The sequence below is a fragment of the Pleurodeles waltl genome, chromosome 3_1 (assembly GCF_031143425.1).
Source record: "Pleurodeles waltl isolate 20211129_DDA chromosome 3_1, aPleWal1.hap1.20221129, whole genome shotgun sequence".
NCBI classification, from domain to species: Eukaryota; Metazoa; Chordata; class Amphibia; order Caudata; family Salamandridae; genus Pleurodeles; species Pleurodeles waltl.
Window position 1 is genome coordinate 693,521,533 of NC_090440.1, and position 144,179 is coordinate 693,665,711.

Genomic DNA, 144,179 nt, shown 5'->3' on the forward strand with positions numbered 1-144,179 from the left:
TATTTACTCATGTATTTTAAATATCTGTGCAACCAGAGAGGCACAGAGAGGAGTGTCTGAAAGAGATGCAGATTGAGAGAACGCCGACTTTTCAAAAGAAGCCATTAGAATTAGTGAGAGGCATAAATGCAGGGATTGGTAGCAGAGGGATGAGAAGGAAATTGCATTTTAAACGGCGTGAGGTGGGGAGCGGATATTTTACGGCGTTTCAAACGAATGAGGAGAATTCACAGAGAGTTCAAGGAAGCTATTGCTTAGACAGCTGCAAGGAGGAAAGGAGGGGCGGAAAGGGGGAGGCTTAGAGCATGTGAGGCAAAGAAACAGAAAGCAGGCAGGGTGACGTATTTTAGAGGTTAACAAAATACAATTTCTGGAAAAAACAACAGCACAAACGTGATTTGCTTTAATGTGCAACCTGTCCCACATTTAACTAAATATAGCTTTCCAGGTGCTGCGTCTTAGCACCCAAAACACTGAAAACATGATAAATAGAGGGAGAGCTGCGGGGGTGGAAGGGAGAAAGGAGACAAACACAGGGCCATAAATGGAAAACGGCAACGCGATAGCGAAAGAACAGGTGAGTAAGGCAGGCAGAGAAAGTCTGTGAGACAGAATGTTCTAAACTGTGATACGCTCGCAAATGCCTTGCATCCCTTAGACCTAATTTGCATGGTTATGAGTTTTATACTCCAGCCTGGGAGCCCCAGAGATCCATTTATATATGAGTGTAGGAGGGCCAAGGCTTCCGCTGTTTCAGCTTATCCAATGTACCCCGTTGTCTCAGGCTAGTAGCCTGTGCACAGCCGGCGGCAGCATGGAAACGACCTAGCAGGCCTCAGTAAACTCTTTGGGGTACAACATCAGCCATTACACCCAGGAGCGAGGCGTTCTGCTGCCTTACCTAACATCCAGGAAGGATCAAGCACACACTGTGGTCTGTATTAAGGTAAAGGAGCCAGGCAGCCCTGTTGAAACAGAGGCCAGTCACCAGTACTCTCAACTTGCAGCAAAATTATCTAAAGTCGACTGATTCGATCAGTTCAAGCGATAACATCTTGAACATAACATAGAGTGATTTTAAACCCAATTTTAAATATTCATTCCCGAAAGGTTATGGTCCAGAGGGGAGTATAGTTATTTTTTTTAATTTGCATGAGGAGTGATTGAGAAAGTTAGTGAATTGGAATGTCTGAGATCAGAGTCTGCTGAAAATGCACCTGCACTTGTGTGAATGGGCTGAGCTCCTATTCACACAAAGACGCCCTTGAAAGAGTGGTCTCTGCTTCTGCCAATATTTTCCTAAGGGCCATGACCACGTGAAGACGTGCATGCTAGTTGTCTAGGTGTTGCTAACTAGACGGGACAACTGAGCCTCCCAACCCCCATGAGTCTCGGATTCTGAAGGGTGGGCACTCGGCCATCGAGAGAGGAGACGAGCTCTAAGAAGAGGACAGAAATTCTCCGACCTCAAAAGACTCAGGACCTGATTTAGATCTTGGCGGACAGGTTACTCTGTCACAATCGTGATGGATACTCCGTTCACCGTATTACGATTCCATTATATCCTATGGAAATTGTAATACAGCGGGTGGAATAACCGTCAGGCTTGTGACAGAGTAACCCGTTTGCCAAGATCTAATTCAGACCCTCAGTGTACAGGGATCAGGAGTTTAAGGCTAGAGAAACAGCAGGAGTCTCACACCTTTGAAAATGACAACAAAAGTTCAGGCGAGCCAGCCTAAAGAGGTGCCTGACAATGACAACAAAAGTAAAGGCGAGCCAGCCCAAAGCAGTGACTGAAAATTACAACAAAAGAAAAGGGGAGCCAGCCTAAAGAGGTGACCAACAATGACAACAAAAGTAAAGGCAAGCCAGCCCAAAGCAGTGACTGAAAATTACAACCAAAGTACAGGCGAGCCAGCCTAAAGAAGTGACCTACAATGACAACCAAAGTACAGGTGAGCCAGCCTAAAGAGCTCACCGGCAATGACAGCAAAAGTACAGGTGTGCCAGCCTAAAGAGGTGACCGACCTGCTGAGCATGCTCATCCATATGCGACGACTTGTCTCTGCACAGAGAGGGCTGGGATCTATGCTCTGTGTGAGTGACTTTTGAGGGTGTTGTGAGCTGGAGGTACTTTCAGTGCAAACAGGAGAGTGATGGCAAGAGTCTCATATCAATAATGGGAATGACTATTAGGCAAGGATGCAGCCTCTCAGACCTCAGAAGAGAATGGGGGCCTGTGAGGCCTAAGAAGGTAGGAGAATACACTAGATTACAACAAAGGGAGGTGGGACAGTACACTAGATTAGAACATAGGGAGATGGGACAGTACACTCGATTAGACCACAGCAAGGTAAAACATTACACTGGATTAGACCACAGAGAGGCAGGATGGTACATTCAAATATACCACAGAGAGGTGGGAAAGTTCATTTAATTATACCACAGGAAGGTAGGAGAGTGCACTGGATTAGACCATAGAGAGGTGGGACAGTACACTAGGTTAGGCTACAGAGAGGCGGGACAGTACATTAAATTACACCACTAGGATGAAGAACATTGCACTAGATTAGATCACAGGGAGGTAGAAATGTGCACTAGATTAGACCACAGAGCGTTGGCACAGTACACTAGGTTAGACCACAGATAGACAGGATAGTACACTAAATTATGCCACAAGAAGGTAGGACAGTGTACTAGATTAGCCAGTAGGGAGGTGGGACAGTGCACTGGACTGTACCACAGGAAGGAAGGAGAGTGTACTAGATTAGACCACAGAGAGGTGGGAAAGTTCATTAAATTATACCACAGGAAGTGGGGAGAGTGCACTGAATTAGACCATAGAGAGGTGGGACAGTACACTAGGTTAGGCTACAGAGAGGTAGGACAGTACATTAAATTATACCATGGGGAGGTAGGACAGTGCACTAGATTAGATCACAGGGAGGTAGGACGGTGCACTAGATTAGACCACAGAGCGTCGGCACAGTACACTAGGTTAGACCACAGATAGGCAGGATAGTACACTAAATTATGCCACAAGAAGGTAGGACAGTGCACTAGATTAGCCCGTAGGGAGGTAGGACAGTACACTAAATTATACTACAGAGAGGTGGGAAAGTTTATTAAATTATACCACAGGAAGGTAGGAGAGTGCATTGGATTAGACTATAGAGAGGTGGGACAGTACACTAGGTTAGGCTACAGAGAGGCGGGACAGTACATTAAATTATACCACAGGGATGTAGGACAGTGCAATAGATTAGATCACAGGGAGGTAGAACAGTGCACTAGATTAGACCACAGAGCGTTGGCACAGTACACTAGGTTAGACCACAGATAGGCAGGGTAGTACACCAAATTATGCCACAAGAAGGTAGGGCAGTTCACTAGATAAGCCAGTAGGGAGGTGGAACGGTGCACTGGACTGTACCACAGGAAGGAAGGAGGGTGTAGTGGATTAGACCACAGAGAGGTGGGAAAGTTCATTAAATTATACCACAGGAAGGGGGGAGAGTGCACTGAATTAGATCATAGAGAGGTGGGACAGTACACTAGGTTAGGCTACAGAGAGGCGGGACAGTACTTTAAATTATACCACGGGGAGGTAGGACAGTGCACCAGATGAGATCACAGGGAGGTAGGACGGTGCACTAGATTAGACCACAGAGCGTTGGCACAGTACACTAGGTTAGACCACAGATAGGCAGGATAGTACAGTAAATTATGCCACAAGAAGGTAGGACAGTGCACTAGATTAGCCCGTAGGGAGGTAGGACAGTACACTAAATTATACCACAGAGAGGTGGGAAAGTTTATTAAATTATACCACAGGAAGGCAGGAGAGTCCACTGGATTAGACCATAGAGAGGTGGGACAGTACACTAGGTTAGGCTACAGAGAGGCGGGACAGTACATTAAATTATACCACAGGGATGTAGGACAGTGCACTAGATTAGCCCGTAGGGAGGTGGGACAGTGCACTGGACTGTACCACAGGAAGGAAGGAGTGTGTACTTGATTAGACCTTAGAGAGGTGGGAAAATATACCACAGGAAGGTGGGAGAGTGCACTGGATTAGACCATAGAGAGGTGTAACAGTACACTAGATTAGGCTACAGAGAGGCGGGACATTATACCACGGGGAGGCAGGACAGTGCACTAGATTAGCCCACAAGGAGGTGGGACAGAACACTAAATTAGACTACAGAGAGGCGGGACATTACACCACAGGGAGGTGAGACAGTGCCGGAGATTAGACCACACAGGGGTGGGACAGTACACTAGATTAGACTACAGGGAGACATGATCATTAGGGGAGCGAGTCGGAAGGTGTTGAATACACTGTAGGAAGGAGGACTATCTGACGTTGGGAGGCTCTCGGTGTTCGGCAGAAGGGAATCCATGAAATAAAAGAAAGCCGTTCCCAGAGCAGAGCTAGTAAAATCAGAGATGCACAAATCAGAAAGTAACCGTGTATGAGTATCGCTTTCAGACAGGGCACGTGGATAGAATCATTGAATAATGGATGGATTACTAGATGAAGGAATGTATAAACAAAGGAACAAAACTCAGATGGAAAATGCATTTCATCAGTTGCCAACGAAAAAATTAAGCGAAGGCGGATTGTTTTCTTCTGCTGTGTGTTTCATCTTCACCTGCCTTTCCACCTCCTGTCTCACGACTCCCCACTGTGCGGCTCCTATTCTGTCTATCCCACTAACTACCTTACACTCTTCTCTGTAATGATGCATCTTCACCTCTCTTAATCCCTCCGACTTTATTACGTCTAAGCGTACCATTTTTTATCTCTCAGATGTTAGATGAATTTCCCTCCATTCTTTCAATGTTAATCTTGACCTAACCCTCTTCTCTCAAGATTACATTTATTGTAGAAGGTCTGCACGGTCTCTACATTTGACAAGTAACCCTTCACCCTTTTAGTTTCCATCTTCACTTGTGTTCTCCCTCCTGGCTGATCGCACCTCAGCTTAAACTTTGCTCCATAGTACCCTAACCCAGCTTTTCTCTCCCAGTTTTCTCAAAACCTGATTTTGCAACTTACTTTCACAAGCCTGCTTCACTTTTCCTCACAAGCCTCCTCCACGTGCCTACTAGGCGTGGGTGGAACACGTGGAATTCCATAAAACCTCTGTAAGATTCCCCGGAGCTCAGCCAATGGGCAAAAATAGCCACATTGCACTACTCATGCTGTGTTTTAGTGCCATTAGAGCATTCTGTGTTGAAAAATAAACTCGAATAGCACCACGCAGTGCGCCAGATTGTCTACTCAAGTGGCAGCCTTCTGACCGCAAATGGTTGTGACTGTCCGTGTTAGAAAAATCTCACAGGATGTCCCACTAGAAACCAGACATCGCACTAGGGGATGCCAAATCTTACTCTTGCTCACCAACGTACCCTTCTAAGGCTGCTTACGAGAAAAAAATTATCCACACAGCAATTGGCAGAATTTGTCCAGAGCTCTGCGCTACCAGACTAATGCGGTCGCCAAAATTCTGCCAATTCCACAGGCGGAAGGGAATTTTCCACCCCGCCCTATTGCCTGGCTTGTTGCTGTACTCTTCTACTCCTGTTCCCTTCCAGTAGTCTGCAAGGGCCTCATCCCTTGTGTCCCAGGTCTGTGATAATGTAATGCACACTTCAACCTCAGAACACTTAGGAAAGTTTATCTATATGGCTTCCTTATCTATCATACCTTAGGTCAGAAACTTAAACCCTTTGTCCTCTCCATATATAATGAGAAAGGGTAAGATGTGCCTTGTCCCAGCAGTACCCTTTTGGTCATTTGGCATGTTCCCCTTGCTCAAATGATCCCTTTAAATTTTTTCATCTACTGAACCCTCTCTCACCCAGTTACCAGCCATGTGCTGGATTTCACGTGCAACCCGGCAAAGTCACTCATCTTGGTCAAGGTGCACTCACAGTGCTCCGCCTTTCATTTGCACAGGGAGCACCCGGCCCCACATGTTAAGGGTAATGTCTAACTTGATGATTGAAAGTAGTTGAGGGACGTACAGCTTGTTTCCTGTACCCTTATGGGTAAAGTCTACCGACTCATCCTTTTCCCTGACACTTTGCACGTGACTGGTTTGTTCACTCTTGGGACACTTCTTCTCTCTGTTCAAGTGATATGGCTCAAGTTCCCATGGTTATGTCCAGGCTCCCAAGTCCTTTAGTTTTTTTGTGCCCTCTGGCCTTTCTCCACATGCTGTCAATATCCTGCTCTGCTAAATTTCTGGCTCAGGACTAGAATCATTACCCAGTCATGACTGAGACCGTGTTTGAGGTGGTCGCCTGGGCATAAGGCAAAGCATTAGGGTTTTTCCCCAGAATTTTCAAACCTAATATCTGGATTGATTGGAATCCGGATTTTGACCATCTCCCTTAGACAAAAAAGTTCAGAGTTCCTTGGCCTAGTGCATCACAAACCTGTTGACTTCTTGTTGCACTCCGTTGCTTCAAACAGATTTTGCAGCCTATCCTCATCAAAGGCAGGATGAAGCTTGGACATCATTCTTCCCAAAGGACTGCCTATCTGCCCTCAAACTGAGGAGCTGTCCAGTGAGAGAGAAGCGATTTCAGCACAAGATGTTTGCAAGAATCTAGAAATGCCTTCCAGGGTAAGGGATAAGCAAAAGTGCAGAAACAGACCCAGCTGCTCTGGGGAGAATTTTGATATCAACAAATAAAAGACAGATGAACCATCAAACATAGTGCCCCTACCAGATGGCCATGCTCATACCTGTACTCATAAACTAACCTTGACCTCTGCACCCCATAGTATAGAGTCTATTCTTTCATGTGTGTGGTTCGAGGGTGTCTCGATATTTCCAGCTACACCATGGTTGGGTCATGAACTTGGACCTTTTTTGCACTTCTTTGTTTGCCATAATATAATTTGCCCCTAAGTCCTTGAAACTTGCCTTAAAATGAGTTTCTAGCGTGATAGGACCTATCAGCCTAACAGGTCTCTCACAATTCTGGGCACCAAAATATGTACTTAGATAAAAGCACATAAAGACTCAGTGCTCTAGGGCCACCAGTAAAAAAATAAGTATAAGTGGGCAGTTTTGAGCTATGGCCATTAAAGTTCTTTTAGTAGACTGATGCTTAAATATGACTTTGCCGTTTTCCATGCAAGACCACTGCGCAGAATCCTACCACCATACCGTCAGTGCTGGCAGTGCAGTGACTGCTGTATTATGAGTCACAAAGTGAAATCTGCCCCAAAACAGCCATTAATGCAACACCGCCAGGCCGACTGACGTTGAACTAATGACTGTCCGACGACCAGCCCCACCACGCCAACACCATTCTGTCCACCCTGTCATGTGTCAGTTCCCTGGCCAGCAGTCAATGCACGGCAGAACACGATTGGCGGTGTGTGTACCTGCGGTTCCAAAAGGTACTGCCAGTAGTAGGCAGCACCACATTGGACAGTTTGAATACCCCTGCTCACAGCACTATTAAACACCCAACACACACACCCACAATCCCTTGCGAATCCTATGAACAGCACATGAAGCGACGACCCAGTCACACAGATCCCATACACCACAGGCATACACACACTGCACACTCAGCACACACCACATAGCTGCACGTGTTGCACCTGGCACACATCACACTCACACATCAACACCACAACCCACTTGCATCCATATCAAACACCCCCACCCCACCAAAATGGCACGTCAAAAGCACCCACGTTACACTGACAATGAGTTGAGAGTCATGGTAGATGAAATCATCAGGTAAGAGCCACACCTTTTCGGAGCCAAGGTCCAGCAAACATCGATGGCAAGGAAAACTGAGTTACGGCAGAGGATCGTTGACAGGGTCAACTCAGTGGGCACACATCCACGCACAAGGGATGACATCAGGAAGTGTTGGAACCACCTACAGGGAAAGGGCATTGCATAGCGTACAGGCACCAGATCGCCCTGAACAAGACTGGTGGTGGGCCCCCACCTCCACCCCTTGAGCTAACATCCTGGGAGTAGAAGGTCATGGACATCATAATTCCTGAGGGCCTGACTGGAATCATCAGAGGGCTTCACTCTAGTAAGTCAACAATACCCCCCAGGCATCAGCCACTCCTGCCCAGCATGCGCCCCCACCACCCATCACTCCCCAATCCACCCCATCCCGCACTTCTACACCTGCCCAGGCACCCCAGTCCCCTCCCCTGCATGCCACACCACCCGACTGCCACCAACCCCAACACAGTCACCCCCTAATGCACGGACACCAAGCACAATGCCAAGCACCATAGCTTCCACAATGCAACACTCCCTGCACATGAGAGGATCACAGTCCCACTTCACAGTGAAACACCTGCATGAAAAACCAAACCACATGCCACAACGATTGGCAGCCTCAACTGTATTCCAACACATGTCAATGAAAGAAATGTTTTCCACTATCCTCAACCCTCAATGGCACATGGAAACAATGGCGCAATCTGCATCACCTAAACAATGTCTGCATCACTGCAGCTGTCATTGATATCGCTGGTAAGCAAGTCAGGCTACACCATGCATCACACGATGGGGCCAACAAAGACATCTACAAAATGGAACTCACTCCCTTTCCATCCACAGGTCCCTTTGCCACTGCACCGGTCAGCAGATGCCTGGGTCAGACAGCCCTTCCCAGGATAAAGGTCGCAGTGGATGTCTGGACAATGAAGACTTGCCTGGCCCATCAGGATCGACTGGTCAGTCCATACCCAGCAGCCCCACCCTGGACACACCGAACTCCTACTCCCATGTGGCAGCCACACTGCAGCTAGGCTTTCCACCCAAAACCAGTGCCCCAGGGATGAGTCAATCAGAAGTGTGCCCCACAGTACAGGGGCCAGAGTCAAGTGCACACACTCAAGACAATGAAGGTCCTGGTGCTACTGGGAGTAGGTACACTGTGCCAGGGGCAAAGGCACAGGTTGCCAGGGGTAGTGGGAGGGGACCTGTGGTCCAAGAGACGGGGCAGGCACAACAACAGACTGCCCAGGGGGCCTTCGCCCAAGTTCTGGGTACATACCACCAAACCCAAAACACGATGGGCCAGATTCTCATGACTGTGCGGAGAAACATAGCCAGCAGAGGGAACACCATCAGGAAGCCATGCAGCAGTAGCAGGCCCTCAATGCCACCATGGCCTCCATTGCAGGGGTGCTCAAGGAACTGAGGCTCATCCTGCATGAGTCCTCCATCCACCAACAAACCCCTTCCACTAGCCACATCCCAACTGAGCCCTCCACTACAGCAGCAGCTAGTGGAATAAGGCCCTGCCTGAGGACCCACAGGCCAGCAGCACCCCTCCCCATGTAGCTGAGGGACCCCCACGCAATCGAGGACATCCAACCAGACATCCTGCAGGAACTGATGCCAAGACCAACACTACTGCCAAGAATTGACCCTCTCCTGAACATTCATCCTTGTGTGCCACAGAGACACCCTGTTGACTGTCCACTGATACATCTCCATTCTCCCATGGCCCCCTATACTGGACCTGGACTACACACCCCTGGCCAGACTACACTGAGTTCACCCACCATGACTCCACCCATCACCCTTTTTAAGTGTCAGTCACAAATGAACACTATTGAGCACAGTACTGTCTATGTGCTCTATTGTAAGAAGTACCATTTAATGTGGTATTACATGTTTAACTGTCAATCCATTGTCCTGGCAACATTTGTGTATGTGACAGATGGGGGGGGCAATGTGCAGCATGGGTGATAGTGGAGCAGGCAGAGGCCGCACACATGTGTCAAGGGAGGCAACAGGTGATGCAGGAACCAGAGTTTACCACACAAATGCCCTGCAAGCAGAACAAGAAAGGAACAACAGTTACTGTATGACTTAAAGATGCCCACACAGCACACATGCACCACACTTACAAAGTCCCAAGGGTGAGTTGGCAAGTGTCAGCTCTGATGATATGCCCATTTCACACCCACATTTCCAAGACAACGATCCCCAATGACCCTTCCATCACAGCACACAAAGCTAAACTTATGGCATGTTCCACAGTCAATACAATAATGTTGCACTGCCTCCCAATGGGGACTCTGAGGTGAGGTATCAATAGTGTTGATACCACAATGTATAGCACACATATTGCAGTTGATGTGGCAGCACAGGGAACAATGAGAAAGCACAAACATGTCACACGTGAAGCAACACAACAGCAGGGAGATGATTGAACTGAAAAATGCACAGTGACAACCCCACTGATGGTGAAATGTGCCCCCTCAAACCCACCCAGAGGTAGAGCTGCACTCAATCCCACCAGTGCTAACAGACACCAGGAGGATCTATGTCATAAGGCAGCCAGGAGTACAGGTCACATAACATACATCTGACACATACCTGTAGCTCAGTGGAAGTACTGTCATATCAACTCTGCTCTGGAGTCAGATGCATCCTCATCATCTTCATCTTCTTCACCCCCCATGTCCCCTGGTCCAGCTGCCACCTGTCTCTGCATCCAGCAATGGGATGTGACATATCACGGCCAGATTGTGTAGCATGGAGCTGGCAACCACGATCTGGCACACTTTCAGTGGTTTGTAGAATAGGCCACCCTCCGGAGTGGTGTAGGCACCGGAATCTGGCTTTCAGTAGCCCAAAGGTTCTTTCGATCACATGCCTTGTCCTACTGTGGGCCTCATTGAATAGGTTTTCTGCATCTGTAGTCGGATGTCTCACAGGTGTCAGTTGCCAGGGGAGGTTGGGATAGCCAGAGTCACTTGTGTGCACAGAGGTTGGACCCAGGTCAAGACCAGGAGGGTAATAGATCATGGTGTGAAGAGAGTTGAGTGTGCAGGGGCACACATACAATTGCATACATACCAATGAGCGAGGCCTAGCCCCTCTGTAGTGGTGCCATCATGTGTGGGACATTGCTGTTCCACAGAATGTAGGAGTCATGCACAGAACCAGGGAACTTAGCTATCACTTGTGAGATACTTTGGTGAGTGAGACACACCACTTGCACATTGATATAATACATTTATGTCGGTTCCTGAACACTTGTTCATTTCCCCTGGGTGACACCAAGGCAATGTGTGTGCCACATATGTTCCCTATCACATGAGGGACATGTGCCAAATCATAGAAGGCACCTTTGGCAGTGGTTGAATCAGCACATTGGGGGAACCTGGTGTAGCAAGGCAGATGTCTTAGCAGGGCACACAGTACATCCCTCAAAACATTACTGAGCATTGGCTGTGACATCCCTACTGCCAAGTCCACTGTCATCTGGAACAACCCTTTTGCAAGAAAGTGGAGGACTGACAACACCTGTACTGTGAGAGGGATGGCATTGGGATGACAGATGGCAGGCAACAGATCAGGCTCCAAGTGGGTCACCAGCTCCATGATGGTCTGACGGTTCAGGCGATAAGTCTGGACGATGTGCCGCTCTTCCAGGGTGGCAAGGGCGACTAGAAGCTAGTACACAGGAGCATGTCTCAGTCTCAACATTGCATTGTGTCTGGAAACATGAGGGGGAGAAGTCAGAAAATGCTGTATTGGCTGTGTGAACACAGTAAAGCTGTGAAATAGTTACAAGTTTCAAGCGTGACGCAGCTAACATTCAGCCCCTATTCATAACAAACACATAAAATGGCAGCCGTCTGTCCTGCATAAACAGGCAATGGAAGTGACTTCATACCGCTGGCGTTAGACGTCATGGCGGTAGGCGGTCGCAACCGCCGTGCAACTCCTCATTGGATAACATGGTTGCCTATGGGAGACTGAAGCCAATGGTGATCGCTGCCGGCGGTAACTGTGATGCCCGCAGCAGACGTGACCGCCATTTGATATTGCAAAGCTCACTTGACTTCTGACACTCCTGCACACAAGACCTCCACTCCGTGTGCTACTGTGTACTGACTCTGGTTGCCAAGATGCCATGTCTTACAGGTGATAGGGACCCAGCCTTCTCCCAGGAGGAACTCAAGAAGCTTGTGGACAGGGTCCTACCCCTGTATGGACAGTTGCATGGGGCAGCAGAGCAGCAGGCGAGTCTAATATTACGGGCTTGAATTATAGGCATGTGTATGTGGATGTAAGGCAGTGGGACATTGCAGATAGAGTGGATGCATGGAGATGGGCAAGGAGTCTGACCGTTAGTGGTGTGTAGACATGTGAGTATGGTCATGAGATGTGTGCTCTCCACTGCTGTCCCTGTGAAGCCACTCTACATGACTTTCTCCTGCTGTCTGTGTCAACCATGCAGGTCAGCGCCCATCAGAAGAAGAGGATTTGGCGGGACATCTCCAAGCAAGTGCAGACCGTGGGGGTCCATGCTCGGTGGAGCACCCACTGCAGAAAGAGGTGGGAGGACCTGAGACACTGGGCCCTGAAGACTGCAGAGGCGCAGCTGGGGACATCCTCCCAAAGACAGAGGGGTGTCCGTTGGACTCTGACTCCTCTAATGGCCCGCCTTTTGGCAGTGGCCTACCCTGAGGTAGATGGGCGCTTGAGGGCAGCACAGCAGCCACAAGGGGGTAAGTATACACTCTCACCTCGTTAATGGGTTGCATAGGTGCTTTTGGGTTGTGGACTAGTGGAAAGCTGCAGGGTAGGTACCAGGTAGATGCCTGTCACTATGGATCTCAGTCACTCTGCCAGGATTGGTATCACAGATATGTGCCCATACCATGCAGTCAGTGACTTATGAGGATAAGCACTTCCAATGTGCAATTTGTGTGGTAACTCTCAAACAAGTTCTGGAACCCAGCTCCTGCCAACGTCATCAGAACACCTGAGGTACCGGGCATTGTCATCTATGTTTCCCGACCAATGTGTCAGGGGAGATGAGTGAGTCCTCATTCTGCTGCCTTGTACTGTGTGTATAGTGGGGCAAGATGTCAGTATCCAAGATGTCAATGGCTTAGTAGGCATGCTACCTACCCATGCAGGATTCAGTTGATTAAGGGGACAAGAAGTGTTTCTCTAAAAGACCATGTGGAGTTGGCAAGTACTGGGTACATGTGACTAGTGTGACTCACATCAAGTACATGGGTACAATTGTACCACCCTCAGCAGTACACATCAGAATAGCTGCCGTTTGCCCCATGGCCTGTTGTAGCATGTATTGGTGAGGGGATGGAGTGGCATGGTGGCAGATGATGATGTCGTTACACTGTTTGAATGTTGTGCTGGCATTGCCACATTGCACCGTGTCTCTTTCTCCCACCCGCCTTCCCTCCCTCTCCTCCTCTGTCTTTGTGTTCATCAGCATCATCAGGCAAAGGAGAAGGGGCACTGGCAAGTCCCACGGGACCCTGGAGGCTGAATCAAGCTGAGCCGAGGGGACAAGTGGGACAAAGGGTGAGGGGAGGGCCACTGGTAGACAGGATCAACCACACCATCTTTAGAATCCTACTCTGATGGTGGACCCCTTGTGGTGGCAGACCATCTGGGACCCCTCCAGTGACATCCTTATCAGCCACCACCCTCAGCTCTTCCTGTAGCTCCCCCACCCAGCTGCCCGTGCCCGCTCACTCAGGAGGGTGGGTATCTCCTTCGCCACAAGCACCTTTGCCCCCGCCCCAGTCAGCCCTGCTGCCCTCGGTGAAGAAGCTATTGACCTTCTGAGGTCCATCTCTGTGAGACAGTCAGCCATCATGTATGCCATCCAGGGACTGGCACGCATATGCACCAGTCCAATCCATTCATGGGAGGCATTCACAATGCCCTGGCTGGCCTGTAATCATTTCAGGCTCTGGCCTTCTCATTGATGGCAGCCAGTGACCCTACTTCTTCTGTCCCCCCTCCAACAACCTGTTACTTATCCCACATCCCTCTCCCCTCACCCATCCAAGGCACATTTTCTGACCCACATGCATCCACATCAACAGACATGGTACGGAAGGACAGACCTAAGCATCACAAACGCCACCACCGCCATGCACACACACAACATTCAGATGCAGACATGACAACATCCACTCCCTACACCAACTCCCTCACCACCACCCCCTCACAGCCACTACACCACTCACACCTGCAGTCACCACCCCATCAGTCCTAGATCCTGCCACAAGTGCACTCACTGCCACCGTCACCACAACATCAGATTTGCATACATGCACCCCATGCGCACTCAGCATGACTGTCAACACCCTCACATGCAGCACTCCCACCCTACCTGCAGACCCCACCACAACATTCACTCACACATCCCCCTGCCATCTCCCTGCATCTTCTTCCCACCTCCTCCCACTATATCTAAATGTCCACAGTCACCCACCCAACAGTCATGCAGCACACACATGGCATCCAAGCATGCACCTGCACCCAAATCACCTCCACATCCTCACCTCTCAACCACTCCCTCTACCGCCACTCCCATACCTTTCTGCCATGACTGTCCCCATGCCCCCAAGAAATGTTTACTTCGTAAATGTTCCCTGTTCCCCACCAGTGAACTTGTCCCTGCCCTCCCAAACGCCCTGTTACACTGCCCACACCCGACTTCCACCTCCCAGTCCTCCCCTCGTCGTCGCCCTGCCCTTCCACCACCTAAGACTTCCACCCCCACCAAGACCACAGTCAATCTACCCAAGCCCAAACCCAAACCCAATCAGTCAAACAGTGCTTGTAAAGCGCAGCTACTCACCCGTTAGGGTCTCAAGGCGCTGGGGGTGAGTGTAGTAAATACCGGTGAGGTGGTTTAAAAATGACATGTCTTCAGTTCCTTCGTGAAGCTGAGGAGGGAGGTGGTTTGTCTGATGTGGATGGGTAGGGCGTTCTAGGCGGTGGCTGCGAGGTAGAAGGAGTGCCCTCCTGTTCTCCCCTCAAATCTAAGTCAAAGCCCAACATCCCCTATCCAAACCTAAGGACCCCCCTCAAAACTCAAACCTAAGGATTCCCCTCCAAACCACCACCCCCGCTACCCCTCGCCGCTCAGGTGCCTGCATGCTCCATTGATGCACCTGCCAAGGGAAGGCCAGAAGTTTGTAGTCATGAGTCAAGTTGGGCCCTCATTCTGTGCCCAGTGTGCAAGGGGCACTATGGACATTATGGGCTGGGCCTTGTGCCTCTTTGGACATTGTTACCTTAAAGTGGTTTTATAGTTTTTAATATATATATATATATATATATATATATATATATACAGCACTGCACCGTTGGTGTTGATGGTAACAAGCTTGTCCTGGCTTTCCTTCCACATATATGTGTGGTCACTGTGCGATTTGGCGGGTGTGAGTGTGTGTGTGTGTATGTTGGTAAGGGTGTTTGTTTGCATGTGTGTGTGGCCGTGGTTTTCTGTGCTGTGTGTGTGTGTTATGTGTGTACTAATGTCCTTCCCTCCAGTGTGGGCTCGGCAGGTGTACTTACGGTTGGTGTCTTCGTCGCCGGTCTCGAAGTTCAATATCCAGCAGGAGCATTGGGAAGACTTACAATTTGCATGCCATGCTGCCTGCGGACATGCCTGCGTTCCTGGAGGTGAGTGTTACCTTTTGAGTGATTAATTTCTGCCAGGCTTTTCGTGGCAGTGCGACCACCCCGGAAATCCTGGTGGTGTGCAGCCTTATAATAGGGTTGTAGGTAACTGCCTCGCCACCAGCCTGGATATGCCTGCCGTGGCGGTCCCTCTGCAGTGGCAGTTCGGGGCGGCGACTTGGCTGTGTTCTGTTGGTTCTATCCCCATGCTCATAATATGGCGGTCCACCCTGCCGGGGACGCGGAAGTGTGACTGCCACCTCCACCGTAGCGGTCCATGGACCGCCAGACTCGTAATGACCTTCTGAGTCTTTAGAGATGAAACAGGCATTTCATCAGGCACCTTGGTAAAACATTGGCTAGTAATTGTGAGGAAAAAACTGGTCCACCCCCTTTCTGACTTTCAGACTGTTCACTTTCAAGTGGTCAATAGGAAGACGTCTGTGCTTTTGGAGCCATCCTGACCTAAAGAACACCTGGGACTCAAATACAAGTTGTGTGGGTAAATTCCACTTGGCACAAAAATTAGACTTCTAATAATCACATTTCAGCAATTTACCTCTAGCAGATTTTGCTTGGAAAATCTTGACAAATTAATCAGGGTAAAATGGCTGTAATATAAGTGAAACAAGTAGTAATCAGTGTAGTAAATGGTAAACCACCAAAAGTGCATGTGATGTCTCATTCTGGCTTGTACCATTCGCAAACAATGGAATTTACCACACACAGTACAAAACTTTACATGGAGAATAGCAATGTCTCATGTGCATTAAGTATCACCTGTATTCCACCCAACTTACAATCGTGGCCCAAGACTGCTGGTTTGGATCAGGCAGACAGGACTTGCAACTGTGTATCCTTTCAAAGAACGAACTAAAAACTAAAAAAACAGGTAATCCTGAAATCCTCAAATATTTGAGATATGACCATACAGTGAGCTACATTTACCCATCATTGTGACTTTACCACAATATAGAAGATTTTTGCTTTTAAAGAGCATTCACTTTTGATAATTATAAAGAATTAAATGTGATATTTAGGGGCTGATTACCTGGAATGTGGTTTTGGGTGGGGGGATAACGAGGGCCACAATCTCCAATACCACCTATTATTATCAAACCAAAGTCCATCCCTCTATCTTCTCTTTATTTAGTCACTTCACACTAGAACTACTTGCCAGTGCTGCCCCCATACCACATCTCACTAGCAGGTCTCACTGCACCATCTTCCATTTTCTGCTTCTTCCTTCCTCCTCTTCTTACCAAACGCCACTGCATCTCTTCCCATGTCTGACTCCCTTCCACTACCCACATACACCCTCTTGTGTTTATGCACCCATTGGCATATTTGCCCAACCTTCCCTAAGGTTGGACTGGCCACAGGGCACTCAGACAATGCCCAACTGGCTTGTCTGACAAATCCATGAGTGGTCTATTTTTTGGTTGTTTTTGGGCCTTTTTTATGGTCGGCTGGGCCAGTCATGCATATCGCTAGTGAGAAGCTGTTATAGTTAGAAAAGGCCTTGGAGCCTGCCCATGGTGTGAGAAAGTAGGCTCTTTCTAGCCTTGTTACCCCCACTTTTGGCCTGTATGTGAGTGTATGTCAGGGTGTTTTCACTGTCTCACTGGGATCCTGCTAGCCAGGGCCCAGTGCTCATAGTGAAAACCCTATGTTTTCAGTATGTTTGTTATGTGTCACTGGGACCCTGCTAGCCAGGGCCCCAGTGCTCATAAGTTTGTGACCTATATGTATGTGTTCCCTGTGTGATGCCTAACTGTCTCACTGAGGCTCTGCTAACCAAAACCTCAGTGGTTATGCTCTCTCTTCACAAATTGTCACTAACAGGCTAGTGACCAATTTCACCAATTTACATTGGCATACTGGAGCACCCTTATAATTCCCTAGTATATGGTACTGAGGTACCCAGGGTATTGGGGTTCTAGGAGATCCCTATGGGCTGCAGCATTTCTTTTGCCACCCATAGGGAGCTATGACAATTCTTACACAGGCCTGCCATTGCAGCCTGAGTGAAATAACGTCCACCTTATTTCACAGCCATTTACCACTGCACTTAAGTAACTTATAAGTCACCTATATGTCTAACCTTTACCTGGTAAAGGTTGGCTGCTAAGTTACTTAGTGTGTGGGCACCCTGGTACTAGCCAAGGTGCCCCCACATTGTTCAGGGCAAATTCCCCGGACTTTGTGAGTGCGGGGACACCATTACACGTGTGCACTATACATATGTCACTACATATGTATAGCGTCACAATGGTAACTCCAAACATGGCCATGTAACATGTCTAAGATCATGGAATTGTCACTCCAATGCCATTCTGGCATTGGGGAGACAATTCCATGATCCCCCGAGTCTCTAGCACAGACCCGGGTACTGGCAAACTACCTTTCCCGGGGTTTCACTGCAGCTGCTGCCAACCCCTCAGACAGGTTTCTGCCCTACTGGGATCCAGCCAGGCGTGGCCCAGGAAGGCAGAACAAAGGACTTCCTCAGAGAGACGGTGTTACACCCTCTCCCTTTGGAAAAAGGTGTCAGGGCTGGGGAGGAGTAGCCTCCCCCAGCCTCTGGAAATGCTTTGATGGGCACAGATGGTGCCCATCTCTGCATAAGCCAGTCTACACCGGTTCAGGGATCCCCCAGCCCTGCTCTGGCGCGAAACTGGACAAAGGAGAGGGGAGTGACGACTCCACTGACCTGCACCTCCCTCTGCTATCTTGGAAACAGAGGTGCTGCTATCACACAGGACTGCTCTGAGTAGCCAGGGCCAGCAGGTGACGTCAGGGACTCCTTCTGATGGGCTCTTACCTGTGTTGCTAGCCTATCCTCCTTCCTAAGTAGCCAAACCTCCTTTTCTGGCTATTTAGGGTCTCTGCTTTGGGGAATTCTTTAGATAACGAATGCAAGAGCTCATCAGAGTTCCTCTGCATCTCTCTCTTCACCTTCTGCCAAGGAATCGACCGCTGACTGCTCTGGAAGCCTGCAAAACTGCAACAAAGTAGCAAAGACGACTACTGCGACCTTCTAACGCTGATTCGGCCGCCTTCTCAACTGTTTTCCTGGTGGTGCATGCTGTGGGGGTAGTCTGCCTCCTCTCTGCACTAGAAGCTCTGAAGAAATCTCCTGTGGGTCGATGGAATCTTCCCCCTGCAACCGCAGGCACCAAAAGACTGCATCACCGGTCCTCTGGGTCCCCTCTCAGCACGACGAGCGTGGTCCCTGGAACTCAGCAAATCTGTCCAAGTGACTCCCACAGTCCAGTGACCCTTCAGTCCAAGTTTGGTGGAGGTAAGTCCTTGCCTCCCCACGCTAGACTGCATTGCTGGGTACCGCGTGATTTGCAGCTGCTGTGGCTCCTGTGCACTCTTCAGGATTTCTTTTGTGCACAGCCAAGCCTGGGTCCCCGACACTCTAACCTGCAGTGCACGACCTCCTGAGTTGTCCTCCGGCGTCGTGGGACCATCCTTTGTGACTTCGGGTGAGCTCCGGTTCACTCTTCTTCGTACTGCCTGTTCTGGCACTTCTGCAGGTGCTGCTTGCTTCTGAGTGGGCTCCTTGTCTTGCTGGGTGCCCCCTCTGTCTCCTCACGCAATTGGCGACATCCTGGTCCTTTCTGGGCCACAGCAGCATCCAAAAACCCTAACCGTGACCCTTGCAGCTAGCAAGGCTTGTTTGCGGTCTATCTGCACGGAAACACCTCTGCAAGCTTCTTCACGACGTGGGACATCCATCCTCTAAAGGGGAAGTTCCTAGTCCTCTTCGTTCTTGCAGAATCCACAGCTTCTACCATCCAGTGGCAGCTTCTTTGCACCCACAGCTGGCATTTCCTGGGCATCTGCCCACTCCCGACTTGATCGTGACTTTTGGACTTGGTCCCCTTGTTCCACAGGTACTCTCGTCTGGAAATCCATCGTTGTTGCATTGCTGGTGTTGGTCTTCCTTGCAGAATTCCCCTATCACGACTTCTGTGCTCTTTGGGGAACTTAGGTGCACTTTGCACCCACTTTTCAGGGTCTTGGGGTGGGCTATTTTTCTAACCCTCACTGTTTTCTTACAGTCCCAGCGACCCTCTACAACAGTGGTCTTCAAACTTTCTAATGCCGTGCCCCCCCAGTTGAAAAATAAAAATCATTGGGCCCCCCTCAGAATTTTTCACAATTATTTTAGAAAGATGGTAATGTTTAAATATGTCTAAACCTATTTAAACATTACAGTTACGTACTGTTACCTTTTTAAAACTGCAATAACATGCTTCTGCTTAAAACAAAGGCATGTTATCTGTATAATATTTCTTTTGGCCAGAGTTTGGTGCCCCCCCTGGGATCACTTGAGGCCCCCCAAGGGGGGCCCGCCCCCCAGTTTGAAGACCTCTGCTCTACAAGGTCACATAGGTTTGGGGTCCATTTGTGGTTCACATTCCACTTCTAGAGTATATGGTTTGTGTTGCCCCTATCCCTATGTGCCCTCATTGCAATCTATTGTGACTGTACATTGCTTGCATTGCTTTCTATTGCTATTATTGCATATTTTTGGTATTGTGTACATATATCTTGTGTATATTTGCTATCCTCATACTGCGGGTACTCACTGAGATACTTTTGGCATATTGTCATAAAAATAAAGTACCTTTATTTTTAGTATATCTGTGTATTGTGTTTTCTTATGATATTGTGCATATGACACCAGTGGTGTAGTAGGAGCTTCACTCCTCTCCTAGTTCAGCCTAAGCTGCTCTGCTAAGCTACCTTTTCTATCAGCCTAAGCTGCTAGACACCTCTTCTACACTAATAAGGGATAACTGGACCTGGTGCAGAGTGTAAGTACCCCTGAGTACTCACTACAAACCAGGCCAGCCTCCGACATATGGCTTGCCATTTGTTGACTTGTGTGGCACTCTTCTTTACAGCCTCGTAATTCATCACTGAAGGCTATATCATAATTTCCGTTCCCGTCCATGGAGCAGGGACCGAGAACTGATTGGTACAACTTAACCAGCGCTGTCCACTGTTCCTGACATGATTGAGGTAATATTTTTTCTTTTAACTTCTAGCGCCCTGCAAACAGAAGGCGCATGACTGCAGCGCAAACACAATTGTGAAATTGTATTTTTTATTGTTAACTTTTTTTGCCAAATCTTCTTTTCTCACTTTGCACTCATGTTTTGCTTTTTTAACTTATAGTGCCCTGCAAACTTGAAGACACGTGTCTGGCAAAAACGTGTCCAGGAGGACAAGAAAAACTGGAAAGTTGTATTTTCTATAGCAATTTTTTTTTTTTCATTTTGCATAGTCTTCTTTTCTCACTTTGCACTCATGGTTTGTTTGTGCTTGTGGCACTGTTCTCAAAACATAACAATTATTTTGTTCTAAGTATTGCAAAGGAACATGTGTAATTGTCGAAATTACACTTTAACACATAATCGTGCACTACGCCCTATCCCACCCGACTCCAGTCAAATCCGGTACACTCCAATCTAGACCACTCACACCAATCTACTCTAGTCCACCACACTCCAATCCTCCCAAACCACCCAACTCGAATCTACCCCTATCCACTTGAATCTGCCCCACTCCAATCCAAAACAACTGTCCCACTCCAATGCAAAACAATCTGACCCACTCCAATCCCAAACAATCTGACCCCTCCAACCTGCCCCACTCCAGTCCAAAGCAATCTGCCCGCTTCAATCCAAAACAATCGGCCCCACTCCAATCTCTCCCACTCCAATCAAAAGCAATCTGCTCCACTCCAACCCAAAACAATGTGCTCCACTTCAGTCTGCCCCACTCCAAACCAAAACAATCTGCCCCACTCCAAAAAATAACCCCACTCCAATCAGCCACACTCCAGTCCAATCTGCCACACTCCAGTCCAATCCGCCACACTCCAATCCATCCCACTCCATCCCAATCCACCACACTCCAATACTCCCAACCCACCCACTCCAATCCGCCCCTTAAATCCAAGACAATCTGCCTCAACCCAATGCAGCAATCCAAAATATTCTGCCCCACCCCAATCCAAAACAATCTGCCCCACTCCAATCCTCCACTCCAATTTTAACCACCCCACTCCATACCCCACTCCAATCTACCTCACCACGATCTACCCCATTCCAGTCTTCCCCATTCCAGTGCACCCCACTCCAATCTGCCCTACTTCAAATCCAAAACGATCTTCCCACTCCAGTTCGAAACAATATGCCCCTTTCCAATCCAAACAATCTGCCCCACTCCAATCCAAAACAATCTGCCCCACTCCAATCCCCTCACTCCAGTCTAACCCACCTCACTCCAATCCACACCATTCCAATCCACCTCTCCACGATCTACCCCAATCCAGTCTTCCCCAATCCACGCTACTCCAATCTGTCCCACTCCAATCTGCCCCACTTCAATTGAAAACAACCTGCCCCACATCAATTCAAAGGAATGTGCCCCACTCCAGTCTGCCCCACTACAATCTGAAAAATCTGCCCCACTACAATCCAAAACAATCTGCCCCACTACAATCCAAAACAATCTGCCCCACTACAGTCTGTCCCAGTACAAACAAAAACAATCTGCCCCAATCCAATCTGCCCCACTCCAACACCAACAAATCTGCCCTCACCACTCCAAAATAATCTGCTTAATTCCAACCTGCCCCACTCCAGTCCAAAACAATCTTCCCTACTCCAATCCAAAACAATGTGCCCCGGTTCAGTCTGCCCTACACTAATCCAAAACAACCTGCCCAACTCCAATCCAAAACAATCTGCCCTACTCCAATCAGACACAGCCCAGTCCAACCCCCACAGTCCAGTCCAATCCAGTCCACCACACTGCAATCCAATCCACCCACTCCATCGCAATCCACCACACTCGAATACTCTAAACCCACACACTCAAATCTGCCACACTTCAACCCAAAACAATGTGCCCCAATCCAAAACAATATGCCCCACTCCAGTCTGCCCCACAAAAATCCAAAACCCTTTATCCCACTCCAGTCCAAAACAATCTACCCCACTCCAATCTGCCCTGCTCCAATCCAAAACAATATGCCCCACTCCAATCCAAAACAATCTGCCCCACTCCAAATCCCCCACTTCAATTCAATCCACTGCATTCCAATCCAATCCACCACACTCCAATCTAGTCCACCTCACCCCTTTCTGCACCCCGCTCCAATCCAAAACAATTTGTCCCCCTCCATCAAAAACAATCTGCCCCACGCTAAACTGCTCCTTCCAATCCAAAACAATCTGCCCTACTCTCGTCCAAAGGTCTGCCCCACTTCAGTTCAAAACAATATGTCCCATTCCAGTACAAAAAAACTGCTCCACTCCAGTCAAAAACAATTTGACCCACTCCAATCTGTTCCAGTACAAACCAAAACAATCTGCCCCACTCCAACCTGTCACACTACAATCCAAAACAACCTGCCACTGCAGTCCAAGGCAATCTGTCCCACTCCAGTCTGCCCTACTCCAGTCCAAAACAATCAGGCCCACTCAATTCCAAAACAATCTGCCCCACTCCAATCAAAAACAATTTTCCCACTCCAGTCCAAAGCAATGTGCACCATTCTAATCTGCCTCACTCCAATCCAAAACAATATGCCCCACTCCAATCCACAGCAATCTTCCCCATTCCAGTCCAAAACAAACTGCCCGCTCCAATCCATAATAATCTGTTCCCCACTCGAGTCTGCCCCACTCCAACACAATCTGCACCAGACCAATCTGCACCCAATCCAGTCCAAAACAATCTTATCTACTCCAATCTGCCGCACTTCAATCTAAAACAATCTGCCCAGTCCAATCCAAACCAATGTGCACCACTCCAGTCTGCCCCACTCAAATCCAAAACAAACAGTCCCATTTCAGTCCAACACATTCTGCCCCACTCCAGTCCAAAACAATCTGCCCCACTCCAATCAGCCCCACTCCAATCCAAAACAATATACCTACTCCAATCCAAATAATTTTCCCCACCCCAGTACAAAACAATCTTTTCCACTCCAATCCACAACAATCAGCCCCATTACAATCCAAAACAAACTGCCCCATTCCAATCCTATTAATCTGCCACACTCCAATTGAAAACAATCTGCTCCACTCCATTCTGCCCCACTGCACACCAAAACAATTTTCCCCACTCCAATTTGTCCCACTCCAATCCAAAACAGTCTGTCACACTCCAGTCCTAAACAATCAGTCCAACTCCAAACCAAAATAATGCACCCCACTCCAATCCAAAACAATCTGCCACACTCCAATCACAATCAATCTACCCTACTCTAATCCATAACAATCTACCCTACTCCGGTCTGCCCCACTCCAGACTTCCCCGCTCCAATCCAGTCCATGTCACCCCAATCCAATCCAACATACTCCATCCCATTTCACTCCACCCCAATTCACTTCACTAGAATCCACCACAGTTCACCCCCATACAATCCAGTTAACTGAGTCTAATCCATCCCAAGCCAGTATACTTTACTCCAATCCAATCTACCCCTCTCCAATTCATTGCAATCCAACCCACACCAATACAGTCCAACCTGCCCTACTCTAGTCCAACCCACCCCACTCCAGTCCAACCCATCCTATTTCAAACCCCCACACTCCAATCCAACTCACCCCACTCCAATCCAACCCATCCCTCACCAATCCAGCCAACCCAAATCCAATCTAACCCAGTCCACCCACTCCAATCCACCCAGCTCACCACAGTCCATCACACTCCAATCCAATCAATTCACCTTAATCCACCAAGGCTCATCCGGTACACCTTAATCCACTACACTCCAATCCAATCCATCCAACACTACATTAATCCACCCCACCCCACTCTAATCCAATCTGCCCCATCCCACACCAGTCCAATTCACCAAACTCCACAGCAATTTAATCCACATTACTTCAATCCAATTCTTCCCACTCCAGTCCAATCCACCCCACCCCACTCCAGTCCAATCCACCCAACCCCATTTCAATCCACCCCATTCCAGTCCACTCCATCCCACCCACTCTACCCCACTCCAACCCACCTCACCACACTCTACTCCAATTCACCACACTCTATTCCAATACACTCCACTCTAATCCACTCCTACTAATTTACTTCAATCCACCCCACTCTATTCCAATCCACTCCGCTCTACTTCACTCCATCCCACTTCGTTCTACTCCAAAACACCCCACTTTGCCTCACTACACCCCAATCCAATCCACACCACCCCGGTTCATAGTCCATCCCACTCCAGTCCAATTCACCTTAACCCATTCCACTCCAATCCAAAACAATCCATATTATTCCACCTCACTCCTGTCCAATCCACCTCAATCCAACTCACCCCAACCCACTCCAATCCAATCCATTCCACACCAATCCAATCCATCCCACAACAATCCATTCCACCCTAATCCAATCAAATCCACCCTAGTCCAATCCACCCCACTAAATCCAATCAAACCCACTCAATTCCATCCCACCCCACCACATTCCACTCTACCTCCACCTAATCCAATCTACCTCAATCCACTCCAATCTATTTCACCCAAATCCAGCCCATCCCAATCCAGTCCACTCCACTCCAGTCAAACCCACCCCACTCCAATCCAATCCATTCCACACCAATCCAATCCATCCCACAACAATCCATTCCACCCCAATCCAATCAAATCCACCCTTGTCCAATTCACCCCACTAAATCCAATCAAACCCACTCAATTCCAATCCACCCACTCCAATCCCCCAACTCCAATCCAATTCAACCCACTCCAGTCCACCAAACTCCAGTCAATCTATCACAATCCACCCTACTCAAATCCAGTGTACTCCAATCTACCGCACTCACAAATCCATTCTCCTCCACTTCACCCCACCCCACTCCAATCCATCCCACCCCATTCCACTCTACCTCCACCTAATCCAATCTACCTCAATCCACCCCAATCTATTTCACCCAAATCCAGCCCATCCCAATCCAGTCCACTCCACTCCAGTCAAGCCCACCCCACTCCAGTTCATTCCACTCCAGTCCAATCTACCCCACTTCAGTCCAATTCACCTCACTCTAATCCACCTCACCCCAATCCACCCCTGACCACCCACCCTAACACATTCCAATTCAATCCAATCCACCCTACTCCCACTCTAGTCTACCCCACCCCACTCCAGTAATCCCTACTTCGCTTAAATCCACCCCTCTTCACTTCAGTCCACCCCAACCCACTCTAGTCCAAACTTCCCCACTCTACCCAGTCCAATACACCCCATCCCCAATCCATCCACTCAATGTCAGTCCAATCCACTGCAGTCCAGTCCACCCCACTCCAGTCCACACCACTCCAGTCAAAGAAATCCAGTCCACCCCGCTCTAGTCCTCTCCATTCCTCCCCACTCTAGTCCAGTCTAATCTGCCGCACTCCAATTTGCCCCAGTCAAAACACCCCAACCCTTCCAACCCCACCCCAATCCATCCCACCCTAGTCCTATCACTTCAGTCCCAATCCACCCACCCCAATCCATTCTAATCACCCCACTCCAATCCATTTCACCACATTTCAATCCATCCCACTCCAATCCACCCCACTCAATTCAATCCACCCAACTCTACTCCAGTGAAATCCACTCCACTCTATTTTAATCCACCTCACTAGCTCAGTCCACTCCAACCCACTCCACACTATTCCACCCCACACCACTCCATGCCATGACAGTCTCTGCCACTGAACCACTGACGTCTGCTCTCCTCCACTCAACTCTGACACTCTACTTCCTCTACCACACTCTACTCCCCCACTCCACTCAACTATACTCCATGCCACTAACTTTTAGCCACAGTGATGTACAGCATGGCAAGAACACATTGCCAAAGCCAATAGCTCCCAACACCTGAGGACCCTCCACTGGCTACCGGTCGAGAGGCGAATCAACGTCAAGCTTTTCACCCACACTTACAAGGCCATACACAATGCAGGACCAGCCTACCTGAACCACTGCGTCTCCTTCCACACCCCCACCAAATCCCTCCTCTCTGCCCAGATGGACCTGGCCACCATCTCTTGCATCCGCAAAACCAATGGCGGAGAATGATCTTTTACCTTCACTGCAACAAAGAGCCGGAACAACCTCCCCCTGCACCTCAGACAAAGCCCATTGCCCACCATCTTCAGGAAGAGCCTCAAGACGTGGCTCTTCGGATGTGGTCCCTCCCCTCCCGCCCGCACCTTGAGACCCTCACGGATGAGCAGCTGAGCTTTACAAATACTAATTGACTGATTGATTGATTGATTGATTGATAGGCAAGATCTATTAGCTTTGCCAATGTTTCTTACTATTGACTTTCCTGATACAAAAACAAACATTGCCTGCAACAAGCTCAAATCCATGCAGTGTTCCATAACCTGCAAAACACATATACAGATTGTCTTTATAAATTACAAAATTGTCCCAATTTAGAAACATGGGCTACTGTTTAGCTACCTAATTCACTAATGGGGCCACTTTTATTTTGGTGCCCTGGCCTATTTTCTCTCCCAGTACGACCCTGACCTTCCCTGAATCTCTCCCTTTTGTCTCCCTGAGTCCCTCCCCGTATTTCTCATCATCTCCCATCACTGCACCCCTTCCGCGCATCTGTCGCCTTCTCCTTGCCAGCATGTCACCACCTGTCCACCCCTTCCCATGTAAACCCCCTCCACCATCCCTAAATCTAACCGTCTTCCTGCACTACATCCCCTTTCGCATCTGGCCCTGCCACCTTGCCCCTGCTTTAACCAGCCCCCTGGAGGGAGCCTACAGCGCATGGATTGAAGAACCACCACCCCCACCCTTTTCTTGTAGAACATGTATGATCTTTTCCACCTTTTTATACCAGGTCACGTCTTCTGTTCAAAGGAGAATCTGCAAAAATTAGCACTTTAAATGTTAATAGGTTAAAACTCGGGCAGAAGGGAAGCACGGAGACTGGTATTTATGTGGAAGGAGGGGTGGCGAACAGAAACACGTGGGGGATATAAAGCGGGTTGGAGAGGGAAGGGAGGGAAGAAAGTGAGTCCCGCAAAGGACGTTGATAAAGAATATAAATATATAAAGAGAGAGAGAACTATGTGCACTTGGCGAGCATCTCTTTGAACCCGTAGCAGTGCATTACACCATCTCGAAATCGTTTGATTTATTTTGGTTTATACGTCATTAAAGATATATGAAACATGTATCACTTTTGTTCTAAGCAACATCCTATTAATGCAGTGGTGCCACCTTTTACAGAACCAACAGAAAGCGTAAATATTTTAAATAAAGATGAGAATTCGATCCCTAGAAAAGCCATTATGGGATATAGGTTCCCATAAAGGATCCCACTCACTGCCTTAGTCCAAAGCGACTCTGCTGGTATGCCTCACCTGAGAAGGTCTCATCATGCCACAGGAGTAACCGGCTTCGTAACTGTAGTATTTCAAGTCAGATTCATGCTTATTTCAAAATGTTGATGAAGAATAAGACACGGCCAGGAGTAGACACCACAGTCTGGTGCAGGCATGTAGAATACTACAAACATGGCTCAGAAAGCAATGCTGGACCTGGGTGGAACTTCAAGCATCGTGGGGATGTAATCTTCATTACAGTTAGTACCAATCAACACGGTTCCAGTCATTGCTTGTGAGGTGAGTCCCACTTTCAGACCAGAAACTCAAGAGAGATGCTGCAAATGCAAGCCTCTCCCACCCATAGTGGGTGCCATAAATGTGCCGGCATTCCCAGCATCTTCTTGATTATACTAAGCCATCTCCAAAGGCCGACCCCTTAAGGCAGGGTGAGTGCATCGTGATGGTTGGACGAAGTCAAGCACGACTAGGAGAAATTAAGATTACCAGTATTTAATGGGGACATTACCGTGACATTTTTCGTCATAATCTCAGTTACTTCATTTGAGGCCTATCGAAGCTAGAAGGTCTTTGGACTCTAGTAAATGCTCCGGCTACATCCGATGAGTATAGGAAATGGAAGATGTTGCCAATTCCCTGAAGCCTGTTGCCTGGCCCAACATGGACTGAGGGTCCCAGCCTTTCAGAAAACAAGCTGATACAGAGGGGTCTTATAGAACAACTGGAGCATTAAGAGTAGAGAATCCACAAAACCCAGATTACCACCACCCCTCCAAAAGGGGGCACCCTCAAGTAAATGATGAAGACAATGCTGTTGCTGAAAAGAGGAAAAATAGATCCGCAAAAAGGACAACCCAATGCGCCCACAGGACATGGGTATACATAAACAATATATAGAGAAAGCCATGTGAGATTTATTTTAAGTCAGGGTAATTATCCAGTGGTATGCGGACTCTGAATTTTACTTCTTCACTTTCAATATAAAGTTAACTTAAACCACAATCATCAGTGTGAATTCACCGATGTTAACATATTGATATTCAATAACATACATGCTGGACAGGCAGAATTCCCATCATACTTATTATTACAAATGAAAATAGACACAGGTATAGTGTGCAAAATGGATTCAATAGTGCAGATGATGCAGTGCTCGCATAATAGATAGAGGAGACAATATTTACAACACCAGTATACTGTACAATCCCCAATGGTTATACACACTTCTAAGGGTTTAAAGTATCAAGGGTAGCTTCTGTGAATTAGCCAGCACCTTCTGTTCATTCCAGCTCTCAACCATTTTGTTTTTTTTGTCAATGTTTCAACGCCAATATCTTTGAGGTGTCTTCTCAGGACACCATCGTCCACCTCACATACCACCACAGTGTTGAAGTGTCCTATCTCAAGTAAGTAAAGTTATGGAATTTAAACAACATCTGTTGGCGTGTCTAACTTGCTGTCTTGATTGTGTGGCAGGAGACCTTTGTTCTCCGCATCTTAATGCAATCGCTCGTTAACCCCCATCATTGCGTGTAAATCGCTCTGCTTGTTAGGCTGTGGGCTACCTCCATGCTCCTCAATTCTATGCAATAGCTTTTGTCTGGGATGTGTCGGTTTAACAGATGACTGGTTGTATTGAGTTGAGGAGTACAGAGGTCTCCCACTGCACAATCAAGATGGCGAATTATACTAAAGACCGGGTCATTGCTGACCATTGTTTTTGGTTCTTTGACCATTATAGCACTGGTTTAAAACCTTTCTTTTCTTTAGACTGATATTTGGTTAGTATATCCGTGGGATGAATGGGCTGATACCTTCTCGTTATTTTAGTTGTAGACTACAAATTGGAGATTCCATTCAATGAAGTTGTGTGGTAGGCAATATGTTAAAAGCTTATGAGGCAATATATTTCTCTAATATCTTTTCACACCAACTTTCCCTTGTCTGTTTAACTTGGTTCGCTAGTGGCACTGGTGTTTGTTTTTTACCAATTACTACACAGTTCTTTCATTAATGCTTGAACTACTATGGGAAAATATATGTAACAAATCTTTACATATGGATGGATATATATGTACAATGCCAGTAGCGTAGCGAAACTTGAGGGGGTCGCCTTGCAAGCTACATGGAGAACCTCCCTCTGGATTCAGTCAAGAACTCTCATGCCAGGTTACTGTACTAAGTGGGCCCCCATGGAGCTTGAGGCCCCCCACACCATGAGGACTATGGTGGCCTATGTTATGCCACTGCACGATGCTTTGAGTTAATAAATACGCTAAAGCCGGATATTATCACACATGCACTACGGCACTTACCTGGCTACGGATTAAAAAGAAAAATATTAGATTTTTTTTTTCAAAAGATGTTCAGTTTAAATTATCTCTCCCTGTATGGTCTATTTCTGGACATATCTGTATATTTATTTATTTCACATGTTGGACTATTTCTTGTTGATTGCTCTCTTGGATATTACATGAAAAAATCACGATTGAATTATTGAATATGAATGCTACATATTACACTCGCTGTTTTTTAACAATATGGACTGTATTATATCAGTCTTGAAAAAGCCCCAGGTGGGCCTGCCATAAGGGGTGAAACATGTGTTGGCAGCAAATCATATGTAATTTGGTGCATCATACCTGAAGAACATAGGAAGAACAAAAAAATCATACCTAGCAGTATCACACACTATATTCAATTTCTATTTTGGAATGTTTGAATATTTTAATATAAGGACACAACCTATTTCTCATCTATCCTTTCAGTACCAGATTGTGGATGTTAGAAGTCAGTCCACCAACAGGTTGACCCACTTCGAAAAAATAAATTGAGACTTGTCCTAGTTAGCGTAAACACCTGGACTCATATGCATACTTCTCAAAGGATTTCACTGCTAGGCTTAAGCCATCAACACCCATAGCTACGTTTAGCACTCATGTTTTACCATGTTACAGACAAGGGAGGCACTAAGGCTTGTTAGGCCCCTGATACCATGGCTGGGTCTTCACCGGCCCTGGACAACTTCTCTAATGGCAGACACCTTCATGAGCCAGCAACAGCCATCAGACAGTGTCACTAGCTGCCTCAGGCTGGTGCTGGATTCAAAGTAGGTTGACATTGTTTTTATTATACCAAGAGTGAATAATAGAGTATTTACTATTGGTATAATAAAACAGGCCAGAACAAAAGGAGGGTGTAGGCCTGGAGCCCCTAGGGAAAGCTGACTCTAACTCTGGCCCTCATTATGACAACGGTGGACTTTGCCAAGGCCGCTGTGCATAATGCCGCAACCATTCCGCCAGTGCTGGCAGTACAGTGACCGCCGTATTTTGTGTCACCCACAGAGTTCCGCCAATTCACCGGTGGGAATCTGCCCACTGGTGTCCCTTTAGCCAAAAATTAGAAACATGCAAATCCCAGAATGTTGCCGTTAGTGCTGTCCATATGCATGGGTGCCCTTTATGCATGTCACAAATTACCTCTAGTAAGTTAGGATCAACATTTTATCATGATGACCCACATCCTATGTACCATGGCTGTACTCCTTTATGCCAAGAATTACCTTCAATGTGCCAGTGCCTCAATTTTTGCATGGATGTCTGTGGGAGGCTGGCCTGGCTTATAGTGGGTACCTGATGGTACTTACACCTTGTGCCAGGTCCAGTTATCCCTTATTAGTAGATTTGTAGTGTTCTAGCAGCTTAGACTGATAGAGGTAGCTATAGCAGAGCAGCTTAGGCTGAACTAGGAGACATGCAAAGCTCCTACTATACCACTTACATCATATAGCACTATATCACAAGACTCAGAGTTATCAAAAATAAAGGTACTTTATTTTAGTGACAATGTGCCAAAAATATCTCAGAGGATATACTCCCTGAGGAGGTATGTAAAATACACAAAATATACACACAAACCCAAATCAGGTAAGTAAACAGTTAGAAAAGTAGTGCAAACACTGTAGAATACAATAGGATGCAAAAGGGCCTAGGGACAACACAAACCATATACTAAGAAAGTGGAATGCGAACCACTTAGGGACCCCAGGCCTAGTGTAGTATGTAGAGGGTTGCTGGGAGTGTTATAAAACACTAAGGGTGTGTAAGATACCCCACCCCAAGACCCTGAAAAGTAGGAGTAAAGTGACCCTACTTCCCCAGAAACACACTAAAGTCGTGATAGGAGATTCTGCAAAGACAACAACTGACTGCAAAGCACTAAAGACGGATTCCTGGACCTGAGGACCTGCAAAGGAAGGGGACCAAGTCCATCCAAAAGTCATGAAAGTGTCCGGGGGGGGCAGGAGCCCACTAAACCCCAGATGAAGGTGCAAAATGGCTGCCTCTGGGTGGAAGAAGCTGAAGATTCTGCAACAACGGAAGATGCCAGGAACTTCTCCTTTGCACAGAAGATGTCCCACAGCGTGCTGGAGGACGCAGAGTTTTTTCCACGCAGAAAGACTGCAAAAAAGCCTTACTAACTGCAAAGGTCACGGTTACAGAAAATGGGTGCTGCCTGGGCCCAGGAAGGACCAGGAGGTTGCCTCTTGGAGGAGGAGACAGGGGAGGTGCTCAGCAAAACAGAGAGCCCACGCAGAAGCAGGCAGCACCCGCAGAAGCACTTGAACAGAGGTTCAAGAGAACTGAACACAGCAGTCGTCTTAACACTACTAAGGAGAGTCCCATGAAGCCGGTGGTCAACTCAGCGAGTTCAGCAATGCAGGATGGAGTGTTGGGGACCTGGTCTATGCTGTGCAAGAAGGATTCCATGCAAAAGTGCACAGAAGCCCTAGAAGCTGCAGTTCACACAGCACACAGGATTACTGTCTGGCGTGGGAAGGCAAGGACTTACCTCCACCAAATTTGGAAAGCTGGACTACTGGACTGTTGGGTCACTTGGATCCAGCTCCTGTGTTCCAGGGACAACGCTCATCAAGATGAGAGGGGACCCAGAGGACTGGTGATGCAGAAGTTTGGTGCCTGCGTTAGCAGGGGGAAGATTCCGTCGACCCATGGGAGATTTCTTCTTGGCTTCCAGTGCAGGGTGAAGGCAGACAGCCCTCAGAGCATGCACCAACAGGAAACAGTCGCGAAAGCCATCAGGATTAGGCACTACAATGTTGCTGGTAGTCGTCTTGCTACTTTGTTGCGGTTTTGCAGGTGTCCTGGAGCAGTCAGCGGTCGATCCTTGGCAGAAGTCAAAGAGGGAGATGCAGAGGAACTCTGGTGAGCTCTGGCATTCGTTATCTGACAAGAAACCCGCAGGAGAGACCCTAAATAGACCTCAGAGGAGGATTGGCCACCTAACCAGAGAAGCACCTATCAGGAGGGGTCTCTGACATCACCTGCTGGCACTGGCCACTCAGAGGCCTCCATTGTGCCCTCACACCTCTGTATTCAAGATGGCAGAGGTCTGGGACACAGTGGAGGAGCTCTGGGCACCACCCCTGGGGTGGTGATGGACAAGGGAGTGGTCGCTCCCCTTTCCTTTGTCCAGTTTCGCGCCAGAGCAGGGGATGTGGGATCCCTGAAACAGTGTAGACTGGTTTATGCAAGGAGGTCACCATCTGTGCCCTTCAAAGCATTCCCAGAGGCCAGGAAAGGCTACTCCTCTCGGGCCCTTAACACCTATTTCCAAAGGGAGAGGGTGTAACACCCTCTCTCAGAGTAAATCCTTTTTTCTGCATTCCTGGGACTGGGCTGCCCAGACCCCAGGAGGGCAGAAGCCTGTCTGTGGGTTGACAGCAGCGGTAGCTGCAGTGAAAACCCCAGAGAGCTAGTTTGGCAGTACCCGGGGTCCATGCTGGAGCCCCAGGGGTGCATGGGATTGCCCCCCCCAATACAGATTTGGCATGGGGTGACAATTCCATGATCTTAGACATGTTACATGGCCATATTCGGAGTTACCATTGTGAAGCTACATATAGGTACTGACCTATATGTAGTGCACATGTGTAATGGTGTCCCCACACTCACAAAGTCTGGGGAAATTGCCCTGAACTATGTGGGGGTACCTTGGCTAGTGCCAGGGTGCCCTCACACTTAGTAACTTTGCACATAACCTTCACTAATTGAGGGGTAGACATATAGGTGGCTCATAAGTTACTTAAGTGCAGTGTAAAATGGCTGTGAAATAATGTGGACGTTATTTCACTCAGGCTGCAGTGGAAGTCCTGTGTAAGAACTGTCTGAGCTCCCTATGGGTGGCAAAACAAATGCTGCAGCCCATAAGGATCTCCTGGAACCACAATACCCTGGGTACCTAGGTACCATATGCTAGGGAATTATAAGGGTGTCCCAGTGTGCCAATCAGAATTGGTAAAAATGGCCACTAGCCTGCAGTGACAATTTTAAAGACAGAGAGACCATAAGCACTGAGGTTCTGGTTAGCAGAGCCTCAGTGACATAGTTGGACACCCCACAGGGAACACATTTAGGCCACAAACTATGAGTACTTGGGCCCTGGCTAGCAGGATCCCAGTGAGACAGGCAAAAACAAACTGACACACAAGTAAAAATGGGGGTAACAAGCCAGTCAGGATGGCACTTTCATACAATGTCCATATGCCAGAATTAACTCCAGTATACTAATTCAAGCCTGTAATGCTAAGCACTGCATCCAGTCTGCCAGCGTCGCCAAGCTTTCCTCGATAAGCCAAGAATTACCTTTAGTATCCCAGGCCAAAGGCATACTTGCATGCACAACACACATTTTCACTTATGCTGATTTGCATTCACTTACACTCATCCTCACTTATTCATGTACAATCAATCACTGTCACCCACTCTCTTGAAGTCACTCTTACACTCACTCACTCGTTTATTTGCACCCACTCTCACTCACTTTTACTTGGATTTACTCATACTTCCTTGCTAGCTCAGCTTCATTTGCATTCACTCCTACTCTAAAGCACTCATTCTCCTTAATTGACTCTTATTCTCACTCACTCTGACTCACTCATTCTTGTTAATTCATGAAACTCACTGTCACTCACATTCATCCTTACACTCACTGTCATACTTTTTTATACTTTTTTTTACTGACTTGCGATCACTTGCACTCACTCTTACTCCCTCATTCTCACTTACTCACGCTTACTCTCACTCTCTCTGACTCACTCGCTGTCACTCACTCACACTCTATCACACTTTCTAACATGCTCACACTCATTTGCTCTTACACTGGCTCACTCACACTCAGACAGTGTTACTCTTGCTCATTCTCACTCAGTCTGACTCACTCATGCTCACTGACAGTGGCATTAATTTTTCCTCACTACCTGTCACTCACTCGTACTCACACATCCGCACACATGCTCATATATATCGACATGCTCACACAGGCTCTTTCACACAAACAAACTCACCCACTATATGCACACAACATATATTTAAAGGTATTGTTTATCATGATAACAGTGAATAACAGACTATTCTTCATACTAGCATGATGAAAATGGACAGAAAACAAGGCGATTGGAGGCCTGATGGCCATAAGGGCAAGCAGCCCCTGTGAGTTTGACGCTGATTTTGCCTCCTTTGAGACCAGGGGTGCTAAAGCCAATGCATGGGGACAAAAGAGACTAAACAGAGGTCGGAGCTGCGACTCCTAGTACCCCCTAAATGACGTCCAGGTATGAGAGAGGGGGCCCAAAAAAGCTGCTAATGCAATGAGGCTTCAGCTGTCCTGGGCTAAAGTAACCCAGTGCAAAGTCCATCAGTCTCACTTTATCTTAAGGAAAGGTTATTGCACAGTACATTTTTCATTACTCCAACACCAACCCTTCAGGATAGGACAGGTGAGAGACAACACATTCAGTAACTATCATACGTTTGGGTAAACTGTACATTTTACTGGAGCGCCTGCTAGCATGGATTGCTATTTTCTGTTGTTTTTATTTTGTTCATGTTACAATCCAGACAGTATCAAAAACACCTGTACAAAACCTATTTGAAAATGTGAAAGGGTGTGCAGCTCTTACAAATAACATGTATAGGGTTGTGAATGCCCCGGATGAGGTGCAGGGACCCGTAGAAGAGCAGAAAGTGCTGATTAGTGGGTCACCTGAATGGGGAATTGAAGGGCATAGTGTGGAAAGAAACTCAAAGACCTGATAGCTCGGTGAGGTTCTGGAGGTTTGCTTTAAATAGGAATGCACTGTGAAATGTGAGTCTCTGTGCTTCTTTAATTTGAAAGGAAGAGTACCAGCAATTCTCAACATGGTTGCAATACTTTTAATGGGGCAGTGTCGACAATTCTCAGTGGCAAGCTTACTCTGGGAGTAAGCACCTTCACTTTTATACTATCACTTTCTTACATACTGATGAAGCAGAAAATGAAGGTTTTCATTTATTGACGCTTAAACGTAGTGCTGCAATAATCATGTGTGACTTTAACCGAACAAATAAAGATTGTACGGGGACAAAATGTGCCCTCAGAGTAGTTTGCCAACATTTATAAGCGTGCTTTATATAACGTGATGTATTAGAATTGCACTAATCCGACATAATTATGAACGTGTGCTACGATTTGCTCGTTAGAAATGTTTTAGCTTAGCACGACTTAAATGGAGGCTTTGGCCTAGTTGCCTGGTCTCACGGTTTAGATGCTCGTATTTTTCCAATGTGCTATTAAACGTGTATTTCTGCTCGAAGCTGTACTTTTCCACTGAGATCGTTCACATGCTTATCTTAAGGTTTCGTGCCAGCCTGGCATCTTTCTCTTTACTCCAAGGTCAATCTGCAGGTGCGGACAATGGAAGCTCTGAAAGTGAGTTAATTGGTATAAAATGTTGCAACTTGCGTACTCGTCTCCAAGGATAATGTATGCTTAAGTAAAAGCTTGAGAACTGTTGTTTTTGATTGGACAATTTGAAGCTAACCTATGAACCCTCCAATGGAAGACCCTACTGGATTTGAACTGTTGTCTATTTAAACCAGGTGCACGAGAAGAAAGTAGCCATTACAGCCATTATTGCCATTGCAGCCATTATTGGACATCCCGCCATTTTGTAGACTTTACAGCTATTATGGCCCACTTTGCTGCGACGCCATTTTGAAAGAGACTTTGATGCTTTCTCTAATCGAGAGAAAGAGACTTTAAATGATTCTTACCCTAGAAACTTTAACTTTGATTTAATCCCTTGCATGAAGTAGTAGTTTTACTTTGCCGCCGTGAGGCAATTGCCCCGTCCACCCCTGCCCCTTTGCCCCGTCCCATGCTGATCGAAACGGTACCCATGCTGATCGAGAAACGGTACCTGTGAGACGAAGACTTCCTTGTATGCTGATCGTAATTGGTAAATATGAAAGGAAATTGTACAATTGCATTGTGTTTCTTTTAGGTAACCAACTGCTGATTTTTGATAAGATCCCTAGCTAGGAGTTTTTCTAAATTAATGTTGCTAAATTGTTTTTGCATGAAGTCCCACATGCTGATGCTAATTTGAGGTTAGAAGAGGATTCCTTTTGTTGCACGATGCAATTTGAGACCTTGTTATGCTGACTAAATGTATGCGATTAGTTCATTACAGATTATCGTATTAGTGATTTGCATTGCTATTATCGAATGCCTTGTTATTCAAATGCTACATAGATTGCACCTGTTTCGCCGTTATGGACAGCTATTAATGTTCATTTATGTTTATCATTTGGTGTTGAGACACATCTATATTGTGCTAGCTTTGTTAATATAGGGAAATAAATTTACTAACTTTGAATAAACTGGTGTGGTTATTCCTGACTGAAAGGTCAGGGTTTGTCGAAATGTATTCTGGATTAATTGTTAAGTGTTATGTTGATCAAGGTATTGCTTATGTTCATTATTGATTATTGATTTAATGAAATTGATCGATATAGAGTACGGAGAGTCCCACTTAGCCAAAAGATTCATCGGCCTAAAGAGCGTCAGAATACAGGTAAATTATTAGTACGGAACGCTCTATCAGTAGATGGTAGCAGAGGATGGTTTCGCCTTTTGGGACTCCGTACCGTTAAAGTACATGGTGTTGAATTAACGGTTACGCCCTTTGAGACCCCACTCGAGAAGTTGAATTAGATTTTTCTTGGATAAAACTGATTGGGAAAATGATGATGGGCTAGGTCCACCGCGACTTTCCCGGGATCTCGGAGCTTGCGAATGAAGAGAATGGAGGTGTGAGATCAGCGTTGGCGATACTAGTGATGGTATGAGTGAAGTTAGGGTTTTGCGCTTGCACAGCTTATTGCCGCAGGGTGTGTGAAAAGGTTGCGAGGATTTTTTTCATTTTTTTAGAGAATAGCGGAGGTGCGACTCCGAGTGTAGAAGTAGAGAAGTCGTCGAACTTCATAGAAGATAGCGGAGGTGCGACTCCGAGTGTGAGAGTAGGGAAGTCGTCGAACTTCATGTGCGTGTGGCGCTTCGTGCATAAAAAGGTCCACGTGGTTGTTGTTGTTGAGACGGGCCCTGCGAGGTCAAGAGACTCCGGAGTATGTTGTTCTATGTTGTGGTCTGGGCGGTTTAGTAGGTTGATCGGGCGTGGTCCACGGGTCGGTAAGCGTGTTAAGGGAGTGAAAGAAACTTCGACTTCGGGCTTTGACAAAATTCTAAGTGCACTAGAATAGATCATTGACAAGTTGAGAGTAGGTCTGCGGGTCAGATTTGCTTGCGAACGTGGGGACCGAGAAAGATGGAATAACTGCCGAGGCTAGTGAAAAATCCCTAAGGTCCTGAAGCGACTGTGTTACCCTTCCTGTAGTAAACCGACAGATCTATTTTAGTTTTTGTAGCTCGCGATATATGCAAGAAGTTGTTACGGAAGGAGCTGAGTGAAGGAGGACTAGCCGCGAGGCTTTGTCAGCCGCAGTGTGTGTGAGTGTGACGTCACTAGGAGCCGCGCTGGGATAGGTTGGTTGCAGGGAAGGGTCGCGCACGGATTGGACGCAGTCCGTGGGGCTCGATTGGAAGGGGAAAGGCAAGCGAAGAGTATTCCAGGAATTAAAGTCACCTATTGATTACAAACTTTGTGAAATAAAAGACGAGAAAATGAAATTTTTTAAAGCATTAAGGAGTGCGATGAAGGGGGAGTCTTACATTAAAGCGAGCGTAGGAGAGGAGACGCCGCCCGAAGGCACACCAGCTTACATCGTAATGGAGGAAAAGGGGGTAGCTCCGTGTCTTTGCTAAAGCAATGGCACAAGTTGACAGAGAAACATGGGAGCGTAGCATTCCCGATCCACGGGACATTCAGTATAAGGATTCTGGAGAATTTGAGGTTCACGATGTACGACATGAAGGTGCCTCCAAGGCCAGCCCAGTTTGAGGCTCTAGCGATTTGGGAATTAATGGCTAGACAGCAACAGAAAAATAAGTTCGAAACAAGGATAAGGAAGGTAGAAAAGACACTAGCGGACGCTAGGTGGGATAATGCACAGAAGGTGTGGAGGTCAGATGTATTGCAGGGGATAAAATTGTTTCCCGCAATTACTAAGGAAGAAGAGGAGACAGGTAAGAAAGCTACCTGTAAGACAAACAGGAGGTGTTCCAAGGATAGAGAGGATGAGGAAAAGTTGAGAAGAGAAGAGGAGTTAGAGGATGAGGAGTTAATAATGCAATTGCTGAACGACCGTCCACCACCTTATGCGGAGAGTGGACAAGGTCCAAGTACCAGTTCTGCCCCTCCGGCACCGGTACAGAACAGCGAAACTCAGAGTTCAGGAGCATCATCGGGGTCTAAGGACCCGAGTTTACTGTTCACCCCGCAGATACCGCAGGTTAGGAGAATATATCCAGATGTGCCTATGTTGAAACCAGCAGAAAATTATCAGCCGCAGGTCCCAAGATATTACAGCAGTGACAACAGTACGGGAATGGTTCTAGACCCGACTGTAATGGGAATACAGAATGGTCACAACCCAACATTGGCACAAGCTGAATCAACCCAGTTTTTGATGCCTCAAAAGCAGATGCAGGGGGGAACAGCACATGCTCAGATGACGGGGAGCCAGATGGGCATGCCGGCAATGATGACCCATAGCGTGGGAATGAACGTGCCTCAGAACGTGGGAAATGGACAAAACCCAGATGCGATATCACTACCCATTACTGTAGGTCCACCGGTACCTCTGTACAGTCAGCCTAACTTAGGTATGAGCGGTCAGGGATCAATGCTGCAGAATGGGACCGAAAGGAGGTGCATAGAAAACACTCCAGGGATAACTCCTATAGCGGCTCAGCCAAATGGATCTGGGTCCTTGATGGAGTTTAGTCCCATATGTGCTCGGTCGACACTGGTGAGGTCGAGTCCTCCACTGATAATACCTCTGTCATCGAACACTGAAAAGTTGCCGCAACCATCAATGGCAGTCGATGTGAACGCTACACTGATGGGGTTGAATGCGCAACAGCTGACACAGTGGTTCAACAGTTTGAATTCCACACAAAGCTCAGACAGTGGGAAGGGAGAAGATTATATGAATAGGATGAGGTTGAACATGGAAGCACAAGAATTGGTGGAAGGGACTATGGGTGTGAATAGGTTAGAGTCCTACTCGGAAGAAGAGCTGAGATACCTATGCCCAAGGATTACGAAAGAAGTGAATAAGGTACATAAAAGTTTGCAGGAAATAGCTGACAAAAACGGGGTTGACATAGACAAGACAAAACACTTGAGCAGGAGCTATAGATTGGATTTTGGGACCACAGATTTTGAACACATGAGGTCAGCAGGCATGAAGGCGCACCTTAGAGAATTGCTGCAGAGTGCACAAGTGGGGAGGTGTTTGGACAAGTGGGAAAGTAGATGGGTAAAGAGAAAGGAAAAGAGGAGGGACAGTGCTACAGAGCACAATGAGAAAAGACCACAGAGTAGCGAAGCAGTAACCATGTTACCAATGAGGGAGACAGCAGGGGGAAAATTAATACATGTACCCGGGCACAGAAGTGACATTCAGTCTTTTACGGATGATTTTCCCAAACTGAGAGAGAAACCGATTGAATGGTATCAGCAGACTGATAGGTTTGTGAAGCTTGCAAAATGTCTTTGGGAAGATCTGAACACTCTCTTTGAGATTGTGGTTCCGGCAGATTTGTGGGAGGATTGCAAAAGAGCTGTAGGTTGGCCGACGAGTGAACCAGAGAGAGACAGGGAGACGGGTGCACCATCACCTATGGTGATGAGCCTGTACTATAAGGTGATTGAGCATTTGAAGACGAAGGTGGCCGCGAAAAATGTGGATTGGCAGAAGATCGATCGAACTGCCCAAGAGGCTAAAGAGTCGATTCATAGTTACTATGAGAGGTTGTTGAAGGCGTTTAAGAACTACAGCGGCACGGAAACAATAGAGGCGAAGGACATGCTTCATTTTGTGTTCAGATTTGTGGAAGGGCTGAGACCAGAGATAAGTCAGATGATAAAGTCGCATTTGATTTGCTGGCAGTCGAAACCGATTGATGAGGTGTTGAATTATGCGAAATACTGTAGCGACGAAATTGAAGTGAAACAGAAAAGGTTGAAAGAGAAGGTGATGATGATGCAGCTTAAAGCAGCTCAGACAGGTTTACAAGGTTTGCAAGGGTTCCAACAGCAGGTACCGCAACCGCAGCCGCAGTTGCAGGGAAACATGGCGTTTCAGCCAGAGGCAGAGGCAGAGGAGGTTTTGTGAATAATGGACCGGATTTGACCACTGTTGTGAATGGTGTGCAGGCAATGAAGAAGGTGATGCCGTGTCACGTGTGCGGAATTGTCGGTCATTGGAAACGCGAGTGCCCGATGGTGGTGCAGGAAGGTGCAGGTGTTGGTCAGCAAAACAATGATGTCAATGCATTTCAGACAATGAGGGGACCGAAAATGAGAGGTCCAAGCCCAAATTTTCAGACCGTAAATCAGTTGCAGGGATTACAACCTATGCAGCCGCAGCAGATGCAGATGCCTCGTATGCAGATGACGCAAATGCAGCCAATGCAACAGCAGTTACCCATGGTACCTAATCAGCAAATGCAAATACCTTTGGCACCAATGAGTCAGCAGCAAGTGATGGTTCCTCCACAGGTCTCGGGTCAGGTAATGAGTACAAATGGCACCGTACAACAGTTCCCACTACACAGTGAGAGTGGAATAAACAATGTATGGGAGAGTGAAAGTTCAGGAGAGGAAGGAGATTGTGTGCTTGCAGCATCCTTGGAAGTTGATCAAAAGGGTCCGTACGTGGAGGGAAGAGTAATGGGTCATCGTGTCTCATTCCTGGTTGACACAGGAGCAACACGTTCAACTGTTAAGAGCATTGAAGTACCAAATTTGCCACTCTCAGGGAGAACAGTTCAAGTGGTGGGAGTAGCAAACAGGCACCTGACGAACCCAATAACAGATCCGGTACCAGTCAGCATTGGTAACTATCAAGGGTTACACCAATTTGTGGTATGTGACTCAAGCCCGATAGCACTGTTAGGGAGAGACCTATTGTGCAAATTGGGTTGTTCGATTATGTGTTCGAACGACGGAATAAAAATACAGACGAGCAGTGATGGGGAGGAAGAGGACAGTGTAGAGGGGGATGAGATGGAAAATGTCGATGAAGAGTATCCCCTGATTTGCCTCTTCCCGATGATAACTGAAGAAGATATTCCAGCCGAATTACGGGAAACAGTCGGAAAGGAAGTGTGGGATATGACAGGGAAAGAGGTGGGATTGATGAAAGGAGTGGAACCAGTGAAAGTGACTGTAAAGCTCAATGCAATCTTTCCCCAGACCCCACAATACCACATGGCACAAGACACCCTCATGAAAGTTGCCCAACTCATTGACGAATTTGTAAAGCAGGGAGTACTGAAAGAAGTGTTGAGTAGTCCATGTAATTCACCAATCATGGGACTAATAAAGCCAAGTGGAAAGGTTCGAATTGTACAGGACTTGAGGAAAATAAATGACATCATAGTCAAGTGTTGCCCTGTCGTACCAAATCCAGCTGTGATAATGTTTCAAGTCCCTTGCGATGCCGAGTGGTTCTCGGTCATCGACTTGTCACAAGCATTCTTTTCGGTGCCTCTTCATGAGGACAGCCAATTCCTCTTTTGTTTCAAATTCTTAGACAGGGTGTACAGTTGGTGTCGAATTCCTCAAGGGTTTTCTGAGTCACCGTCAATCTTCAATCAGATCCTAAAGAAAGATTTGGAAGAATTAGAATTGCCATTCGAGTCAACTCTAGTACAGTACATTGATGACTTGCTGATTGCATCAAAGACAGAAAGTGGCTGCACAGCTGATACCATTGCTCTGTTGAACCATTTGGGAAGGAATGGACATAAGGTGTCTCCTTCCAAATTGCAGTTCTGTCAGAAGAAAGTGAAATACTTGGGTCACCAAATAGAGAAAGGGTCAAGGAAAATAATGAAGGAAAGAATAACGAGTGTACTTCAAATGAGTCCACCAAAGACAAGGAGGGAGGTGAGGAAGTTTTTGGGAATGGTGGGCTACTGTCGCCAGTGGATTCCCAACTTCTCGACTCTAGCAAAGCCTCTACTGAAGCTGACCCAGAAGGATGTCTTGGATCAAATTGAGCTGAAAGGAGATGAGATGGATGCTTTTGTTGAATTGAAAGAATGCATGTGCAGGGCTCCAGCTTTAGGTATGCCTGATTACACAAAGCCTTTCACATTGTTTTGTCATGAACGTGATGCATGTTCTTTGTCTGTCTTGACTCAAGCCCATGGTGGCATAAACAGACCAGTAGCGTATTTTTCAGCTACTTTGGATCCGGTTGCAGCAGCACTCCCAGGGTGTTTGCGCGCCGTAGCAGCAGTTGGTATCAGCCTCACTCAGAGTGAAGGAATAGTGATGGGACACCCAGTAACAGTCATGGTCCCTCACTCAGTTGAGATACTTTTGACCCGCTCCCGAACGCAACACATGACTGGAGCAAGACTCACAAGGTATGAAACGATAATTCTGGGCTCACCGAATGTGCAGCTGAAAAGGTGCACTACGTTGAATCCAGCAACCTTGCTTCCTGGAGAAAATGCCGAAATTGAGAACGCTGAAGACGTCGAGCATGACTGCCTTCAGGTAACTGAATTTTGCACAAAACCTCGACCTGACATTAAGGATACTAAGCTTGATGAAAATGACCAGATTGTTTTCGTTGATGGTTCGTGTCTAAGAGATGGGATGGGAATTTTGAAAGCAGGATATGCTGCATGTACTGTAACAGGTGTCTTGGAAGCAGGGTGGCTTCAAGGAGTCTATTCTGCACAAGTAGCAGAACTTGTAGCCCTTACAAGAGCATGTCAACTGTCTGCATTGATGAAAGTCACCATTTACACTGATAGTCAGTACGGGTTTGGGATTGTGCATGACTTTGGACAACTATGGTCACAGAGAGGCTTCCTGACTTCTTCAGGGTCCCCAGTGAAAAACGGGGAGAGAATAAGGGAATTGTTACACGCCATTCAAATGCCAGCCGAAGTTGCAGTGGTAAAGTGTAGTGCTCATACAAAAGGACAGGACTATGTTTCTCTGGGAAATGCATATGCGGATCAAGTTGCAAGATTTTGTGCCTTGAACTGTATATTACTCAGGGATGAATGGAATTCGATAAGTGAACCAGAACTCGAACCAGCTGAAGCATTTGCCTTGAAGGTCGTAGATACAATAGATTAATTAAAAGCATTACAGAATAGCGTCAGAGAGGATGAAAAAGACTCCTGGATTAAATCACAATGTATAAAGAGACCAGACGAGTTATGGGTTTCAAATGAGGGAAAATTTGTTTTGCCAGATAGTCTCTTATCACAGCTTGCGCGGTTCTATCATGGGCAAGCTCACCTAGGCAGAGATGCCATGATAAGATTGTTCAAAACTGATTGGTTTAACCCCAGATTTTGTCAAGCTGCAGAAGCAGTTTGCCATCGATGTGTCACTTGCCAGCAGATGAACCCAGGGAAGGGAACGGTTGTGAACGCGAGCCACATTGGCAGAGCCAGTGGCCCGTTTAGTCGAATGCAGATGGACTTCATTGAGATGCCTGTGCATGGAGGTTTGAAGTATGTGTTGGTGATTGTGTGCATTTTTAGTCACTGGATTGAGGCATACCCCACACGTAGAAATGACAGCCTTACAGTTGCAAAGCTATTGTTGAGGGAGTTGATACCACGTTTCGGATTCCCGATCTCTTTAGAATCAGATAGGGGAAGTCACTTCAATAACGAGGTGATAAAGTTACTTTGCGAAGCGCTGAACATTGAGCAAAAACTGCATTGTAGCTATCGCCCTGAAGCCTCAGGATTGGTGGAGCAGATGAATGGTACACTGAAATCAAGAATGGCGAAAATATGTGCATCGACAAATTTGAAATGGCCTGACGCATTGCCCTTGGTGCTAATGTCAATGAGAAACACCCCTGATAGAAAGACTGGATTGTCTCCGCACGAAATTCTCATGGGCAGGGCTATGAGACTTCCTGCAGTTCCCGCAAACGCGCTTTTGAATATTACAGATGATATGGTGTTAGACTACTGCAAGGGTCTGGCTGACGTGGTTCGCTCTTTCTCTCACCAGGTGGAAGCAACCACCTTGCCACCGATCCAAGGTCCAGGACACGCACTGAAAGCAGGTGACTGGGTCGTGGTAAAGAAGCACGTGAGGAAGTCATGTCTGGAACCCCGTTGGAAAGGCCCTTTCCAAGTGATCCTGACGACAACTACCGCTGTGAAGTGCGCGGGGGTTCCCAACTGGATTCACGCCAGTCACACAAAGAAAGTGTTGTGTCCGGGGGTTCCCAACTGGATTCACGCCAGTCACACAAAGAAAGTGTTGTGTCCCACAGACGAGGAAGTTGAAGCGCTGAAACTGCCAGTGCCTGATAAAACAGTGCTGAGTGCTGAGACAGAGCAAAACCGAACTGAAAGCGAACAGGCAGGAACGGAAGAGAGAGAGATATTCTCTGAGGACGAAGAGACCAACTCACTTGGGGAAGACCAAGGAGAAAGCTCAGACAGCGACGAAGCAGCTGAAGGTGACAAAGGACCTGAAGCAGCTGAGGGTAGCAAAGAGCCTGAAGCAGCTGAAGGTGACAAGGAACCTGAAGCAGCTGAAAGTGATAAAGAGCCTGACGAAAGTAACGGTGACGAAGGGCTCGAAAAAGGTGAAAAGGCAGGAGAGCCTGATCAGAGGAGGGCTTTCCCAGAAGCAGACGATACAGAAAGAGAAAAAGAGAATGTGATTGATTCCCCAGAAGGAGGGGACAAGGGAGAACAGAACGAAAAGGTACAAGCTCCCTCAGAAAAGATCGCAGGTCCATCAAATGGACATGGTGCAAAGAGGAGACTAAGTATATCACCAATAAAAGAAAGGACTAAAGAAAGTTTGAACGACGGAGAAAGGCCAAAAGTGAAAGAGAAAAGAAAAGAAGTAACTGTCGTGGTACCATCCCCGAGTGAAGAAAAAGACTTGACAAAAGTGGAAAGTACCAGCGAAGCAGAATCGAAAAGAGAAGCAAAATTTAAAAGGAAAAGGATACCGAACAGAAGATATTCCGGTCCTGAATGGGCATATGTAGTTCATGACGATTGGACTGACGAGTTTGTATCTCTAAGCCTCGAGAACGAAGAAGAAGAGATACCAATAGAAAAGAAAAGTTTTATGGACTCTGTTGATTGAAAGGGTGACAAATGACATTGCTTGCTACAATCCAACGTGATACAAACAACCAGCTGAGACATTGCTAAACCGGATGAGACTTTTGCTGAACTGATAAAAGACTGAGTTATTGCCGAATTGAGACAAATGCTGCTAACCGATAAGTGACTGGCCTCCTGAAGAAGACGGTGTGAACATTGCGCTCGTTCAGCTTTGTAACTGAATTGCTAAATAATTTTATAGGTGCTTCTAGCTCTCTGATTCTATACAGATCATGACGCAAAACGGTAGAAAGAAATATTGTAAATACGTGTGTATAGGATTGATAATTGCATGTGTACTAATAATAATGGCAATTGTACTTGGAATGCATGGTAAGGGTGAGAATGAGAGAATTGATGCTTCTACTTTTGCTCCTGTTACTGTCACTGAACTAACCGCATTGAAAAGACTAGAACTAGATGAGAGGCTCTTGCATGATAAGAAAGAACCTTCGTATAATGTTTTCTATCGCTTGCTAACAGAATATGTTGAGACTATGGATGCGAAAGATTGTTATGTGTGTACACAGATACCGACATCAGTAAAGGAAGGGGTGACTTATCACCACATGCCTCTTACATACGGGATTACATGTAGTATAGTAATGTCTAGATTTTATGGTCAAACTAACATACAGTATTTTTACTCAAATTATGATGTTACCTTTGCATATGTTCCTATAATAGCGCAGCTAAGCCAGATTGCTAAAGATTGGGATGCTAAAATAATGAGGGAATTTTTCGAGCCAATGCAACCTTTTGAAACGGCTCACGCTCATAGGGAAAACCTTACTTGCTCGCTCTCTGCAGTAGAAATAAGCTTTTTAGATCGCACAGATGATAGAAGGGCACAAATGAATGCGAAATTAGAAAAAGAGCTACATAAGAGAACTTCAGTAGACAATTATGATTTTGCCGCAATAAAGACACAAGGGAGAATAGCTTTAGATGCTTGGCATGTAGGGAAATTTTGTATATATCGAGGTGAATCTTATTATGATAACATTTTTGTAGGAGCGAGTGAGTGTAAACATACGTTTATCTTTAAGGCCAAATGGACATTCATGATGAACAGACTTGACCCTGTCATTCCAGGTGTATATTACATTTGTGGGTATAATGCCTATTATCGTCTTCCAAAAGGATGGTGGGGGAGATGTTATTTGGGTATAGTGTTCCCAAAGGTTTATCAACTGGATGACCTATCGATGATTCAAAAGACATCTGGATCCCATCGTATCCAGAAAAGAGAGACCGCAGCTGCTGTGGTAGGAGATATATTCGGAGCCATGATTCCTTCATTTGGAGTTGTGTTGAATTCCATCAAAATAAGAAAGTTGTCTACTATAGTGGATAACATGTTGACAAAGTTTTCAGGTGCTATAATCCTGATAGATGCTGAGCTTGCAGCGGAAAGAGCTATGACTCTTCAAAATAGGCTTGCTTTAGACATTCTTTTAGCAAAGGATGGCAGCGTTTGCAAAATGCTTGGTGCACGACACTGTTGTACGTATATTCCCGACAATAGTGTGAAAATTAAAACTATGCTTGCTAACCTAACAAAGGAGAGTGCAGATTTGAAGGAACTGAAAGAACCAGGAGTGTGGGAGAAGGTTGGAAAAGGACTTGCTTCAGTGGGAAATTGGATTGGGGGCATTTGGAATGGAATATTACTAAAAATAATGCAGGGAATTCTAATAGTTCTAATTTGCATTTTTGGAATTTGGGGAATAAAAAGGGGAATAATAATGATAATGGAAAGAATTAAGAGGAGGAAGGAAGAGAAAATGATGAAAAGAATGGCAGAAGAATACAAAGCGAAAACTAGGGGAATTAAAAGGAAAAGAGAACTGACAGTTTAAACGTAGTGCTGCAATAATCATGTGTGACTTTAACCGAACAAATAAAGATTGTACGGGGACAAAATGTGCCCTCAGAGTAGTTTGCCAACATTTATAAGCGTGCTTTATATAACGTGATGTATTAGAATTGCACTAATCCGACATAATTATGAACGTGTGCTACGATTTGCTCGTTAGAAATGTTTTAGCTTAGCATGACTTAAATGGAGGCTTTGGCCTAGTTGCCTGGTCTCACGGTTTAGATGCTCGTATTTTTCCAATGTGCTATTAAACGTGTATTTCTGCTCGAAGCTGTACTTTTCCACTGAGATCGTTCACATGCTTATCTTAAGGTTTCGTGCCAGCCTGGCATATTTCTCTTTACTCCAAGGTCAATCTGCAGGTGCGGACAATGGAATCTCTGAAAGTGAGTTAATTGGTATAAAATGTTGCAACTTGCGTACTTGTCTCCAAGGATAATGTATGCTTAAGTAAAAGCTTGAGAACTGTTGTTTTTGATTGGACAATTTGAAGCTAACCTATGAACCCTCCAATGGAAGACCCTACTGGATTTGAACTGTTGTCTATTTAAACCAGGTGCACGAGAAGAAAGTAGCCATTACAGCCATTATTGCCATTGCAGCCATTATTGGACATCCCGCCATTTTGTAGACTTTACAGCTATTATGGCCCACTTTGCTGCGACGCCATTTTGAAAGAGACTTTGATGCTTTCTCTAATCGAGAGAAAGAGACTTTAAATGATTCTTACCCTAGAGACTTTAACTTTGATTTAATCCCTTGCATGAAGTAGTAGTTTTACTTTGCCGCCGTGAGGCAATTGCCCCGTCCACCCCTGCCCCTTTGCCCCGTCCCATGCTAATCGAAACGGTACCCATGCTGATCGAGAAACGGTACCTGTGAGACGAAGACTTCCTTGTATGCTGATCGTAATTGGTAAATATGAAAGGAAATTGTACAATTGCATTGTGTTTCTTTTAGGTAACCAACTGCTGATTTTTGATAAGATCCCTAGCTAGGAGTTTTTCTAAATTAATGTTGCTAAATTGTTTTTGCATGAAGTCCCACATGCCGATGCTAATTTGAGGTTAGAAGAGGATTCCTTTTGTTGCACGATGCAATTTGAGACCTTGTTATGCTGACTAAACGTATGCGATTAGTTCATTACAGATTATCGTATTAGTGATTTGCATTGCTATTATCGAATGCCTTGTTATTCAAATGCTACATAGATTGCACCTGTTTCGCCGTTATGGACAGCTATTAATGTTCATTTATGTTTATCATTTGGTGTTGAGACACATCTATATTGTGCTAGCTTTGTTAATATAGGGAAATAAATTTACTAACTTTGAATAAACTGGTGTGGTTATTCCTGACTGAAAGGTCAGTGTTCGTCGAAATGTATTCTGGATTAATTGTTAAGTGTTATGTTGATCAAGGTATTGCTTATGTTCATTATTGATTATCGATTTAATGAAATTGATCGATATAGAGTACGGAGAGTCCCACTTAGCCAAAAGATTCATCGGCCTAAAGAGCGTCCGAATACAGGTAAATTATTAGTACGGAACGCTCTATCAATACCGAAAGCCATGCTTTGGTTGGTTGATTCCTGATTTTTTGAGCTAATAGGTTTTATTTGTGCTGTTTTCCTCTTAGAAATTCTCCAGTTCTCTGCATATCAGTGGACGAATTCATTTCACTCGATTTAATTTCAATTTTTTTTAATTTTCCTAAATCCCTGTTCCTAAATGTTGGCAAATTTGCATTCCCCACTTCCACAGAACTGTTTTTGGTTGGAATATTTCAGGTTAGTCACTCTTGAACCTGCTAAACACCAATGGTGATACAGGCGAGCCAAACTTAAACCAGGGCTCCCAGCACTTCTTGACCTAACCAGGCCCTCAAGCCCATGCTACAAGCACTTGCTGAATCAGCTTGCGGTGCAGTAGGGCCTGGTTCAGCGGCCTAGATGGGTATCATGATAGCCATTGGCGTAGCGAGTGCAGCAGCCCTCAAACCCGCAAGAAAGCTGCTCGTCCAGCACTTCGCCTATTTCCTTTTCGGGATTAAATGTCGGAAAGATAGTCGCTCCGCGTGAGGGACAGAGATTACAGCCTAGCTCTCGCTGCACCTGCGAGGGAAGCCCTTGTCAGTGACACGCCATGTTGGCGCACGAGCACAAGCCCGTCATTAACTCTCATCACAGGCGGCCCTAATTACAGCTTTTTTACCCCATGACGGGGAAAATTAACCTCCCTGACGTCTTGCGCTTCGCAATTATGCCGCACGTCTCGTGCGCCCCTGTCTCCTTTGATACGTTATTATCAGGCGTCCCAAAGGGCAGGTGGCAATGCGCGGTCCCGGTCCCAGCCTCCAACGCGAGGTAAGGAATACCTAATACAAAGAGTTCACTCTCTGGTCTTTCTACTGAAGACGGCCGGGAGGGTTACCACCCTTCCCAGAGAAAAATACCGGACATTTTGTTTACATTTTAAAATCCTGCACCGGGCATGATGCTTTTGATCTTCCTATAAAATCGTCTGTAATCCTTTTTTGATAGGGCTGCTCTATCTTTATTTACTTTAAATATCATCAAGGTTTCCTTAACCCTTTGCATGTGTTGGAGTGTGTCTTTTACAAGCAATATTAACATGAAAAGCTTGCAATATATTGTGTAATGAAACTGCATAGAAAATGTGTTAACATAGAAAATAATGCACACGTTTGAAATGTGCGTACAGGGAGTGACCATCAATGTATACAAAGACTAATAAAACTCATTAATGATGAACTAATTATGTACTAATGTTTGAATTTGTATTAGCATAACATAATTATTTATGTATTTGGGTTTTGCTAAATTAATTACTAGGCCTTAGTTAGCGAGGGTCTGGGCCTAGCTGCCTGGTCTCATATTAAACTGTGCAATGTGCTGTTTTCCTGAAGGACACGAAGCTGTACTTCTCCAGAAGCTAGATGTGTGTGTGTGTAGCCATAGTAAATTCTTCCTCATGGGACCCGACTTGCTCATGGAGACATTCTTGCTGAATGCAATGTAATTCGTAACAGATGCAAAGCTGCCTGGAGTAGGAGAAAACAATGGGACTACTGACTGGAGCGTAAAGTGTAACTTTTCTTACCTGACATTCCAACCGATGAAGATGTCAATAACGTGAGCCAATCAACGACATGAGAACTGTGGTTTGTGGAAAATTCTAGTGAGGTGCGTGGAGAGTTATTGGACAGAGATAATGATGCACCAAATATTATCCAATGGGGAATTAAGGGCTAGTTAGACAGTTTTGATTTAACCGCATGACCCGAGGAGAAATCAGCCATTATTTGGACATTCTACTTTAAGGCATACTTTACCATTGCTCTTTTGAGACTTTACCGTTTATTCTTCCTGATACTTTAACCATCCTCTATCTGAGTCCTTACTGATACTTACTTCTCCTCCATATGAGGGGAGAGCCTTATTCTTTAGCTATGCCATACTGAGACTTTGCCCTGTCCCATCTATGCTGATGGTGAATCGACTGATTCCTGAGGACGAAGACTGACGCTGTTTGCTGATTCGTTGGAGAGGTAACTATCTGATGAAAATTTTTATTGTCTGTTGGCCTTTTCTGTCTAGGTACCAACTGTTTTTTTGATAGAAGCCATAGTTAGATGTTTTCCAAATTTGTGTTTGCTAAATTGTTTTGCATGAAGCCCAACATGCTGATGCTAATTCGATGTTAGTTAAAGTGTTCACAAATATTTGACGCAAATAGACAAATGACTGGGTCTTGCTTTGTTGAATCATACACTATTGAGACTTTGCTAAGTTGCTTCATATTAATGACGTATTAATATTGAATAAATATTCTCTATGCATTGATTAATTGTGTTCTAATTACAAAACCTGAAGAGTCACTAATGAGATTGATTGCTAATGAGATTAACGGAGATGATATTAGATAGTAACCAATGGGGAAATAAATATTGTAACTCCTAGCTAAATTGGTGTGGTTATTCATGACTGAAAGGTGATGGTGTGTTCACTTTATTGATTCTTATTAAATGTTATTGATTAGCTCAATGATTGGTTATTGTGAATATTAATTGAGTTATTGTCATATTGATAGTGATACCAAAAAGATATCTACTGGGAAGTCCCCAAACGTAGTCCAAAGGTTCATCGACCTAGGCGTGTCTCCTTGTAAGTTTTCTTATCAAGGCTCTGACACACTATCAGTTTTTGGTAGTAGAGGTAATGGTTCGGCCTTTTGGGGCCCCAGCAGGGAAGATTACGGGTTGATAACAGTTTTGGTAGTAGTGCGGAAGGTTTGGCCCAGGGGGGCCCCAGGACGAAGGACAGCTGTTTGAGAGGATTGATGGTTTAAAAGGTCTGTTAGAAATTGAGGGGCGTGGTTTGGAAATAAGCAAGGTGTATCAGAAAATTGGGTTTTGGGAAAATTATTCTTTTTCGATGATGCAAATTGGAGAGATAATGTGCCTCTAAGTCCCAAATGACTTTCCCGGAATTGCGGAGCCTGCTGAAGGAAGTTTGAGTATGTTCTCGGCGTTCTGGTGATAGAGTGAGTGAAGTAGGGTTTGCGCTTGCACAGCTTATGCATACTGCAGGTGAAGTGTAAAGTCTGTGAGGATTTTAGGCCAAATGATGATGTTTTAGTAGGAGTGTGCGTACTCCGCAGTATGAGAGTAGGGAAGTTGGCGAACTTCATGTGAGTGTGGTGCTTTGTGCTAAAAAATTGTCCATGTGGTTGTTGATGACGTACAGACCCTGCGTGGTCTAAGACTCCGGAGTATATTGATAAATGTATGAGACACTTGGTTTATGTTGTAATTTGCGCGGTTTAATAGGTCGATGGTGAAATCGACGAGTCGAGTTTGAGTCAAAGTGAGTGAATGAAAACTTCGATGGAGATTTGGTGAGTTCTAAAGTGCACTAGAATGACCCATTGACAAGTCGAGAGTAAAATTTGCGGGTCAAATTTTGCTTGCGAGTGCAGGATCTGAGAAGGGGAGAGTAGCGGCCGAGGCTAAGCAAAATCTCCGTAAAGTTCTGAAGCGATTGTATTACCCTTTCCTGTAGTAAACCGGCAAATTTGAGTTTTGTTGGTGCTCGCAATATATTGCAAAAGTTTTGTGTGAATCGAGAGTGAGGAAGACAAGCCGCAAGACTTTGTCAGCAGCAGTGTGTGAGTGTGATGTAATTGGAGCCGCGCTGGGATAGGTCGGTTAGTGAGAAGGGTCACGCACAGATTGGCAGCCGTCCGTGAGAGACAATTGGTTGAGAAGGTAGGCGAAGAGAGTTCTGGGAACTAAAGTCACTTCCTGATTCGATTGTGATCAAAATAAAAGACGCAAAAATGAAAATTTTCAAGGCTTTAAAGAGCTCTTTGATGGGAGATGCATATATTACTGTGAGTGTAGGGGAGGTTACACCGCCAGAAAATACACCAGCATATGCTGTAATGGAGGAAAGGGGTGTCGCGCCATGTCTTTGGCTAAAGCAATGGTGCAAAGCGACAGAGAAAGAAGGGTGTTTGGCGTTTCCGGAGCACAGAACGTTCAACATAAGGGTTTTGGAAAATTTGCAGAGGGTGCTAAATCAGCTAATGCCACCTCCAAGGCCAGCACAGTTTGAGGGGTTACCAGTCTGGGAACTGATGGCAATATGACAACAGCAACAGAAATGTTAAAGGAGACTGAGGAAAGCAGAAAAGACACTAGCGGAGGCTACAAGGGATAGTGCACAAAGAGTTTGGAGGAGAGAAACAATAGACGGAATAAGGATGTTTCCAGCAATAGCTCAAGAAGGTGAAGACAAAAAGGGGAAAGCTACTTGTAAGAATGACAAAAGTTCTTCTAAAGGTAAAGAGGCTAAGAAGCCCTGGTCAGAGATGGATGACTCAGACGATGATGAGATCCTTAATCAGTTACTGAATGACCGACCACCACCATATGCAATAGATGACAATAGACCGAGTACTAGTACATGTCCTGCAAGGTCAACCCAAAACAAGGGGACAGCGAATCCGATACAGGTTACTCCTGTCTCGACACCAGTTCTGGTGCAGAGTAGTAGTAGTGTGTCCACTGCTCCAGAGATGCACTCTCAGCTACATCCACCACAGGTTCAGAGACTTTACCCTGATGTCCCAATATTAGAGACCACAACGAATCTGACGGTGCCGTCAGAGCCGGAACATTCGAGACCAAAGTTGATTCAGACTGATCTAACTCCACCTTTACTGCCCCAGGTACAGCAACAAATAATCCCAAATTACACTTCGGTTATAAGACCGCAGTCAGCCATGGCACCAGTAATGAACCAGAAAATGGGAGTTAATGCTCCACAGGGTTTGGGAAACAGGCAGACACCAGCTGCAATATTCTTGCCCATTACAGTTGGTCCACCGGTATCACTGTATGTGCAGGCGAAACCTAGTGTATGCGATCAAGGGATAATGACTCAGGAGATGACAAGAGGAGGGTTAGTAGGGAGCTCTCAAGGGATGACTCCAGTGGAACCAACATTCAAAAGATCTAGGTCTTTGTTAGACTTCAGTCCGATTGGGGCTCCTGCAGATGCCATGAGACAATCAGGTTTGGGACTGCTGACTCCGCAGATCTCGAGTATGAACATACCGCAAATACCGATAGTGCAGGCTGGGAATATCTCCTTACAAGGTCTAACTGCGCAAGAGCTGAACGATTGGTTAGACAAGTTAAATTCACCACAGACCACTCCTGCAGCAGCAGGGAGGTCAGAAGGCGAAGAGTACCTGAATTTTGTGAGGTTGTGCATGGAGGCAAATTAACTTGTTGAAGGGAGCATGGGAGTGAACAGGCTAGACTCATACATGGAAGCAGAACTAAGATACTTGTGTCCCAAGATAACTAAAGAAGTGAGCAGAGTGCACCAGAGGATGGCAAATTTGGCAGATAAATATGGAAAAGATTTAGAAAATACCAAACATCTGAAGAGGAGTTACAGGTTAGACTTTGAGCCTAAGGATTTTGAACACATGAGGTCTACTGGGACGAAGGCACACCTTAAAGAGATACTGCAGAGTGCACAAGTTTGGGGAGCCTTAGAAAAGTGGTAAGGTAGGTGGGTGAAGAAGAGAGATAAGAGGAAGAGTGACTGCTTAGAGCAGCCATCAAAAGCCTCACAGGATGCTGGTACGGTAAAGATGTTACCAATGCGAGAGACTGCTGGAGGGGTTCTTGTCCATGTGCCATGGACTAGAGGGGATATCCTGTCATTTACAAATGACTTTCCCAGGCTGAGGTAGAAACCAATAGAGTGGTATCAGCAGACGGACAGGTTTGTGAAACTTGCGAAATGTCTCTGGGAACACCTGAATACTCTCTTTGAAATCAAAGTTCCAGCTGATTTGTGGCTTGAGTGCAAGAGGAGTGTGGATTGGCCAACCATGGAACCAGCAAGGGATAGAGTCACCGGAGCACCATCTCCTGAGGTGATGAAGTACTACTATAAGGTGATTGAATTCCTGAAACAGAGAGTTTCGCCGAAGAATATTGATTGGCAAAAGATTGATCGGACGGCTCAGGAAGCCAAAGAGTCGATACACGCCTATTATGAGAGGTTGTTGAAAGCGTTTAACACCACAGTGGTACAGAGGTTGTTGAGGCGAAGGACATGAATCACCTTGTGTTTAGATTTGTTGAAGGGTTGAGACCTGAGATTAGTCAGATGATTAAGAATCACTTGATTTGTTGGCAAGCAAAGCCGATTGACGAGGTGTTGCAGTATGCAAAGTATTGTCGTGAAGAGATTGAGTTGAAGCAGAGACAGTTAAAGGAGAAGGCTATGGTGACGCAAATTAAGGCAGCACAGTCAGGGATGCAGGGAGGTTGTCTACAACAGATGGTGCAACAGCCGCAAGGAACAGGATGTTTCAGGCGCAAGTGAGAGGCAGAGGTCGAGGAGGTTTTGTGAACAGAAGCACAGACTTGAACACTGTAGTAGTTCAAAACGATGTACAGGGGATAAAGAAGATGTTACCTTGTCATGCTTGCGGGGTTGTTGGACATTGGAAGCGGGAGTGCCGATGTTGGTGCAGGAGGGTGTTGTTCACCAAAGCAATGATGTCAGTGCATTTCAAAATGTGAAAGGACCGAGGCTGAGCGGTCCTAATCCGAACTTTCAGAACAACATGAATCAGATGCAGGGTTTCCCACCTATGCAGCAGGTGCAGATGCCATGTATACAACCGATTCAGATGCAACAAATGCAGCAGCAGGTTCCCATGGTACCTAGACAGCAAATGCAAGTGCCCTTAGCGCCAATGGAACAGTAACAGGTAATGCTTCCTCAACAGGTCACAGGTCAAAGAATGAGTCAAAATAACACAGTACAACAGTTCCCATTGCGTGGTGAGAATGGAATAAACGATGAATGGTCGGATGAGTGTTCAGATAGTGAGGAGTGTAGGCTTGCAATGTCCCTAGAAGTAGATCAGAAAGGGCCCTATGTTCAGGGGAAGGTAATGGGTCACAAGGTTTCATTCTTTGTTGACACAGGAGCAACTCGCTCTACAGTCAGAAGCACAGAGGTTCAGAAACTGCCTCTTTCGGGACGTACAGTCAAGGTGGTAGGAGTGGCAAATCAACTCCTAACAAACCGGATCACAGATCCGGTTCAAGTTGAGCTTGGCACTTTTCAGGGATTGCATTGATTTGTAGTTTGCGATTCGAGTCCCGTGTCCCTACTGGGAAGAGACTTATTGTGCAAGACAAGGTGTTTGATCACCTGTTCCAGTGAGGGGATTGAGGTTCAGACAAACAGTGACAATGAAGGAGATGAAGAGCAGATTTCAGAGCCTGAAACAGAGACCACAGATGAGGAGTATCCTCTGATTAACTTCTTCCCAATGTTCACAGTGGCTGATCTTCCTGCAGAATTGCAGGGAACAGTCCAAGAGAAGGTGTGGGATTTGACAGGGAAAGAAGTAGGACTGATAAAAAGAGTAGAACCAATTAAAGTCAATGTAAAGCCAAATGCTGTGTTCCCCCAGGTACCGCAGTACCATATGGCGCAAGATTTCCCTTATAAAGGTGGTGAAATTAATTGCAGACTTTGTGAAACAGGGAGTCTTGAAGGAGGTGATGAGCAGTCCATGTAATTCACCAATAATGGGGCCGAGAAAGCCTTGTGGGAAAGTTCGCATTGTCCAAGACTTGAGAAAGATTAATGACATAGGGGTGAAATGCTGCCCAGTGGTGCCAAATCCAGCTGTGATTATGTTCCAGGATCCATGTGATGCAGAGTGGTTCACAGTAATTGATTTGTCCCAAGCGTTCTTTTCTGTGCCTCTTAATGAGGTCAGTCAATTTCTCTTCAGTTTTAAATTCCTGGACAAGGTTTAGAATTGGTGTCGAATTCCTCAAGGGTTTTCGGAATCACCTTCTATATTCAGTTAAATACTGAAGAAGGATTTGGATTCATTGTAATTGCCTTTTCAATCGACTCTAGTGCAGTATATTGATGATCATCCAAAACAAGAGATGAGTGCAAGTATGATTCAATTGCCTTACTGAATCACCTGGGAAAGAACAGACACAAGGTGTCCCAAAAGAAGTTGCAATATTGCCAGAAAAAAGTGAAGTATTTGGGTCATCAAATTGAGAAAGGGTTGAGGAAGTTATCCAGGGAAAGAGTGACTGCACTGTTACAGATTAATCCCCCAACGACACGGAGAGATGTTAGAATGTTTCTGGGAATGGTGGGCTACTGTCGTCAGTGGATCCCGAATTTCTCAGTCATCTCCAAGCCATTGGTGAGACTGATGGTTAAGGAAGGGCCAGATGTCATAGTGCTGACAGAGAAGGAAATGAAGGCGTTTACTGAGTTAAGGGAGAACATGTGCAGGGCTCCAGCTCTAGGTATGCCTGATTACATGAAGCCTTTTGTTATGTTTTGTCATGAACATGATGCATGTTCTTTGTCCGTCCTGACACAGGTCCATGGAGGTGTAAAGAGACCAGTAGCATATTTTTCAGGTACTTTGGACCCAGTTGCAGCAGCCTTACCGAGTTGTCTGTGTGCAGTAGCAGTAGTTGGTCAAAGCCTCACACAGTGTGAAAGCATAGTGATGGGACATCCTTTAACAGTCATGGTCCCTCACTCAGTTGAGATCCTGTTAACCCGCACAAAAACGCAACACATGACAAATGCGAGATTGACAAAATATGAACCAATTATATTGGGGTCACCAAATGTAACGTTGAAAAGATGTACAGTGTTGAACCCGGCAACTTTGCTCCCAAATGAAAATACAGAAGTTGAAGCTGTTGAAGATGTAGAACATGATTGTCTTGAGGTAAAAGAAATGTGCACCAAACCGAGGCCTGATATTAAAGATACCCAAATGGAAGAAAATGACCAAATTATCTTTGTCAATGGCTCCTGTTTAAGAGACTCAGTAGGAGTGCTGAGAGCCGGATATGCTATATGTAGGATCTCAGGTATCCTGGAAGCGTCTTGGCTTGAGAGAGTATATTCTGCTCAAGTGGCTGAATTGGTTGCTCTTACTAGAGCTTGCCATGCCGCCGCCCAGTTGAGAGTGACTATGTATACTGATAGAAGATACGGATTCGGAATTGTCCATGATTTTGGCTAACTATGGTCACAGAGGGGTTTCCTGACCTCTTCTGGTTCTCCAGTGAAAAATGGTGAGAGAATTAAGGAGTTGTTGCACGCGATTCAGTTACCTCATGAAATTGCCATGGTGAAATACAGTTCTCACCTGAAGTCATAAGACTTTGTTTCAATGGGGAACGGATATGCGGATCAAGTCGCAAGGTTTTGCACATTGAACTCTATATCGTTTAAGGATCAGTGGGAATTGTTACCTGAAACAGAAAATGAGACATACACAGGTTACGCATTAAGGGTGATTGACACATTAGAAGGATTGAGATTGTTGCAGGCACGTGCCAGCAAAGATGAGAAGTGTCCTTGGGTCAGGATGCAATGCGTACAAAGGCCAGATGACTTGTGGGTCTCAGATGAAGGGAAAATGGTCTTGCCGAACTGTCTCCTGTCACAGTTTGCAAGGTTTTACCATGGTCAAGCACATATTGGGAGGGATGCCATGATCAGGTTATTTAAAATTGACTGGTTTAATCTGAAGTTTAGACAAGCTGCAGAGGTGCTCTGTCATAGGTGTATCATCTGCCCGCAGATGAATGCGGGGAAAGGGACAGTGGTGAATTTGAGCCACATTGGGAGAGCAGGAGGTCCATTTAGCAGAATGCAATTAGATTTTATTGAAATGCACGTGTGTGGAGGTTTGAGATATGTGTTGGTGATTGTGTGTATCTTTAGTCACTGGATTGAAGCATACCCTACACGTAGGAATGACAGTTTCACAGTAGCGAAGCTGCTGCTTAGGGAATTGATACCACGTTTCGGGTTTCCGATCTCTTTAGAATCAGATAGGGGAAGTCACTTCAACAACGAGGTGGTTAAGCTATTGTGTGCAGCATTGAACACTGGACAGAAGTTGCATTGTAGTTACCGCCCTGAAGCATCAGGACTAGTCTAGCAGATGAATGATACCCTGAAATCGAGAATGGCAACAATGTGTGCAGCCACGAACTTGAAATGTCCTGGTGTGTTGCCTTTGGTGCTAATGTCAATGAGAAATACACCTAACAAGAAAACAGGACTGTCTCCTCATGAGATCCTCATGGGCCGAGCTATGAGACTGCCCGCAGTGCCTGCAAATGCTCTTGTGAATATCACGGATGATATGGTGTTGGACTACTGCAAGGGTCTGGCTGATGTGGTCTGCTCTTTTTGTCACCAGGTGGAAGTTACCACCCTGCCACTGATAAATGATCCAGGACACAATCTGAAAGCTGGTGACTGGGTTGTCATCAAGAAACACATAAGGAAGTTGTGTTTGGAGCTACGTTGGAAGGGGCCATACCAAGTAATACTAACAACTACTACTGCTGTGAAGTGTGCAGGGATTTCGAATTGGATCCATGCCAGTTACACGAAAAAGGTGACATGTCCAACTGATGAGGAAGTTGAGTTGTTGAAAGTACCAACAACAGAGAAGGAAGTCTCAGGGCCGGAGAGTGATCAAAGGGGAACTGAGACAGAAGGAGAGCCCGTTGAGGACGGCTTGGTCACTCCAGTAAGAGATGAGGAAGAAGAGACCCAGAGGGGTGACGGTGAGCCTATCTCAACTGAGGCAGCAGGAGAGCCAAATCAGAGGGAGGTTCTCCCAGAAGCAGATGAATATGGAAATGAGCTAGAGCCCCTGACAGACCCAGAAGGCGAAGGAGTTGAGGCAGAAGAGAGTCAGAGTGTCCGGACTCCTCTTGAGCAAATTGCAGGTCCATCAAGAGAAAACACCATAGAGTCAGAGGAGGGCGAAGATTTGCAAGAGGAAAGATCAAAGACCAGAGAGACACTGAAAGGAGATAAGTGGCCGGAATTGCAAGTGAAGAAAGGGAAAGTGGTTGTCGAAGATGCAATAGAGGAAGAGGTTGATACAACTAGGAGAGAAGATCTGAGTGAAGGAGAGTTGCAAGGTGATCGCAAGTTGAAAAGAAAGAGGGTAGTGAACAGAAGGTACGCAGTTCCTGAATGGGCATATACAACGTCAGCTGAATGGCATTTTGCTTTGATTGAGAGATTCCAGGTCAGTACTTTGGTACCTGAGTCTGGCCAAAGTGACAGAATTGGCATAAAAATTGAATTAAAGAAAAAATTGAGAAAAGAGACTGAGAATTTACCGGATGAGACATTGATAACCTGAATTGACTTTTGAAAACTAATTTGACAAGCTGCTAACCTGAATTGACAAGGATCCTGGGAGAGAAATCTGTAAATACTTGCTTGTTTTGACTTTGCTGCGAGAAAAAAAAAGAGAGAAGAACATTTTCTAACTATCCTCTGTTGTTGTTTAAATTAACCTTCCTTCACTTTCTGATTCTTGGCTAACACTAGAGGGGATGTTAGAGGGAATGGGCGCTGTAAATATTTAGGTGTTGGTTTGGGTGTTGTGTGTGTGATATTCATTATAGTTGTGGTTGTGGGTATGCCACTAATGGATAAAAGAGGAACTAACAATGCTACAATTTCTGAGACTACCACTGCACTAACAGCTTGGGAGAGGTTTGAGCAGGATACAAAATACTTGCATGAGGGAACTAATGCAAAAGGGGAACTATGGACTAATGTTTTCTATTGCTTGCTGAGTGAGTATGTTGACACAGTGAATGCGAAGGATTGTTTTGTGTGTACACAGATTCCTGTTTCGGTACAAGAGGGGGTTACTTATCATACTCAGCCTTTAACATATGGGATAAATTGTAGTCTATTACTTACAAGATTCTATAATCAGGAAGAGATTCAGTATTTTTACTCCAACCATGATCTTGTGTTTTCTTATGTGCCTATCATAGAGGATTTGAATGGGGTAGCTAAGTACTATAGTATAAAGTTAGTTAAAGGATTCTTTGAGGCGACATTAACAATTAGTACATCTTATGCACATCACAATAATTTGACATGTTTGCTTACACCTGTGGAGAAAAGCTTTTTAGATCACACGAAAGATGGAAGAAGGGCATTGAAGGGTAAATTAGAGAAAGGATTGCAGCAGCGAGCTTTTGCTAGTAGTGAGGGTCATAGTGCAATTAGGGAACAGGGGAAGTTAGCTTTAGATGCACTACACATAGGTAAGCTTTGCATATCTAGGCCGAAATCATATTATGACAATGTGTTTGTGGGAATGAGTGAATGTAAGCATGTGTTTTTGTTTCAGAGTGAATGGACGTTCATGTTAAATGGACAGGATCCAGCGAATCGGGGGGTCTATTATATATGTGGACTTAATGCTTATTACCGTCTTCCAAAGGGATGGTATGGGACATGTTATTTGGGGATAGTTTTCCTAAAGATATGTCAAATTGAGGATTTGAAAAGGTTTCTGAAATTGTCTGAATTACATCCTAATAGACAGAAAAGAGAGACTGCTGCTGGTGTAGTAGGAGACATATTTGGGGCGATAATTCCTTCAGTGGGAGTTATCTTAAACTCCATAAAGATTTGAAAGTTGTGTCTACTTTTGTGAATAACATGCTGACAAACTTTTCAGGGGCTATACTCCTGATGGATACTGAACTTGCTGCGGAGAGGGCTATGACTCTTCAAAACAGGCTTGACATTCTTTTAGTGAAAAATGGCAGTGTTTGTAGGATGCTTAATGAGCCTCATTGCTGTGCTTACATACCCGATAATAGTAATGAGATTAGAAGTATGCTTACTAACTTAACTAGGGATAGTACAGACTTGAAGGAGTTGAAAGAACCAGGGGCCAGATGTAGGTAGGCTTTTGCACCTCGCAAACGGTGAAAAACGCCGTTTGCGAGGTGCAAAAGCCCTCAAGCGATGCAGAAACACATTTTGCAAGTCGGAACCGACTCGCAAAATGTGTTTCGGACTCGCAAATAGGAAGGGGTGTTCCCTTCCTATTTGCGACTCGCACCGAGATTTAAGTTGATTTGTGTCCGCGAAAGCGGTCGCAAATCAACTCGCAGTTACCATCCACTTGAAGTGGATGGTAACTCATTCGCAAAGGGGAAGGGGTCCCCACGGGACCCCTTCCCCTTTGTGAATGCTCACAAAATTATTTTTTCAGAGCAGGCAGTGGTCCTATGGACCACTGTCTACTCTGAAAAAAACCGAAACAAAAGGTTTCGGTATTTTTTTCTATTTGCAGCTCGTTTTCCTTTAAGGAAAACGGGCTGCAAAGAGAAAAAAAAACTGCTTTATTTAAAAGCAGTCACGGAGATGGTGGTCTGCTGTCTCCAGCAGGCCACCATCCCCGTGAGTGCCTAGACTCGCTATGCGGTCGCAAACTGCGACCCACCTAATAAATATTTATGAGGTGGGTCTTTGCGACCCCATAGCGAGTTGCAGAAGGTGTCTGAGACACCTTTCTGCATTCCAAATTGCGACTTGCAATTTGCGAGTCGCAGGGACTCGCAAATTGCAAATCGCAATTTGGAATCTTTCTACATCTGGCCCCAGGTGTTTGGGAAAAGGTTGGGAAAGGATTTGCTTCAGTGGGAAATTGGTTTAGTAACATTTGGCATGGGATATTGTCTAAAATAATACAGGGGATATTGATTGTTCTAGCTTGCTTATTTGGATAGCGGGTGGCATGTAAAATTAATAAAACAATAAAATTTAAAATGGCAAAAAATAATAAGAAGAGGGAAGAAATAGAAGGAAGAAATTATTCAGGGCAAAATCAACGGGGGAAAGATTAAGAGAAGAAATTGAAATGGGGTAAGGTTTTGTGTGATGACAAGAGTCATCAGAGGAGGGATTGTTGGAGTGTGTCTTTTAAAAGCAATATTAACATGGAAAGCTTGCAATATATTGTGTAATGAAACTGCATAGAAAATGTGTTAACATAGAAAATAATGCACACGTTTGAAATGTGCCCACAGGGAGTGGCCATCAATGTATACGAAGACTAATGAAACTCATTAATGATGAACTAATTATGTACTAATGTTTGAATTTGTATTAGCATGACATAATTAGAGTTATGTATTTGGGTTTTGCTAAATTAATTACTAGGCCTTAGTTAGTGAGGGTCTGGGCCTAGCTGCCTGGTCTCATGTTAAACTGTGTTTTTCTAATGTGCAATGTGCTGTTTTCCTGAAGCACACAAAGCTGTGCTTTTCCAGAAGCTAGATATGTGTGTGTAGCCGTAGTAAATTCTTTCTCATGGGACCCGACTTGCTCAAGGAGACATTCTTGCTGAATGCAACAATGTAATTCATAACAGGTGCAAGGCTGTCTGGAGTAGGAGAAAACAATGGGACTGCTGACTTGAGCGTAAAGTGTAACTTTTCTTACCTGACCTTCCAACCAATGAAGACGTCAATAACGTGAGCCAATCAACGACATGAGAACTGTGGTTTGTGGAAAATTCTAGTGAGGTGCGTGGCGAATTATTGGACAGAGATAATGGTGCACCAAATGTTATCCAATGGGAAATTAAGGGCTAGTTAGACAGTTTTGATTTAACCGCATGACCCGAGGAGAAATCAGCCATTATTCGGATATTCTACTTTAAGCCATACTTTACCATTGCTCTTTTGAGACTTTTACAGTTTATTCTTCCTGATACTTTAACCATCCTCTATCTGAGTCTTTACTGATACTTACTTCCCCTCCATATGAGGGAAGAGCCTTATTCTATAGCTATGCCATACTGAGACTTTGCCCTGTCCTATCTATGCTGATGGTGAATCGACTGATGTCCTGAGGACGAAGGCTGACGCTGTTTGCTGATTCGTTGGAGGGGTAACTATCTGATGAAAATTGTAATTGACTGTTTGCCTTTTCTTTCTAGGTACCAACTGCTCTTTTGATAGAAGCCATAGTTAGATGTTTTCCAACTTTGTGTTTGCTAAATTGTTTGCATGAAGCCCAACATGCTGATGCTAATTCGAGGTTAGTTAAAGTGTTCACAAATATTTGACGCAAATAGACAAATGACTGGGTTCTGGCTTTGTTGAATCATGCACTATTGAGACTTTGCTAAGTTGCTTCATATTAATGGCGTATTAATATTGAATAAATATTCTCTATGCATTGATTAATTGTGTTCTAATTACAAAACCTGAAGAGTCACTAATGAGATTGATTTCTAATGAGATTAACGGAGATGATATTAGATTGTAACCAATAGGGAAATAAATATTCTAACTCCTAACTAAATTGGTGTGGTTATTCATGACTGAAAGGTCATGGTGTGTTCACTTTATTGATTCTTATTAAATGTTATTGATTAGCTCAATGATTAGTTATTGTGAATATTGATTGAGTTATTGTCATATTGATTGTGATGCCAAAAAGATATTGCGTACTGGGAAGTCCCCGAACGTGGTCCAAAGGTTCGTCTACCTAAGCGTGTCTCCTTGTAGGTTTACCTATCAAGGCTCTGACGCGCTATCTCATGCGTCAGACGGCTGGAAGCCGCATGACCCGGCGCGGGTTTGTGTGTTGGACGGCTCCCAGCCGTCCTAGAACCCACACACAGGGGAATAACTAGCGCTCCCGCCTTGGGACACCACTCTAGACCCCCCACACTGGGATGGCAGCCGAAGTGTTTCTGCTGCCACTCCAACACTCACTCTGATGATATCAGTTTGTGCTGACGTCATGAGAAATTTCCAGGACGTACTGAAACCCATTAGGTCCCTTTCTCCCTGGAAGGGGTTCAGGGGAAAACAAAGCGGCAATGGGGAAGGAAAGGCTTTTCCTTTTCTGCAATGTCTCTTTGGATCATTCCTCCTGCACGATCGTGCATGTGGCTGCTATTGTGCAGCAGGAATGCCCACTAGACACCGGGGATTTTGTTTTGTGATTGTGTGTTTTGTTCAATGTTGGGAAGTGGTCCCTTGGGGAAGGCCTGTTTTTTTAGGCCCATCTGCTGGGGCAGAAACCACTAGGCCACCAGGGATGGTATTACGGTGATATTGGGGAGCAACCCATTGGGCAAGGGTCACTTCCCTTTGGGGAGCAAGTATTTTGGACGTTTCGACCCCCCTTGAGAGCAGAAAGCACTAGGCTACCAGGGATTTTTGTTTGCGCTGTTGGGGAGCGGTCCCTTAGGCAAAGGTTGCTACCCTTTGGGGAGCAATTATTTTGGCTGTTTCTGTCCCCACCCCGCACTCCTTTGGGGGCAGATGAGCCTTTTTTTCTTAGCCATCTGCCCCAAATGGCGCAGAAACCACTGGGCCACCAGGGACGTGTTTTGGCAATGTTGGCGAGCGGCCCCTTTAGTAAGGATCTCTCACCTTTATGGGGCAAATATTTTGGCCATTTCTGCTACCCTTGGGGCAGACCAGCCTTTTTCTCTTAGGCCCATCTGCCCTCAAAGGGAGCAGAAATCACTAGCCCACCAGGGATGTTCTTTTGGCGATGTAGGGGATCAGCCCCTTCGGTAAGGGTGCCTCTTGTTTAGGGAGCAATTATTTTGGCTCTTTTTGCCTCCCCTTGGGAGCAGATCATCCTTTTATTTTGTATAGGCCCATCTGCTCCCAAGGGGTGCAAAAAAACACTAGGCACCGGGTAAAGTTTCTGAATGTTTGGTGGCGGGGTGTTTGTGGACTGGTGCATTATTTGCATTTTGATTCTAATATTTTATTTCTCCTTTTGATTCTAGTTCAAAGCTTTTGATTATTTGCCCTTTACTCTGGTTGTGGTTTTGATAGTGGTAGACCTGCAGTTTGTGTAGTTGCATGTGTTTTGTAAGAAAAACATTTTTGTACTGTTTATTCCAAATGAGTATCATTGCCATGCAACAATGAGTTGTTTGTAAATGGTGTAATAATAGCAGCATATATAGCTTATGTTTTATTATGTGTAAAATTATCCTTGGGTTTATGCACAATGTATGTTGTGTTGTCTTATGTGTAATTGTATTTTGTTTTTCCTTTTTAGTGGGATATTGCTAGTGCTTGCTGTGTCTGTGCAGACTGGTGCTGGTGAGTCTAGCTGTCTCTGGCAAGTGAGTGGTTTCGTTTTTGAGTATATATGTCTTTGTGATAAAGCCACACTTTGTTTATTACTTATTTGACACAGTGTTTGTTGTTAACTTATTTGTGAAGTTACTTTTATTAGTAAAGATCATGGCTAGCCGCAGGATTACCACTGAGCAGGTTTTTTGTATGTTTTTTGAATCTCACTCTGATCATGAATATGAGACTGACTCTGCATCAGGGGCAGAGGAGGAAGTGCAAGATTCTGGCAGTGACTTTTCTGTCTGAAAGGAATCATCTGATGATGAAGCCACTCTCATTGTGGATGAAGTGCCTGTTTTTGAGGAAGATACTGATATGCTGATAGTGCAGCGAGAGGTAGCCCGGGGCCGCAAGCCTTCCCATTGGAGGAGCCCAATCATGGTGCAACCAGCTTTGTCTGCCTTTACTGGTGTCACAGGGCATAGAGTGAATACTGAAAACATTTTACCTATACATTTATTTCAGTTGTTTATGGACGATGTATTTTGGGGTGAGATTGTTGAGCATACTAATTTGTATTCTGAACAGTATTTGAGGGACAACAGTGCCAGACTTAAGCCCTGCTCTAGAGCTACCAGGTGGACTACAACAAATTTAGAAGAGTTGAAGAATTCTTAGGTTCAACTTTTTGATGGTCTTGCTAAGGAAGCTATAATTGTCTTTATATTGGCCCCTCCTTGATCACTCTATAGACTGATTTTCAGAGATCTATGTCCCAGGGAAAGATATAGCTGTGGATGAGTCTTTGGTCCTGTTCAAGGGGCGTTTGGTTTTTAGGCAGTACATTCCTAACAAGAGGGCATGTTATGGAATTAAGCTGTATAAGGTGTCTGAGAGTAGTACAGGATGTGTCTATAATTTGTAGGTATATACTGGTAGGAATTCCACTATTGATGCCCCTGGTTCCGTCCACTTTTGGAGTTAGTGAGAAAATTGTTTTGGGACTTGGTAGAGAAAGAGGACTTTTTAACTAAGTTCACCATTTACACATAGATAACTTCTACACTGGTGTGCAATTGTTCAAAGTGGACATTGTTCCTTGTGGCACAGTCCACTTTAACCGTGAAGGGTATCGAATGGCGACTGTGTGTAAAGAACTTGAGAAGGACAGTGCAGTGCCTTGAGTAGTGATGAACTGCTAGCTGTGAAATTTGCAGACAGGAAGGATGTCTACATGCTGACTACCATCTATGATAAAAATGACTTCATCTGTGACTGTTTGGGGTCAGGTTGCAGAAGCATGCAAAACGGTGTGTATTTAGAATTACAATAAGCACATGGGTGGTGAGAATAGAGTAGATCAGAGGTTGGAACATTACAAGATTATTTTTTTTCAGTTTCAGGAGTGTGTGGTAGGCAGCCTTGTTGTAGTGGAACAGGCAAGTGTTCCTAGTGTTGGAGTGGTGGAGAATGTGGCTAGATTAAAAGATCACCACTTTGCTGATCACATTCCTCCCACAATAAAAGAAAACACGATCCCTGTAAGGGATGTAGAGTCTGTATGTGAAGAAGCATACAGAAGGAGATTCGTATGCACTGCCCTGATTGTTCTTCTAAACCTGGGCTGGCTGTGCCTGATTATTTTAGAATGTATCACACACTAAAAACAAATTTTGGGAGCATGCGTGAGCATTGCCTGGTCTGTATCATTTTTTTTATTTTTTATTCAGTTTCACGGTTGGCATTAGTGTGATGTATTTAGTAAGAGCTGTTGTGTTCGTAGTATTGTATTTTCTTACAATTGGTTTGTGTTTTCTTTTTTGTTTAAAAAATGTGATGGGGATGTGCATGGACTGGCCATTGGCTGGCGGTGTGCGTGGACTGGCACTTGGCTGGTGGTGTGCATGAGCTGGCTCTTGGCTGGCAGTGTGTGTGGGCTGTCGCTTGATTGGTGATGTTGGTGAGCTGGTGCTTGGCTGGCGATGTGAGTGAGCTTGTGCTTGGCTGGCGGTGTGTGAGTAGTGACTTACTGCTGGTCACTACACACACTGCCAGCCAAATGCCAGGCCACACACTTCATCAGCCAATGGGATTGCTGTGTCAGGCATGTTGGCGTTTGAAAGTGATGGGCCCTTGAATGGCACTGTCTATTGATGTGAGTGTTGTAATGTGCCTGACCCATGGCTGGCGGCGTGAATGGTCTTGTGTGTGTGTCACAAATGAAAGGTGTGTGAATGGACTGTAAGTCTGTTGGTGTTTTGATGCTGCTTTGCAGCTCACGAGCTGTGAGTTATTGGTTCAGTTTTTTGACCTTTCAATTATTAACAGTGCATTTCATTTTTGTACAAGCTCTTGTTAATGAAATTTGATCTATTGAACCACAACTCACCCTCATGCCAAATCCAACCAATACGTATCAAATCCAACCAGTATGTGATAAATATATGGTTGTGCAGTAACAATTGACTTTTCTGTCTTTCTCTGCCAGGGTGTACACTGTCTTCACATTGTCTCTTGTTGTGAATGTTGTAACGTGCTAGGCCCACTGCTGGCGGTGTGAATGATCTTGTGTGTGTCACGTATAAAAAGAGTGTGAATGACCTGTAAGTGGCTGGTGCCGTGTTGTTGCTTTACAGCTCACGAGCTGTGAGTCATTGGTTCAGTTTGTTGACCTATCAATCATTAACAGTGCATTTCATTTTTGTGAAAGCTCTTGTTAATTTTATATGTTGAAGCATGACTCAACCTCATGCCAAATCCAACCAGTATGTATGTGTACCAATAAAGAGAGTAAGAAGAGAGAGCTTGCTCACCTTCCAAAATTACTTTCAACAACCACAAGAAGTAGGCACACTAACAAATCTCTTATTTCTGTGATGTACTAAACACTCATATTATGAAAATCTGTTTTTATCCTTTTTGCCGAGGTTACCAGGATCAAACACACAAGACAATTTCATTGCACTTCTCCTCTCAGTTGGAAACCCAACTTATTAAAAAAAAACGCTCCTCTGTAATCAGGCATTGAAGCACACCCCTAACACACTCAGGTGGGACCCCAATGATGAAGCTTGCCACCAACTGGGTTGGTGGGTGAGGGGTGTTTTTAACAAAACCTTGGGGTGTTTTTTCACAATTTGATTGGGACATCACAGAAGTAAGAGACCTGGTAGCGTGCTTGCTTCTTGTCTAGGGAAAATCTACCAACTCTAGATTTGTTTGAAAATTAGACACCCAGGGAAGTACAAGGCGGTGTAACTTTTATTGATCCCAACAAGTTTTCTTACCAACAATGCCCTGCAAACCTCAAAATATGACTAAAAGGATCAAATGTTCTTGCATTTCTGTGCCATATTCTTCCAGAAACAGAATTTAACCACAAATTTTCTACCACTCAACGTACCACTCAATGTAACCTCCTGATAAAAATGATACCACACTTGTGTGGGTGCCCAAAGCAGAGTCAGCCTAAAAAAGCACAAACAATTGAGCTTATAGGCACGCTTTGGTGCCCCATCAATCCCTAAATGTTTCTGGCCTTTCCCTGTCACAGGCAGTTGGCCCACACACATAAGTGAGATATAATTTTTATCGGGAGAGCGAGGGTAACGTGAGTGGTAGGAAATTTATGGCTTTCCTCAGATTCCAGAACTTTGCATCACAGAAATGTGAGAAAAGAGTGTTTTCTACATACATTTTGAGGTTTACAAGGGGTTCTGGGTAGGAAACCCCATCCTGATTTCCCTAGGTGGCTAGTTTTAAAAAATATACAGGCTTGCTATGTTTACCTATGTGCTGACTTAGCTAGAGCCCCAAATCCACAATTAGGGACATTGCAAAAAACAAGCCATTTTTCAGCAGAAAAATGTGATGTGCCCACATTGCGTTTTGGGGTGATTTCTGTTGCGGGCGCTAGGCCTACCCACACAAGTGAAGTACTATTTTTACTGGGAGAGGTGCCATTTTTATCGGGAATCTTGGGGAATGCTTGGTGGAAGGAGGTTTGTGGCTCCCCACAGATTCCAGAACTTTTCATCACAGAAATATAAGGAAAATGTTTTTTTTTTTTTTTACAGTTTGAGGTTTGCAAGGGATTCTGGGTAACAGAACCTGATGAGAGCCCCACAAGTCATCACATCATGGATTCCCATAGGTGTCTAGTTTTCATAAACATACAAGTTTGCTGGGTTCTCCTCAATGCCGGCTGAGCTAGTGCCTAAAATCCACAGCTAGGCACATTGCAATAACTGAGTCCGTTTTCAGTGGAAAAATGTGATGTGTCCGTGTTGCATTTTGAGGCATTTCCTGTCACGGGCATGTGCCCTATCCTCACAAGTGATGTACCATTTTTTATCAGGTGACTTGGGGGAATGCTGGGTGGAAGGAACGTTGTGGCTCCCCACAGATCCCAGAACTTTGCCTCACTGAACTGTGGGGAAAGTATGTTTTGTTAGACAATTTGAGGTTTGAGAGGTATTCTAGGAAGAAAAATGTGGTGAAAGCCTCCCAAGTCACCCCATCCTATATTCCTCTAGGTGTCTATTTTTCAAAATGTACAGATTTTCTAGGTTTCCCTAGGTGCTGGAGACCAAACTCCAAAGCTAGGCACATTGCAAAAAATGAGTCAGTTTTCATTGATAAAATGTGATCTGTCCATGTTGCTTTTTGGGGCATTTTCTGTTGCAAGAACTAAGCCTTCCCACACAATTGAGGAGTCATTTTTATCAGGAGACTATGGGGAATGCTGGGTGGATGGAAGTTTGAGTTTTCCCAGAAATTCCAGAACTTTACATCACAGAAATGTGTGGAAAATGTGTTGTTTTAGACAGATTTTGTACCTTTTTATTGGATTCTGGGTAGACAAATGTGGTGAGGGACCCACAAGTCACCCCATCCTTGATTCCCAAGGTGTCTAGTTTTCAAAAATTTACAAGTTTGCCAGGTTTTCCTAAGTGCCACCTAAGCTAGAGCCCAAAATCCACAGCTAGGCACATTGCAAAAAACAAGTCAGTTTTCAGTGGAGAAATGTGATGAGTCCACATTGTATTTTGGGGCATTTCCTGTTGTAGGCACTAGGCCTACCCACATAAGTGAGGTACCAATTTTTTATCGGGAGACTTGGGGGAATGCTAGAAGAAAGGAAATTTGTGGATCCACACAGATTCCAGAACTTTCCATCACAGAAATTTGAGGTAAATATGTTTTTTTAAACAAATCTTGAGGTTTGCGAGGGATTCTGGGTACAAAAATGTGATGAGAACCACACAACTCACCCCATCCTGGATTTCCCTAAGTGTCTACTTTTCAAAAATGTACAGGTTTGCCAGGTTTCCCTAGGTGCCAGCTGAGCTAGAGCCCAAAATCCACAGCTGGGCACATTGCAAAAAACAAGTCAGTTTTCATTGGAAAAATGTGATCTGTCCATGTTGCGTTATGGGGCGTTTCCTGTAGCTGTAACTCAAACAATTGTGGTACCATTTTTATCGGATGACTTAGGGGATGCTGGGCGGATGGAAGTTTGTGGCTGCACAGGGATTTCAGAACTTTGCATCACATAAATACGAGGACGTGTTTTCTTAGACAAATTATGAGGTTTGCAAGGGATTCTGAGTAGAAAAATGTGGTGGGAGACCAACAAGTCACCCCATTTTGGATTTATATAGGTGTCTAGTTTTAAAAAATGTACACGATTGCTATGTTTCTGTAGGTGCCTGCTGATCTAGAGCCCAAAATCCACAGCTAGGCACATTGTAAAAAACGATTCAGTTTTCATTTGAAAAATGTGATCTGTCCATGTTGCATTTTGGGGCCTTTCCTGCCGCTTTAGCTAGGCCTACCTACACAATTGAGGTGCCATTTTTATTGGGAGACTTGGAAGAATTCTGGGTGGGTAGAAGTTTGTGGCTCCCCACAGATTACAGAACTTTCCATCACAGAAACCTGAGGAAAATATGTTTTTTTAGAAAAATCTTGAGGTTTTTGAGGGATTCTGGGTACAAAAATGTGATGAGAACCACACAACTCACCCCCTCCTGGATTTCCCTAGGTGTTTACTTTTCAAAAATGTACAGGTTTGCTAGGTTTACCTAGGTGCTGGCTGAGCAAGAGCTCAAAATCCACAGCTAGGCATTGTGTGAACAAACAAGTCAGTTTTCAGTAGAAAAATGGGATTTGTCCACATTTTATTTCGGAGCATTTCCTGTCATGGACACTTGGCCTACTCACATAACTGAGGTACCATTTTTATCAAGAGACTTGGGGGAATGCTGAGAGGAAGGAAGTTTGTGGCTCCCCTCAGATTACAGAGGTTTGAATCACAGAGGTTTGAGAAAGATATGTTCTTCTAGATACATTTTGAGATTTGCGAGGTAATCTGGGTAGAAAATGGGTGAGAGCCACACAAGTTAACCCACCCAGGATTGCCCTTGGTGTCTAGTTTTCAAAAATATATTGGTTTGCTAGATTCCCCGAGGGGCCGGCTGAGTTTGAGCCCAAAATCCACAGCCAATGTACAGATTTGCTAGGTTTCCCTAGGTGCCAGCTGACGGTAGAGCCCAAAATCCACAGCTGGGCAAATTGCAAAAAACAAGTCAGTTTTCATTGGAAAAATGTGATCTGTCCGTATTGCGTTTTTGGGCGTTTCCTGTGACGGGAACTACGCCTACTCACACATTTGAGGTGCATTTTTATAGGGAGACTTGGGGGAATGCTGGGTGGATGGAAGTTTGTGGCTGCACAGGGATTTCCGAACTTTCCATCACATAAATGTGAGGAAATGTGTTTTCTTAGACAAATTATGAGGTTTGCAAGGGATTCTGAGTAGAAAAATGTGGTGAGAGCCCAACAAGTCACCACACCTTGGATTTATATAGGTGTCTAGTTTTAAAAAATTTACACGATTGCTATGTTTCCGTAGGCACCTGCTGATCTAGAGCCCAAAATCCACAACTAGGCACAATGTTAAAAACGAGTCCGTTTTCATTAGAAAAATGTGATCTATCCATGTTGCATTTTCAGGGCGTTTCCTGTCACGGGAGCTAGACCTACCCACACAATTGAGGTGCCATTTTTATCGGGAGACATGGGGGAACGCTGGGTGGAGAGAAGTTTGTGGCTCCCCACATATTCCAGAACTTTGCATCACAGAAATTAGAGGAAAGTATGTTTTATAGATAGATTGTGAGGTTTGCAAGGAATTCTGGGTGGAAAAATGTGCTGAGAGCCCCACATGTTACCCCATCCTGGATTCCCCTTGGTGTTTATTTTAATTTTTTTTACAAGTTTGCTAGGTTTGCCTAGGTGCTGGCTGAGCAAGAGCCCAAAATCCACAGCTAGGCATTGTGTAAAAAAAAAAGTCAGTTTTTAGTAGAAAAATGCGATTTGTCCATATTTTATTTTGGAGCATTTCCTGTCATGAGCACTGGGCCTACCCACATAACTGAGGTACCATTTTTATCAAGAGACTTGGGACGAAGTTGTGTCTACCCTCAAATTCCAGAGGTTTGCATCACAGAAGTTTGAGAAAGATAGGTTCTTTTAGATACATTTTGAGATTTGTGAGGGAATCTGGGTAGAAAATGGGTGAGAGCCACACAAGTTAACCCACCCTGGTTTCCCCTAGGTGTCTAGTTTTCAAAAATATATTGGTTTGCTAGGTTTCCCAAGGTTCCGGCTGAGTTTGAGCCCAAAATCCACAGCTAGGTGCATTGCAAAAAATGAGTCAGTTTTCAGTGGAAAAACATGGTGTGTCCACATTGATTTTTGGTGTGTTTACTGTCACGGGCAATGGGCCTACCCACACAAGTGAGGTTTCATTTTTATCAGGAGATGTGGGGGAATGCTGGAAGGAAGGAAGTTTGTGGCTTCCCACAGATTCCGGAACTTTGATTCACAGAAATTTGAAGAAAATATATTTTTTTATTCAAATTTTGAGGTTTGCAAGAGATTCTGGGTGTAAAATTGTAGTGAGGGACCCACAAGTCACCACATCCTGGATTCACCAAGGTGTCTAGTGTTCACAAATGTACAGATTTGCTAGGTTTCCCTAAGTGCTTCCTGAAATAGAGTCCAAAATTCACAGCTAGGCACATTGCAAAAAACAAGTTAGTTTTCAGTGGAAAAATGTGATATGTCCACATTGTGTTTTGCAGCATTTCCTGTCATGGGCACTAGGCATAACCACACAAGTAAGGTTCCAATTTTTTCAGGTGAACTGGGGAATGCTGGGTGGAAGAAAGTTTCTGTCTCCTCACAGATTTCAGAACTTTGCATCACAGAAATATGAGAAAAATGTTTTTTTTATAAAACAAATTTTGAGGTTTGCAAGGGATTCTCTGTCGAGAAAAAGTGGTGAGAGCCCACAAGATTCCCAATCCTGGATTCCCCTAGGTGTCTAGGTGTCTAGTTTTCAAAAATGTACAGGTTTGCTAGGTTTCCCTAGGTGCCGGCATAGCTAGAGCCAACAATCCACAGCTAGGCACTTAGCAAAACACAGGTCTATTTTTAGTGGAAAAATATGATGTTTGTATGTTGCATTTTGGGACATTTCTTATCACAGGAACTAGGCCTACCCACACAATTGATGTACCATTTTTATCTGGAGACTTGGGGTATTTCTGGGTGGATGGAACAGATTTCAGAACTTTGCATCACAGAAATGTGAGGAACATGTGTTTTTTAGATAGATTTTAGGGTTTGTGAGGGATTCTGGGTGGAAAACTTTAGCGAGGGCCCCACATGTCACCCCATCCTAGATTCCCCAAGGTGTTAATTTTTCAAAAATGTTAAAGGTTTCTAAGTTTTCGTGAGCTAGATCTCAAAATCGACAGCTAGGCACATTGAAAAACATGGGTCAGATTTCTGTGGAGAAATGTGATGTGTCCATTTCATTCTGGGGCTTTTCCTATTGAAGGCACTAGGCCTACCCACACATGTGAGGTACTATTTTAAGGGAGACTTGGGGGAATGCTGGGTTGAAAGAAGTTTGTGGCTCCCCACAGATTCCAGAACTGTGCATCACAGAAATGTGACAAAACTATGTTTCTTTAGACTAGTTTTGAGGTTTGCAAGGGATTCTGGTTAGAAAAATATGGTGAGATCCCCACAAGTCACCCCTTCCTGGATTCCCCTGGGTGTGTAGTTTTAAAAACTGTGCAGGTTTGCTAGGTTTCTCTAGGTGCCGGCTGAGCTAGATACCAAAATCCACAGCTATGCACAAACAAGTCAGTGTTTAGTGGGAAAATGTGATGTGTCCACATTGCATTTTGGGGCGTTTCCTGTTGCGGGCACTAGTCTACCCACACAAGCGAGTCCCACTTTTATCGGGAGACTTGGGGGAAAGCTGCATAGAAGGAAGTTAGCGGCTCCCCACAGATTCCAGAACTTTGCATCACAGAAATGCGAGGAAAATGTATTTTTTGGGCAAATTGTGAGGTTTGTGAGGGATTTGTGGTAGAAAATATGGTGAGAGCCCTCCAAGTTACCCCTTCCTTGCTGTCTAGTTTTCAAAAATGTTCAGGTTTGCTAGGTTTCCCTCAGTGACGGCTGAGCTAGAGCCCAAAATCCACAGCTGGGCACATTGCAACAAACAAGTCAGTTTTCTTTGGAAAAAAAGTGATGTGTCCATGTTGTGTTTTTGGGCGATTCCTGTCGCAGGCACTAGGCCTATCCACACAATTGAGGTACTGTTTTTATTGGGAGACTTGGGGGAATGCTGAGTAGAAGGAAGTTTGTGGGTCCGCACAGATTCCAGAATTTTGCAACACAGAAAAATGAAGAAAATATGTTTGTTGTTTTAGAAATTTTGAGGTTTGCGAGGGATTCTGAGCAGAAAATTGTGGGGAGAGCCCGACATGTCACCACATCATGGATTCCCATAGGTGTCTAGTTATAAAAAATTTACATATTTGCTATGTTTCCCTAGGTGCCAGCAGAGCTAGAGCCCAAAATCTACAGCTAGGCACATCACAAAAAATGAGTCCGTTATCAGTGGAAAATGTGAATCGTCCATGTTGCGTTTTGGGGCGTTTCCTGTTGTTGCCACTAGACCTACCGACTCAAGTGATGTACCATTTTATCAGGAGACCCATGGGAATGCTGGATGTAAGGAAGTTTGTGGCTCCCCTCAGATTCCAGAACAGAACTTTGCATCACGGAAATTTGAGGAGAATTTGTTATTTTAGATAAATTTCCAGGTTTGTGAGGGATTGTGGGTAGAAAAATGTGGTGAGAGCCACACAAGTCACCCCATCATTGATTCACCCAGGTATCTAGTTTAATTTTTTTTACAGGTGTGCTAGCTTTCTCTAGCCGCAGGTAGGCACAATGCAACAAACAAGTCAATTTTCAGTGGAAAAAATCTGATGTGTCCTCATTGCATTTTAGGGTGTTTCCTATCACGGGCACTAGGCCTACCCACACAAGTGATGTACCATTTTTACCAGGAGACTTGGGGGAACACAGAATCATAGAACATGTGCTATTATGGATTGTCTTTCTCTGCATTTGCACCTATCAGATGAAAGACAGTGTGTGAGGAAGAAGCCATTGTGAGAAATGCCCTGTAATTCAAATGCTATTATGGGTATGTTGAAATTCAGAGATGGGCAAATAGCTACTCCTTCTAAACTCCCTCTCTTGTGCCAATTTTGGAAATACATAGGTTTCCTTGATACCTATTTTTCACTCTTGATATTTTACCAAATGAATTGCTGTATGCCCGGTACACAAAGAAAAACCATTGCATGTGTAGCTCAGTTATTGGCTCTGGGTAGCTTGGACTGTTAAAACATCCAGAAGCCCTCTATATCCCTACAACCAGAAGGTCCAACAAACGTAACAGTATATTGCTTTTGAAAATGTGCTATACTCAGAAAAAGTTAGATGTGAAAACTTAGACTCAAATGGCTGTTCTTTTCAACCCAAGTTCAATATTTTTTGGTTTCGAAGGATTACGTTCTATAAGAAAACCTTGAAGAATCTACACAAATGACCCCTTGTTGAATTCAAAATGTTGTCTTTTTTCATAAATGTGTAGCTTTCCAGGATCCACCATTGGTTTCACACCTATTTCTGTCACTAACTGGAAGGAGGTTAAAAGCACCAAAAACAGGAAAAATGTGGTTTGTCCAAGTAAAATGCCAAAACTGTGTTGAAAAATGTGGTTTCCTGAGTCTAGCGTGCCTGTTTCTAAAAGTTGGGAAGATGGTTATTTTAACACTGCAAACTCTTCCTATATGCCATTTGTAAGGAAAAACATGATTTTTTTGCAGCACTTTTTTCCCATTTTCCCCAAAAACCCCAACTTTAGCTATGTTTTAGTTAATTTCTCAGTCCTCTCCAGGGGAATAAAGAGACCTGGGTATCTTTGGAATTCTACGGATGTTGGGAATAAAGGATGCACATTTGGCATGGATAGCTTATGTAGACAAAAAGTTACAGAGCCTTACAGCAAACTACTCAAAATAGCCAAAAAATAGGCTTAGCACAGGAAGGGGTAAAGGCTTAGCAGAGAAGGAGTTAAGATTGGTCTACAACACATTTTAAAATATTTTCTTAATCTATTTACTGTTTAAAGGATGTATTGATAAGGAGTGAAAATATCCACTGTAGATTATTATTATTTTTTTGTACAAGCTTGGGCATTAAAATACACTTCATACTGAAAATACTGCCAAGTGGCAACGCTAGAGAGGAGTGTAAAGTGGATACCAGCATGCTGCGTCAAAGACAGTAAAGCAAAAAGCTGACGTACTAATGTACTCAATGTACATTTTAAGGAAAAGGAAAGATTCCTGGTCAAAGAGGTTGGGAAAAAAGTGATGGTGACATGAAATGCATTACTGAAATTATGTCATATTTATATTGAGAGAGTGTCTTTACCACATGTCCCATCTTCCAGGTAAGCCATGTGATAACTGTAATAGTTTGAGAAGCAAACAGAAAAAAAGTCAGAAAAAGTGTGAGAGGGAGAGAGAAATAAAAAATCCAGAGGAATAAAAGAGGAATTGCTACTAAAACTATTGTATGTGGTTAGGAGGAAGAGTGCAAAACGTTTTTTTGTCACACCCTCTCGTATGACAGAAAGAGAAAGGGCAAACAGGTGGATTGGAGTCTATAAGAGGACACTGGTTCTGCTGGTTGGCACTCTAGCTGACTATAACCCACTGCCATCATTTACAGGAAACATGCAAATGTTAAGTGCGAATATGGGGTCGAGTAAAGTGGGTCAAAGGGAATGCAAGGGAAGAGTGAAGAAGAAGGTAGTTGAAAGAAGAGGGAACAAGGGGATCGATATCAATACTATACTGCTGAACCTAAAATAAAGTGTTAATGTACATACCTAATTCAGCTCCTACTCATCATTAAGGGCCTGATTTAGAGCTCAGTAGATGGAATACTCCATCACAAACGTTATGATTATCCTGTCCGCCATATTACAATCTCCATAGAAAACAATGGGATCATAATACTGCAGACGTGATATCTGTCACATTTGTGAAGGAGTATTCCCCTCCAACAGAATTCTAAATCAGGCCCTAAGCCTCAACACTACAAATGGTGACGAAAATAAGATAGGCTTGAAACTACAACAGATGCAACTCCAAGGTATATTACAAATAGAGAGTGAGGCTGAAAGAAGAAAGAAAGACAAAGATAAAACTAAAAAGAGAGCTAGTAATGGGCACTCATGTAGGGACGGGACATCATTGCTACAGGTACGGCAAAGAGGGAGAAAGAGACCTATAATGTCTAAAAAGTCAAAGTATGACTAAAGAGAGAGTGACAAAGTCAGAGCAAGCATGATCACAGATAAAGCTACAAAGTATGGCTATTTAGTCAGGGTTTTTACTTAAAATAATTCACAATGTAACAAATACCCTAAGTTATAGCTTGGGAAAGCTGAAATGAATGGTGCAATATCCATTCCCTAACTACAAGAGCTTTAACGCTTTTATGATAATAAGCTTCTAGAGCAGGGCCACGTTTTGCTGTTCCTGGACTGAGTCAGGGTATTGTGTTGTGGTTCTGCTGAAACAAACATTGGTATGCTATAAAAAAAAAGAGGGGTGTCAATTATCAAGAAAACAGAAACAAATAAAACAGCAATTCTTTCCCATACATGCTTTGTTAATTCTGACATTCTTAAGGTGTGTTGAGTGGTTTTGATGACAGGCAGTGGCAAAGATGACAGGCCTTCTACTCTCTTTCAACTCTCTCACTGAGATGAGGAATCTATACTCGGTCCCGGAGAGCTTGTTTTATTGCAATTGTTCCATGATGTCCTTCAATGGTCACTGCAAAAATCTGTTGTTGCAGACTCTCCGGAATAACAATTCTCTAACCCCTCAGGATAATGCCTTCCTGAGTCACACACAGGTCACCTTTGACATTTTAAAACTTTTGGCATTCACTGTCACTGGAAAGAGGTCCAGTGTGCTGGCTCCAAGACTAAGATGAGTAATAATGTCTTTCAGCTTTAACGTGTTACTATCTTGACTCATGGCAGTGACGATTTGCTCCAATGAAACACAGCTGGTACGCTTGATTTCACAATTAAATTTACATAGATTTTAGCCGTCTTGTAATGGGTATCATGACACTGTAAAGGCACTGTGGACTAGTAGTTTGCATGTGCCACAATATGTCTTTGCACTGTGCTGTGCAAGGATTGCACCTGACCTGACTAGGCTAGCGTCAACATCAACTTCTGTATGAAGCTTTGGATTAAAATATGTAATTTCATTAGTGTTCTGCTTATTGGATTCTTTTAAAGCTTTGCTCACATTCATGTGACTAATGAAATGTAACATATTTTTTCGTGAAATCTCTCAATGGAGCACTCACAGTTGCAAAATCTTGTATGTATTGGGAACAGTAACTGGCTATGCCAAGGAATGAATGTAATATGGAAACACCTTGTGGGGGAATGACAGTTGACGATGCTTGCACGTTAGCTGGATCTGCTGTCATACCCACATGTGGCCAAAGAACCTTTAGCTTTGGCTTATGGAATCACATTTCTCAGCATTAAATGTTATACCTGCCTCACCAACACATTTGCTTGAGAGCTTTATCGTGCTCCTTCTGTGTAGCTTAAAAGATTAATATCATCAGTATAGTTGAAAGCATTCATGACAGGATGTATGATCTGTCCAGTGAAATCTTAAAAAAGCTCTGCAGCTGATGACACAATAAGACTTAGGGCCTAATTTAGAACTTGCGGACGGGTTACTCCATCACAAAGGTGACAAATATCCGTCCACTGAAATCTCATAGGACATAATGGAACATAGGCCCTAATTATGTCTGCGGCGGTCTTTTGCCAAGACTGCTTCAGCTGCGGCCACCGGAAGACCCTCAGGTCTGGCGGTCTTCCGACCACCGCATTATGATGCTTAGATGGTTACACCACCGGCACTGCCACTCTAGAAAAAGACCCCCCACAGAATTACAACCAGTAATTCTGTGTGGTAGTCTTCTGGTGGCCTGGCTGCGCCAGCGGTGGGAGCACCAGTCGCATCCTCTAATGGAGGAGCACCTCGTCGGGCAAGGTAAGTGCCGTCCGCAGGTGGAGGGGAGTGTGTGAATGGGTGTGTGTGAGTGTGTGTATGCCTGTCATGAATGGGGGAGTGGCTGTGCGTGCATGCGTGTGTGCCTGTGTGTAAATGTGGCGACGGTGATGCATGTGTGTATACATGTGGATGGTGGTGAGGGTGTGTGCTTGAGTGAATGTGTAAGGGGTAAAGAGGGTGTGAGTGCATGCAGGTGCGTGTATGTATGCAGTTGAAGGGAGGGATTGGGGGATGGAGAGCGTGTGCGCGCATGTGTGATGTGTATAGGTATGTATGTGTGTCTAAGGGGTGAATGTTGTGAGTGCATGTGTGAGTGGGGGGTGTATGAGTGTGATTGTGTGTGTGTTGATGCATGTGTGAATATGCAGAGGTGTTTGGGGGGTATCCTGGCAACAGAAACACAAGTTCCTGTCGTCGGGATACCTTACCGCCAGCATTTTGTAGCGATGAGACCTCCAGGAAAATGCTGGCGGTGTCCCAAGTCGGAATAAGCTTGGTGGTCATCCGACTCCCGCCGGACTGCAGGTGGAAACCTCCAGCCCAGTGAGGCATGGTAAAGCGGCGGGACGGGCGGGAATGCAGCGGTTTGGCAGTGGCCAAACCGCCACTGTCGTAATATGATGGTCTGCACCGCCACTCCCGTAGCGGTGAGATTACCACAGCAGCCCTGGCGGTCCATGGATCATCAGGGTCATTATGAGGGCCTTAGTGTTTTATATTGAAATAGACCAATATGTGCAGAAAAGGTTGTAGTGTGCCTGCAATCCTCTTTGAGTTCCAACTGATGATATTGTTTATTTAAATCAATGAAAATCAAGGTGAGAATAGACCTCTGCACTATTCAATTGTGTTATCATGTCAGCAATGTGCAGACATGGATGTTGTTCTTCTTCAATTGCCTTGTTTATTGACACATATCCACACAGATGCGTACAGCTCCTTCACTGTCCTTTTTGGGCACTATCATTATGGGAGAAACCCATGGCGCTGGACCAGTAGAACGCTCAATGACATCCTGTTTAAGTAATGACTTGATTTCCTTTTCCACAGTTTCTTTCTAATGGAATGCAGCTCATCTGTGTCTTTGAGCATCAGGAAAGACATCCTCATTAATATGCACTTATACTTTCATAGTTTTACGTTTTCCTAACCGATGAAACAACATAGTGAACTGACTTACTGTTTTGTTTTGAGCATTCATGTTGTAGTTCACTGATATCAGTCCCATATCAGCAGCTGAGTTAAAACTGAGTAAACAGGCACTTGACACTGTATGTTAAAGCACATGAATGGGCACTTGCACTTTTGTCTTCTTGTGTTTGATCATTGCTACAAATGAACCTTGACTTTTAAATGGTGTTGATGCACCCCATGTATATTTTAGTTTTCAGTGGCATCAGTCATGGCAATGGAGATAGTTCATTATATTTCTCTTCAAGCATAATGTTTATCGATTCACCACTGGCAATAATGAAAAGTATTGAAAAACAATTTACTTTCAGCGTAATCTTGTTTGAATTACTTTGGTGCTTTTTCATGTCGACTTTTCCTTGATGGGTATTTTTCTTCAGATGCGGCCAGTCCAACACGTGCACATTGTTCTGAGGTAAACATCAACATTGCACAAGCATCTTTATTGTCACTTGATATTGATACTGAAGAACGTTTTGACAATGGTTTAAATAGGGGTGGGCAGAGTTCGCGAAGTTGCACTACACGGAACTCCACAAAGTGGTAAAAAAACTGCTGCTCTACACGTAGTTCTGTGGGTAGGCAGAGTTTCCCCATCACACTCATTCGTGTTGCGTTTTATTTCAAATGCAACACGGAGTACATTCTTGCACTCAAAATTGTTTTTTTTTTTACTGTTTATTGTGCTGGGCCTGTTCTCTTCATCCTGGAATATTTTTTAAATCCTCCAGCCTTCTAATTAATCTACCCCTCATTTTTTATTATTCTATTAGTGTGTCTTTTTGTGCCTGTGTATTTTACATGATTTCTCTTTTTTTCGTGCTTTTTGTGACATTTTGTGTCTTTGTTTATTTCTCCCTTTACTTCCCTAGTTATTTCTTCCTTCCCTCCTTTTCCTGTTTCTTTTCTTCACCCCACCACCCAGCACCAGGGAAGAGCAGGGCAGTGCCGGTGAACAGGGGGCCAGCAGCTCCAGGCCCCCCCGAACAGCCAGCAGCAATTGTTTACCTTGTAGGCAGCAAGGGGTGCAGCCCTGGCCCATCTTCTGGCAGGCAAAGGTGGCAGCACTGGTTTTCTACTTGCACTGCCACCTCCCCTCCATGCTGGTAGCAGGCGACAGGCCTGGCAGCGGTTACCCCCTGCAGGAGCATCAACTGCATTGGGGGGTGCACAGGTGTTTTTCGAACACCACCCAGGTACAGTGCACCACCCAGCAGTTGAGGCATCGGTGGGCAAATATCATCGACTGTGAGCAGGAATTGCTTCGCCTGCTAGGCATAGAGGTACTGGGGCTGGGTGTGTGTGTTCTACAATGCTTACATGTTACAGCGTTTTCCTGTTATAATAAGTTTGTGGAGATTAACTGTACCACTAATCTATTTTTGTATCTTCTTTATTTCTTACATGAGCACTCAAGGGCAAGAAGAGGGGCAGTGACAAGGTCCGGTAAGAGCTGGGGATGAGGTGCCAACCACCAGCACCTCTGCTGAGGGCTCTGCTCACCCTAGTAAGTCCTATTATTTATTATTAATATTTTCCTACCTTTTGCCTCTTCCCACTATTATACCACTTTTAATTTTGCCTTGTTCAGTTTTTTATACTATCTCATTTGTTTTCCAACTCCTCTATTCAATTACTGTTAAATTCCTGTTATCCATGCATTAACTTGTTGTTTTTTTCCTTATTTTATTTTTTGGTAGCTGATTTTTTTCCGGTCTGTACAAGTCTGTAGATTTCTTCTGCTTAGTTGGTAATCTTCCCGTCTCCCCTATATATCTTGTACTGTAAGACTAAGAATAGATTTTTAGTACTCTACTGAGTACTGTGGAGATTTTAGGCCCAAGTAAGCTAGTATTAATAATATTCACCATGTATAGTTGTTGAGAAGGCTTTCCTTTTCTTGCTCATGCTCTAACAGTTAACAAAAAAGTGGCCTTGGTCATGGACCACTGCCCAATCTCCCAAGTTGTGCTGTGTAATTCATTTGTATAGTATACCAGCAGTTCCCATGACAGTGCAGCGTGGCTGAAAAGTATGAGGTCCAATCGTATTTGCCAACCAACACCATATATCTTTCATTGGCCATTATTATTCCACACCTTCATTGCGCGTCAGTGGTTCAGACTCATCATCATTATAAGCTATATAGGTCTGCCCCTCCATTGCGAAAGGTTTTTGGTTGGCTTGACTATCTGACTTTTCTAACATCCAAAACCAACAAAATGCCCAGAGTGATATTTTTGATAGAAGGTACTGCAGTGGTATTTTTTTGATAAACAAATTAAGGGGAGGCATATCTGGCATCTAAAAAATGTATAATGCTTCTTTCTAGTTAAACAGAGTGCTGCCGGCTCAAGTTCAGCTGCAGGAGCAGAAGGAACGGTAGAAGAAGCGGTGGCAGGGGAGGGTTGTGGAATGTCTCATTGCTTGCTCATTGACAATTACTATTATACCCACTAGCTACAAGGGGGTGATCATGGAACCCCCACTTTACCAGACACAGCAGTGGTTGAGTTATGGCCTCTTCTATCTGCAACTCAGCAAAAGCTCACATAATTTATGCTAAAAATGATGGCTTGATGGAAACGGGAAAGAACGGGAGGTTAAAAGAAAGGATGGGTGAAATGAGTGAAAGGGAAGGATGTGTGGGTGTGTAAAAGGACATGTGGGTGAGATTTGGGTAAATGGATGCATGGGTGAAAGGATGACTGAAAGGAAGGGTGGATACTAAATGGATGGCTAAGGGGTTGGAAATTTTGGTGGAAGACTGAATGAGAGAAAGTAAAGCTTAAATCATGGTGGTTATTGTTTAATATACTGAAAGAATGAAAGGATGATTGAATAATTGCTTGAATGATTAGGGAATTCTTCTTTAGAGTGTCATGCTGCTTGCCTACTTCACTTACTTTGTTTTATGGTTATCAAAGCTATGGTTCAAATTGGAGGTATTTTAATTTGTGTTCTTCAAATCCTTGACCCAGTGTATTTCTTAAGCAAGGCAGATGTGTATCCCACCCATCATCATTCATCCACCCCCTCCCTGCCCAAGGCATTTTGCCACCCATGACTGAAGAAGTGCAGTATGGTTCAATTTGTGACTGCAGTGTTGGCTGTCAAATGTGCATCTGCTTCAGTTAATGCGGTATTTAATAATTTTTTTATGCATTGCAAAGGTGTGTTTTACTTTGCCCACTCAATCACCTCTCTTAATACTTCACTCCTTTATTCTTTCCTAAGTTCTTCAATCATCGCCTACCAAAAAAATTGAAAACTCAATTTTTGACAGGTGCCACATTTTAATGGCCATGTGAAGTGTTTCCAAAATATTTTTTATGGTTTCCTGTAACAGATTTATTTTACTTATCTTCAGATTTTTCTCTTTAGACTTTCGTCTATTACAGTGACCGAATAAGCCAAAGATTAAGCACATGATGAATCGATGATCATTGGCACCCCTCTATTCTATAGCAAAAGCTCTACCTACCCACCTAATCCCTTTGTCTTACACTGCAGTAGAATATGTCAAGTTTCCTTTCCTTACTGCCCAGCAAATTAATTTGTTGGAAATAATTTGTGGTGGTGGATGAGGCCAGTGAGTAAAGTGGGTCTAGTAAGTACCTGATTTGATTTCAAGGTTGGTGTAAGGTATACTCTGTGACGAACATGCCAGATACAATCTATGTAGCCAGTTCCTTGCCCTGTAGTGCAGGGCATTGTTTTCCCCACCATCTTACACAGACAGGATAATATATCTGCATTTTATGTGTGACTTGTGTGACATGTGTGACTCAGTATCTTATTTATTATTCATCTGCCTCTTTGGTGTCGGGGTAGAAACAAAGTAAAAGGCATTTGGAGAAGAGCAGGGCCATTGGAATTAAAGACAGATATTTCTCATCTGCAGTACTCCATAGCACATAGGGGGTCATTACAACATTGGCGGTAAAAGGCTCTTACCGCCGTGCAGAAGACCGCCAACACACCGCCGCAGCGGCGGTAGTCTGTCACAGCTATTATGACACACATCTCGGAATCTGCCGAAATTCAGACACCCACGCAACTCCGCCACACCAAAGGTCAGTGTTAAAGTGGCGAAAACAAAACCTCCACCTCCACGCCAACAGAAACACGCCCATGCTATTACGACCCACAAATCCACGCGGCGGTCTTTCAACTGCGTTATTCCATTGGCGGTATACACCGCCGCGCTAAAAATACAAACACATCTCCAAAACACCGCCACATTGGACAATTCCAAATACACACACCTGATACACATACAAACACCACTCCCACACACCCAACACAATATAAAACACACACCCACATCACCCACAAACCCCTATGACCAAAATTCACGGACGAAGGCCAGAGAGACAGCACAGCCAAGACAACACCACCATACAGAGGCACACAACACCATCACCCACACCACATCCATGCACAAAACACCACACACCACTACACATCACCACACACATCAACACTCACACCGCCCCACACATCACACATACCACCCCAGGTCACGCCAAAGACACCCCCGCTTCTCCGAGGAGGAGCTCAGGGTCATGGTGGAGGAAATCATCCGGGTAGAGCCACAGCTATTTGGCTCACAGGTACAGCACACCTCCATAGCCAGGAAGATGGAGCTATGGCGCAGAATCGTTGACAGGGTCAACGCTGTGGGACAGCACCCAAGAAATAGGGAGGACATCAGGAAGAGGTGGAACGACCTACGGGGGAAGGTGCGTTCATAGGTCTCCAGGCACAACATCGTGGTTCAGCGGACTGGCGGCGGACCCCCACCTCCTCCCCCACAACTAACAACATGGGAGGAGCAAGTCTTGACCATAATGCATCCAGAGGGCCTCGGAGGAGTCGGTGGAGGATGGGACACTGGTAAGTCAAATCTTAACTATCATATCCCCCACCCTACCTGCATGCTATCACACCCCCCCACCTTCATCCCCTCCCCATCACCCTAAATCCTCACTAATGTACTAATAACACAAACCACCCATCCCAACACCAAGCCCTGCATGACACAACTAAGCATGGACACCCCTCACTAAAGCATGCCCACTGCACATACCCAGAACAACCCCCTAACCATCATCACACAAGCCCCCACACAGGAATGGCCACCCATTGCACACCATCACACACACAAATGCATTAATCATGCTCTTATGCCCCTGCAGGAACCCGAAGGACCGTCACCACACCAGAGGGTCCTGACAACACCACTCCACCCACAGAAGAGGCCCACAGTGACGATAGCAGCTCTGCCCTACTGGATCCTGATGACCAGCCCGGACCATCGTGGGCCTCGGGACAGTCGGTTCCCCTTACACAGGCACAGCCCAACACTGACCTTCCACCCTCTGGTAACACCACCACAGCACCCACCCAGCGGGCCCAAACCTCCGTACCCAGGACAGGTCAATCAGCGGTGTGTCCACCACTACAGGGAACCCAGGATAACCCACCACCCCAACAACAACAGGGACCTGGGGGCAGTGGTAGTGGGCACACAGTCCAGGGGACGGAGGCACAGGAACACAGGGGAACTGGGAGGGCTGCTGTGCGACAGGGGGCGGACAGGCCAAGGGAACCCACTCTCCACGAGGCCCTCACCTCCATCATGGGAGCATACCACCACTCCCAGGAGACGATGGCGACGGTCCTGGTAAAGTTTCAGGAGACCCATCGCCTGCAGGAGGAACAGTATTTGGGGTTCAGGGAGGAGCTCAGGACCATCAGCTCCACCCTGGGCACCATCGTAGGGGTGTTAAAGGACATACAGCAGACCCTGAGGGACACCGTGGCACTCCAAGGGGCCCCTGACACTAGCCAGGATGATGAACTGCCCACCACCTCCTCTGGCGCTAGTGGACAGGACGCCCCGCCACAGGACCACCACACCAGCACCCCACCCCCTGCAGGCGGACAACCACCACGCAAGCGGTCCCTGAGATCCAGGAACAGGACAGAGCAGGATGGCAAGACCCCCGCCAGGAAATGAGACCACCCTGATTGTCCCCCCACTGACCCACTTAGTTACCCTGTCCATACTTGAACTGCCCCAGCTCCACTTCCTATGCCCAGATGGGCAGTGCACCTGTGAGACTAATAGACTGGACTCTGACATGGACATTCCTCCGCCATCACCCATCCTCATTTTACAACCCCCTCCCATTTCTGAGCACTTCAATAAACACCCTTGAACCACAAAACAATCTGGAGTCAGTCTGTGATATTGTAAATATGTATTATCAATGACCGTGTCATAATGCGTTTCCCATTGTAAAGCCAACATACCTATGTCACACATCACAAGTCCTTGAAGGATGCAAGCAGATGACACACGTTGGTAACCACACCTGTGAAACCGTAATGGAAAGGTACAACTCAGTTACCAAATACTGGTTGAAATCGACAGACAGAATAGAGGTAGACTTGTGAAAGTTAATGTAATGGTAAAAATGAAAATGTTCTCACCTGTGTCTCAATGGAAATATTGCTGTATGACTGACTCCCTGTTGTCGTTGTCTTCTTCCTCAGCTTCCTCCTAATCAGTGTCCACAGGCTCCACAGCTGCCACAACACCGTCATCTGGACCATCCTCCTGCAGAAAAGGCACCTGACGTCGCAAAGCCAAATTATGAAGCATCAAGCAGGCGATGATGATCTCGCATACCTTTTTCGGTGAGTAGAATAGGGAACCACCTGTCATATGGAGGCACCTGAACCTGCCCTTCAGGAGGCCGAAGGTGCGTTCGATCACCCTCCTAGTCCACCCATGAGCCTCATTGTAGCGTTCCTCTGCCCTGGTCCTGGGATTCCTCACTGGGGTCAGTAGCCATGACAGGTTGGGGTAACCAGAGTCCCCCAATAGCCATACTCGGTGCCTCTGGAGTTGACCCATCATATCAGGGATGTTGCTATTCCGCAGTATGTAGGCATCATGCACTGAGCCAGGGAACATAGCATTTACCTGAGAGATGTACTGGTCTGCCAAACAGACCATCTGAACATTCATGGAATGATAACTCTTCCTGTTTCTGTACACCTATTCACTGCTGTGGGGGGGGACCAGAGCTACATGGGTCCCATCAATGGCACCTATGACGTTGGGGATATGTCCAAGGGCATAGAAGTCACCTTTAACTGTAGGTAAATCTTCCACCTCAGGGAAAATGATGCATCTCCTTACGTGTTTCAGCAGGGCAGACAACACTCTGGACAAAACGATGGAAAACATAGGCTGGGACATCCCTGATGCCATAGCCACTGTTGTCTGGAATGACCCACTTGCAAGGAAATGGAGCACTGACAGCACCTGCACGTCAGGGGGGATTCCAGTGGGATGGCGGATTGGTGACATCAGGTCTGGCTCTAACTGGGTACATAATTCCTGGATTGTGGCACGGTCAAACCTGTAGGTGACGATTACATGTCGCTCTTCCATTGTCAACAGGTCCACCAGCGGTCGGTACACCGGAGGATTCCGCCATCTTCTCACATGTCCCAGCTGACAGCGCCTACGAAGGACAACAGCGACGAATCAGTCATTTTTCCTCCAGGTATGTACCCACAGTTACACACAAGACTACACCAATCACAAAACCCTTCCTGTATGTGTGTTGAGTGTAGGCCTAGCTATGTGTGACGCAGAGGTAAATGAACCCATGTGGGCCCCTGAAATGGCGGCTGCCTGACCTCTAAACTGGGACAATGGGATTGTGGGGTAACAGCGCTGGCATTGCACACCGTCGCGGTAGGCGGTTGTAGACCGCGGCGCAATGCTGCATTGGTTAACATTGGACCCTATGGGTCCCAGGAGCCTATGAACAGGTGTGCCGGCGGAGATGATGCGAACCTCCGCGGACGTGACCACCATTTTCTATCTGTTCAATCACTGGATACCTGACCTTCGACAGGAGAGGACCTACACTGCAAGTGACCTCGGTCTGGAAGCGACGATGGCTGCTGCGTCTGGGGAAAGGGCCCCTGCCTTCACCTCTCAGGAGTTGGAGAAACTGGTAGACGGGGTCCTCCCCCAGTACACGCTACTCTGCGGTCCTCCAGACCAACAGGTTAGTACACAGGGAGCACATTGTATGGGCTAGGCCTGGGTGGAGAGGGCTGGTTGTAAGATGGAAGGGGGCAGAGTTCATAGAACATTAATGCATGTGAATGAATGGGCCACATGGCCAGAGTAGGGAGGGGGCCACTCACATAGACGGTGCAGTTGGTAATGACTGTTCCTCTTCCCTTGTGCATGTCATGTAGGTCAGGGCCCACCTGAAGAGGGACATTTGGCGTGCCATCGCCAAGGAGGTCCGGACCCTGGGGGCCCACCAGAGACGGGGCACCCACTGCCGGAAAAGATGGGAGGACATTCGCCGCTGCAGCAAGAAGACGGCGGAGGCTCAGCTTGAGATGGCCTCCCAATGTTCCGGATCCTGGCGGTGGCCTACCCGGAGTTGGATGGGCGCTTGAGGGCATCACAACAGACACAAGGGGTTGAGTACAACCTCATTATGTGGACTTTGCGCGCAGTAGAGGAGTCTGGGTGGGGGAGGAGGCCTGTGGGTGTACCTAGGCCAGCCAGAAACACGAAGACTAGGCCCCTCTATAATGCAGCCCATGTGGCACTCTACCCCACCTCAGTAGAATGCCAAGTCGAGGTATAGTTGCCCCTGTGGCATCCATGTGTGCAGATGTCCACCATAGCCATGTAGGCCATATCCCAGAAATTGCATATGCAGAGGGTAGGAGCACGGCGTAATGCAGGGGGCTTCTGTGTCTGTCTTGTCCGCCAACGGTAGCGGTATGCCATGCACTCAACCTGTTCTTCTTCTGTCTCCCCCCCCTGTTTTTTGCTCTCCCTGTTCTTTTGTACATCAGCATCATCAGGTGGAGGTACAGTGGCACCGGAGCACGAGGGAGCTGCATCCCACATGGCCATGGAGGGCCACACCACAGACTCTGAATGCACCAGTGGGACGGAGGGCGAGGGGAGCTTCACGTCGGCCACCGGATCACCAACCAGCGACACGGACTCGTCCGCCGATGGGGGCTCACTTGTGGTGGCGGCACCATCTCTGCGCCCCACTTCTACAGGTACAGCCGCCACCACCCCTACCAGCACCGCCCTCCCAGCAGCCCCTCAGCGTTCGCCCCGTGCCCGCTCACCCAGGAGGGTGGGCATCACCTTCGCCCCAGGCACCTCAGGCCCTGCCCCAGTCACCCCTGCTGCCCTCAGTGAGGAGGCCATTGACCTCCTCAGGTCACTCACTGTTGGGCAGTCTAACATTGTGAATGCCATCCAGGGTGTAGAACGAGAGTTGCAACACGGTAATGCATTCCTGGAGGGCATTCATTCTGGTCAGGCTGTCCTTCAGCGAACCCTGCAAACTCTGGCCTCAGCACTGATGGCAGCCATTGTCCCTGTGTCTAGCCTCCCCCCTCCAACTTCCTCCACCCAGACCCAGTCCCTTGTACCCCAGCCTATCCCAAGCACACCATCAGACCAGCATGCACACACCTCAACAGACAAAAGTAGCTCAGGCAAACATAAGCACCACACAACCCACAGGCACTCACACAAAGACTGCAACATCCACTGCCTCCACTGTGTCCCCCTCGTCCTCTTCTCCCTCCTCCCTCCCAGTCTCGTCTACACACACACCTGCATGCACCACATCTACAGGCACCATGAATCACACCAGGACACCCAGCACCCCAAGCCGCTCACCTGCACTCACCACCTCCACTGCCATTTACACGTCCCCTGTGTCCTCTCCCAGTGTGTCTGTGACGCCCCCTCCCAAAGTACACAAACGCCGGCAATCACACACCCAACATCCATCCACCTCTCGACAGCCTCCAGTACCTGCACCCAAAACACCTAAAGTGACACCTCCTACAACCACCTCCTCCTCCTCCACTCCCAGACCCACTCCAACTACCCATCCCAGTGTTCGTCAGAAACTGTCCCTCTGTAAAGTTGACCTTTTTGCCCCCACCCCCCCCTCCAATTCATCAGTCCCGTCGTAGCGCCTCAGCCAAAAAGCCTCCAATACCAGTGGTGCCTGTTCAAGGTATGTGGAGTGCACCGGCCACCAGGGCAGGCAGTGTGACCCGGAGCCAAGGCACTGGCAGCCCACCCCCTGTAAAGGCTCTGAAATTGGAGAGTGGACAACAGGACCGTGTGAAGACTTCTGGTGGGAAAACAACTCACATGGGTTCCAAGGGGATTGGAGAGTCAGCTGCGACTCCACCAATAGTGGGGAAGGGCCAGAGGAAGTCTGCCCAGCCTGTTGTGAGTATCACGGCGGAGAAGGGCGGCATCATTCCCGGCGGTCGAGACGCCACCGCCAGCACCGTCGTCACTGGTCAGGAGACCACCGCCGGTGTCATAGCCCAGGAGGGCCCAAGTATCGTCACTCGTCAGGAGACCACCGCCGGAGTCATAGCCCAGGAAGGCCCAAGAGTCACTGGTCAGGAGACCACCGCCGGAGTCAGTGCCCAGGAGGGCCCAAGTATCGTCACTGGTCAGGAGACCACCGCCACCGCTGGAGTCAGTGCCCAGGAGGGCCCCAGCTGCCACAGCCCAGCTGGGCTATGAAGGAACGTCATGCCACACACCAATGCCCAGTCTAGGGAACGTCATGCCACACACCAATGTCCGTACCAGAACCGCCATGGCAAAGCACCACTGAACAGGGCAAGCACCGCCATGGCAAAGCACCGCTAAACAGGGCAAAGACCGCCATGGTGAAGACCGCTGAACAGGCCTGAGACCGCCATGGCAAAGCACCGCTGAACCTGGCAAGCACCGCCATGGCAAAGCACCGCTGAACAGGACAAAGACCGCCATGGTGAAGACCGCTGAACAGGCCTGAGACCGCCATGGCAAAGCACCGCTGAACAGTGCAAACACCGCCATGGCAAAGCACCGCTGAACAGGACAAAGACCACCATGGTGAAGACCGCTGAACAGGCCTGAGACCGCCATGGCACAGCACCGCTGAACAGGGCATGCACCGGGTAAGAATGAATAGACCGCCACATCAAGCATCCTTATCCCATGTGCAGCTGGGACAGTGACGGGACAGGAACTTTCACGGGGAGACTAATCCAGTCTGGCCACCAGTCCCCCTCACGCGCCACTGGCGGATGTTATCTACTTGCAAAATTGTGACTTTGCACTCCCCAGGATGGCACAGCGGGCAAGCCACCCACTGTAGAGACTTGAGAGACTGTGGCTTTGCACTCCCCAGGATGGCACAGTGGGCAAGCCACCCACTGTAGAAACTTGAGAGACTGCAGCTTTGCACTCCCCAGGATGGCACAGTGGGCAAGCCACCCACTGCAGAGACTTGAGAGACTGCGGCTTTGCACTCCCCAGGATGGCACAGTGGGCAAGCCACCCACTGTAGAGACTTGAGAGACTGCGGCTTTGCACTCCCCAGGATAAGGCAGTGGGCAAGCCACCCACTGTAGAGACTTGAGAGACTGTGGCTTTGTATTCCCCAGGGTAAGGCAGTGGGCAAGCCACCCACTGTAGAGACTTGAGAGACTGCGGCTTTGCACTCCCCAGGATGGCACAGTGGGCAAGCCACCTACTGTAGAGACTTGAGAGACTGCGGCTTTGCACTCCCCAGGATAAGGCAGTGGGCAAGCCACCCACTGTAGAGACTTGAGAGACTGTGGCTTTCCACTCCCCAGGATAAGGCAGTGTGCAAGCTACCCACTGTAGAGACTTGAGAGACTGTGGCTTTGCACTCCCCAGGATGGCACAGTGGGAAGCCACCCACTGTAAAGACTTGAGAGACTGTGGCTTTGCACTCCCCAGGATGGCACAGTAGGCAAGCCACCCACTGTAGAGACTTGAGAGACTGTGGCTTTGCACTCCCCAGGATGGCACAGTGGGCATGGAGCCCCGTCGTGGATCTGGCTTTGCAGTCATCCGGCTGAGGTGCCCCCCCTTCCCTTCCCCCTGAGGTGCCTGTAGTATTTCTATCTGATGGCCCGGCAGTGTTCTCTCCGATTGTGGTCAGGTATCTTTTGTGGGCCTCGCCCATGCATTTTTGGACTAGTGGTGCACGGACATTGCTATGTACATATCGGCACTACTTCTCGTAATGTATATATTTTTGCCTGATTTTCGTATATATCTGTATATTTTTGCAAGACATGTATATTGCTACATTACAATGTTTGAACGGATTTCGCTTTGTCTTTGCATTCTTCCGGGGGGATTGTGGGTTGTTACTGTGATTTTTGTGGATGCATTGGTGTGTATGTTGTAATATGCGAGGGTGGGGGTGTTTTGTGTGTGTCCCCCTAACTTTTGCCTCCCCCTCCCCCATTTCGTAGGTTCAGTACTCACTGTTGTCTTCGGCCGAGCCGCTGTTGTTCTTCGTAGATGAGTAGGAATACAAGGGCCGGTAGAATGTGTAATTCGGGCTCCATGGAGTCCTCGTTCCTAGTGGGATGTGTTCAGGTGAGCGTTTTCCCATTGCAGCAACTGTTTCCGCCGTGTTTTTATCCACGGTGAATCCGCCCCGGAAAAGGTGGCGGATTGGCGGGTTGTGATACTATGGGCGGTACATTGTCTTCCACCTGTCTGTTGGCGGTGACCGCCGCGCTGCTTGTCTGTACCGCCGTTGTCGGGCGGTGTGTTAAAGTGGCTGTCTTTGTTGGTGGATCCGCCAGGGTCATAATTCCCTTTTTTTGTCCGCCGGCCTGTTTGCGGTATTACCGCAGCTTTAACACCGTCCGCCAGGGTTGTAATGACCCCCATAATGCCTTACTTATAAATGAGAGGTAATTTATTTTTATTTTTCCAATGAAAGTGTCTGTTTAGTTACTGAAAAAGCCTTTAAAAGAAAGAAAATCAAATCACTGTTTTTTTTTTTTTATCTGGTGTTAATCTACCTTAATTATTTTCTTCCAGACAGTCAGTGCTTTAATAAGAGGCATGTATAGGTAAAGAAATACAATTGGCCTTGCGAGTCTCCTAATCATAACCACATAAAATTCCAATGTATCTAGGGGACCAGAAATGTACTGGTACTGTGCCACCCACTACTTACTTTTAAAGAAGTGTTTGCTCAAAGCATTGTGTACAATTTGTCTTTTTTATTTTTGTTTTTCTCAAACAGGCGGATGGTGGTCCTGGAGAATGAAGAGGTGGAAATCGCTGCCTCTGACCCAGATCCCAGTTCGTCAGCAGCACGCCGGCCCCAGCCTCCTGGCCATCACATCGCCGGCACAGCTGCCAGCTATCAGAGGGCCTGACTGCACCTGCTGCTGTCCCCTCCTGCTCTGACAGGGCATTGCCTCAGTGCATCCTGCAGCGGATGGACCGTATGGAGAGCCAGGTCACTGTGATCGAGCAGAGCCTTGACCAGCTACGGTCCAAACAGATAATGCCCTCTTGTGAGCCCTTTTTTAATTTTTTGTTTTGGACGAAGGGAATTGTTGTGGTTGGAGAGGGTGGCGAAGGAGTTGGCACCGGGTTTAACTTTGGACTTTCTGGATTTTGTGGGGACAGGGCTATTTGTTTGATGATAAGGGTGGTTCTATTGTGGGTGGAAAGGGTGGGTTTTCTTATTAGTTAAAAATAAAAGGGGAACATTTATTTGATTTCATTTATGCCTCAAATGTTTATTTTGGTGTTCTAGTTTGCACTGCTGTCTTTTATTGTAGCCTGTTTATTAAATCTTCTAAAAAGATGTATGTCATTTGCTTATCCCCTTGCTCCACTGTCCGCGGTAACTATATTGACCACCAGGGGATTATTGCATTGCCTATTTTGTCTACAAAAACCTAGATACAGACAAACATCTTCTTTGGTAAAAGTTAATTACTAACTAAACAAGTTCACTTAGATCCATTGTTCTTCTCTTAACTGATTAGATGAGGTGAGGGCCAATACCTCAGTCTTCTTACTGCAGGGTTTTCCCAAGGTGGCATCTTAACTTAAGGGGTGGTGGTAGTAGTAGCAGCCTAGCGTGCTATCAGGTAAGACACAAGGTACCACTCCCACCTATGCGAACTCCAACTGCAGGATTAATCAAATGGTAATCCATCATTGTTAAGTAGGTTGAAAGAAAACAGAGAGTTAGTGGGTCATATATTATATCATAACTTTAGGAAGACTGAGACTAGACTACCACAATGACAGTATTTGACACACAGCAAAGAAGCCCTGATATGATAATAAAAAATAGCAATATCAACATCCTCTGAGCAATGGGGAGCTAGTATTTAAAAACTAAACTTAGGAAATTAAATCCTTGCGTCAGGAGAAGTGGGCTCAGCATCAGAAGTGGTTGGATAAGTTTTTTTTTGGTTTATTTTAATGAATGTTTTTATTTACATTTTAGACAAGCATATCAACATGCCCCGTCGGGCAAGGAGACAGTAAAAGCATTGACAAATCAGAGGGAAACAGAAGAAGGTCTTACAAATATAACTTAGCCCTCTGTCATGTAATTGAGAGTGGCATTACCATTGCGTTCCTGTGTGTCATCCCAGACGTTCAACATATTAGTATCAATGTAAGCCATCTCTATGTTGCGTATCATGCAAGTCATGATATGCCCACCAGGAATCCCACACCCTAATAAATTTCCTTGGGCAGCAACATGCTTAATAATATATGCAGGAAGGTGCCCCTGTCCGCTGGAGATGGGGCTCGCCCCATTCTGTGGAGTCTCGCCCTGTAATAGTAGGTTCTATGCAGAACTTTAAACAGTATTAGCTGTAGTCGGATACGCATAGCCACTTTGCGCGGGTGCATAAGGGCAGCCTCCAAATCGGTGTCATCTATAGATCCCAGGTCGTCCTCCCCTCTCTCCTTCAATAATCGTAGCATGTCAAACATGTTGTTATTCAGGGTTTTGCATGTCCATGATATTTCCTTCTCCTCCAACGGGAGGCTCGATATGTCTGGATTTTCTGCCTGTCAGGCATATGTTAAATGGGAGTATTAGTACTGTTGTGTCTGTGGGTGGTAAAGGTCTTCAGTGTTACTTATTTTATGAGGATTCCCAGTTTGGAAATGCCTATTGTGTCCCATGCTTGGAATCCCTGAAGTTTTTCAAGTTCTTTCAAATAAGTGCCCTCCCATAATGGAGTTTCCCAGGTGAGTTCCATGTGCCAACCTATCTTTCTCACTGCTTTATTCCATTCTTCTATTGTTAGTTTTGTGGGAATCAAGAGTGACTGTGCCTCCTTCCCTCCATATAGGAATTGTAATTGCGATTTATGCACAAATTTACTCCTCTCCAATTAGTACGTTGGATGATCCCCGGTTATGTGCCCCCAGTCGTTAACCCCTATGAGGTACGCTGCCCAGTAGTATGCTCTAATATTGGGCAGTGCATTCTCCCCATTGCAGGGGTTACACCAAAGTGTTGCAGTGATAATCTGGGATGTTTCCTACTCCAGGGGAATGTGCTCACCACCCGCTCTATCTTATTAAAGATGTTTTCAGGCAGATGCACATAAGTGTTTTGGAGGGAAAATATTAGTTTGGGGAGAGAGATCATTTTATACATTGCCACTTTACCAAATAATGTTAAGGGAAGCTTCCCCCATCGGTCCGTATCTTTATGGAGTTCGGTCAAGACCCTCAGGATGTTTTGTTCTCAACACCTTCATGGTCAAGTCACATGGATCCCCAGGCAAGTAAAACCTTCCTTATCTAGTCTCAGGTTGTTTGGGGGTTCTATCTCCTTGTGGTGACCCCTCATCTGGTAGAGCCTTAAATTGGCCAAGTTAATTCTGTATCCTGAGAAGGACCCATATTCCTTGAATGTGGCCAAGATCTGGGGCAACGTTGTTCGTGGGCAGGTAACATAAAGGAGGATGTCCTCTGCATACAAGGAAATCTTTCCTGCATCTCCCCTTCTCTCATGTACATGGAAGCCCAAAATATCTGGGTGTGTACGAATAATACATGCCAGGAGCTCAATTGTGAGGGCGAATAGCAATGGTGAAAGCGGGCACCCTTGCCGTGTACCTCTTGCAATGGGAAACACCAATGACTGTCGCCCATTTACCTGGACTACCGCTATCGGGTTTGTGTACAACAGTGTAATCCACTCTCTAAACATGGGCACGAATCCAAGCTTTACCAGCGTTTTCATCATGAACATCCAGTTGACTGTGTCAAACGCATTCTGGGCGTCCAGAGATAACAGTAGAGATTGAACCACATTGATCACTTGGTCATAAAGTCTGTCTAGTCCTAGTGGATCAGGGGTGAAATGACTGCCACTAAGCGTGTGGGGAGTACTGTAGCAAGGATTTTCGTCCGTATGCTCAAAAGTGAGAACGCATGGTAGGCATTACATTTCCTGGGGGGTGTCCCCTCTTTGGGAAGTACGACTATTGTGGCCCTTCGTAAATCCCATGGGAGCATTCCTTTCTCTTTGGCCTCCTGAAATATCTTGAGAAGATAGGGTTCTTGAAGAGCTCTACTGTAGGGCCATTTAGCCTGGGTGTCTTACCGGGCTGCACTGCTCTATTTCCGCCTTGATTTCTGACAGGTCTATTTCCTGGTCTGGGGAAGCTGTATCATCTGCCGATGAAAGTGATAGGCGTATCCCGTCCAGATTGTTCTCAACTAGGAACATGGCCCTGGACGTGTGCATATGGTAGAGTACCTTGTAGAACTTTGCAAATTAATTGGCAATCGCCAGGTCATTACTGTGAGTAGTCCCATTGCCCCCCTCAATAGCATGTATCCAACGCACTTACACCTCACGTTCTCCCAACCAAGCTAGAGGTTTGCCTGCTCTATCCCCCGCTTCGTATAGGCAGTGTTGTATTGCAAAATCTTCTTTATGTGCTAATGCTTGATACTCTTTTCGCAGGAGCATGAGTTTGCATTGGGTGTGTGGATTATTTGTAGCCACGAGGTATTCTGTCTCCTCTGTCACAGCTACTTCACTTCCCGGGCCTGGATATAATCCAGTTTAGGGAAGACTCAGTGGGCCCCTGAAAAGTACGAGAATTGCTTATCCCCAGGGTGGTGGTGTCACCAGAGATGAGTCAAGCCACCATGTCGGCTATCAGGGTTCCCCATGTTGAAGTTGCTGTGTGTTGTGATCGGTCCTGCTTGGGGCTAATGACATCATTGGAATCTCCCCCTATTAAGTGAAGGGGCGAGTTTGATTCTAAGAGGACCCCTGCTACCTTAGTGTACGTCTGCTGTTGGAGTCAAGGAGGGGTGTAAACACTCACTAATGTCATCTCTTGCCTGCACCATCACCCTTGGACTGCCACAAAAGGACCAGCATGGTTTCCCCAGGTTCGATTTGACTGAAACAGGAAAGATTTCATGAGTAGGATTGCTACCCCTCTGGACCCGGTGGTGAATCTTGTCATTACAGAGTACGCACCTCTAGCAATAAAGCTACAGTGTGGGCCCTTAAGGTGGGTTTCCCGGAGGAGTACTATTTCTGGCTTGCGGCTGTTAACATATGTGGCTACCAACCCTCGCTTGAATTTATCACCCAGCCTGTTAACGTTCCAGGACAACACAGTATATCTACTATTTTCACCCATTAGCTATCTGTATTTGAAATCTGCTCTGCATGGCCGGCCTTTCCCCTGCTTGTGGATACCATCGTGACCTACCATTACAGTGTAGTGTTTGTTGAGCAATCACTGTCCCCATACCTATAAGCATAATGCAACCATCAGACATATAAACTCCCATCACCTCCCACACCCTGCTGTTCTCTGCAGATTTGGGCATCTCCAGCTGTTTCGTAGAGAGGCTAGAGAGGTCTGTACTCCCACCCTACCCAGACTAGATTAACACAACTTAAGGTGTATGTCGGCTCCTAGAATTTAAAACACCAAAAGGCGGTCGCTCAATGCTTGATGCATCTGGTACAGATGTTGTGTCTATGGCTCAAGCAGAAGCTGTTGGTTTGGGGGAGGTGTAATTCTAGTTCAGTGCCCCAAGATTAATTAGTAGATGGCCCTGGAGCTGACCCTCCCTTAAGCAAGTGCATCATTGGCAGGCAATGAGATTTCCCAGTCCATTTCCCCTTCCTTCAGTCGGGCTATGGCTGACACCAGAGGATGCATTGAGTCAGGGATCTCGACTTCTTTGGCTCTAGATGTATCGCCTGTCCGAGCTGTTTGATGGCAGGTCGCTTTGCATCTCTTCTGAATCTGAGGATTGTGTGACTGGTCGCATCTTGGACCTAGATTTTTGACTTGTGGAAGGCCTACGCCATCTGGCAGAGCAGTGTTCCCCATATTGGGATGGCCACAGTGGTCCGGAGTAAGTATCTCCTCTGCGGGCTGGCGGGGAATCTGCTTTCCTCCTCACATCGCTGGTGGTTAGCCTCTCGAGCCACTCGCAGGCCTCTTCTGGCTGCTAAGAATTGAGAATTACCTTGCAAAAGGACTTTCAGTTTGGCTGGGAAAAGAAGCATGTATTTTAGTTGGAGAGTGCGCAGTTTGGCTTTCACCCCATCAAAGGTGTGTTGCTGATGTTAAACCTACCTTGTATAATCGGGAAAGGATTTGTATCAACAAACTTTCATAGCGCACCTCCCTCAACTCCCTGGATTCAGATAGGATTAAACCCCGGTCCTGCTAATTTAGAAACCTTGTTATCACTGGTCTCGGTGGGGCGCTAAGTGGTGGTCTATTCCTCAGCGCGCAGTAAGCAAGTTCTAGCATGAAACAGGGTGAAAATCTCTCTTTGGGGAACACTTGGTTAAGCCAGTCACTCAGGAACTTGACTGTGTTTGGGCCATCTGCCCCCTCTGGGAACCTCACGAAACATAAATTGTTTCTCTGCACCCAGTTTCTGCATCTCCGAGGTGCCACTTCATATCCTTATTGACTGCTCGAGCCTCTGTGACCCCTTTTCTTAGGGTGTGCACAGTGTCCTCTGGGTCCGATATCCTTGATCAGCTGTCGTCACTCTTTCTCCTACATTTATCAGATCTTGTCGGAGGAGAGAGACTTCCTTTCTGACTTCGCCAATCCCAACCTCCAGGAGGGAGGACTGAGTAGCTTGTATCAGTGCAGCATTGTTTGAACCTGTCTGTGCAGGTGGTTATCCGTCTTCCCCTGTGATTGAGGAAACCACTCTAGCATACTTATCAAGTTTCCCCTGACAGGGAAATGGGGCATTGTTTCTTGTCTTTTGTCATGGTAGCAGAGTACACAGGAGAACACTCAAATGACACTCAGTTGGCGCAAGTCGTTTTATAGTGGCATGCCTATGCAATCCGTTCCACCTGCTCTTCAGATGGGGATTTTTGAATGTACATGTCTGGAGGGCCGGCTCTCGTTGTCTAAATCTCAGAGAGGTGATCAGGTTTTATGCCTCTGATGACCATAGAAACGGCATCTCTGGATCAGTAAGTTCTCCTCTGACTTTTCTCAGCGCTTAATGTCTCTCTGGGAATTGTCATGATTGGGGTTGGGTATAGTGCATCCCCAGCAATCAAGGCTGAAAGGAGGAGTCCTCACCAGTGATTATCTCTGGGTTGGAGACCCCCAAATAGTTCCTCTGAATATGCAAGTCTCTCCTTCAAGTGAAGGGTGTGGTCAATTACGAGCAATTCCACTAGTCCTCCATTTTCGTGCTGTAGGCTACCTGCGATGGTGGTCTTTCATGGGGTGTCAGGCCTCCCCTCTATGTATGGAACTGTGGGCACTAGGATGCGGTCCATGCCATTGCATTAAGCGATGTTGCAGGGGGTTTCTGTAGGCCTCATGAGTACACTCCTGAGGTAGCTGTCTGTCCCTGCCTCTACCCTGCTTGTGGGTGGCATATGTGCCATCATCTAGATCTCTATCCAGAGTCTTTGCAAGCTGTTCTTTCCCTTTGTGCTTGTTGTTGGTGCTTCTCATTTAAGACAGTCACCTCTAGATGACCCTCTGTTTTCGTGTCTGATTCAGATTAATTAAGGTGGGCCCTTGAGCCGCTTACGTAGCTCGTTGCAGGTTGAAGGGGGGGTCCCAGAGACCAGAGGCTCCTCACTAACCGGCCCCCACTATCAAGATATGGAGAACTCTAGCAGGACGAGGCGGGGGTTCCCCGGAGGGCAGTTCATTACAGCAAGCAAGGGGTCCAAGTCTTCCCTTCTTTTGGGATCAGAATCCTGGTGGGTGGCTCACGCGTTGCTCCCCCTCTTCCTCTGTGCCCCACGTGGCCTTCTCCAGATGGGGATTAGGCTCCTGTGGGGGTCACCACACCTGTACCCCCCTCCTACCTCTTGGACATCTGTTGCAGGCCCTCCTCACCTCTCTTTAGGGGTCAGTGCACCTCCAGACCCCCACCGATCCTTGGCCCATGGTCCGATGTCCACTGGGCCTATGATGCATGCCTGGGATCTGGGACACACAGGGGAAGCCCGTTCATGTACCATGCAGCGCACTGCCCCAACTGCCTTCCACCAACTCAGGTTTAGCAGGTCACAGTTCACCTTTGGGGGTAGACGGAAATGTGGGCAATGCAGTGGTGCTCCGGCCACAGTTCTCGCTCTGTGTTTCTTCTCCTGCCGAATGCCACCACTGCCACAGATGGAGATCATGTAATGGCTGTAATCAGAGGGCTGCCAGCAGGCCACCCTTGCACTGCCCAATCCTCCCTCCAAGCAGGGATTGTGCCTGATCAGGGCTTTTCCGCAGATTGTTCTCTTGCCATACTGTGTAGTACTGTGGGGGGTATGGCTCCACTCACTGGCTTCTGTTAATCCTGTGATGCAGGCCTGGGCACAGGGACGCACAGGGAGGTCTGACCACTCACCGTGCAGCTCACCGTCTCATGCTGCCCCCCGCCGACTCGTTCACAGTTTGCCCTGGGGAGGGGGGGGGAGATAGAAACTTGACATATACATTTTGCTATATTTGAAAGGCTAATCACTTTCAGGAAAAAATTATCCCCCATCAGCCCCCAAACATCGCCAATCATCAAAATCAAGTTTACAAATTTGTTAAATTCCCTCTCTCACTGTCAGCCAACACATACATCTTCAATCATCACTCACAGTCACTCAATATACCACACTCATTGGTTCCAATCCAAGCACGGTGCTTGATTAATACAAAACATTATTTCCTCCTTGATGGTAGTAACACTTTAGAATTTGGCATTTCCACTGGCAGTCTCAATAATCTTTTGGTGCAGCCCTAAAAGATGATGTAAAAAAAAGGAAAGGCAATGGCATGTGAGGGAGGTAGGTATTGTCTCCAATGTCCTGGTGGGAATGTGGGGGCTTCTTCTCTGCACACAGGTCCAACAATTGTTTTTTTGCAAAGAAAGAAAGAAGTATAATGAGAAATAATTAAAAAGTTCTATGGTGACACTGGCATACTCAGTCTGAGAACTAGAGTTCATCCTCAAACTAAGGTGGCTCACCCAGAAGTTGGTCAGAAAACACACTTGATTCTGATCAATAACCCCTTCCTCCTCCTGTGGTGTTTTGGGAACCGTGTAATCAGGTGGTATAAAATGTTGGTTCATTTTGACCCAGTTTAATATCTTCATGTTTTGAAGTGAGAGACTGGTCCTTCTCACTGTAACAGCTACACCAGCTGCACTGAGCACAAGTTCAACAGACACACGGGCTACAGGACAAACCAGATACTTTATTGCCAGCCTGCAGAGCTCTGACCCTTGTTGCATCCTCCCACACCAATGCACAAATGGATTTTGATCCACATACACCTCTTTAGGGTCATCCAGATACTTCTGGAACATCCTCTGAAGTGTCATTGGTGCTGCCACTTGCTCGACCTCTTTCACCTTTGCCTCGGCACTGGACTTAAGACCTGCCACTTGAAACCAAGCCAATGCAGAGCTTGTGTCTGATTCTTCTGATGCTGTTGTTGCCGGTGTTCTTGTTCCTGGTGTTGACTGCCCTCTCTCCAGAACTGGGGAGTGGGACTCTAAGTTCCAGCCATTCTTCTTCCAGTTCTCCAACTTGCTAAACAATCCACCTCTTGTATTTTGAAGCCTCCCCTTCAGAAAAAGGAATGAAAGAGGAAATAATGTTTTGTAGTGTGAATCAAGTAGGGTGGCACATATGTACTCTTTGGACAAGATAATGTAATTTTGCAGCCTTGCATTACAAGTCAAATGATTGCTTTGGCTCTCAAACAAGGCATGTGCTTCAGGGTTTTCGTTCACACCTCCAAGTGCGAGTCTTTCAGATACCTTCTTTAGCTGGTCCTGTGGCAAATGCAGCAACGGGATAGCTTGGATCATCATACTGTCCTCCTTGCTAACTTCCCACGTGAAAACCTCAAAAGGGAGAATCATCTGTGTCAGGCATTTGACTAGGCTCCAGGAGTCCGCATCTGTGGTCATGGCTTTCTCAATTATATCCCCTCCTCTTAGAATTGCATATTCATTGATCTGTCCGTACTTCTCAAACAGACGTTGTAACATTTAATAGGTTGCGTTCTAATGTGTTAGCACCTCTTGTAGCAGAATTTAAACTGGTACTCTGTTACCACACTGAATAATCTGTAACTCTTTCTGGACTTTAAATGAATGGATTAAATAAGAGCAGATTTGTCTTCTGGTAGACAGTATGTCTTCTTTTTTTAGAAAGTCTTGCACAACCAGATGAATGCAGTGTGCCAAATACACGACCCTGAAATAGCCACCGTCTGCCATGGACTTGACTAGATTACTGCCATTGTCTGTGGCAACAAATCCAATTCAGAGACCTCTGGGTCGCAGCCATTCAGACACTTTGCTATTAAATTCATCCAAGATGTTTGCAGTGGTATGTGATTTCTCCATGGCAAACATGCCTACTGTTGCATGCCACAAACGCTCTTAAAATGTCCTTCAGGGGCAAGACCTGTAGATAGCTTTTGCTTTACTCCCCCAAAAGAGATCCAGTGTGCAGTGATGCACATGTAATCAGTAGCCTGACAACTGTTCCACATGTCTGTCGTCAGGTGAATAGTGGGGACAACACTTTGCTGCAAAGCTTGTCCAACCAATTGCAGAACATCGTGATGCAGTGCTGGATCTGCAACCCTGCAAAATAGGTCAGACTTGGAACCTTTCATTTCAGGCAGATGGCTGCCACACACTAGAAGAATCCCACCCTTCCACAAAAGAAAAAAGGGAGGAGGTCCAGCGCTAACATTTTTGCGAGCTTCCCATTGACCTAATGTGTCATTGGGTGGTTGTGGTCATAGGGCCCCTTCTGCATAAAAATGGCCATTGTGGGGCCACTGACGCAGTCGACTTTTGAGATGTTGGTAGACTCAATGTGCGTTGTAGTGCAGTCACCCCATGCCGTGGAGTCTCCATCTGAGTCTTCCTTTGCCATTGTGAGGTTGCTGAGGCAGGTGATTCTGGTACACTGCTGGGGATAGGGCTGCTTTGTGTGAGAATGTCATGCTCTTCTTCCTCATCTTCCACTATGATTTGACCAGTTGTAGCTGATGTTTCCTAGCCTTCCTCCCCATCACCACTGTGACCACGTTCAGCATTTTTTTAAGGTGCTCCTTCCACCAGATTGCATGATGTTTTTTCATATGGGTCATCTGGCCTCCAGAACCATAATGTGAACAAGGTTTACCTTGGTGAACACTCGCGTGGCAAATGAAGCATATCAGTCAATCAATCAGGGATTTATAAAGCGCACTACTCACCCGGTAATGTCTCAATGCGCTGGGGGGGAGCTACTGGTTGAAAAGCCAAGTCTTGAGGTGTTTCCTGAAAGATAGAAGGTCTTAGGTCAGGCAGAGGTGGAGAGGTAGGGAGTTCCAGGTCTTTGTGGCAAGGTGAGAGAATGATCTTCCTCCAGCGGTCGTGCAGCGGATGCGAGGAACGTAGGCAAGGGTGTGGTTGGCAGAGCGAAGTTTGCCGGTGGGGGTGTGAAAGGTGAGTCTGTCATTGAGGTAGGCGGGACCTGTGTTGTGGAGGGCCTTGTGTGCGTGGATGAGGATTTTGAAGGTGATCCTCTTTGATACTGGTAGCCAGTGTAGGTCTCTGAGGTGGGGTGAGATGTGGTCGCAGCGTGGGATGTCCAGAATGAGGCAGGCGGATGCAGTTTTGTTTGGTGTTTGTTTGTCATTCCTGCGTATAGGGCGTTTCTGTAATCCAATCGGCTACTGACCAAGGCGTGGGTGACGGTTTTCCTGGTTTCGATGGGAATCCATTTGAAGATTCTGCGTAGCAGGCGGAGGCTGTTGTAGCAGGAAGAGGAGATGGCATTGACCTGCTGAGTCATGCTGAGTGTGGAATCCAAGATGAAGCCCAAGTTGCGTGAGTGAGTGGTGGGTGAGGGTGCGGATCCTAGGGAGGTGGGCTACCAGGAGTCATTCCACGCTGTGGGGTTGGTGCCGAAGATGAGTAATTCTGTCTTGTCTGTGTTTAACCTGAGGTGGCTTGATTCCATCCAGCTGGCGATGGCGTGGAGTCCGTTGTGGAGGTTGTCCTTTGCGGTAGTGGGATCTTTTGTGATGGAGATGATGAGCTGAGTGTCGTCAGCGTAGGAGACTATGTTGATGTGATGTGTTCGTGCGATGTTACCAAGGGGGGCCATGTACACGTTGAAAAGTGTGGGGCTGAGTGAAGATCCTTGAGGGAGGCGGACTCTTTGGGTCCTGCCCATGAGAAATGACGAGATCTAGTCCAGGGCTTTGTCGCGGATTCCAGCGTTGTGGAGGCGTGTGCGGAGAGTGTGGTGGCATACTGTGTCGAAAGCTGCGGAGAGGTCCAGTGCTCGGCGGAGTGGGAAAGAGCCACATGGTCAAACAACAACAGAGAGCAAGATGCCATGGCAGACAACAAACACATGCTAGTCTATGGCAAAGTGACACTGGCTTGATGCACAGAATGGCTGTCAGCCACATGGTCAAACAGCAGCAAGGAGGCATGGCAAACAAAGAACACACACATGCAAGCCAAGATGATTGCAGAGGACATTGGCTGGATGCACAAAATGCCCACCAGCCACATGGTCAAACAATAACAAGGAGCAAGGAAGCATGGGGAACAAAAGAACACATGCAAGCCTATGGCAAATCCACATGGTCAAATAACAACCAAGAGCAAGGAGGCATGGCAAACAAAGTACACATGCAAGCCTGTGGCAAAGGGACACTGGTTGAATGCAGAAAATGGCCACCAGCCATATGGACAAACAACTACAAGGAGCAAGAAGGCATGGGGAACAAAGAACACATGCAAGCCTGTAGCAAAGACACAGTGGCTGAATGCGCAAAATGCCTGCCAGCCACATGGACAAACAACAAGAAGGAATAAGGAGGCATGGCAAACAAAGAACACCTGCAAGTGTATGACAAAGGGACACTGGCTGCATGCACAAAATGGCCAACAGCCACATGGACAAACAACAACAGCGAGCAAGGAGGCCTGGGGATCAAAGAACACATGCAAGCCTATGACAAAAGCAACATGGCTGCCAGCCACATGGTCAAACAACAGCTGTGAACAAGGAAACAAGGAGAACTAAGAACACATGCAAGTCTATGGACATAGATTTCACAAAATGGCTCCGGACCACACGGCCTGGAGAACAAAGACAAACAGTGGATGATGACACACACAATAGCCATAAGGAGGCATGGTGGTACTACTGAAGAAAGCACTAACATGAATTCAGCAATGCAAAACACAAACATTAACTGAGCTATAAAAACTTCACAACACACATCTTCCATTGCTATCAAATAGTACCCCACAACATATACACCTTTTTACAAAAACACTTGAAATGCAAACAATAGCCAACATTTTTAACGTATTCCAATGCCACCCTGCCCTAAATGAAGTTTTAAAAACATAAGCCACTGAAGCATGTATTGCATACACTGATGACTAGTAGTCCTGGCTCCTACTATCTACATAGTCCTTTGGAAATCTAGGCCACATAGTAAAATAATATTGCAAACATTACAAGCATGTAGAAAAGGTACTGAGCTGTGCAACAATTTTACTTTACAAAAGGTGAAAAGTCAATGAAATTTAAAATAAATATTAACTAGGCCTATACTTAAACTCCAGGCCACCGACCACTATCAAATTTTAAAATCACATTAAAGTCCTAAGAAATGCTGGTGCATGTCCAAGCAACCAAACTATACCCTTATTCGACTGTTTTTTTAACTTACTTGTGTGATTTCATGAAACACAAAGCCCTTAAAACCAAAGGTATATACAGGAGACAAAGAGAGTAACCCTTCCACCTCTAAATCCAAGTGAAAAGTGACCAGGAAATGGACAAAGCACTGGGAGGAGCCTTCTGGATAAGGAACAGGGTGTTGGAGTCTCTAGAGCACTTCCTCCCTGTTTGAAAAAAAGGAAAAAAGCTTCTCACACTAAAAAACAACTTGAAGGGTCCATAAGAAAAGAAAATCCAGTCAAAACCCTATTTTTGGCTAGATTTATATCCATCTCAAGTAGAAAATCTACTCCAGGTGGCTTTGCACTCGCAAGCAGGACTGTTTTGGATGCCGTCACGGCTGGAAGAGTAAACTCGAAGTCTTGCGCGTGTGGTCGGAAGCTGCTCACGAGAATGCAAAGGCTCACACACATCCACTAGTGGCATGAAAGTATTCTGGTGCTCGTGAGCAAGCACCGAAACCAAAGCTCGCTTGTGCGAATGAACTTCGCTCTGCGCTGAATTGCAGAATTCAGGAACTCCCCACAACTCTGCATAGTGTGAAGTGCCCGAATTCCGCAAACCCCGCTTGGAAAGGTAGAGTCCTATGCCCAGGCCTAGATTTAAGTGATGATCAACGTTCAATGTCAATTTTTCTCAACTGGTGTTGTTACTTGGCCTTATGGGTGTGTGTCAAACATCATCTCTAGAATGTTCAGGTGGCCATTTTGTCTCCTTGCTGTGATGCACTTACTTTTTCCTTCGTCTTGCAAACTGTTACAAAATGGTTCTCCTTCTCACAACCTTTGCATATCTGTCCAGTGGCTGGACATTTACCTTTATGTGGAAACCAAAATCCATACCTGAAACACAACTTCCTTTTCTGTGGAGGTATCATTTTGTGTCATTTAGCCTTATTCTTCTGCTTACTATTTATGTTCATAACTGACTTGCCTTGGGGACCTCTGGCCTCCATGTCAGTCGCTTGTTGATCGGCACACTCTTCAGCTCTGGAAGCCATGAGAATTCGCTCCAGACTAGGAGTTTCTCTCAGCATTCTTCATCTGAATAAATCCATCAATTTGTATTACTTTCTTATCATTACATTAATTGAATTTACAGTGTTTGATGAGCGTATCTCAACAAGTTTGTTTATGGTTTTACCAACTCTCTGTCATTCTTGACTGAAAATATTCCTTTTGTAATTTACATTTGGCATTGAATTGAACTTCAGATTCAAGCCTTTTTTAACTTGACGGTATGTAACTTCATCAGCTCAAAGCATTTTCTTTATGACTTCTTTTACACCCTCACGAGCAAGATTCTTAAGGTATATGATACTCTTCTTGTTATCTGATTCTTCTAGTGCTTTCTCCGTGCTATCTCTAAGGCCCTTAATGTTCTGGCCCCTGGGTCATCTTGGACAGCCTGTGGAAATTCTTCACTTTTCTGGAGACGTCTGGAGTTGTTGAACTGCCACCCGGTAGCTTTGGTGGTGTGCTGCATCAGGTATTGGACACCTCAGTAAGCAGAACCCTTGTGCTTCTTCTTGGGTCTCTTCTCCTGCTGCTAAGGTTGTAGAGCTCTTCTGATTGAGGCTCTCTCTTAAAGTGCAATGACAGAATGCTTTATCATCAATTATTCTGTCAGCTAGCGCTTTTGTGTATTTTACTCATATCTGCCTATCGTAGTTTTCAGCGCTTCTTTTCTCTATGTGTTTGTGTACAACCTTTAGCGTTATCACTCCATATGATGTATAGCTTTATGTTGCTTGGTAGCACCAGACCTTTCTTCATGGCCTTTCAAGCAGGTTCGTGGCCAAGGATGTATAGTCTTCTCAGTGAAGCTTTAGTTATCTTCAAGTGTTTCACACTGACTGGAGTTGCGCTTTGACTCCACGTATGCCAAACGTTTATCCTGCACTTCGGCGGAGGCACACATGGCGCACCCAAGCAGTTTGCTTGGACCACGGCACACACTCTGGGAGAGCACTGTTGATCTTCGGGTTACTTATCCCCTATCTCGACACCAATTGTAAAGTCTTCCCCAGCCTGGGTACCCACCAATGACTGCGCCAAACATGGATCTGGTTATTACACATCTTTATTCGTCTATGTGTAACTGTAAAATCCACACTAAACCTGCATTCACTTCACCACGATCTAACATTTACATCACATTTCTAGGAGTCAAAAGGGTTTGGTCATTAATAACTCACACAACACTACAGTATTTTTTGTCAGGTGCGATAAATATCACATATAATTGTGATAAGGGCCTATGTGGTTTCCCCAGAATAGCTGTAGAGGGAAAGAAGTCAAAGTTTACCATGGGATACTCGCTACAGACCTTCTCCACAAAGTTTTAACTCTAAACCAAAAGCAAAGTTGAGAGAAGTCCTAGTTATTCCAGTTTCTACTTTGTTATTGTTTATTAGCACGGAAATACTATTAATATGGCATTGCACTTTTTTTAAGCATCAAGCATGTGACTGCCCAAATGTTCTCTTCACGGACAAGCATTTAATTCGTTGTGTGCCGTTGAATGGTCATTAGGATGAGTGTATGAGTTTTAATAAATTATAGATCTTTTGACGGGTAAGACCACATGGCTGAACCCAAATATCTGCCTAATTTCCCGGCTATAACAAGTGTTGATTGCTTGGGAAATGTATATGGTGGTACGGAATTGACAGAAGCAGTGGTGTTACATGCCTTAATAGTCAGTTAATTGCATGCTGACCTGTGGTGGCTGTGTGTTCAAAGTTCTGTCTTAATAGGTGCTCTTGTAACTTCTTGTGGCATTTGGTGGTGGGTAGGTCACATTGTGAGTTGGCGTCCGTCTAAATAGCATGTCTGTGCTGTGTTGCTTCTACAATATTTTGGAAAGAATATTGTGTAGGAGGCTGTGTTTATTGCTGAGTGCTGTTTGGAAATGACATTTGCCATTTAAAACACAATTGAGCTTTGTTGAGTGTGTGATATCTTTTGTTTTAAGTGTAATATTGCACTGCCTTGTGGAACATTCTAAGGTAAAACACACACTGAAAGGTAAAACAGTATTGACAGTGAAAGGTTTTTTTGGAAGGCTTTATTTTTTATTCTTTCAGAAAGCAAACTTGGGCTTAAAACCTGGCCGCGACATGCAATGAACCAGTAACCGAGTACGATGCTTGCAACTACAAGGTGTGCCTTTAACTATCATATACATAGCAGAGCTTATACATTTGAAAGTATGTTACTTACATATTTTCTGTGTGTCTTATGTTCATATATTATGACAAAAGTCTACATGCAGCACGTGGTTTCTTTCTTAATCAGTCCCGCAAACAACTTCAGTTGTTTGCTCAAAACCATTTTTTTCTCACCCGTATGATGCTCCCACTGTAGAGTCCTGCTCACACACCTCTGAGCATTTTGAGTCAGATTCCTGTATCCCAGGGGCCACTGAATTTCGCAGCATTTTTGTCCAGGACACGCAGTCTTCATCTGTCCCTTCATCCACCCAGACCTCCCTTATGCGTTCTTCTTCTGCTGTTGCCCATTCAGCCATATCTCTGATCCAATTCCATGCTAAGGTTCTATTGTTTGACAACCGTTGGATAACAATTCTCTTTTTAGCCGAAGACAACCCCAATGAAGCAGATCAATAGTTAACTTTTTTGGAGAAGGTATAACGCCAAATAAACAATAATTGATTGATAGAGCTATTTAAATGCTAGACATTTCCCTCAGTCGCTCGGCTACCTCCTTCCAGAGTCCAACATCTGCCTTTTTGCATCTAAGACATGTACATGTCTTAGTAGGATAAATACAGTGCAGTTTGGCAGGTGTGAGATAAATACGATTCAACACATAGAAATGATCACGCTCAAATTTAGCATTACTGGACACCTCTCTCATCTATAGGGTTTCCTGCAAGTCTTCCCATTTTGATTTTAGCCTTGAGGACCAATAGAATCCTATCTTTTCTAATGTGTCATAGAGGCGTGACACCAAGCACTTGGTCGACTCCATATTGTAAAAACTGATGGTCCACCATTAAACTACTCCTGGAATATGAGACAACTATCCCCTGTGTACTGGTCGCCTAATGACTCACATCCACCTTCCTTCCACCTAGCCATCGACCTATCATTACTTATCCTCGTGAAGGGCTGTAGCCATCATATTGAAAAGTTCCTAGAAAAGCTACGTTTATGTAGGACTGTCTTTACCATGGCCTACCATATACTGGCCACCTGGTGTACCACTTATGGGCGTGATATCCCTAAATAGCTCCAGACATTAGACACAACAGCAGATTTTGTGCCCTTAGTGCACACTTCTCCCTTTTTTTTTTTCCACAACACCGTTTAACAGCATGTTAAAGCTGTGTTGGAATATAATATATTTCGACCTCCCATTCAGATTCTTTTCGCTCTCCATATCAGAGACACCCGCTGGCTATCATTTTCCTTAAAAGTATCTCTTGAAATTGGCTGCATAGAATACTACAATGCATACAAACACCATGGAAGAAAGACTGGCTTTGTAATTGCAATCCGTCCCACTACTGACAAACATAATGTGTTCCAGAAGAGTATTGAAGCCTGCAATCAGCCATTGTTTTATCCATATCATAAACAAATTGCTTCTCCGGCAAGTGTGCAACCTAGATCACCAGATATGTAAATCTATCCAGTTCCCATCTCAGGTCGAGACTGGGGAGTCTATTCAACGGTCATCTACTTAACCTTAATAGTGAAAATAGTAACGATGTACTTTACTTGATATATAAACCTGATGCTTCTTTTAATTACTGTTTTCCCCAACACCATTTAGCAGCACGTTAAAGCTGTTTGGAAATATAATAAGTAAATCTGTCCAGTTCCCATCTCAGGTCCAGCCTGGGGAGTCTGTCCAATGGGCATCCACTCAACCCTGATAGTGGAAACAGTAATGACTTACGTTTATTGATAAATTAGACCTGATGCTTCTCTTAATGACTGTAACTCATCCAGCAACCACGTGATTAAGATCAGAGGTTGTTGTAGACAGATAAGTGCTTTGTCTGCACAAGACTACATAGTATCTCTCACTGGGATACCCCAAACCCTCATCACACTCCTCAGATGAATAGCCAATGGCCCCACTGTCAATGCGTTCAACAGAGGGGACAGGGAGAACCCCTGCCTGGTGCCTCTCTCCACATTCCAGATGTAGTCGCCTGATCTAACTCATGACTTGGGATCAGAATATAGTAGGCAGATCCAAATTAGTAGATTAGGCCCAAACCCAATTTTTCGAAGCAGCGCTCTCATGTTACCCCAGTACAAAGTATTAAACACCTTCTCTAGAAGGCTACTAAAACAGTTTCCACCTTAACTTCTGCATCTCATGCAAAATGTGTGTTAGACACCAGATGTTCATGAGGATGTTCCTTCTCGGTATAAAAATCTCATTGGTTCTTGTGAACCAATAGACTTGTTACCTTTTGCACTCTGTTAGCAATAGATTTGGACAGCACTCTGGTATCCACTTAAATCATTAATTGTGATCTGTATGACCCAGGGTTCGGCAAGTCTCTATCAGGTTTTGGCAATATCGCTATGACTGCTTCTCAAATAGATTATGGTAGTCTGTCCTTATCTGCAGACTCCAGGCAGACTTCCAATAGTCTGCTTGGCAGTATCTTCACATAAGTTTGAAGGAATTCCGGGGGGTAGCCCATTTGTTCTTGGTGCTCTATTTCAAGGCATCCCTAATATGGCTGCCCTTAATTTCTCCTTTGTTATTTCTCCCTCTAGGTCGAAGGCCTGTTTTATATTAAGCCATGGGATATTTATCTCAGCTGATCGACGGCATGGTCTGAGTCATTGTACTAATTACCACAGTTAAACAAAAAAGATGTTTTGGTTTGTGGTTGCTAGTTGGTATTTGATTTTCAAAATGAAACACACTGTTTACTATTATGATTACTTCATAAAGCATGTTACTCGCATGTATAGATCTTTGGTGTCATGGGGTCACCATTTCATTGATTGTCAAGAGTTGCGTTGTAGAACCAACTCAGGCTGAGAGATTTTTATTGTTTTTCAGACACCCCTGATGAGGGGTTATTTAACCTGAAATTTATTGGGATTGGGACATTGTTTCAATGAATAATAATGTTTATATAATGTGAATCCAGTCATTGCTGATCACATATTCAGATGGATGGTTCAGTGGATTAAAGTCAATGGAGATTAAAATATAGGATATAAACGGAAGAAAGTTAAACTAGAAAAATTGGAGAACCTTAATCTTTTGTAAAATTTGGAATAAAATTCTGAATGAATAGACCCTAGAGGGTCTGAAGCAAAGTGCACCCAGTTGCCGGCAATAGTGGGTCCTCACTGCTAGCACATGCAAATGTTGCATACAGTTCCGACGTGCCACTTTCCTGGGAGCACAGTGAGAGATACATTATTTAACTGATAAAAACATTTGGATACGTTTAAACGAAAGGAGTGCATGATTATAACATTTTTTTCATTCTCTTCATCTGCACAGTCTCTGAAAAATAATCACTCACCCATTATTCAAAATGTCGTTTGAAGATATTATACAACTCACTACTAACAAAACTGAAACATTAAGGTTCACCCCAGAAGCAGCAGAAATCTGTGGATTAATTCATGGCAACAGGCAGTTCAGTAGTGATACAGGACCTACAACACAACTTTTAAAACAAATGAAATACCTCTGTCGCAGAGAAATAAACCAAGAAATAAAGAGGTTGCACGCAACTACATTAATACAATATCATAAAGTCAAAAGAATTCCGAGAGGATTGCGCATAGCTCTAAGACTGATGTTGTGTAAAACAAATAAACAGTTAATGGACAAATGGTTTGCAATACTAACTAAACGTTCTTTGCATCTGATCCTATTAATTATCAAGGAGCTCTCCAAGATCTTAAAATACCTTGAAGTAGAGATATACAATGTCAAAACAGAATTAAATAAAAGGTACGGTGAGGAGGAATGGATAACTTTATTAGAGGACATCAACAAATTGCTAGACAACTATGCAACAATAGTTCATGAACGCAAATTGAAAAAGTTCAAAAGAGGTAACATAGATTATAAACTTGATGAGGTTTACACATGGGCTGAGATTTACTCCCAAAGAGGAATGCAAAAGAAACCTATCATGGTGTCTTCAGTAGAAAGCTTGATTACTAAGGGGGACAGAGCTGTTGATCGTCCACCACAGCAGATTCAGACAACTCTGAGAACTAAGAAAGGGGCATATAAACCCACAAAACCAGATTTTTTAGTGACAGCCCAGCAGCCAATAATCAACCCAAAAGCAGCAAGGAAAAACCAGAAGAAGAGAAACCAAAAGAAAAGGAAAAGACAAAAGGAACTTATGCAGCAAGACAATTTAGTCATCAACAAATCATCCATGAAGTTAACTCCATTTCCAGTGAAAGTATTAAACAAAAGAACTTCATATGTATCTACCTATCAAAGTAACATCACAGACAGTGAGACATCCTTTTTTAAATTCATGAGATCTATTCGGTTGAAATACTTTTTTAGCACCATTGAGTCTTCCTCTCAACCCATTGACGAACCTGAATATGTGTAGTTTAAACCCAAAAGCTCTTTTCAGTCTCCAGTTTCACATAACACTCTAGATTCTTCTGAAAGGCTGGTAAAGAATGACATGAATCAGTTGGATTCTGAGCCTCACACCAAGATGAACTTGACATGGAAAGTATGGAGCACTTTCAGATCTATGGCTAACAATTCCAAGATAATATTTCAATCAGCTGATAAAAGGGGAGCGTTGCTGTTGATGGACACTGAGTACTATGAGGCACAATTAAACATGCATGTGAATAATAATAATGTATACAAGCCATTGGAATCAGTCCCTACAGCATCGTTCCAATCCATCTTGAGAGAGATTTTGCTTAAAGCAGCAGACATAGAACGGATCAGTGAACAAACCAAGGCTTATTTATCCACACAAGAAAACCGGTATTATACATGTTGCCAAAGATTCACAAAGATCCCCGGGATCCTCCAATCGGACCCATTGTTTCTGCATGTGGACATATACATGAACCTGTGGGAAGGTATTTGGATTTTTTTCTTCACCCCTTAGTACAAAAAAGGCAAACATTTATTGAGGATACCACAGCTTTCTTAAATACAATCATGGCGCTACCCGTACATGACATCACAGAATGGTGGCTTTGCACTATCGATGTGAATGTACTATATACATCCATCCCTCATAATGAAGGGTTGGAATCAATGGAGTGGGTGCTATTGCAAATGGATCATTTTAAAGCAAATAAAGTCTTCTTATTGGCACTGCTGCACTTTGCTTTGTATCATAGTTGTTTTCGATGGCAGGATAGGTTTCTTCTACCAAAAAACGGGACATCCATAGGATTTCCGGGAGCACCATCATATGCCAATTTTTTTATGACAAAATTTGAAATGGACTGGATATTACAGGATGAGAAATGGCAAAACTATTTAATCATTCACAAGCGTTTCATTGATGACATTTTCATCATAAGGAGAGGCAGTCCTCTCACACTACCTTAAATAGGAGGAGCGATTACATCAAGTTTCTGCATTAAATCCACAAACACAAAGTTTCATTCCTGGATGTGTTAGTAATGGTAACTCCTGAGGGCATTCATACGAGTGTCTATACTAATCCTGCAGACAGAAACAATAGCCTGCATTACAGCAGTTTTCATCATACTTCTCTGAAGAACCATTTACCCTTTTCACAATTTATCAGATTAAAAAGAATCATCTCAGATCCGGAGGAATTATCTAGTTCATACGAGGAATTTAAAAGCAAGTATTTCATGAGTAGGGTGATTACAAATGAAGAACTTAATGGAAGGATCACCAATAGAAAGTTCCCAAAGATTGGTTTGTGCTCTTAAATATTCAACCAAGGCTTATTCCATTAGGAAAATCATCAATGAACCAGATTTTCAAGGATTTGTCCAGTCTAGAACCTTTATTTGCTCACAGCGGCTCGAGAAATTTGAAGGAAATTCTGTTGATTAGGAAACAAACACAGGCGGGTCAATTTAAGAGGAGTTAGGGTCGTGTGAACTGTGTACATCGAAAAAACATAATTACAAGAGACACCACAATACACCCTACAAAGGCACTCCCATTAAACTAAAAGACTGCAGATTGCAACAGAAGCAATGTTATATATGCCTTGAAATGTCCCTGAGGAAAAATGTACGTGGGCAAAATGGAGCAAAAGATAAAACTGCGGATATCAGAACATAAAAGTGACATACGTAATGAAGTTTCCATTTCAAACGTGCATGTTCATTGGCAGGAGGTAGGTCATAACAATTCTCAATTAAGATTTCAGAATACTGGAGGTAGTGAAAGCCAAGGCAGACAGCGACCATCAAAAGCAGCTGTTTCAGAAGGAATTCTATTTGATCAAGAGACTTGAGAGTATCCAACCCAAAGGGATGATTGATAAGCTGGAATATACTTGTTTTCTTTGAACATGCCATTTGCATAGTTGCGTAAGAGAAAGAGAGAATCTGGAGTGACATGAAGCTTTCGAGTATTTTACCTTCTTTCCATCATGTGTTTTTTTTTTTTTATTTGGATATTTTCTGGTTGCGTGCCTTGGGTCATGTCATTTCATTTCAAAATGTATTTTAATAATTATATTCCTTATGGATATGTGGTAATAGATTTTGAAGTAGCCACTGTTTTAGTGCAAGTGGCAGATTTTCGATTGAGTGCTGCTTGTTGTAGCTCGCATGCATAGCAATGGTACACGTTGTTACTCTAAAGAAAAGGGTGAAGCTAGGCCATTAAGAAGTTTTGGTAGGTTGGCGGGAAGGGTTAAAAGCTGGTCCATTTACTTCCAGGGTAAGCGTCAAGCCTTTCAGTGTCAGTTAATCGCCGGGAGACTGATTAGCGAGCCCAGCAGTTGGATGTCCATAATCTTTACAAGTAAGTGTCCTTGCATGTCGCACATACCAATGGTGGCAAGAGTTAGTGTGATGAAAGATACCTGCATGGTTCACCAATAATGAAGTAGTTGAATCATGGCAGTAAAAGTGGGGGATAGCATGGTCCCCATTAAGCCACAACAATTTCAACAAAAAAAAAGCAGGCATGCATAGTAACATAAAGTGATTTTCGTTTAATTTAACTTTTCAACTGCTTAGGGGAGTCGCGCATGGAGCACTCACTAAAAGCGTCGGATTACAATAACAGTCATTGTACTGGTCTCAGTCATTGAACTAATCACCACAGTTAAAAAACAAATTCTGGCTTGGTTTGCAGATGCTAGTTGGTCTTTGGTCTTCAAAGTGAAACTCACCATCTACTATTATGGTCACTTCATAAAGGATGTTGCACTCCCATGTATCTTTGGTGTCATGGGGTCACCATTTTGTTGATTGTAAAGTGTTGCGTTACAGAACCGAGTCAGGCTGAGAGATTGTTATCGTTTTTTCGGATACCCCTGATGGGGGGTTATTTAACCCAAAATGTATTGGGATTGGGACATTTTTTCACTGGATGATACTGTTAATATCATGTGAATCCAGTCATTGCGGATCACATATTCAGATGGATGTTAATCTACATGGTTCAGTGGATTAAAGTCAATGGAGAATGAAACATATGAAATAAATGGAAAAAGTTTAAACTACAAAAAACCTTGATTTTTGGTAAAATTTGGAATGCAATTTAGAATGAAAAGACCCTAGAGCATCTGAAGCATAGTGCGCCCAATTGCCGGCAATAAAGGGTCCTCATTGCCAGCGTCTGCAATTGTTGCGTACAGCTCTTACTGAGGCATTTCTCCCGCAGGACCACCGTGAGCACATCCTACTCATTCACTCTTGTGGTCATAGTCCCCCAGCTATTTTTAAAATAATCCTTTATTGTTGTTGCTAAATTTGCTCCAGACCAGTGGTCTCTAAACTTTTTAATGCCATGCCCACCCCCGGTTGAAAGATACAAATCATGCCCCCCCCCCTCAGAATTTTTCACAATTATCTTATAAAGCAGGCAATGTTTAAATAAGTCTAGACTTATTTAAACGTTGCAGTTAAGTACTGTTACCTTTTTAAAAATGCAATAACATGTTTCTGCTTAAAACAAAGCCCTGTTGTTTGTATATTGCTTCTTTTGGCCAGAGCCTGGCACCCCGCTGGGATCACTTGAGGCCCCCCTAGAGGGCCCGCCGCCCAGTTTGAAGACCCCTGCTCTAGACACATTATCGCACAGGGCCTCAGGGTTAAGAAGCTATGTGGGTATCAATGAAATACAACAGCACCACCTGTATATCATGTGTATGTCACCAGCAGGGGAACATGATCTGCTAGGAATTTTCCCAGGCGCATCACCCCTTGTATCTCCATCCCCATTAATCATGAAACTAGTCTAGTCTACTGAATGATCTGTGTACCGACTATAAAAATGTGAACTCTTTTTTTGTAGAGTTCAGTGATTGACAGCATGTACCTATGCACTCTAACCTAGCCATTACTCTCGACAATGCCCCAGGCATTACAGTTTTAGTCTGGGGTTTTGGAGGCATCCTGTACGTCGCTACATCCAGGACAAAGTTAAGTCTCCCATCCAGAGGAAGGACATTTCTACATATGGAGAAGGACCTCCGATATCTTCAGAAAAAACCTTTACCATCTACATTTTGTGCAGTACACATTTCTACCCCCTCCAGCAGCCCATACACCAAGATTTATCTGCATCAAATAACTACATGATGGACATGTGGCAGGAACAATATCCCTGAAGCAATCCATATAGCTACCCTCCTTGCATAAGGGGAATATGAGAAGGAGCTGCACCCTAATGTCCTGCCTCGTGAACAACCAAACAACCCTCCTAACCATAACACAGCTAAAACTATCTCACTACATCTTAAGTAACCACCCCATACGATGTAACAGAGATGCTTCCCCATATAAACTACTGCTGACGGTCCCTTCCTCTTCTGACTCAGTGTCTCATAACAACAAGTAACTGTAGATGTTACTACTAACTACTACTTTGACTACTAGTATATGCAGGAGCGGTCTAGTGGTCTCTGCTCTCCTCAGCCCAATTGGCCAGGTGAGGTGACGAGGAACTATACCCCTGAATTCCCTAACCAATGAAAAGCCAAAGTGAACCCCACAATTACGTGGGGATTTAGGTCTTGTAACCTCCACATCCCGTACTTTTAAGAGCTGCTTTCTCTACTCCATTCTAGGTTCAGGGCAGTAGCTCTGATGTTTTTCCATCGTACTTGCAGACCAAGACTAAGGGGCATATTTATGATGCCCCTAGCGCCACCTTGTGCCACATTTGCATCATTTTTTTACGCAAATGTAGGGAGGCCCAGAAAATATGGCACAGTGAAATTTACAAGATTTCACTGCGCCATTTTTAGCATCATTATTAACGCCTGCCTAATGCAAGCATTAAAATGACGCTCTCATTGAAAACAATGGGCCTCCCTGTGCTTTTCTGCATTAGGGCCATCACTTATGGTGCTAATCCAGCAAAGCGCCACATCAGCGCCATAACTTTTGATGTTAATGTGGACACGACCGCCATGGTGTGCTGTATTGTAAGTACCGTGCACACATGGTGTCGTTAAAGGGATGCAATGGGGTGCTAGAAAAGTGGTGCATCATGAATGATGCGCCACTTTTCCGTAACTATTCCCCTAACGTTGCTTGTATCAGCATCATCTCACCTACTCCCCATACAGTATATCTATGATACCTATCTCCCCACTGCTCATCCCAGAATCTCGCTGAGAGTAAATAGTACTGAAGTCTTACCTATCATTATAGAAGTTCAGTAATGTCTTCAAGCCATTTTCAACAGTATTATTTGCATAACCAAACTTATCCTGAACAGGGACCAAGGCTCATTTACACAACTGGCCATCTGTGCCAATAGATCACGGACCATGAGTGATCAAGTAATCTTTTTACCAACTGTTGAACCAGTTCACACATACAAGTCATTTAATATTCAATGAGTCACAGGTCCTCTGCAGTCCATGGCAACACCAATTCCACTTTGTTCCACCATGGCCAGTGTTCCATCCTGTTGCACCACAATGTGAGAGCAGTTTGGACTCACCATCCTCAAGCCCTCCCTCCATATTTTGCTCAATCCACTTGCCATTGTTTGCTCCCAATTTGTTTGGCCCCTTTCAGCTGAATCCCAGGATGCATCCACTTTGTGGCCTTTCTCCTGCCAGTCTCACATATCCTCTGAGTATATGAAGAATTGTGTCCTCCCACCTTTTACATCTCTCAGCTTTGCTGGAAACAGTAGCATGTATTTAGTGTTCAGCATTCTTAGTTTCTGCTTCATGACTAGGAAGGACATATTTTAGGGCTGAAATTTCTATGTATAATCTGGAAAGATTCTAATGACATGATCTTCATATCTGAGATCCCCTCGTTTTCGAACCCTTTGTAAAATGTAGTCTTGTAGTCTGTAGGTCAGTATTTTAGATATTGTGGCTCTTCGTTGTGCCCCTTGGGAATGCCAGGGGGAAAGGCATGATGAGATTGCTCAACTAAAAAGAACTCTGACAAAAATCGTGATAACTTGTTCTCACAGAGCTATTAGTTTCAGAAATAGTTCTAAAGCATCCCTATTTAAATAGTCCTACAAATTCCACAAATCTCAAAATAATCCTACGTGATCAACCCTCAACATCTTCCACCCTGTTGTCAAAGTGCTTTGTCCTTGCCATAAGGATGGAGACCATGGTTCTAAACTCCTAAAGCTTTTTTTGTCAGAGTGGTCACCTTTTCTTCAGTCTCTAGCGAGTTTTTACTGGTTTTACAGATCTGGATGTAGCAGGTTCACCAATCATCCCCACTGCCTGTCTATTGAACCCATTCTAAGGTACTGTCTATTGTTTCATACATATTTGTTGTGATGGTTTTGAGGATTTGGTAAGCAGTAATATTGTAAACAAATTGATATCACAATTCTACTCAGTATGAGGTGGAGTAAAAGTAGGATGGTGAGGTTCAGTCAGTGTGACCCCGGGACATACATAAGTGGACCACATATAGACCAGTTCTGTCCAGGTGCACAGGTTCATCAATTTCAGCGAGCATTTACTCCTTCACCAAAGTTGGCACCAATAAGAATGTATTCCAGACTCCGTTTCTCCCTGTATGTGTCCTAAACCATACCCCCAAGTTGAGTCAGGGATCTGAATTTCTGGAGTCTTCCCAGAACATCCTACTGCACCTCCAGGTCCAAAGCTGAGACACTCACACCTTAGAACAATTAATGCCTCTGTAGTGCAGTGGTACTACGCAATCCATAATCAGGGACCCTTTTCAGGAACTGATAAAAGTCCAATAAGCAATGAACAATGTTTCAGCTCTCAGTACCTTACTGATCCAGCCATCTATCAAGTCTTCTCATTGCATAGAACTTGCCTCGACAAGCCTTCCTCTTGCCTGTACTTTCAGTTGCAGCGCATATGCATACATTGGAGTACAGTGGAATAGAATGTCATATACTTCAGTGTTGTCTAGTGTAGAGTCTTGCAGTAGAGTGGGGGAGAGTCTCATACAGTGTAGTGTTGTACAGTGGAGTATCATTATTTGTGAGAACACAGTGAATGGTAGAGTGGCGAGTTATAGTTAGTGTTGTTTAGTTAGGGAACTGAAAAGAGTGTGTGATGAGGTCTGCTACTTATAATAATTCAAAGGTGGTGGATCGATTTTAAATGAAAGTTCTGACTATAACTTTGTAATTTTTAAAGTTAGTGCAGTTTACATTTGGTTTGTATAGGGAAAATAAGATTTCCTAACTATAACTAAGCTTTACCCTTAGATTTTTTCACATATATATTATGTATATTTTAAAATTAACATATTAGTCCAAGTTATAACAATAACAAGACTTTAACTTTTTTTTTTTTCTAGTGAATGTATTTGTTTTTTTTTAACATGAGTAAGATGTCCATCACCATGCATGCTGTGGGATTGGGGCCAGGCCCTGCGCCAATCCCCCACAGGTGCCTAAACCTCCACCTCACACAGCCTTTGGGCATTCATGGTGTGGGGTTGGGCACAGGCACCCCCACCACTGTATGGCTGCCCAACCACACCACTGCTGCACATCTGTCTTTGTCATGTAACAATATAAAAGGTGTAATTTCAACAAGACAGACTTACTGGCTTTGTGAAAGGATCAAAATACCAAAATAATAGTGGCTGGGCCGATTGACTTTATCAAACGCTCAGCATTTCAACATGTATTAATTAAGCAGACCTGTTGGGATTGTCAAAAGTCACCAATAACTATGATCAAATGTATATTTCATAAATTCACATGTTGCAATGTTTAGAAATAGTGATGAACTCAAGTCATTTAAAAAAAAGCATTTTTTGAAGAAAAAAAACATCAAACGTGTCTTTGAGTTTCTCTCTTAACATTCATCAGGCCACTGAGGAATGCAGCCATAGAAAGAACCACGAGGGCCCTGCACTCCAGCCAAAGAGCATGCAGCTCCAGCTCGGAGTGCTTTAAAAAATATGAGAAACTTTCTTGAGGTCATGGATTTAATGACCCAGGAGACTTACTGTTTTTTTTAAATTAAATTTCTGCTGGGGTGCTGCTGCACACTCTGTAGCCACCCCACCACATTAAAACAATGGTTGGTGGTGTACCTGCAATGCTTAATCTGTAAATAAAAACATGCTGGTGCCCAAAGCCCTCCTCTTAAGCATGCGGATGCTGCAATTAAATGTGCTAACACGTAATACGGAGGCAGCATCATCCTGAAGCCATCTCTGGACTTTTTAATCCATTTACAGCCATTCCCTGCCCCATCAGCTCACTCTTGCAGCTTTCTGCTTTCTCCCATTGTGACGCTTTTTTGTTTTTCTCTTTCTCCTTCTTTCCCAAATGTGTCTTTTACTCGCAGTAAATGCTTGAGGCAGAAAAAGAAGTGCCGGCCCTCAAAAATAAGTGCCGGAAACAACAAGCACCAATTAAGGACTGTGTCCCTGCCTCTTCTATGAGCACTCCAATGAAGAAATTATGTAATTTTAAAAAGCCCTAGGTCATTTTGTTGTGCTCCTAGCAGGAGCAGTGAAAAATAAATGAGCAGCTCCTGCCACTTATTTGTAGGCCTGGGTGGAGTTTGCAGGGTTCTGCTACGTGGAACTCTGTGAAGTGACCAAAAAACTCTGCCGCGCTACATGGAGTTCTGCAAGCAGTGGAGTGCGTTAGGTCACACTGTTTGCACTGATTTTTAGTGCTGGGTGTTTGTCCTGCTCTATAAAATCAGTGCGAATGGCACCATGCGCAATGCAAGAGGGTGCTGCTTCTTTTCTGCTGCTCAAGTACATTTTCTACTAGACCAGCAGCTTCCTCAATGCGAACGTAAGGTTTCTCAACGCAAGCAGTAGTGACCATCTGTGACTGTCCGCGTTGAGAAATCTCACTGGGAGGTGGTCTAGAATAAGATTTTCCTCACTCCCCATCGCCAACTTGATGTTGGTGAGCGCAAATGAGGAAAAACTCCATCTGCAGAGTTTTTCGCAACTCCACACTCTGAGCAGAGCACAAAGTAAGAAAAACTCTGCAAAATCTGCGAGCGAAGCAGAGCGGAGTTCACCGCCCATCCCTACTTATTTATCATTCTTTTTGTTGGTTTTTTTTCAACTTTTTGGTGCCCTGGTACACCCGCACTTTTCATTTTTATAACTTGGAGGTCGCAGGGGAGCCTGACAACCCCTGGGGCCCCTGCTGGCTCCCACCAGCACCTATACTGGATGCCGATGAGAGTTGTCATTTCTTTTTAAAACTGGATGCCCCATTGCCCACCCAGTGCAACCACATTTTACTAAATCATTAGGAGGCATGAGGGGCAACAAGGCTCCACAGTCCCTGCTGGCTCCTCAGCCACCACCCATAGTGATGTTGGTGAGAGAATGGCTGCCACCAAATCTTTGTTGATGTGGTGGGAGCCAATCAAATAATATATTTTGATCTGTTTGATTCACGGATCCTCCACAGCATTAAATACCTATGCAATTTTTAACCTTAATTTCTCAAAAACTACTGAATGGATTTACACCAAACCACAAAAAGCACATTGTTTGGAACAAAATCTAGCTTTCGGATGAGCTTGGTGCAATTCCATTCAGGTGTTTTGGTTGTAGCTTTGTCCAATTTTCCTATGAAAAACTGCATGGAGAAAATGCATTTTTGGACCCCTCGCTCCCTTTTTCTCAGCCCTCATTTGACAGATCACTGCAAAACTTTTCAGGAAGGAGCAGAAGTGGATGAGACTGGTTTTTAAGATGTTTTGCAATGATTCATCATATGGCACATAAAGTTATAAGCAAACCAATAATGCTTTTTCTATGGAAACATAGACCTAACTATAACTATAACAGTGGTGATCACCACTGGGCAACATCAATATATCTATGTGTCATTTTAAAACAATAACTTACCTGATTAGTAAACTGCTGGGTTATAAGGTGACTAAAAACGGCCTGCATGGTAAAGAATGTGTGGTTTAGTAATGGATGCGGAGTAAAGTTTACACACTAAGGCCAGATGTAGGTAGCTAAAAATTTGCGAGTCGGAAATTGCGAGTCGTTGCGACTCGCAATTTCCGACTCGCAAACAGGTATCCAACAAGAAAAAGCGACTTCATTTTGCGACTCGCAAATGAAGTCGCACTGCAGATTGCGAGTCCACTGTTTGCGAGGTCGCTTTTTGCGACCTCGCTAAAAACGAACACGCAAATTGCGAGTGGGTGTCGCAATTTGCGACTGTGCCGCAAATTGCATGCAGGTGCAGCAGAACAGTCTGGAAAACACTTCCTGGCTCTTGCTGATGACATCACAGGCAGGAAGTTTACAAATACACCTGGGAGGAGGGAGGACCACACCCATTTCCAACTGCTGAACAACCACCAGGAGGAACAGCAGCAAGAATGGAGGACTCTGGCAGGAAGAGGAAACTTAAGTTTTCAGAGAAGGAACTGGAGGTGCTGACAGATGAATGCTGCCAGCACCATGACCAGCAATTTGGAAGGGCTGCCCTCAGTGTGCCAGAGACTGACAAAAGGAGGATTTGGACTGACATCCAGGAGAAGGTAAATGCAACAGGGGTGAGCCATAGGAGCATTGAAGAGCTCAAAAAGAGATGGTACGACCTGCGTTCCAGGACCAAGGAGAGGGTGGCAGAGCGCCTCCGGGAGATGAGGGGCACAGGAGGAGGCCCATCCACCGTCCCACCACCCACACCCATGGAGGAACGTGTGGAACAGACTCTGGAGCCAGAGGCAGTGGCTGGAATTGGAGAGCTGGACACGTCAGCGCCAGGAACATCAACAAGTGAGTACCATGAAACATGCATGTACACCCATATCGGCCATACCCCCACCCACCCAGTACACAGCAGCATGCACAACCAAATTAGCTCCATTTCAGACTAGCAACCACCAGAATGGTGCAATATGGGCAATGTAGTCCAGTAGGCTGCAAATAGGCAACAGTTTATTAGGAAGCATACAATAGATGTTAGATACTGACAGTGTGTTCCCTCTGTCCCACAGGTCTCCCACAAGACATCCCCACCAGCCAGTCCATCCAGGGTACAGAGGTCAGCCAACAGGCAGCACAAGAATCAGGAGCAGCCACCACAGGGCCCAGCACCACCTGACCACAGTCCCCTCCAGCTGCACCATTGGACATTGGGGAGATTGACCCAGCACCCGGTCCCAGCCACAGTGCCAGCCAACAGGACCCTGATGCTCCACTGCGTCGCAGGCGACGTGTCCATGTCCCTGCAGTGTCCCAGGGAGATGTAGGGGACTCTTCCATGTCCACCGCCGAGGCAGCTCTCATCAGAGGTCAGCGCCTGCAAACAAGGCAGATGAGAGTCATATCAGGGGCCATGCAGCGTATGGAGAGGAATTTCACCACAGGGCTGGCACAGGTGCACACAGACTTCCAAAGCCTGAACAGTCATGTCGGTGACCTTGCACTCTCCATCCGGCAACTAGTAACTGAACTTGTTTCAGAGAGAGAGAGTGCAAGGCGCCGTGAGCGCCAACTCATACACCTTTTGGACCGCATGGCTGCCTCAATCGTTCGCCTGGCTGTCAATACAACAGGGCTGTCACGCCGGACAGTCAGTTTGCAAGTAGACTTGGGCCACTTTGCAGGGGATGTGGCTCGTGGACTGGGATGGATAAGCTACGCTGTGGACATGATGGAGGCAAGACAGGTGGCTAGGGGCACAGCAGACACACCTCAAGATAGTGAGGAGGGCTCCACCGTCAGTAGTGCATCTGCCACGGACACAAGGGTATTGAGGAGTGGCAGTGTACGTCAGGGATCTGCTGACAATCCAGGCACAAGCCATGCTGGGCATCCCAGGCGTAGGAGTTGAGCTATTCACTTGCGGACAATTGAGGCACATGAGGTGAATGTGTCCTCATTGTAGGTGGATATTTACAGCCCCTGACCAACAGTTCAGTTCTTTAGTTAATAGGTTCACTTAATAAAAGTTCTTGTTTGTTCCACTTCACACCTGGGCTCTTTGTGTGTGACATTCGTGTGTGTGGTGACAGGCAGCACATACCTTCCAAAGTATTGGTTTGCAAAGTGGTCCCGCCCCTGTCTGCCTTGATTTGCAATACTTCTATCCCCATGATGTCGATGTGGTAGCTCTTGCTCGTCATCCTCCGAATCTGGGTCTTCTGGGGTGAGATATAGCCCACGTCTGGTGGCAATGTTGTGCAGTATAGCGCATGCGCCAACTATCTTGAATGCTGTTATTGGGGCATACTGGAGCGCACCTCCACTTCGGTGTAGGCATCTGAATCTTGCCTTCAACAGTCCAAAGGTCCACTCTATAACATTTCGGGTCCTCCTATGTGCACTGTTGTATCGCCTCTTAGTCTCATTGCTGGGTGTTAAGTACGGGGTAAGTATCCATGGTCGTAGCGCATATGCACTGTCACCTGTTTGGCAAAAATGGACAATGTTAGCAAGGCATGGATGGTTTCCACATTGACCTGTGTGTATGTCTTCAGGGTGTACTCAGCAATACCTAGGAGATATCCGTCTCCAAACTCCCCACGTTCTAGGCCTTGGTGTATCCCACTGTGCCTGAAAATGTAAGAGTCATGTGTACTCCCTGGAAATTTGGCTACCATGTCAGTGATAACATAATGGGCGTCACATACCACCTGGATGTTCAGTGAGTGGGTACACTTACGGTTGCAGAACAGATATTTCAGATTTGCAGGAGGGCAGATTTGTATATGTGTCCCGTCTACACACCCTATTACATGAGGGAAGTTGGCAATCCTGTAGAATTCCAACTTGGTGCTGTTGATTTGTGCCTCACTCCTGGGTAGGTATATGTATCGGGAGATGTGTAAACTGTAAACTTTGCACTTGTATAGCGCACTACTCTCCCGTTAGGGTCTCAAGGCGCTGTACTCATACCACTATGGAACCCCTCCTGGCTTTTCCCTGTGAGGTGCCCACTCCTGGGCACCCCCAGGGTGAAGCCAGGCATCCAAGCACTGGTGGGGCCGTTGTGGAGATTAAGCAAGCTATTGCCCAGAGTTGCAGAGTGGGACCCATTAATTAGATTAGGCACTGAGGCGAGAATTATCTGGTCCAAGGGAAATTGAGCCCAAGACCTGCCAAAGCAGGACTTGAAGCCTGGTCTTGAGCCAGATCTCTGCTTCAGGGTCTGCCGCTCTAACCATTGTGCCACACTTCTCCATGTGGCATGTGTGTGAGTATGGCATCTAAGAAACATCTGAAAAACCGTGAGAGTGCACTTTGGGATACCCCACCTGCCACAGCAATGACCCCCTGATAGCTACTCGAGGCCAAGAGGTGCAGTGAGCATAGCACTTGCACATGTGTGGGGATGGCGCTGCCGCGCACAGTCTTGCGTTGAAGCTGCAGATTGAGTAGATCTATTATTTCTAATATTGCTGCACTGCTGAGTCTGTATTTATCATAAATCTTCTCCTCAGTTTGTTGGAAAAGTGTCTGCCTGGTTCTGTATATCCTCTCCTGTCTCTGGCTCCTCCTCCTCCTCTGCTGTGCGGCGTGGACTCTCCTCCTCCTTGCTATCACGTATATCTCCGCCATCTTGAGTCACCCAGATGCCTTCTGGGTCTCCTTTTATACTTTGGTTCTGGTTACCACCTGCTCTGAGTTAGTGGGTGTGCAAAATGGGCTTTTTGCGACTAGTCGCAATTTGCGAGTGGCTTTCTCATATGGTTTGCGACTCGCAAATTGCAACTTCCTATTTGTGGGTCGCACTATGGGGTCAAAAATGTTGCGAGTCGGTAATGGCTTGCGTCGCTATTAGCGATTCGGAAATGGGGTTTTTGCATCCCATTTCCGATTTTGCGGGGTCGCAAATAGCGATTCGGGCCATTTGCGACTCGCAAAATTTTGCTACATCTGGCCCTAAGTGAGAGTCAGCTTAAGGGTGTGATGGCATATGCCAGGCGCTGAAGGGCAGTGGAAGAGCACAGGATCCTATGTGAAGTGTCAGACACCCAGGTTTCATGCGCAGTGACAGAGCCCACGTGAGCACCTCTTTCCCATAATGCATGACTCATTTTCCTCTCTGCAGACAGTGAGCATGTTATCCCAGGGATGATACCTGGGCTGGGCTCCCAGTCCGCTGCACCCTTAATTTGCAGCTCTAACGAGGTGAGACCGAGCTCGTTTCTCACCTCTGCTGCTCTGAGTCAGATGGTGCCAGAGATGGGGCCTGACAGACTTGGGGGGTGTGACCAGGGAAGCTAATAGATTTCACAAGCTGAAGGCAGACGTCAGGCCCCGAGTTAAGTGGGGCTTTCACAGGTTAGGCTTATTTGTAATTTCCTGAAGGTTTAACAGGGGAGACCTTCTAGCATGTGCGGCCAGCCACAAAGTCTCCCAGTTTTTAGGGCGCCGGGTTTGTGAGGGTACTGACAATACATTGCTGTGCTGTGTAAGGCATTGTGAAACATGTTGCGGGCCGCCTTTGAGTTAGATAGGGGCTTCTTTACGAGCCCCTTGAGCCGCCGGTGCGTCACTTTTCCATAGAAAAGGTGATGCACCGGCGGCGCAAGGGGCTTGCAAATAAGCCAATGATTGTATAAATGTGTACGTCTTCTACAAATTATTTGTGATTTCAAAGAACGTGGGGATTTTGGTCCAAAAATAGTATGCATAGGACAGAAAGTTCTGTCTTTCTTTGTGAATCTAGGCTGTATAAGTTCTGTCATAATCAGGAACTTAATTAATTAATTAATGTATACTCACCCAGTGATACAATCTGTGATAGAGTATCAATAAATATTTAAAGGGAATAGACCCTTCTTTTGAAAGTAATGGCTTCTGAAGAAAAAAGTGGGTGGACCAAGTACGGTGAAAAGGAAACTAAGGTCAATCACTGAAAGTGGCTTACAATTAAACAAACGTGCAGTTCTATGATTACCACACGTTTATGTCATGATCAATGCAGATAAATATGGCATTGTCAGTTTGCAAATGCAGCCAGATCGCATAATTGCATCGAAAAAACATGCAAATTCCCACCAACCTTCCGCTGGTGTATCTTCCGCTGGTGTACCGTCTGCAGGTGTTAACTTGGTAAAAATACATATAGGTTTTCTTTTTTAAACTGTGTGTTTTTACACTTTTATGTGTGAAAAGTGAAAAGCAAACATCGATTCATCAATGCTTTGCCGTAAATTAGGCAGTCTACTCTAATGAGAATGTAATCCATCCCAAAGATGACAAGACAGATGATAATGAACGCAAGGAGAAGCAAGGCTGTGGCGAGATGAAGGACAGGTTGTGAAGCAGGTAGAAGGGAAGGAAAAAGAATGGGAAGAAGGAGAAAGACAGTGGTAATTTAGGATGGAATAAAGAAAGGATTAATATTATGGTGACTGGAATTGGGAACAAGATATTATTGAGAAGACAGAAGGAATGGGGAAGAAAGGTAGAGAAGAGAGACGAGAATATTGTGTTGTGAGGGAATCCCTTCATGGTAAAGAGGTGTGTATCTCCGCACCAAGTGCCGATTGCAAGTGAAACTACGTATCCTTTTATTGTGGTCCTGGCATCACACTATACTAGTGTGTTTACATAGGCCTAGGCCGACCCCTATAGTATAAGATCCAGAACCTGTTCTCCGTTTCCGTGACCTGGAGGGGCTCACCACACATGTCCTTATACTAGGGAGTGCACTAGTAGCCCTGTCCATCATGAATTTGTAGCATGACCAGGCCTTTTTCTCTGTGTCTGTGAAAGCGAGCTCTAATGACCGGTCTCATCTAATCTTCTGCTATTACGTAAGACCTAGACCCCCTAGGTGAATGTCAAGGGTGTGTACTCAGTGTATGTGCAGCACATGTATGATAGTGGGTCTCTTTATGTCATGTAAATATGTGAACTGGAGCCAATGGGATCCATTTTGGATGCCCTGATTTGGCATTGCACATGATGGGAGGATGAGGAAGACAGTGGAATTCTATTGACTGTAGACCTGTAGTTGAAGGGTGGAGACTCAGACATTGGAGTGAGGAGGCGGATGGAGACAGTTCCTTTCAGAAACTCCCATGAAGTCCTTGTTAGCAAAGGGCTGTAATTTATTCTTCATGAGCACTGCATTTGGTGAATGGTATGACCAACGGGGGGCCCTGCAGTTTCTGTTATTCAAGGTGAGGAGGTTTCTAGTCGTAGCCTTCCCTTTTGTCTGTTTCTGCTTCAAGAAAGCTGATGATAGCTAGGTGCAGGAGACTCACACTTCATTGTGCCCATGTTTTGGGTATGGAACAAGCCACATTGCTACCTGCTGTGAGAAGCATCACTTTTTATAAAGGCTTTGTCTTGTGAGCAGACTAGATATTACATTTGAAAGAGAGCTAATTAATAGCCAGTTCTGTAACCTTAAACAGTGAATCCACAGCCACTGCCTGGAAAATGCATATAACAATGGGTTCCTTCCCACTTTCTTCCAGGAAAAGTTATTGGCAACAGAAAGGACTTCTCTGCAGAGTACTCAGAGAGATACTGTGTAACCAAGGATGCTGTCTGCCTGACAGCCAGTTTCAGAGAGATGAAAGGACATCACCTGAATTCTGCACTTTTTGCTGAGAGCTGAGAATTTGGCTAAAGAGCCTAGAACCTTGCCTGCCTGCTGAGAGAAGGAAAGGGTGTGTCTAGCCCTCCCAGTGTGTGGAGCACCCAGATGATGAACAAAGCAAACAAGCGAGTAGTATCCTGTGCTGCAAAAGGGTCCCCTTTGTCTCTCTGCAGTTCCAGTGACCTGTTTCATGATTGCACCAGAGATTTTTATCTCAGCTGGTAGCCTGCTGCAGGTTTTGAGGTATTGATTCTGCCACTGCTAGCACAGAACATGAAAGGCACATCACTGCTGAAGTTGGAATCTAGGATTGGGCGGACTTGTGTCTGCCCAGACCTGCCCAGCAAATCTGTTCATCGAACAAGGGCCTAAAGAAGGCTGCTGCTGTGGCAGCTGCATTGAAAGACCCAGTGCCATGTGGGTGAGAGAAAGCCCCATACCTGCCATGCAGTCTTAACTGCAATACAACCTAAAGCAAGTGAACAGCATGCATATGGGGACAGACTGATGTGTGCAGGCAAGACGCTGTTGAACTAAAAGTTGAAAAAGAAATCTAATTGTGGTTCTCTGCTAACTAGTTAAACTGCTTTTAACCATCTGCATTTCTTCCTTACCTTTACATGTAACGTTTGGAACTGTAGAGACACAAACCTGAGTATAGTGTGAAGAAAAATTAAGCTAAGAAGAAGGAGGCGTACCGCTTCACTGGAAGATCTAACTGATTACAACCCTGTATCACGCTCTAGTGCTGTGTAGTATTTAGATTGGCTGTGTGAGTAAAGTACTTTTTTTTTCATAAGCAGTAACCACTTGACTGGGTATTATGCTATTGTCCCTATGGTGGTTTGCTATTAACTTCTGAGCTACCTCTGAAGGGTTGTAACTGGGCCCACTTTGAAGCTCCATAGCAGGATGGACACCAATGGCAAATTACTTCAACCGCTCATTAGCCCCTGCCTGCCTTATTTATGCCCGAATGGCGTCCAACAGGCTCACTCTAAGAGAGGAAATGAGAGAAGGGAGAGAAAAGGATAAAGAGAACAAGCAGTAAGGGAGGAATTGAAAAGGAAAGGAAAACAAGCGATGGAACTCCAAGAGGAAGCAAAAGAGAGACACTGTAGAGAGGAGAAAGATAGTTGGATGGAATAAAGGAATACAAAGTGAGATGATTAGCAGTGTGGATGATATAAAGAGAGGATTCATAGAGAGGGATGAGCAATAAGAGGGTGAAGGTTGTGAGATGCCAGAAAGAAAGAAGGCAAGAGGAAGAGGACAGAGAAAAGGAAGATTAGCCATCAATGAAGGATGAACCTCTTACGTGATCCACTGCCAGACTTCCGTTGCACCTAAGGCCGGTGACTGTCTTTCTCCAATAATACCTAGGATTTGTTAGTTCTCTTCCCCGGCTTTATTACAGTTAATTCTGAATTCATTGAGGAAGGGTTTTGCCACTTACTCTGACTGAGCTTATTGACCGCTTCCCCCATCTCCAGGACCACTGTACATTCTCTCTTTTGCAACAGAAATGTCCCTTGAGTAGCTCAGCTTCATGTGCATCCATGTGCTATGTTGCGCTGTTAGGAAATTCACAATGTCTCTACATATTTTTGCTTTAGTTTCAATGAATATGACAATTACATGTGTTCACTAAGGGCCTCCTAGGTAAAAGCTTAAGATCCAGGAGCATGCATCTGAGGGCAGGAGGATCACTAAAGAGCACACCTCCTTTTGAGAGTGACCACTGTCCTCTCCCTAGGCTGAGAGAGACTGACAGAGCTGACAACGTTGAAATATGGACAAAAGGGTAGGCCTTTCTTGCCTTTCACTTTCTGAGGGAATGAAGTCTACTGGCTTCTACTGTTAAAAGGTTTGCCTAGTTCCTCTCAATCAAATATTTTACGTCATACATGTGTGACATGTGGGGAGTGCATGTTTAGTCTGTATGTACGAGCAAGAAGTGTGTGTTATGTTTTATTATTTGTGGAGAGGAATCTGTTTGGGCCTTTTGTGAGGAAGGCTGACAAAAATGGAGACAGAAGATGAGCCTGCTTCAATTCTTTCTTTATTAACCGAGGTCCCTGGGCCATTCCCCAGCCTGCCTTTGACACGAGCCAGGGTGTAGTAGCTGATGAGTGAATGTCCTCTCTTTGAAGGGAAAATGCAGCCTCTAAATCTAAACGTTTGATTTTTTGATTCTTGACAAACTGGACTGAGGGGAGAAAGGGATCCCATAATACATGGTCTGTTCTGAAGAGGTCTTTATTTTATCTTATTCTTTCTTTACTTCTTTTTTCCTTATTTTTATCCTTTTGTATTGCAATTGTGTGTATCACAATGAAAAACGCAACCATTGCCCAACGCACCGATAAAGTAAATTAAAAGTTTAAAAAATCTTCTCTTCTGCCTTTGTTTACATCCCCTGTCCAGGGACCTCCAACTCCACCACCTTGTGGCTGGTTCTACAGATGAAAAGACTGTGGCTGGGACAGCCTGAGTAAAGTACACCAACACCCCAAACCAGATATAGCTTCTGAAATTCACATCTGTGTATGCCAGGCTGGAATGAACACTAGGTAGAAACCCATCAGTGTGCCATGATGTTCTTGATCAAGGAAGGAGGCCCACCGCAATATGTCTAAATTATCTACTGAGCACCAGGGCTGAAATGTCTGACTGTCAGCTCCTTTACGAAATCAGGAATACAATTTGAGGGTTGTGAACGCTGCTAGAAATGCTGTCTGGCTCTGTCCATGAAAGGAGGAAGCCAGATGCTTTAAAAAGGTGTGATAAGGGTGTACGCTTTCAGGAGGAGAAGCTTTTCCATAAAGTTTTGCAGAGAAACCCAGGAATACCCTCCACAGTATCAGTGCAAGACAGACGGAGAGGGTCACTTATGCCAGGAACTGTGGTGAGCTCCTCTCTGTCTCTGAAACTTTGCACCCTATTCACAAAGAGACCCCCAAAGCTGTGGCACAGTTTCCGCACTCATGATGGAATCTTCGCAATGCTAATTCTCATTGCGGAGATTCTGCCAAGAGTGTGGAGTCTCGAGCCTCTGCCACGACTGCGGAAGCTCTTTGTGAATCGGACCCCAGGTGTGTGTCCTTCATTGACCCAAAAGAACCTTGAGTTGCTCAGTTCTCACCTCTGGACTTGTAATGATTGGTATTTTAGTTAATGAGTTTTTATAGTATTAAACCCTGCAAACCACAACAAAAATAATCTAGCAATTGTGCAGAAATTTCACTTTTTCTCGCAAAAGTTGATTGCAGCCAAACCCCAACCTGTTGTCACACCATCTTCATTATTTTTTTACTCCCGATAAGCTCTGGGGATGCATCGTAGTTGTAAGCAGCACTTTACAGCGATCTCCATCATAACTAAGAATCAGAATAAGCATAGGGGCTTATTTACAATTACAAGCCTCTTACGCTGCCGTTGACGCACCAGCTGCGCAAGGGGCTTGCAAATAAGAGCCATAGAGCGTGGGCATGAGGGACACACTGTTCGAAACAGGAGGTCCAGATGAACCCCATGAAACTCCCCATGAGACTGGCCGCTGAGTGGCACTTACAGCAGCAGAGGTAGGGCTCCAGAATGCACAATAATAGGCATCCCAAAGAGTCACGTACGGAGACTCCTCGCGAAGGGTAGTCCAGAGACAGCTTGAGAAGCTCCCCAGGAACGGTGCACTTTGATATGGAGGCAGAAGAGACAGTCCCGTGCATGGGACAATGACAGGGACAACCCTGTGTATGGAATAGAGGCAGAAACAGGCTCCCACGATGGAAATCAGAAAAGACTGCCCACGGGGGCAACTACAGAGACCACTAAGACAGTCTGAGGAATGCTGATGGAGATCCAGCCTTTGAGAGGGACAAGCAGAGGCAAAAATGCCACCTCACCCGGGGCATTCGCAGAGACAGCTCAATGCAGGGGACAGCAGTAAAGAGTGCACTCGGCAGAGACAGTATGATCGACAGCTTGAGTCGCTCGCAGGTCAGCCTGCCTTGAGAGAGACATGCAGCATCAGCGACTGCCATAGAAGCGCCCCAGGAGACGCTATTCCTTTGAGAACATTCAGAGGCAGAGATGGCCCTCCATGGGGGGCAGAGGCATTCCAAGGGCTTCACTTCTACACGGCTTGACATTTCAAGCCTGACAGGACGCTATGGCTTTTAACAGGAAGTAATTCATACCCAGATATTACGAATGATAATTGGCTTTTTAGAAAATTTCTAGCTCATAAATATTCATCCCCTTTCGCCTTACAAATCTATTATTGTTTTAACGACAATGGAATACTGTGGCTTGCATTAAGAGTGCATAATTTATCATTTAATATAATTTATAATGTATATAATGAAGGCTAATAAAGTCAGAATATGAGGATTGATGGCGCTGGAAAGGATCTTGTTTACTTCTCCGTAGGTCGCCGCAGAAGCAGGCGACGCATTTGTTTTTAAATAATTCCGTTTGCGCGCTCCTTCCATTTAGAGGACCGGTTCCTGGGGGACGAGCCGTCTCAGCTGAGTGTTTTCCTCATCAGGCATCTGACGCCAGGTGAGGTCGGAGTAAGGAGCTGAATACTCAGCAGCCTGAGATGCGGGAGCCTTACTCGACCCCCCTCAGCCCCGACTCCTTGGCCAGAGCAGCATGAGGTGAGTCTCCGAGTAGGCTTGCTTCTGGGTGTTCTCCACTAGCTTGCTAACTGTTGAAAATGACGTGAAAAAGTCTGAAATGAAACCACCTGGAAATAATTCACTTTCATATCGCCATCTCCGTGCCTACAACTACGAATGCAACGGTTTGACTGAGCCAGCTGCGCTCTGTCTACAGTTTTTCTATTTATAATTTCACTTCTACGTATCCCGATATGTTCCTGGCTAACTTGCAAGGTTCGTAAGGGAAAGAGGGAGATACAGCGCTTTTAGACTGTGGCTTCAAGAGAAGCCGTCATAAAGAACAAGCATTTGCAATGCAATCGGTCCCGCAATTGTGAGAGTTTGGAGTGTAGTTGATGTATGCCAGGTGGCACAGCAACCCTCCCAGGCCTTTTGCTGCGGGACTGAGGACACAACAAGGCCACCATCTTGGGAGTGTTTTGCCTCATTCCTTCAGACTCGATGTGATACCCTAGAGATGCAACCCTTTCTAGTGTGTTTACCAGTCGCGACGGGGAAAAGCGGTAGGGTGGGTTGGGGGGGGGGGGGGATGGAAGGGAGGACCAAAAATAAAATATATATTTATTTAAAAAAAAATACCTTCCCCGCACAGCCGTACATCCGCTCTCTTCTGCCCTGCGGGCACAGGCTCCCATCCTGCCCTGCGGCCAACCATGACGCTGCTCAGAGCAGCGTTATGACTGGCTGGAGCGCTCTGGCTGGGCACTCCAATGCAGACTGGGAGCCTGGAGTTGCACTTTCCAACTTGGCAACACAGTGCCGGGTTGAAGAGAGCCTTTGTGCGCATGTGTGTTTGGCTGGACCGAGATGGCCGGACAAACATACATGCACACTGAGGGCAATGCTCTGTGCTCCTGCTGCTGGTGAAGGGGCAACCCCTGGTGTTTCCCTAAACGTTTATAGCACCAAACAAGCCACAAAGTGGCACCTTTGTGGCAAATAACCCAGAGAATGAGGGGCCAAAAAAGTTGGAAGCAAAGAAAAGCAGGCAGCCATATATTTCTGTATTAAACTTTACATGAATTTTCCTCTACATTGGCAATGCCAGCCTAACTTAAAAACATTGACTGTATACAAAGAGAATAACAGAAGAGGCAGCTTAACGGCATACAATTTAAAGCAATTTTGTTAAGAATGTCACCTGCTTTGCAGCTCTATGAAATGGCAGAACCTGTATTACCAAGTGCTTTATAAGAAAGAACAAGTTATTCCCAGACTGCTCCAGCACTCACCAGAAAAAGAACCCTAGGGGAGAGTATGTGGCGTAAGTGTCAGAGCACTGACTTTTGAGCTGGGGAACATGCTTTGAGTCTCAGTGCTGGTTCAACATCCTTTGATTCTGGGCAAATCACTCAATCTCCCCTTGCTACCAAAAATGAATATGTTCTTGTGTAATGTAACCAGTGCTCATGTAACGTACTGTAATACATTTGTATCAGGTTCACGCTAACTGAACTCTATTTAAAGAAGCCCAATTTACATCCAAAGGCTAGATGTTTTTTTACTATCCAGCTTGAGGCCGTGAAGTGCTTGAGTCTGGAGTCACAATTCCTTTTCCACCATTTTGGAGATAACACCTTTTGCCATCTTCTTGCCTAGAACTAACCTATGTTCTTGGTTAGTGACCCTCCGGAAGTTAACAAGAGCATGTGCTATTGCCTAGTGTTAAGATCTACTCAAGTCAGTTGTTTAGTGCACCTACTGCAGAGGTATTGACAGAACGAGAATGTCACAGATTACAATCCCGACAAAGCTTTTTCACCTCTTTGTCTCTGCAAGGTCAATGGAAATTAATAATAGCGTTTTTTGTCACCTGCTTTTCAGAGCTATAAAATGGCAGAATCTGTATTACCAAGCGCTATAAAAAATTAAAAAATGAGTTATTGCCAGACTGCCCCAAGACGCACCAGACAAAAAAACCCTAGGGGAGAGGATGTGGCGTAAGGGCCAGAGCTGCTGACTTTGGAGCTGAGAAACACAGTTCAAGTCTTGGGGCCAGTTCAACATCCTGTGATTCTGGGCAAATCACTTAATCCCCCCGGCTACCAAAGATGAATGTGTTCTTCTGTAATGTAATAGGTGCTCATATAAAGCACTGTAATCCCTTTGTATCACTTTTGCGCCATATAAAACTGCAAAAATAATAAAGTGCTCCAATTCCGTTGTGTCGAGTTTGCATTACATAAAACTGTAAAAAATAAACAAAGCCCCTGCAGACATTGCAAAGACACAGCAAGATGCCCAAGACCGGCCCATTGGTTGGCTTTATTGTCCCTTTTATTTGCTTGATTTTTATTCTATGAATTGCCTTTCTCTTTTTCTATTTGTACCTCACCTGCAACATAGCCTTTTTACCATCCTTTTGATTGGCTGACTTGTATTCTTCTATTGTTGACCTTTAGAGAACTTTATTCTTTTTTGGCTAAGCTCTCTATTTTGCTCTCTCCCTCTTGTTCTATTTGCTATTGTGTGCTTCTATCCTTAAACTCCCCCATGCTCTGTATTGCTCTCTCGTTCATGGAAGAGGCAACTGGACCTTGTTGTTGTTAAGGCTGTGTTATGAAGCAATCAACATCATTTCCCCTCAGAGTTGTAAGACTGGCTCTAGTCTTTTCAGTAGTGTGTTGAAGATTTGTGTATGTTTGAAAAAATGCATCTGTGATGGTTCTCAAGTATGTGGGCGGATGGCTTCTCTTCCAGTGTCCAATTTCAGCGTGGGTCTTCATCTAGCATGTGGAATAAGAGTGATATGTTTGAGTACTATGGTTTTTACAGAATGAAGGCTGTGGGTCAATGTCCCAGATTCCCCTCTCTCTGTCCTAGAATGGTATTCTCCATTCCTTTGAATTCAACCATTGGTGCAGTGAAGGACTGAGATAGCACCTCAGCCATTGACTATTAAACATAATTCACACCCAGAAATTGATTTAATCTTTCAGGAGGAAAGATTTCCAAAATCAACATTCATGCACACCTTCATCCAGGATCTACGGTGAGTGGATGAGCTGCACCTTCTGGGACCCAGGTACCTCTCACCTTAAAATAATTCTTCAAGGTTAGGCAGGGGGAGAAGTTTCAGCTGAGCCAATTAAGACTGCCTGTTATAAATCTTTTTCTGCCTCCTCTGAAGAATATAAGCCTGATTGGGGGAGTAGTAATAATTAGACACTCTGTAAATGTAGTATTCCCCTAGTCCATTCTAATGTTATGTTTCCCTATAAGATGAAAGTTTAAGGGTGGACTCTGTCAATTTACTGAACGGGTACCTAGTAGGACCCCATGTTTGACATGGAAGACTCAGACTTGCCAGCTGTAGATTATGCCAGATGGTGAAAGTTCTTCTCAAGACCAGTCCCACTGTCTTATCTTGGACTTATAGCAAGGGGCTTCCTCATTACATCGAGTCCTACTTGAGCTGACTTCCAATGACCAGCATGCCATCAATCAGTTAATTCCTTGTGCTGTTCCTGAGTTGTGGGACTCTGTTGGGACAGAAAAGTTCCTTGTGTGGTATGAAATGTGTGAGCTTGTCATGAATGTCCCACCTGCAATAATATCTGGATCCTTGTAACAAATTGTGGTCATGACCAGGCATGGATCATATGTGCAAGGACCTCTGCTCACCTGGCCCTCACACTGATCTCTCGCATACTCCACTGCTGCTCCAGAGGTCACTCCTTCTCCCATCTCGCCACCAAGGACTGCAACACCCCTGTACCTCCGTACCCTCCTTACACTGACTGAATTCAGGAAAGGGCTCAAGACCTGGCTCCTTGATTGAGACCTGCTCCAAGAACCTGGATACCCTCATGGGTGACAAGTCTCGCTTTACAAATACTTGATTGATTGATTGATTGACCTATGCCATCTCATGGATTGTGGTTTGATTAGCTTGGGATGAGTGAACAATGCACTGCCTTCATAGTGGTGAAGGACAACAGCCCTTATCAAGAGATAAGTAACACAAGCCTGATGGTGGAAGCAGATCTTTTTTTAATAAGTAATCAGTAGAATTGTCAGGCCATTTTACCTGCTCCATGGCAGTGGGGCCTACTGGCCCATTCACTTGAAGTTCAATTGCTGTGTGCTTAGCTTGTCTTTGGCATCTTTGTGGATAGATGGAGGGCCCAAAAAGCACTTGGGTTACACAGAGAACTGTTATGTATGTGTGCCCATGACAGCACTACATGGAAAGCTACATACATGTGGGTTTGTGTGCAGTACTAGGGATATGTGAGTGCCTGTGGTACAGTGCATGAGGCCCGTGGGTCCCGACTGGGAACACAAGGGCTGGCTAGAGGAACATGTGGAGGTAGAGTATTCCCCCATCAAGACAGATTTATGGATTGCTGCTTTTCTGAGAGCTGGTTGGGACACACACTAGAGGATGGAAGAGCCAGGCTTGCCAGTACACTTCAAAAGGGACTCTTTGATTCTGTAAGAGGACACAGGTCAAAGAGGGCCTGGCCACATCTCAGGAAGGAGATGGGGCTGATAAGGGAATCATAAAAAGTACAACTGGAGTCCTTTGGTAACCTTTTGAGGCACATTTCGCTGAGACTGGCATCCAGGTGTGAACTTCTAGTCAATCTTATGCCCTATTTTTAGGGCTATCAAGATTGGAGGCTGTCCTGCTGTGGTAGATTGCTCTCTGGAGGAGCGGGTACTTCAAAGTAGTTGTGCCCCAGACCACAAACTTTGATTATAAAAGGGGAGTTTGAGACTCCAAAATTGTTAAACTGAATCTGTAGATGAGCATGGAGAAGCTTAACACAAGTTCTGCCTCTTGTGGCCAAGACTGGGGATTAAGAGTCTTCCAGTTTTCTATGCTGGGAGAGATGACATCACCCAGGAGATTCAATAACACTGTCCTGGAGCACCAGCTTCTGCCTGCATCAAGACCAGGAGACCCTGTGAGAAAAGGAGATCTCCTGGATGGAGCAAGGTCCAGTCGGGATCCTTCTGAACAAATCCTGGGATTGGGCTGTATCCCCATGTGCACTGTCGTGATGCCTGTATATCAGGTGGGTGGGACGCAGTGAAGAAGAAGGGTCATCACCCTTACTGCCATGCTGAGATGAGAGAAGTTTCATTGCCCTGTGCAACACTGTGACCTTAGGAAGGTTGTTGAATTATTGGTACTGTTCGCAACCACTGTAAAGCAAATGGGGGCTGTGGATTAAGCTTGTGAGCTGTCACCCTAGTATATCACTGTGAGGAGAAAGGGGCTGTAGCACTGTGTGCCAGTGTTCATGGCATCCAGTATGTCAGGAGGGGAGGTCTATAATGAAGTGTAGGGGCACTTACTGTGAGGCAGCATGCAGCCGTAACGAAGGAGTGATCCATGACCAGCAGAAGACGTGCAATGATCCAAATACTCAAATCAATGAGCACCCAATACCCCTCACTGGAGTCAGAAAAACTAATTGTGTGACCAGAGGAGCAGCCTGAAAGCCTAATGTCATGACAGCATAATCCAGATCTCTGCTAATCGCCAGGCCACTGCCAGCATCAGCTTGTTATGAATTATGCACTATGGCGTGGGGACACTTTGAGTTTCGTCAAGCCATTGTGGAACTTCTCAAACCTGAACTCACTAGCAAGGCTTAGCTTGGAATTACAATGAAACTTAGGAGGTGGGACTTGAGAAGTTGAGCTGGGGAACGCTAGAGCAGAGGACTTCAAACTGGGGGGGGCGGGCCCCCCTAGGGGGGCCTCAAGTGATCCCAGGGGGGGGCGCCATGCTCTGGCCAAAAGAAGCATTACACAGATAACAGTATTTCTTTTAAGCAGAAACATGTTATTCCATTTTTAAAAAGGTAACAGTACTTAACTGCAATGTTTAAATATGTCTGGACATATTTAAACATTGCCATCTTTATAGTATAATTGTGAAAAATTCTGAGGTGGAGGCCAGTGATTTTTATTTTTCAACTGGGGGGGCGCAGCATTAAAAAGTTTGGAGACCACTGCGCCAGAGGGACTGCTTGTGAACGCAGTGTGTAATATTTGTAAGTGTAGAAATATTTATTTGTATGTAAAAGCAAGTATTTGACTCAATAATCATTTATTGGGGATTGCTGGATGTGTTTGGGTTGTTAGCCTGTGTTCACCTTTCATTTACCTTGTACCAGGGAAGCCCTGCTCGACCCAGACTCTTACTGAGAGTCAAGTGCTGAACGGGTATTTGGCCCAGTTGCTCATTGGCTCCTGCTTCTCCAGTGGGCCTCTGAAAGAGGTTCTGACAATTGATGGCAATGGTGGGAAGCCTAACGATTAGGAGTTCAAGGTGCAGGTGTGGCATTGGCCATTTTCATTTTACTTCAGTAAAATAGTAAGTCCAGTTTGTTTTTACATCCAAAGGCTGAACACATAAATAATGGAAAACACAGAATTTTAAAATAGGCCTCAGTACCATCTCTGT